The sequence below is a fragment of the Cydia splendana genome, chromosome 2, assembly GCF_910591565.1.
Source record: "Cydia splendana chromosome 2, ilCydSple1.2, whole genome shotgun sequence".
Lineage (NCBI taxonomy): Eukaryota > Metazoa > Arthropoda > Insecta > Lepidoptera > Tortricidae > Cydia > Cydia splendana.
This window is the reverse complement of record NC_085961.1, coordinates 27,772,099-27,882,470: the sequence shown is the minus strand read 5'-3', so window position 1 is coordinate 27,882,470 and position 110,372 is coordinate 27,772,099. Positions and strand designations below refer to the sequence as shown.

General features: G+C 36.1%; 2 protein-coding genes and 1 long non-coding RNA gene across 4 annotated transcripts; all 3 read right to left on the bottom strand.

Annotated features, from left to right (window-relative positions):
• Positions 1-54,111: 54,111 nt before the first annotated feature.
• On the bottom strand, positions 54,112-60,534 carry LOC134806068 (uncharacterized). Of its 2 annotated transcripts, XM_063779328.1 has the most exons (7): positions 60,517-60,534; positions 59,978-60,196; positions 58,198-58,590; positions 57,252-57,346; positions 55,832-56,009; positions 54,768-54,947; positions 54,112-54,328 (listed from the first exon to the last, which is right to left on the bottom strand). In XM_063779328.1, the coding sequence occupies exons 2-7, from the start codon at positions 60,042-60,044 to the stop codon at positions 54,126-54,128; spliced, it is 1,116 nt and encodes a 371-aa protein (XP_063635398.1). In that variant the 5' UTR covers positions 60,045-60,196; positions 60,517-60,534; the 3' UTR covers positions 54,112-54,125. The 2 variants fall into 2 exon arrangements, with proteins under 2 accessions (XP_063635398.1, XP_063635399.1); XM_063779329.1 differs by lacking the exon at positions 60,517-60,534 and having other exon boundaries at positions 60,065-60,510.
• Positions 60,535-81,547: 21,013 nt separating this feature from the next.
• LOC134806053 (uncharacterized) lies at positions 81,548-86,742 on the bottom strand. Its single transcript, XR_010146459.1, has 2 exons — positions 86,147-86,742; positions 81,548-84,855 (listed from the first exon to the last, which is right to left on the bottom strand). It is a non-coding gene; the product is annotated as an uncharacterized LOC134806053 (long non-coding RNA).
• Positions 86,743-105,859: 19,117 nt separating this feature from the next.
• LOC134799835 (uncharacterized) lies at positions 105,860-107,732 on the bottom strand. Its single transcript, XM_063772237.1, has 2 exons — positions 107,365-107,732; positions 105,860-107,102 (listed from the first exon to the last, which is right to left on the bottom strand). The coding sequence occupies exons 1-2, from the start codon at positions 107,609-107,611 to the stop codon at positions 106,843-106,845; spliced, it is 507 nt and encodes a 168-aa protein (XP_063628307.1). The 5' UTR covers positions 107,612-107,732; the 3' UTR covers positions 105,860-106,842.
• Positions 107,733-110,372: the final 2,640 nt, after the last annotated feature.

The window sequence follows — 110,372 nt, the reverse complement described above, 5'->3', positions numbered from 1 at the left end:
CAAGTCTTTCGTTATGGTCAGCAAATATGACGAAATTTTGAAAGTTGTTAATGAACACAATCACACCCCGATCAAGTATGTGAAGACGTCTACGGGACACTACATCAAAATAGGCTACTAAATTTTATCTAAAATTAATTTTATTCAAACACAAATAATAAATAACATAATAATTAAGGTTTTGTGCTATTTTTTTGTACATATTGAACATTAAAAAAAACTATTCCATTGTTATGGTTTGTTTCCGTTGAATCCACTATTTAAAATTTCAAAACTTTTGGATTAATGTTGAACTGCCGTGGGACTTAGTTTAGTCAATTATTTTAACTCTTTTTGCAGATACAAAGACTGTCTACAACTTTAAATTAAGTTTTAGGCTCCATTAAAAATTTGGTTACTAGTTTTACAAATGCTGAATCGGAATCGATTGAATTTTACTAATAGCTTTATGGTACACCATGCTTAGGGCGAGGTAGGTGTTGTGATTTCGTAAGCACTCTTCCGAAGGTAAATTGTTTAGGCTAGGTTAGCCAGCTTGGTTTTTGGAAAGGCCATCTTGAAGAAACCAAACAAAGATTCTTACAAACTTGTCTTTTTTCAGCAACGTACATAACTTCAACACGAGGAAATAGGCTTCTCTGCATCGGAGAGTATACCTACTCTATAAGTAGGCCTGTGAGCAGCGGATATCGATACAAATGCACAAATACCAACAGCAGGAAATGCACCGCATTTGCTTATGTGAGCTGTGACGACATAATTTTAAAGCAAGGCAACGAGCATAACCATCCGCCTAACACATATTGCAAGACAACCTCGGGATTATATTCTAGAGTGTAGTAAATAGTCATGTTAGTTTTATTACAAAATATTTAACAGGGTCAAAGTTAAAGTTCACTGGTTTGGTATCACTCCATCCACTCTAGGTTTGATCAGAACGTAAATATAAAAACTAGAGCAATATTCCACGATGATAAGGCACGACATCGCTTCGTGCGCTTTTAACGTGAGGATGCCTTCATTGCTCTTGCTACCCACAACGACTATGACTATACAAAGTGGATTTTACACATTAAAGAGCCCTAACGTGGATGAGTTATTACATGAACATATCAATCAACTACCTACTTAAATGATGTAGGTACGCTAGAATACAGTAAAGAGGAAATTTTAATGGTCAGACATGATGGTTAGTGAACGATAAGTGGAACCTGTGTTATCAAAAATGTATCCGATTGTGAATATATTGTCATAGTACTTTGTGACTGTGTTTTTTTCAGTAGATAAACACACAACACACACAACAGTTTATTAAAAGTAATTTGAAAGAGAAAGAAGCCCGAAGCGCCAGTCGCGATGAGGTTTCAGAGATAGTAATTCCAGTTTAAAATAAATCTTAAAATTGAATATTCACTAAGCGAGTGATGTTCTTTCAGTTCAATTTGTCAGATCAGCCAAGGGCAAGGGCGCAGTCATAGCAATATGCAACAACTATCTGTTCAGCCGGAATTCGAAGATCGGCAAAGGAGGGACCAGATTCGCTTGCTCGAAACTGGCGAAGAATTGTAAAGCGCATCTACATTTATCGAGCGAGTATAAATTAATACACGCTAACCAGGAGCATAACCACCCACCTCCAAAGTTTTTGATTAATCATGATGGATATTTGATACACATATAGTTTGGGACAACGTCCCGGGAACGTGGCGAGGCCCTTAAAGAAGGACGACTTAATAAAAATCGCAGGAAATCTCTGAATAAGCACAGTGCACGGCCGGATACTGTTATATGGGGACTTTATCCAGTGATGGACGCCCGCGCTATCTTCTCAGATTGAACAATATATAAATAAATATTTTCTATAACTTCTAGACTAAGTAGTTCTCTGATGATACATTCAGATATTGTAGATGTTATTCAGTATAGTTAAATTAACATTTTATCTTTATTCAAAGTAAACTGTAGAAAAATCCTATTACGGTTACATTGAATGTAATATTCCGCTGTAGTATTTAATTTATATAATAAAAATTAAATGTTTTTATTCGTTTTTGCTAATTAAACAACTAGTCATCTTGATAAGTATGCCTGCCTCGATATTGATAACCACTTATATGTAACTCTCGTTCTATCCCACTGTATGACCAAAGGTACAGATGTAGTTTTCCATCGTATTTTCTCAGAAACGTTCGTATTTGTCATGCTACTTCAGTCAACCTCGGTACTTCTTCCGTGAAAATAGATTGAAATAATTATGCACTCCATCTGTAGTAGTAATTATCACGAAACAAATTTTATTTTTATTTTAATAATACCTGCTGCTCAGGACAAGAAGAAATGTACCATAAGTACGCGCACAAAGAGTCGAGACTGTGTTGCCCGCCGTGCGAGTCACGTGCTAACGCGTCATCGTAAGAATGCGCTAGGGTTGTAGGCATCTACCTATGATGATTATTGTAATAAAACGAATGTTGCGGATCAACCATATTTTTTATTAGTCAATCAAATATGTTTTAGTTTTATATAATGATTTATATTTTTTTCCCTTCTCGGAATTCTCTGTTATTAAATTTTATAGTTGTAAATATCCTAAATTGCGTAAATAATTTTAATAAATACTCAGGAGCAAAGCAACGGAAAATCAACGGTTTTTAAAGTTGTAATACGGTGCTACCAGGCCGATTAATTATTGCGTCGTCAAAATTATTTAAAAATACTTTTTCTAACCCTTCAATATAATTCTTAAACGTTTCAGGTGGGACCTTTAGCCCGCCATAAAAAGATGAATCTTTATTATAGGCTTTTTCCTTTGTTTTTTGACTTTTACACCCATTTACTGCACAATAATTACGTGGTTTCGGCATTTCGAAGCGTAAGCGCGGGAAACGTGCGGTGCGAGCGTTCAGGCGGGCGTTCGGCGGCCCTCTGTCGGTTGTATCGTCGACGATACGCCGAGCGGTAGGCATATAGCGCGTGGCCTTGAGCGTGTGACGGAGGCCTGGTGAAGGTGAGATATGGCGTAGTAACATTTTTCGACACACGAATTAGTGAGCTTGTCAAACTTGTATCCCTCTTTATTTTGTTCCATCGAGAAACGGTTATCATTAAATAATCATTTCTGTTTAACATTTTCATGATAAATATCGATTATTATTTCATAAAATGTTCAGTTTAATACTTCTTCATTAGGCCGTGGCAGGATACGCGGAAGGAGATACAGAACCATGGGCATACGAGCAAGATGGACCCAAGAGGAAATGCAACTCGCCATGGCAGCCGTGAAGAGTGGGGAGATGAGAGTGTACACAGCATCACAGCATTTCAACATCCCCAGGCGGACTCTGGATTACTATCTGAAGAATAAAAGGGAACAGAAATCGAAGCTAGGCCGGAAACCTTCGATATCAATCAGTGAGATGACTGACTCGAGCAGCACGCAAGAATCGGGAGATGTATAATAGAGCCTTTTTAATAGTTGAAATTAAGACGGCTGCAGTTTTAAAAGCTCTTTGGCTTGTGTGCTGACGTTTAAATGGAATATTGTAAGTTTAATGAAGAGATTAAGAGACACCAGGTTAAACTAATACGGAAATTGGTATAATATCTTTATGCAATGATCTATGCGATCTCCTTTTATAGTTCAAAGTTATTTTTTGTATGTTTTGGCATAATAACTTTCGTAATATCTACTTTATACTTCTAGCCTTCTTGCAAGTATACAATGTAGCTAATAAACATGCTTAAGTTTGATGTTTTACAAGTGTTTGATTTACTACTTTTCTAATTTGTTAGGTATATTTTATAACCCTCAGAAGACTCTTAATTTAATATGCGTCTCTATGTGGGATCAAAATCATCAAATCCATATGACGTCAAAAGAATTATTCAAATGGAGTACCTATTGTACCTACTTAAACAGTACACATTCACATACATTTAGTTAAGCCCACAATGACATGAAAGATATAAGAAGTCTAAGAATATGACGAAGAATCATTATAATGCAATGAATCGTACCTATACAGATTTTATCTGCATTACTTGGAAAAAGATTAAGGACTTCGGAAGATCTGTTTTATACTTCTGTATTATTTTAAATTCACTTAAGTTATTTGGTAAAATCACAAGTAAATTCAGTACAGGTCGCAGTTTGGCATTCATTGTAATTTCTGCATTTTAGTTTCAACAATACGACTGGTATCCGGCAAGCAGCTAACCATGGTGGACGGGTACACGTTTCACAGAAACGGAGCCAAGAGAACCGGGGGCATCAGGTGGTTCTGCTCCCACAGGTCTAAGGGTTGCCCGGTGTACATCGTGCTGAACGAGAGCGGTGTGGAAATGGAACTGGTCAGGTTTTTGGGGGAACACAACCATGAACCACCGAATTATGTGAGGGCTGGGCCGTATTATGTCAAAGTTTGACAGTAAGAGTTTATATTTTATTAGTTGTAACCACGTGGTCTCAGTGAGAATAGTGTAGTTTTTGGATCGGGGATTGAGGTATTGAATCCTATATTGTATACAAGTAATCGAGAAGGCACTGAGACGATTTTACGTAGCACACGGCATAATGCTTTTGCATATGACGCTAATGGGACCTTTGTTTTTGTAAAATAATATACCAAGTATAAAAATGAAATGAATAAATAATATATTTATCTGTTAAAATAACTCGTTATTATTCTATATACATTTTTATCGATTTTGGGAGAGTATCATGGAAGAAATAGCTAGCTGTTATATACTTGGTAGCTGCAATTTGCTCGGCTTTTGTATTGGAAACTCTTTCAATGACCAAAATCTAAACAAACCTTTCTTTCAGATTTCCAGTTCATAAAACTCGTCAACGGTAAGCAGTTGCTCATAGTAAACGGCTTTACATACCACAAGATATCCAGAGAGATGTACTCGGGAGGCTTTAGATGGCGCTGTTCCACTACGCAGAGTAAGCACGGGAGGTGTAATGCTTTCGTGGTGCTGACTTGTGACGCGAAGACCTTGTTGAGGATTAGTGGACATCAGCATTGTCATGATCCCCCTGTCCTGAAGAAAACTAGTCAGGGTACTTACGTTAGAGTTTGAGTGTAATGTAAATACTATCGGTTAAGTTAGCGGTGTAGACGAAGATCGAACTGAGGGAAAGCTGAAGCGTTTGCTCGGATCTTATATTAACCACAGAAATTATATGGACCATTGCATAAGGAAACACTACGTATGTTACAGATTAAGGGAGGGTTCTAACACTAAGAATACAATACAAAATGTTGTTTCAATTAAATTCAAAACTGTCGATGCTGCATAATGTACGATAGTTTTAAGAAATCAGTCACTAGTTAATATTTCGTAAGTTGCCAATAATTACGGGTTAGTCCCATATGAAGGTAACAAATAATATATAATTTTACATTCCTTATACAAACGTCTTGATCTCGATTAGCAATAAGTCTGCTTGTATACAAGCTATAAAATGAATTTTATAAAATGTCAATGTAAGTAATTTTCTTTTATACGTTTCATTATACATTTCGTCATTTTTGGCAATATATTTATCAGATGATCACGATTTTTTTTATTAATTAAGCATTAAAATCCTATTTAAATTTCGAGACTGTTTTGAGTCTGATGCTATTTGATGCCTTATTTTACCTTCTATTCTGAATACGGCATTCATTCGATGCGTTTATCATATTTTCATGGGGTTGAAATAAGACTGACTGAGACTGGTGTTGAAGAAGATGAATATATTAGGGGGCAAAATAAGAACGGCGAAAAGCTGCAGTTCTCCGCGACCGAATAGGTACTTCTTCGGCGCGGGCGAGAGCCGTGGCAGGAGATGTAAGAAACTACCCTGGTTTTTGGCATTGTTGTCAAATGATAGGTTGTACAGAAAACTCATTACGTCATTAGCTAAATGCTCGTCCATGTTCGCCCGTGTTCCGTCACCACAGAAACCAATATCTACGTATTCCGTCACGGCTATTCCTGATTTCCTTATCCCTGTTTTATATGATGATTTGAATTATTCATTTCAGCAGCCGAATTGATCACACTAGTAAACGGCAAGCAACTCTTCATGTTCCACGGCTACACCTACCACAAAGTCTCCAGTGGTTACGGCGGCGGGTTCCGCTGGCGGTGCTCCTCCAGACTGAATAGGAACTCTAATGTAAGATGTAATGCGTTCGTGGTTCTCAGCTGCGATTCGAGCCAAGTATTGAGGATATCTGGCCAACATTGCCATACTGCTCCGAAGTATAAGATTACATCTTTGGGAACTTACATTAAAGTTGGGAAGCCGGAACTGTATTTTTAGCTTGAATTTTTGACAACTAGAAAGTGGTCTATTAAAGATTATTGAAGATACAATTACCGAATGTATTTTTTTTTTACTCTTTTGCCTGGATAATAAAATTTATTCGAGTAATTGATCGAGTGTTTTTTTTTTTCGTCGTGCTCTATTGTATAATGCCGTAGACTATTAGAATATTATACAATTCACGTATGGTTATTTTTCAAACTAGTGCCTGATTAAAAACTACCACAAATAATTATACTAAAATAAGGAACGGAAGAGGGTATCGCAGGCGATGCTCATCCCGCTAACCTAGGCAGGGGTCGGCAAACTTTTGAGAAGAAGAACCAATTGCAGTAGAAGTCACCAGTTTAAGGAAGCTTAAAGAGCCACAAGTTTAGTTTTCAGTGGTGTAAGAACTCTCAACCGGGTTAATTTTACGGGTAACGTAAAGACTCGCATTAGCGAGTGCTTCCGGTACTGGTTTTCTGTACAAATACAGTACTGGAACCGGGAATTCCCGGTTCTCGCCACACAGACTCAGTACCGGGAGCATTCCCTAACTCGCATGCGGTTTGCCGACCCCTGCGCTAGAGTAACAACTCCCGATGTGACACCTTCGGAGTCCTCATCAGTGATGCGAGCAAGGTGTTGAGGACACAGGGCCAAAAAATCTATTGAGGCATTTGCCTAGTATTCAGGTTGCTAATGATGATGATGGTGATTTCAGGAACCGGATTGATTACACTCGTGAACGGCAAGCAACTGTTCATGTTCAACGGCTACACCTACCACAGACTCTCCGGTACTTACAGCGGTGGGTTTCGTTGGCGGTGCTCGTCCAAGCAGAATTTGGTCTCCGGGTGTAAAGCGTTTGTTGTTCTCAGTAACGATGCGACCCAACTATTGAGGATTTGTGGACAGCATTTTCATTCTCCTCCGAAGTATACAATTACGCCAGAAGGCTTTTACGTTAAAATTACGAAGCCGGAAATATTTTATTCACCTCAGCAGCTCGCACAAAGTTACTTTGCTACTTAAAAACAGTGAGCAAAATCGCATTCATCTCACTGAGTGAGACAAAATGCCATTCAAGTGACCTTTACGTTCAAATGTCATTTCAACATGCGGGGCCTAATAAAAGTTCGAAATAGGTACTTGGATTCTATTCTCTCTGTCCCTTTCACGTCGTTAGCAATAGAACGAGACAAAAAAAAGTTCAAACGACAGTACATATTTATACCGTATATAAAAGACCCCCAAAAAAACCTCAAAACGCATCGTTCCCAAACACGTACGAGTATGAATACTTAGTAATTAAATAATGAAATTAAATTTTAAAACTTGATAATAACAATTTTTACGTATTTTATTGTACAATTAAAATTATAAACTTTAAAAAATACACAGCAGATTATCACGCAAAATAAGGAATTCTACTTACTTTTAACAATTGACAAATAGTACCTAGTATCCGCAATTCGGACCGTATCTCACAAGAATATATTATTACAAAAAAAAATGTCGATTGAAGTGTCAATTGATGTTCGTTAATTCTATATTATTTAACTGAAATTTATTTCGTTTTGTTTTTGTGTTTGATCGCGGTAATTAAACTTAATCGTTAGAGTATCTTAAGAAAACATGAGTGAATAAGTGATGAAGAAGGATTACAATTTTCATGTTGTTTAATTATTATATGTTCTCACTGCTGAGGTGAAAAGTTGTGTGTAATACACGAGATCAAAGTTATTTACATCTCATGCGCGTTTAAGTCCCTTACTAAGCTCATGATTCTAAATTAGATTCACGAGCCTAGCGAGCATATTATAGAATCTTTCGCTTGTATGGCACTCAAAATTAGCACTCGAAGAAATATCAAACTCTGCTCTCTTGTTGTACAAGTAACTATTAGCGTAGCTGGAGGTGTTTTAGCGTGTGAGATTCGGCAACTGGAATGTGTTCTATAAGTAGAAAATATACAGTTACCAAATGGTTTACTTTTCAAACTTGTGCCTTATTATTATTCATAATATTAATTTTATTAAATTAATACGAGTAATTGTTGTATGCAGTAGTACTGTCCAAAAGTTACACTTAGCATGAAGTAGGTACGATATATAGGCATTTGTGTTAACTTGTAAACCGAAGCTTTTATTGGAAAATTACTTTGCGAAGTCGATGTCTTATACTGAAGATTGAGAGTTATAATTACACATCGATTCGATCCCAAATTTGTGTCTGAATAATAAAATGTAGGATTTTAGCAAACAATAATTAATTTAGTATTATTGTTTCTTTGCGAAAAAGTCGATCAGTATATCGTGTTCATAATACTTTCAGTGTCTTTATTATAGATCAAATAAAATTTGTAATTAGGTATGTATAGGTAGAGCTTTATTTATTCGCTTTGCAATAGATAGTCAAATTGTCAATGAACTGAAATGCATGTAGAACAATTACACATGACCAAGAGCATTAGATGAATAAACAAGGTAGTTTTACACTATGGAGCACATTTTTTTACATATCCCCCAATATAACTCCATTGTACACCCAACACCCAACCTAACACCTAATTGGGGATAGGACGTAGGTATACAGGCAGCCGCTGTCTGATGCGAGTTATTTATTCCAGCATCCGAATTGATCACGCTTGAAAGCGGCAATAGGCTACACCTACCATAAAACACATGCCTACAGCGGAAAGTTTCGTTAGGATTGCTCGTCGAGACAGAATATAGTTAAACTAATATAATAATGTTTTTGTCGTCCTCAACAGCGACGCAAGCCAATCATTTATTTAACATTTACACTAATTATTTTTTTCAGACTTTAGATTCATAACCCTCCAAAGCGGCACGCAGCTACTCCAGCTTAACGGCTACACGTTCCACAAGGCTAACACGGTGATGTACGCGGGCGGTTACCGCTGGTTCTGCTCGTCTCGCAGGAGCAAGCGGTTCCAATGCAAGGCGTTCGCGGTGGTCACGTGCGACGGCGGCGCGGTCATGAGGGCCCCGATGTTCCATTGCCATGAGCCGCCTTTGTTAAGGCTCACGCCTGAAGGACGGTATATTAAAGTTTAGTGTCCACTGCTTGTTAAAGAAGAGCAAGCGGGATAAATACAAGGCGTTCGCGGTCATGAGGGCTGCGGAGCTCCATTGTCATGAGCTGCCCTTATATAGGAGCACGCCCATACGCATATTAAAATCAAAAGATTGCTCCCGCTCGAACCTATGGCCGCCGCGGGGCGATGTTGTGGCCAGGCCGTCAAAGTTTAAATAAAATCCCTAAGATAACTACCTAGTATTTTAGTCAAGTTTGTCATATTCGTAATTAGGATTGTTTGTTATGATTGGGTCAAGGAATAAATGATTGTCGTACAAAATGCATTTACTTACATAAAAAAACTTTTAGACTTTTATGTTTTTCATTTCTTACATTACATTTAAAAATCCAAATAACATCCTGAAAACAAGACGATCACACATTATTTTTTCTATTGTACAGGTCTTCCTTTTGAAAGTTTTATGACGGTACACAGTAGTAATGCAACAAATGTAGACGAATCTGAAAATGACACTGATGAAAGTCAATTCACTAAATCAGATAAATCACGTAGAAGGAAGAAAACGAAGGTAAGAAAAGAAAAATTAATAGAAACTCGAAGACATGAATTTATGGTTAAACCTGGATGCAATCCTCTAACATGTAAGAAAAAATGCACTAGTCATTTCACGGATGCTATGCGAAACGATATTAACAATACATACTGGAATCTAGGTTTCAGTCAAAGAAGAGAATTTATGAAAAAGTTATGCATTCATACGGATCCTAAAAACGCAACAAAAAGAAAAGTGACTTTCAAATACTATTTCGAAAATACAGATTTAACGCTCACCCCCGTTTGTAAAGAATTCTTCCTAACAACATTAGGTTTCCATAAATTTAATGACACACCACTTTATAGAAATGTATATGCAGAAGATATTCATGACAGAAGAGGAAAGTACAAGAGAAAAGAGGAACATAAAATTCGAATAGACAAATCTGTTTTCGAAGATCATATTACAAGCTTTAGTCCTACTATTTCTAATTCACCAGACTGTCCAGAAAATCAGTTATGCCTACCAAAAAACATTACCATAAAGGCTATGCACGCTGACTTTTTGGAGAAACATCCTAACTTAAGAGTATCGTATCATTGTTATAGAAAGAAAGTGAGAGCTATGAACATCTCTTTCATTGACTAGGATCATGGTCTAATAAAACATGGTCTTCTATTCCCAGAGTGACACAGGCCTACGTCACAATAACATGGCCGCTATATATAGCGCTATCGCATATTATCATATAGCGCTGTCGCATGATGACGTAGGCTTGTGTCAGTTAGGTGACCTAGAAAAGACGGGAATAGAGTACCAGGCGGAGTATATTATTATACCATGACTAGGCGTTTTATTAGATTTAGCTAGTAATTCGTATCAAATTATTTTTTGTATTGTGTTGTTAAATGAGCAACCTGAGGTTGTGTTACTCGAAATTATCTTCTTTATTTAAAAATAAGCATTTAAATAGTGTATAGTGCCTAAATAGTGTTAAGTTTTGATTTCATAATTTTATGTATATTAGTCTAAAATATTCATATAAAAAAGTCTAATTCTAAACGTCACGCGACAGGAGTGATAATACTATAGTAAAGAAGTTTATAAATTTTAATTCAAAGTTTTTATTTTATTAAAAATATTAATTTAAACTGTTGTTTTATTTATTTTTGCCTAGGGGAGTGCCCTCATGTGCCAGGGAGGACTCCCTGGTACATGATAGTTACATTACGTAGGTACCATTCTCGTGTATTTAACTCTTCAATATTTTTGAATACCAGTGACATTTAAAATAATTTTATGAGTTTATTGTAATACTATAATTAAGGCTTTCGGGACATTGTAACCAGGGAAAAATTGCCGTAGCAATGGATTACTTAACTTTCTTGAAAATTAACTTATTTTGAGATTTAACTGATACATGAACACAAAATACGTTTAAATAATTTTCGTTTTACAGATGATGAAGAGCCAAAATTCATAAAACTCTCCAATGGCAAAAGGCTGCTCATGTACAACGGTTACACGTTCCATAAGATCAACGACAAGAACTTCCGCACCGGCGCCCGCTGGCGGTGCTCGAGCAAGAAAAAGGGCTGCAACTCCTTCGTATTGGTCAGCTTTGATGACTCCGTCATTCTCAAGATCAGCCCGTACCACAACCACGAGAGGCCTAATTACTCTATGATTTCCAACGGCGTGTATGTCAGATGCTGACGTTAGGTTAGATTTTTTTTAAAGACTGTCTGTTACAATACTCGTATAGTTTTAATTTAGATTAGATTAGATCAACAATGCCAATTGGTGTCTATGTTTGGAGCAAGAGCTTGTTATCTAATAAGTAAAATGTTAACTTGACCACTTATATGGTCAAACTGTATAGGTAATAAATAGGTAACTATCATTCAATGATGTGACTTAGAACCTAGAATTTTTCCGAAGTAAAATGTATATTTTGTATGATAACGAACAATTGCGTCCATATTTATAATATTAGTAGATAGTTGACATGGGCCAGACCCGGATAATTACCTGCTATTTTAAGATTAATGCAGTAACAAAATATGTACTTATAGAGTTTTACTAAAGGGGCCCACAAATTACAAGTTCGCCGGACGATATCCGCCTGTCAGTTAAACGCAAACGATGACAGTTCCGAACAACTGACAGACTGATATCGTCCGGTGAACTGGTAATCTGTGGGCCCCTTAAATGATGGAGTGATCTACCGCATGATTTTCTAGAACAAAGAAGAATCTCTGTTTTGCATATTACGTTCTATGTCACAGTATAAATAAGTTCAATTTAAGTGCTCAATTTATTTTATTTATACGTATTATTAATAACATCACCTTAATTTGTTTTTAAAATATGGTTATTGGTTAAGCAATTTTTTTTCTTGAATAAAATGTACTATGATGTCCATCAAATTTAATTGTTATCTTTATTTTTCATGTTACATTTTTCTACCTCTCGCTAGTCAACATATGATGTGCTATTCTGTTAGATTTATTGATTACCGTGTGTAACCAGAACGAAGAATTGTCCACTTTAATGATTTATTCGAGTCAATTTAGTTTTGACATTACCAGCCGAAATTCGACATATCATTTCAAGGCTATTGATATGGCTGACCATATTATAAAGTTATTAAAGTATCGATTAATTGAGAAGAAAATTACCTATAAAGTGCTCTGTGGCTATGCGCAAGGCACCTATACCGTATCAGATACGGGTACGAGCAGAACTGGTCGTATCACCAAATATTCACAAGTAATCGTGTAAAGTGGAACTTAGGTACTTCCATAATCTATACTCGTACAGTTCATTTTCTTTTTTATGTATACGTACAGGCTGCATACGTAAATTTTCGTAAAACGTAACAAAATCTCGTCGTAAGATACTATTGGCCGCTGAGAAGACCGACTAAAAAAGGAGATAACAGACTAAGCAACTTCTTATTTCCAGCCCAAATGATCACGATGATCAACGGAAAAGAGTGCCTTTATTATGAAGGTTACACGTTCTTCTACCGATATCGGACCAAGAATGGGCACAAGTGGGTCTGCACCAACTTTCCAAGATGCAAAGCCTTCGTTTACGTAGATGGAAACATGAAACTTATAGTTCTAGAGGGCAAACTCAACCATAACCACGAGATGAAAACTTTCCATAGATGTCCGGACGGTAGATATTTGAAAATGAATGAATGAAAATGAAAATAATTTATTTGAAACGACACACAATCTTAAAATTAACAGATGTTAAACATGTCACATACTTTTGTAATTTGTTGTCCCAAAGAGGATACCATTCAGCAACAGGAGCACATAGTGCAACGACGCTGATTTTCAATTGACCCTTAAACTTAAAACCTTAACCTTAATAAAATATTTGAAGTAAAAGTTGTCTAGTAAATTTACTACAATTTGTCACAAAATTCAGAGCCATAACCAGATTACCTTACCTAATGCTGATCTACGTAGTCATACGAATCATAATATGTACAATATGCGATAATACACAGAGGATAAGATTATTGGTCTTACTGCAGAATTTGATATTTTTGAATATTCTAGAAAATGTTCATTATTTTTTGAATTGGAATATAATATTGTTAGTAAATATCTGAAGAATTTTATATTTCTAAATAAAGTAGCTAATAATACGGACATTGGTTATTTTAATTATCCTTAATACAGGCATTAATTTTTTATAAAATAAATGCGATGATAATAAATTTATAATCATTGCAAAAGTTAGTTAAAATGCAAACAAACCCTGGTTTGTTAACCTGGTTTGTAAACATGCATCCTGATGCATGTTTATTAATGATATTTAATCAAAACAGATTATTACAGCTCAAATGATTACGATGATCAGCGGCAAACAGTCCCTCGTGTACCAAGGATACACTTTCTTTTTCCGTTACAAGAAGAAGAATGGCGAAAAGTGGGTGTGCACCTACTTCCCGAAGTGCAAGGCGTCCGTTTGCGTGGACGAGAACCTTCTAGTCCTCGAGAGCAATGAAAATCACATGCACGAGAAGAAGCCCTTACATCGATGTGCGGATGGGAGATATTTAAAGTAGTTTTCTTTGTAAATATAGTGCCTGTATAGTTATTCAATTATGAAGGCATTAGAACTGTCGTTAAGTCGAAAGATGTAGTATTCTGTACAAAAGGATGTGTAATAAATCGAACACTTATAGGATTTTGAGAATACTTACGAAATTGTTTTCGAAAATCCTAACCAATTCCAATCGTAAGTTGATAAAAAATAATCTCAAAATGACAACATGATTATTCGTTTCTAGTGACATTGATAACAATGGTGAATGGCAAGAACCTACTTCTCCTCGACGGGTATACTTACTACAAGAGGTACACTAGGAAACTCTTCGACAAGTGGTGCTGTACAACTTTCCCGACATGCAAAAGCTACTTGAGCGTCGACAAAGATTTTAACTTAAACGAGAATGACATGAATCTCGAACATAATCATAATAGGAAGAAGTTTGTTCAGCTTAATACTGGGAGATATATGCGTGTGTGATTTATACCTTTATTTCAAGAATTAGGTAATTAACCAATAAACATTATTTACTAACAAGAACTCAAATTCTTTTAACCAGATACGTAAACAATAGGATTACTGTTACTCTACTACTGCTGACATAAAATATCCAACTAACACTCGTGGAACGTTATATTTCAGCACACACTATCACTCTGGCGAATGGCAAAACCCATATCTTCCACCAGAACTATACCTTCTTCAAGCACTATCCAAAGAAGAACAACGTTACTCGATGGACCTGCACTGCTTGGCCTAAATGCAAATCGTATCTTCTTGTTACACCAAATTTTGAAATAATCAAAACTGAGCTATCACATAATCACCCAATGAAAAGACTGGTGGATAATGAAATTGGTTATGTAAAGTGGTAATACTCTTCTTCTTCTTCTGCCATGCCTTATCCCTTTATTTGGGGTCGGCCCTCCTCGTTTTACGGCGCCAAGACAGTCGGTCTTGGGTTGTCTGCTTGTCCAGTTGAGCTCGTTCTATATCGTTAGCAACGGTTGTCCACCACGTGGCGGGCGGTCGCCCTCTACCTCTCTTTTTATCCGGGCTAGCCAGGGCCTTCTTTACAGCGTTGTTTTCGTCCCGTCGCATTACATGACCGTACCATCGCATACGACTTTCCACCATCTTATCCACTATGGGAGCAACTTTAAAAGAACCTCGGATATATTCATTCCGCACTCTGTCAAATCTTGTTACTCCGGCTGCCCACCTTAGCATTCTCATTTCAGTCGTGTGCATCTTTTGTTCATGTTGCTTTTTGACGGCCCAGCACTCGCTACCATACATCATGTCTGGTCTTACTGCCGTTTTGTAGAATTTGCCCTTCAGCCGGATCGGCATTTTGGCATCACACAACACACCTGTAAGGGTTCTCCATTTTAGCCAGGCTGCATTTGTTCTATGGGTAGCGTCCGCATCGATGTTGGCATCAGAGCTTAGCATCGATCCCAGATACTTAAATTGATGTACTTTCGGTAATGGCTGTCCGTCAATTAAAATGGCTATATCAGATGATGGTCCATCTTGGAATTTGCAATGCAGGTACTCTGTTTTGTTTCTACTAATGCGGAGGCCATTATTCTCTAGCGCTTGTTGTAATGTAAAGTGGTAATACAATTAGGATTAAAGATTTTTGTGGGAAAAAGGTTGTTTCAAATTACGTTCCTAGTGAATAGTGAGTCAATGACTTAGTGAGTAAATATTCAAATACTGGTGGATAATGATAGTTATGTTGAATAATAATAAAATTAGAATTAAATAATTATTTGGAAATGTTTCTAGTCGTGAGTGAGCCACATAGTTGTTCTTCTCCTTATTTTAATTGTTCACATTGTCTATTATTCACAAGTATTTATTTATTATGTATTCTGTTGGACTTCCGAACTTTCTCTGATCGATGATTTGATAAGAACAGATTTTGAAGTTTAGGAGTCTTTGGACTTTATTAATAAACCAAATTCATCGTTATATCGTATCATAGTATCGTTCATTTTTATTTTAATATCCGTAGGCGAGATTATTACCACAAAGAATGGAAAGCAGCACCTGTACCTCGACGGCTACACTTTCTTCAAGCACTACAGCTCGCGCTTCACCTGTCGCTGGTCATGCACCTCCTACTCCAAATGCAAGGCCTATGTCCTCGTTACCAACGACATGGTCATTGTCAAACGTGCTAACGAGCATAATCATGAACGTGTTAAGTTTTATAAGACCGCTGAAGGGAAGTATTATAAGCTTTAAATAGTTTTCTGTTTGGAAATCCATGTTTTGATCTATCTCTGATGTATGTGATTTAGATTGTGACAATTGTTACAAGAGGTACCTCAATTTTTTTAAGGGAGTGTAATATTTTGGTTCTACTTAAGAACCCTGTTGGAACGAATGTCTTAATTCCGATTGTGTCCGGTTGCTAACAAGAGGTAAAATATAAAAAGAAAACTCGCGATCCGTTACATTATTTATATTTTTTAAGTGTATGGTTTTGTATATGTATTTTAAATTCTTAAGTTTTACTTTTCTTATGTCAGATTAAACATAGTAACAAAGCGTACTTATTGTTTTATTTGTACTTACAATTGTAAATTGAGGCTTCCTTGTAATCAAACTGTCATCCCACGTATTTCCAATTGAGTATGGTATTACTTCCGGATTTAAAATGTGATGTACCCCTGTTAGCCCCAGTACCAGAAATTGAGCTTACAAATGGTTAGAAACAGCTAATATTCGCAAACTACACGTTTTACATGGCCAAATTATCCAAGTACGGTAACGGTGCACGTACAGTTCTCAGTGCCGCACTTTTCTCAAGACTGATGATGAGCACCACTTTTTAGGGTTCCGTAGCCAAATGGCAAAAAATGGAACCCTTATGGATTCGTCATGTCTGTCTGTCTGTCTGTCCGTATGTCACAGCCACTTTTTTCCGAAACTATAAGAACTATACTGTTGAAACTTGGTAAGTAGATGTATTCTGTGAACCGCATTAAGATTTTCATACAAAAATAGAAAAAAAACAATACATTTTGGGGGTTCTCCATACTTAGAACTGACTCTAAAATTTTTTTCCATCAAACCCATACGTGTGGGGTATCTATGGATAGGTCTTCAAAAATGATATTGAGGTTTCTAATATCATTTTTTTCTAAACTAAAAAGTTTGCGCGAGAGACACTTCCAAAGTGGTAAAATGTGTCTTCCCCCCCCCCCCCCCCCCTGTAACTTCTAAAATAAGAGAATTATAAAACTAAAAAAAATATATGAATGTACATTCAAACTTCCACCGAAACTTGGTTTGAACGAGATCTAGTAAGTAGTTTTTTTTTAATACGTCATAAATCGTAAACCGCAATTCTATTATGTTACTTGCTGCTACGGAACCCTTCATGGGCGAGTCCGACTCGCACTTGGCCGCTTTTGGAAATATGCGGTAACCATATATCCACTCACCCCCAAAACATTGGATAACTAGTTATGGACAATACGTTAAAATAAAAGGTAAATATATGGTAAATATATTAGTGTAGGAAGAAAACTTCATCGAGATTTTATTTCTTACTTCCTTATTATGAAGTTGTTTCTTTGATACACTTTATTTTTAGTCAGTGATATTATGTACCGTGCACCGTCCGTAGTAGAAGAAGTATATACAACTTATGTCACCATACACTTAAATAGGTGCTAAAGTTCTCGACTTTTGTGAAATTTTGCATATTTTTTACAATAAAGCTGGCTGTGAATAAATAAATAAATTATCGTCCATAAAAATATTTTTTTTTACCTGACGAGACTTTTACAGATCTCTCAACCACAACATTCCGTCATTTCTAAGCAAATCTATTCTTTGCCTAGAAATATAGAATGTTTCTTTTACGCTTTTGTTTGAATATGATCTAGTTAATAGTCGACTAACTGTCGTCTAAAACTTTCAAACATTTGTCGTCATTACAGAACAACTAAAAGAAATAACGCTTATTAGCGGAAGAAAGCAGCTTTTGTACAAAGACTACACATTTTACTTCGCCACAACACAAAAACATGGTAAACGCTGGCGCTGCACTAGTACCGGTTGTTCTGCTGCCATTAAGACTTCCCATGATAACGAATTATTGAAGGTAATAGGAGTTCACAGTCACCCACCTATGCAGTTCTACGTAACCCAAACCGGACAATATGTGAAAGTGAATGGCAAACCGAACAGACCAGAGTCCGGTAGATTTACAAGACTAACCAAAGATGATAATATGTCGCGTGAAAAGCCGTAGTGTGGTGATTTTATGGTGACCTGCGGGCTCAGCACGGTTCCATTTTTATCGACTATCACTATGCGCGTCCCTTTCGCACTTACATACTTGTTAGAACGTGACAGGCATGGTGACAAGGGATAAAAACGCGACCGTGCTAAGGGGCTGTCCATAAATTACGTCATCGATTTTTGACGATTCTCGACCCCCCCCCCCCCCCCCCCCCCTAACATCATCCAAAAATCATGCTTCAAATGACCCCGTTTCCTCCTACTTCATGCTACCATCATCCGATGTTCAGACCCCCCCCCCCTAATTTGAAATGACGTAATTTATGAATAGCCCCTAAGCCGCCTGGTATAATATACATTTTTCTTGTAAATAAATTCAAAGTTTGTGGAATGCATCGTACACATTGCAATACCTATACACAAGAGTAAACAAGAAACGATTTGAGTTTTGTTCTTCTTTTTAACCCATTGCAGTTTTAACCCTTCTAGTAGTTCCAACCCGATTGTCCTTTCTTGCTTTATGTTTCCCCTTCACCAACTTCATTTGTTATAGAGACCGTAATGGAATTGAATCTGGTTAACGGTGCGAAATACCTTCTACACAACGGCTTCACGTTCACGTACGAATGTAAACTTCGGAAGAAGCAGCGCTGGAGGTGTAGCAAAACTTCCTTTTGCAAAGCTTTTATTGAGGTCTGTGAACGGAAACTAGTGAGAGTCGAAGGCCAACATTATCATGAAAGAGCTCGACTTTTTAGGACGCGTGATAATAAATATTTGAAGGTTTGAGTACGAGGAACTCGAGCACGGTATGAAACTAAGTGAAACGGTGTGGAGTTATCAATATAAATACACAATGGATAGTCATTTTAAGAATGTTGTAAAAAAACAATATCAGATCATGTAATACTTAGAAGATTCCTTTTATTGACCAAATTAAAAAGTTGATTTTTATATTGTGACTTTTGTTAAACGGTCTCGTGCTTTAAACAGAGTAGTGATTTAAAGTTTTTACAATGTTTTTTTTTATTAGTCTTTACTTTAAATCCCTTGTTCTAGAAACGGTACGGGAACTTTTTATGACAAATGGAAAGAAGTACTTAATTTACAACGAGCACACATACACATTTCATTTTGTGTATAAACGCCAAGATGCTCAGTATTGGCGCTGCACCAATACTTCTGCCTGCAAGGCTTATATCACGGTTACTAGCCAAAATTTGTTGTTGAGAGCAGTCGGAAACCACACCCATCCACCTAAAAAATACATTAAAACACAACAAGGATATATGAGAGTACATTAATTAATAAAGCTGTCGCAAAAAGATAGAAATGGTCAAACATAATGTACTAGAAAGGCGTACAATAACCGCGCGGCAAGATGGATGATAGTTGACAAAGAGGACTTAACCTTAGACGCTGGTCCTGCCAAAGAGCTACAGATGCTGATATCATGCTTCATCAAGCTGAAGATCTCAACAAATGGAAAAAGCTTATAGCAACGCATCTGTCGAAGCCACGATCCTCAGAGAATCCCAAGAATTTTTAACGAACCTTAGCAGTGAGGAATCGAGTTAAAGAGGAGGAGGGCAAATACTTCATACGTTAATCGTAACGAGAGTTTTAAAGATATGCAAGATTTTAGAATTATAAATTACTCTAGTCGATATTGCACTCTAGTTGCATGCGGGTTTATTTTTTTTTAACATATTACTATTACTTTATAAATTGTATAGTTAATGCTCTTTGTTAAGTGTAAGTATATCTAGCATAATAATCTTATTGTCAAACTTACTTTGCACTCCAGGGACCCATGATACAGGCTCAGCCTAGTTTGGGTTCCGCCAGACATTTCTTTTATGTAAAAACTGTACTGTTTAACAATAAAAAATATTTTGATTTTGATTTTTTTGATTTTGATTTGCATGTGCACATATTGCCAAATATTTATTTTGAAGATAATAAAACGTGGATACTAAATAAAAACAAAAGCTTTCGATTAGCCTCTGTCTTGTGTGTAACATCTTTTTCAACAGGAAACTAGCTGTTACTTGACATCTATCTTTGGGCTACCTTTCTTACCATTTTACTTTGCTTGTAGAGCTTCAAGAAATTACACTTATAAACGGAAAAAAGCGATTATTATATGACGGATACTTGTACGCATACCATTTAAAATATGCAAGAAATGAATTCCGCCGTTGGCGTTGCCACAAAACGAATATGTGCACGGCATATATTATCGTCACTGAAAATGGGGAACCGGTAAAGCAAAGTGGCAAGCACAAGCACGATAGAAGGATTTATAGATGCACGCCGGAAGGCAGATATTTTGCTGTGAAATCAATGTGAAATATGAGTGTAGTGAGATTAGTTTAAAGATCTGAAGAAGAAAAGTCAGGAAGAAGATAGGTATTAAACATAAAAAAGAATCTCGGACGTTTTGTATTGTGTCGCATCACAGAAAAACAATTTCTGAATAAAGAAGGAATAACTAAGAAATTAAATCATTGTTCTTAAGAGCCGAATTTGTTAATCGGTAGGTGCTTTAAATGTTTGGTGAACTTTAACTAGGTGAGTTGTAGCTTGCTTGATAACTATAATAATGTTATACGTTTTAATTGGTACGTAATATGTACTGGTATAATATACGTGAGTAATACAACATTGTCTAATTTTTATTATTATAAGTAAATTACTTTTTATTTTTGTGGCAGTTCCAAGTCTGTAATACAATATTAAAAGTAATCAATCATCAATTTCAATATTTCCAGGAACTGATAAAGTACAAGAAATAACCACAGAAAAGGGCAAGAAACTATACATGTACAAGGGTTACACGTACAGCTACCACTTCAAACGCCCGGGCGGCGCCAGACTCCGCTGCACGTCCAACTGCAAGGCGTACATCACCGTAGATACCGATGGGAAGATAATAGTAGCAGCTGGGGAACATAAACACGCTACCCCGGGTTACTATAAGACGGATGATGGGACATATATTAAAATATACACATAGAGCTTAGGCGCGGTTAATAAAAGAAGGCCAATGAATAATGCTAGAGTTATGAAGTCCTCAACGTTTTGGTCGACTTCTTGTTTGTGATTGGGATGAGGCATAGGATAATAGCAGATAGTACATTTACAAAAATATTTATATGCAATTATACGATTTAATATTAGCACTTGTTTTATATTTAATTAAGATTATTTGGACTACCTAATTAATTTTGGCGATTCTGTCTCGTAATAACCGATATATATATATAATGGTTATAATATATATATATTATTAACCCCTTATTCATAAAACTTCACGGGCCTGATTTAGTTAAATTACGTTTTATCCCTTTCTTACAAATACATAAGTCAAATTGACAGATAAAGACAAAAGATTCATAGATAATTCAGGCCAGTAACGCGTTTATGAATAACGCTATTGGTATGGTATTAAACATGTCCAACCTTTATAGCAAAAAACTATTGTAAGAATAGCTGTGAAGTATATGTAGTTATCTAAAGACATTTCAAGGTTACAGTAGTGTTTCCTTTCTTGTAGATTCAGTAATAACTGAGAAAGGAGAGAAGAAAATGAAAAGAAACTGGGACAGCAAACATTTACAAACCGCGATAACTAAGGTTCTGAGTAAAGAACTTAGTATAAGAGAAGCATCTTCACGCTACAACATCCCAAAAAGCACTCTACATGGCAGAACATTGCAATTGAAAAGCGGCAGAAAAAAACGCGAGTACGAAAAAACTTTAGTAGCCTACGTAAAAGATGTGGCCATTAGTGGGCTACCTTTTGCGAAAAAAGACTTTTTGAAGTTTGCTTTCGACTTGGCTGAAGATATGGAGATCCCACACCATTATAACAAAAAAAGCGTATCGCTGGGAAACATTTCTACTACGATTTTATGCAAAGGCATCCTGATGTGGCGGTTCTTACCGACAGCCTTTAGTAGTTATTAAACGTGTGCTGATTTTAGTTTTCAGCTGTGTTGACGAATTCGGTAATAAAGTTCCATCAAATATCAGTTCTTGTTTTACGTGAAGTACCATATTAAAAAGCCTTCAAATTAAATGGTTCATAATTGTATCATATAGAAGCAAAGTCAACAACGTCGTGTAAACAACAACTGCAGGTAAAATCTTCTGGCTTTGCTTCTACTATGATATGACTCATGTACGCGCTCAGATCATCGTAACTGACCACGGAAAATCCCTAGGGGCTAGAGGGATCTATAAGGTCTCTGAGCGGGACTTTGTAGTAACAGCCAGGGGGCTATTCATAAATTACGTCATTTCAAATTAGGGGGGGGGGTCTGGACATCGGATGACGGTAGCATGAAGTAGGAGGAAATGGGGTCATTTGATGCATGATTTTTGGATGATTATAGGGGGGGGGGGGTCCAAAATCGTCAAAACTCGATGACGTAATTTATGGACAGCCCCCAGGCACGTAATTTACTCAAAGTAAAGAGTAGAATGATTTTTTTTTTAAAGTAACCTTGAACCGTTGGCAGCTTGGTAGCCAGCCGTGTAGGGTACGGGCTTTAAACAGATATTTTGAAATTCCTAATAACCAGTTCTATCCGCACAGACTTCAAAAGCATCACAATGACCAACGGCAGGCAGCTGTACATGTATGACGGGTTCGTCTTCTGCTTCGCGAACAGCGCGAAAGAAGGTCAACGCTGGAGGTGCAACCAATGTACCCTGAAAACCTGCAGAGCCAGGATCACGGTCTCGGAGACGGGACAGTTCATCAGAGCCCACGGGTCCCATACCCATCAGAGACAGAGATATATTCAGTTAATCAATGGGTGTTATACTAAGGCATCGTGAATGTTACGAAGTTACTGTTTATTTTATTAAACATTGAAGAATTACAATAAATTGATGTTACATCAAGTAGTTTTTCGACTGTTATTTTGTCATATTCGACTAAAAAAGACATGTCATGTCTGTTTTAGTTGAATAGAAAAGGCATTTTCTTTATGATAAGGCCAAATGAAGCTCTCTGTACATTCCTTTGAAGCAGATATTTTATTGTTCCTATCCGGACGATAGGAACTTTACCTACTGTCTGATTGTACTCGGCTTATAGTTTGAAAATAGGTCACTTTTTTGCTACACTTGTACTAGCCCTATATATTACTGCAATGCTATGTATTTATTTAATTTTCAGTAACCTTCGCCCAATCTCAAAGAGGGGGCCGCCTCCTCATATTCAAGGGTTACTCGTATAGCCTACAGAAGTTCAACAACAACATCGGCCAATGGCGATGCACCATGGTCCAGCCCGGCACGGCCAAGAGGTGTACTGCCAAGCTGTTCACAGGAGAGGCCTTCCAAGTACTTGACGATTGCGGTGACCACTGCCACAGGAAACCACAGTTTGTGAAGCGGAACAACGTTTTTGTGAGAGTGTATTGATGCGCCAAAGGTTTTTGATATGTGATGCATGAACATGCATGTCGATGTTTTTTTTTGTATTCCATTAAGATGATATTTCTCTAGTGACGGCTATTAGCCTGAGGGTGATTATTATGCAATTAATAGTGGCACACAGTCCGCACTTCATCAGGCTCAGAACAGAGCAGCCTGGAGACTTCTTATAGATAGCGCTACTTATGGTGGTCACGACCCTCAGCTGTGAGGATAACGACGAAGAAGAAGAAGATTATTATGTCAGCGCTATATTGACTTTGAGACCATTGCTTGGCACTTTGCTCAGAGTAGTATACTTGCTTGCAAAGTTATTCTATACAATGTTCATTAGGATATCTATTGTCACGGTACAAATGAAAAGTATGTACTCCTTTTTCCCTTTTATTTTGACACATCCGCTTTATTTGTTTTTGTCGGAAATAAATGTTTTCTTCTTTTTTGTATCCGTCCTTTTTTACCTATCTTCTTTCTTACCTTTTTTCCAAGAATTTTTCGGCCAGGTTAATACTCAAAATAAAGTAGGTATAATGTATTTGAATTATCCAATCCAAATCTTCAGTCAACAATTTTATATTTATAATATTTGAATTTTCGCGTTTTGAACACATATTAACTCACATTTATAGAAACATCGAACCATTGTGTCGATTTGTCGAAACGTCTGTAAATAAAGGTAATAAAATAAATTCGCGATAGGTCTATAAATGTGGGTTAATAATTTAACATGTATTTTATATTTCATTCGTAATTGATTATAATATAATATTACGTTCCGTTTCGTGGTTAAAATGTCACTTGCAACAATATGCCACATAATTGTTAACTTGATATTTAAAAATTATCGATAGGTAGGTACTACACTGGTAGATACCTACTCCCATGTTTTGATATATTATAGACTGAATTTGTAAGTATTTCCTATTGTTATTTTACTAATTGAAATTTATAAAATAAGAACCTTACCGTTGAATCAAAGTTAGTTCATACACGTATTAATATATTATCGTTGTTAAATTTACGTTTTTTTACGCTAAAGCCCATGTTTATATTCCATTATTAGTTAATTTAATAGAGTAAAAAATTAATAGCACAAAGTGTTGTGCCTTATCATGTGATCGGACTAGAATGCTTATACAAGCGTTCGTTATATATGTAGTTATTGCCTGTTATGAATACTTAATATTTTATTATACGTTTACTACATAAAATAAATATTATTAATCAAAATTTAAAATTAACTTTTTGCGTTTCTATTCACCTCTCTCCGAACTGTATAAAGCTAAACTGAACTAATAGTTAAACTGAATAACTTTCGCGACAACGGTGTTTCATGTTCTTTTCATAATAACGATATCTACATCTACACAACTAGCATTACTCCTAAATGTTTCTATTAAATTCCATAATTTGACAGGCGAATTCCTCTGGACCAAAAGGGGCGGCAAGCATCCCCTCCTCCTCTTCTCCGGGTATACCTACAGCTACCAAAAGGAGAACGCCCTGGGCCGGATTTCTTGGTACTGTTCCAGGAGGCTGAAGGGCTGCAGAGCGTCGGCAGTTAGCTACGGAACCCGCGTGTTCGCCTACAAGCCTCATGATCATCCACCGCCGAAGATTAGTATGGGGTCCACGGAGACCCAGCAGGAATCTGATCCTCATATATTAGCTGTTTACACAAAATCTGAGGCTAAACATTGAAATCATGTCTTCTTTCATGCTATTCATCGTTGGACAGTAGATTGATAACTGTTAGAATACTAGGCAATATTTATTATAATATTATTTGAATAGCGCTAGAAAATTATGCAGATTCCATGGTCCTAAAAAAATGAGACCAGGGCTAAAAAAATATATTTGGTAAGTAGATTCTAATTCTTTCCCAAATGTTCAATTTCCTCACGATCCCCTTAGAACAATGTGGTAGTTAGAAAACGAGGATAATTTATTTAAATATGTAGACATATGTTACTAGACAAATGAAATTGTAAGCAATATTATATGTAGCTATTGAATATTACAAAGCTTTTAATATTATATTAAATTCTTGCAAATAACAAATATTAGTGTGGAGTAACTGAATCATGTTTTACATGTTATGCGTTTGATAACTGATATACTTTTAGTTATTTCTACTTATGTGCAATACTTATTTTTTAGTGTACTATTTACGTATTTATTTTATGTTAATTTTCCTACAGGACATTATAAAATTACATGTATGAATCATGTAACATAAGACTTTAAAATAAAAACACATGAAAAGTGTTTTTGATTAATAACAACAGAGATTAATAAATACAAAACAGTAAAATATCAACTTGAAGAAATTACATAAGCCATGACAATTTGTATCTTTTAAAATAATAGGTAGTAGGTTTATTTTTTTAATGAAATTTAGGTCATAGTAATTTAACGTTAGCTTTGTAACTTTCCAAGTTTCATTCTATATCGTTAAATTAATTGACAAACCTACCTCTAGGGTTCTTAATATCCACACTGTGTTAGTGTGAGTAGTTCCTATAAGATAAGCATTTATTTTATGAATAGTTCCTAGTTCATTTTACGTATTTTATCCTACGACAATATTTGTACGATGCCTACATTGCCTATTATATTATTAAGGAAAAATATTAAATTATATCGAAATATTCATATTTCTAAATAATTTTACTGAGTTATAATAGCAAAATATAATTTTACCACGATTACGACTATTTAAATTCGTTAGTATTCGAGTGATATAATCCACATTAATATTTCAGCGACACTAGTTCCTTCTGGCAAAGGCAAATACCCGCTGCTAATGTACAAGTATCATACATTCACGTACAAAGTTTTGTCCAAAAGCGGTGTCCTGTGGCATTGCTCCCGCCGAACGACCACCGGTTGTAAAGCCTTCATACGATCCTTGCCTGACCGGCTCGATGTTATACAACAGGTGAATGATAAGCATTGCCACCATCCCAAGGCAAAAATAGTCACTAATGAGTAAAACCGACGATGCTACGTGTTTTGGAGCAGACCCTTGACTTACAACATGTAATATTTCATATTGATTGAACTGAACTAGTAATTTCTCCATAAATAAAATTATTAATCGAACTCGAAGTTTAAGTAATGGCATAGCCTGTAATTTTAATATATTTAGTTTGATTGAAATCTTGTTTTTTTTACACCGCGAACTTTATATTTGATATTTGCAGCATACCCACTGACTCATTTTCACTGATCTTCAAAAAACAATTTTAAATTCCAAAGTGGCTATGGCTATGAAGCTAACAAATTTGGTTGTTTTAGCCGTGCTCCTGCCTTCTGGCAAAGGCAAGCATCCTCTATTGCTGTACAAATGCCACACTTACACATACAAGGTCGTCTCCAGTACGGGTATCCTCTGGCACTGCTCTCGAAGGACCAGGACTGGATGTAAGGCCTTCATCAAGACGTTGCCGAATCAGATGGACGTGATACTAGCCGTCTATGATCAGCATTGTCATCAGCCTAAACTGGGCTCAAATTAACCATTGAAGAGACAACGATACTGATGTTAACCTCCTAAGGCCCATCATTCAAAAAAGGCAGTTGAATTTGAAATCAATAGTGTAAGAATATGGGTGAATTTATTTCGTTTTGAAATCAACGAAGAAATGCAACTGTTCAATTGAGGTAATTTATTACTACGGGTAGGATCGTGGGCCTTATGAGGATAACATTTCAGTCACCGTATTTATAATTAGAGGTAACGAGGTATTCTTCTAAGTCACTAAAGTTAGGTTAAAAAATTAAACCAAAGTATTGCGTCTAAGGTCGAGACTCAATATTGCCCCAATATTAAACCAAAGTATTGCGTCTAAGGTCGAGACTCAATATTGCCCCAATATTAAACCAAAGTATTGCGTTAACGTCGAGACTCAATATTACCCCAATATTAAAGAACAGAATGACATATCACCATTGATGAAAAAACATTTTATTGTACAGAAATGTTAATTTCACCAAATCACCATTAATAAATCTTGAAGTAACATATTTTTTCCATTATTATTTTTTTCTTTACATGAAATATCCATTTAATGTTTTGATCATGGATGGATAGCTGTCGATTTCAATGAGCCATTCCCCATCATGCCTTAAAAGCATTTTGAGACGATTATTAACACATATCTTTCTTTTTCCCCTGATCTTGATATTAAAAATTAACAATCCATTACAGAAATTAAATACCTTCCAACTGGGAAGAAGTACCCGGTGATGGTGATCCAGAAGCATGTGTACAAACGAGTGAAGCAGAACAGCTCCGGCAGGGTGTTCTGGAGATGCGTCCTGGTCCACCGGACGGGATGCAAGGCCTACTGCCTCGTCGACGACCACGAGATCGACATGGGCAACGATCACAACCATGCGCCACCAAAAAGCAGAACCAAGACTGGCCGATGGCAAATACCAAATATTAATGTGAAAAAATATTAATAAGAATAAAATGTTTTATTTTAACATTTGTCTCCATTTTTATCATATCCTATTTTCTATCAACCGATATTATACCAATAGCCACGTCAAGTAAAAAAACTATAGCGTTATTCATAAACGTCTGTCAACAAGCCATTGATGATTGTTTGTCCCTATTTGTTATTTTAATATTTGTGTTTGTTAGAAAGGGACAAATTATAACCAAGGTTTGCTAAGTTTTATGAATATTAAGGTTATTGTTTTTCATTTTTTTCATCCTCATTGCACGTTCTATTACGCATGCTAATACTTCATCAGCTTAAGCAGATTCATTAGACAACCTACAATTTACACCGGTTAAACATTTAACGAATACCTATTTATTTCATTGTTCCAGGTGTTACTCTTATCCCGTTTGGCAGAAAATATCCACTGCTCATGTACAAAGGGCATACATACAAGAGATTTTCTAAATTCATGTCTGGAAAGGTCCTATGGCGATGTTCCGGCATCCTTAGAGGATGCAAAGCTAACATTATCAGCAAAAACGAAAATCCTTCGGAAGGATTAGAGGCTTGCAAAGGACAACATAATCATGAGAGGCCACAGTACCATCAAACAGTGGATGGAACTTGGATCAAGGGTCACTTTCACAAAAACGCCAGAAATTCGCACGCTGCACAGTTTTTTTATAAGTACGTAAATCATAGAGTTTAACAAAATGTAATACAAAATGCAGATTTACTTATTTCGTTAATCAATATATACATTAGTATATTCTTAAATATTTACGCAGGTACAATGACCTGCAAAAGTGCATACCCACTTTATAACTGAATTCCATTAATAAAGTGGGTATGCACTCTACATTGCGCCGATTCTATAAAATTTCCTTTTGATATGATTTTCTTGAAAAGTTTTTCTTGTATAATTGATCTCATTTGTCTTTATGTACTTATACTACTTAGGAATCTTAGGATACATTTTTTTAAATATCATTTTTGTTTTCACTAAGCTTTCAAACGTATGTAGAAAGACAATGTGATGTAACTACATATAATAGGGATCGGTTAATGACTAAGTAATGTGTTATTCATACCGTACATACAGTATTACTGGAACGTATATGTAGGTGTAGATTAGGTACACCCAGCTGCAAAATTGCATGGACACGTTATGTATAAATCCATAAAGTGTCTATGCAATTTGCAGCTCGCTGTACATATACGTATTTAGATTTAAAAATAGTCTCCAGTGTGACATATATTTTATATAGATTGTGTATGTGTTGTAGTGTGTTTTCATACCTTAAAGAAACCTGTGTGAGTAGTAAAATATATGAATTGTATAATTCATTTCTTATTTTTCATACTTTAGTTCGTCATCCTCCTTCAACTCCAACGGCTTCTATGGTACGCTGGTAAACAAAAAAAAGTCAAACAGAGATATTTTTATACATTTTAGTACAAGTTCTATATACATCTAATGCCAAACACATAGACATTGGGAAAATAAATACTACAATCAGAAGTAAACTATATCGGTCCGCTAAAGTAAAAATTGACATAACTTATAGCTTTTATACTACATTACTCGTATAATATAGACAATCGTGACGTGTGTTGTGTTACGTGTGAAATATTTCTCATCATCAATTAAAACATTACTTATAATTATATCAGAATTGTATTAAATACAACCTAAGTTACAACTTACCATTCCAGTGTTTTACAAGACATCGGCTAGAGGCAAACGTCAGCTGGTGGTGAATGGCTTCGCCTTCATCTGCCGGACGTACTGCGTCAACCACATCAAGAAGATATGGAAGTGCGCCTCCCACTCGGACTGCACCGCCAAAGTCCACACTATCCAAGACCAAATCGTCAGTCTGAACAACGCTCACAATCATCAAGCGCATACTCTGGATACGTTTTTCTAGTCTATATACTTTTATATTTGTAAAATAAAGTGTCAATCAATTTATTTTTCCAAGAATTTGTATTATTTGAAGGGTGATTTTTATTATTCATTCAGTTATTCTGCAGTTAAAGCCTTTGGGCAAATTAAAAATATAAAAATTGTAACGTATGTATTACAGAAAGCAAACACATTTGAAAAGGATTATAATTTTAACATAATTTGCTTTTTGAATAATTTTCAGACTTCTTCTACACTGTGTCGCAACGCGGGAAAAGGATACTAAATCTCGGAAAATATCGATATCACGAAAAGGCTCTAATGAAACCTGGCAAATTCAGGTGGTTCTGTGCTAAATACTACGACAGCAATATACGATGCAGAGCTGCTCTAATAACTTACAAGGATAGGATCGTTAAACACCAGGTCAAAGAACATACTCATGATTAACCTTACCTATTGTGACATACAGAAAAATACATATTTCGGTTATTGAATATATTTTTTATGAGGTTAAATGGTGTTTTTTATCTTGTAGCAACATCAATGATAGGTATATTGTTTTTTTTTTATTCATGATAATGCCAAAAGGCTTTAATTTAAGGAAACTGACGCAAGTATATTTTACAGGTAAACGAGCTTTCTTTACTCAATCCCGACGAGGCGGTGTAATTCTTCATATAGGACAATACACATTTAACAAGAGTTACTACACGTCAGCAAATTTCGAGAGTTCGAAAACATCATGGATCTGCACTAGCTACTACGGCCGGGATAAGTGCAAAGTCAGAGTGAAAACTCATGGAGCTCACGTCATCTCTATAAAAGGACAACATAGTCATTAATAAATTTTGCTTAAGCAATTATCTTGGCTAGTTTTATTTTCCTATGTATCATTATAAACACCAGTTCTACTTTCAGTGTTCCAAGTTCAGTTATATGAAATCACAGAAGAGTTTTTACTTTCTTTTCGTCGTCTAAAATTTAAATTGAATTGTGCTAACAGGGCAGATCATAACAACACATCGAGGAACCGAACTCCTGATGGTGAGAGGCCACAGTTTCCACAAAGAGTATGTTCGCGGTGACAGGAGTTTGTGGCGCTGCTCCAAACGCATGCGCCACAGGTGCAAGTGCACTGTCAGCATAGTTGCGGGAAGTGTCATCATTAAGAACGAACATAATCATGATTGATATAGGTGTGATTTTACTGTGATTAAATATATTGGCTCAGGAGCAAACCAAGTTTTAACAATTTATTTTTTATCTTTACAGTTAACATTATTATATATGTTGAAATATGATTATATGCGTTTCTATTACAGGTATATTTAATGTAACAAGCATAGACATTTTAAGTAATAGTTGTATTAGTAGTAGAACAAAGTAATTTATGAGCATTGATTTTGTTGACAGAGAAATGGTTATGAATATTTTATAGCCATTTCCCTATCACTACAGATAGCCATATTTTCTCTGTCACTGTACTGATGAATTAATTTATTATTACAGGAGATGCTGGATTAAATTTGATAATAAGTGATATTACCTCTGGTGTCACACAGGACAATTCTGATGATGATGTGATTGAAGTAGTAAGAGATGAAGCCCCCATTGAAATATTATCAGATGGAGAAGAATATGAATTAATTAAAAAGAAGCATAACGAACAATTTTCGGTAACAGAAAATTTCCAATTTTCATCGCTTGTTATTAATGAAACAAAAGAGGACTCCTTCCTCGAAAAAATGGACACAAGTGAACCGGTCGATCCTTTGAAAAGTTTTGAGGAGAGCGACATTTTGAATCAAAATCCTGTTGAGCCTGCAGCTCCAATGATTCATGCTGTTACAGTACCTGTAATAGCACATTCCTCCTCCGTCGACATTCCAAAAACACCCACAAAATCAGATATTGAAAATAATGTCGCAAAAATAAGCATTACTGATAAAACAGAACTAAATCAAAATGACAAAACAATAAAGGATGATTCATCAAAACCAGATAAAGTTGATAAGGTGGAATTCCCTAAACCAGACGAAAACAAAGTACAAACACCTCTTTCAGACGAACCTCAAAACGTACCCAATGATCAAGTGCCTAATAAAACTACTACAAACAAAGTTGGCTAAATGTTACTATTAAAATATATTCAATTCTACTTTATGAACACATTGTATTAAAATATTAAATAATCGATTTTTGTAAGCTTTGAAATAACAATTAATATTAACATTTAAATGTGCTAGAAGTTATGCGTACCTATTTTAGTTTATTTGTGTGTATTTAGTCTCATTAAAGAAATTAATAAATCATACATAAAGCGTTTTAATGTGTCATTCAATATTTTGAAATTATTTCTTACTATTAACCGGTTTATAACTAGATTATTATCATTTTGTTCTCAGGAGGGTGTCAATTTTACGACGATTTCTTTTTGACAAGAAGTAAACGTGGAGCTATAGTATTGTGCTACGAGAGATTCAAGTTCCGCCAGGACTATTGTCACGGTAAAAGAGTTTCGTGGAGATGTGTAAAAAGACACAAGGGCTGTAAGGTCTCAGCAGTCACCGACGGAGAGGTGCTGCTCAAGGTAACAGGCAAACATAATCACAAAGAAGAAAATGATCTGCTGCAATAATGTTTGAAGCCAATAAGCTTAATATATTGAACGATTTGTGAATATAATTGAGTGTCTATCTTTCCAAACGTGTAAATATACGTTAATCATAAAACTTCATGTTCATGTAAATACGCACTTCTACTTGTACAAGATCCGTTATTATTAATCTTATAAAGATATATTTTTATTATATTCCATTAAAGTTATGTTATACATATCCGGCCAGCATTTTTATTGTGCTTACAGTATTAATAAAAATTAACAAATTATTCTGTAGGTACTACGTCTCATTACGCGTAGATTCTATATCTGTATCTTTAGGCACTTAAATAAAAGTAAACAAATAATTTGTAAATTTTTAGCTAGTTATAACATTTATTGATTAACCAACCTAATACAAAATCACCTGGATCTATCACTAAACGACCTGACTTAAGCCTCCATTATTTGATAATGTAATGTTTTAATCTAATCTCAACTGGCGTAAGAAACCATTTGAGGGTAGATTTTGTTTACTCTTTTTTAAATACCTAAAAATACAGACTGTAAGTTTAATGAAAGTTAGTCATAACATGTGTCACCAACTCACCAGGCTTTTGAGTGAACAACTATTACGTAGGTAGATACAAAATTTATTACAGATGTTAACCTACAGCTCTTTCAGGTCTCAGGCTGGTCGCCTTTGTAGAGCAGAACGGGAGAAGAGTCCTTATGATCGGCAATAATCGTTTTATGCGACACTACGTCAGCCGGCAGGGCCGCACGCGGTGGCGCTGCTGCAAGTCCTTCAACAAGTGCAGGGCCATCGCCATCACTCACGGCAACCAGATCATTAAGCTCAACGACTTCCATAATCACTGATTTTTATTTTCATATTTACTCTTTTATATACTGCGTATATACCTTCTTAAGTGGGTAAATCAACTTTTTCTTGTTATTTTCTCCTGGATCACTCTTTAAAACATGTTTGTATACCATTGACATTGTATAATTTTTCTGATAGCTATATACTGTTCCCGTAATGGATTACCCACTGACCACGTAAGTAGAACATTCCTTCTAACAAATTTTGTTTCCTTGTCTTTTCAACGTACGAGTAACATTGTGATAGCGACCGCACCTGGGTTACTGTCAATTTCCTAGTTAAATTGCGCTGTTGACATTCCTGCATTACAGTTTACTTTAATGCCAACTTCATTCTAAGGGGACAGAATAACAACACGAAATAGGTAGTTGATCCACTCAGATAATGCGCACTTTACCCTAACCGGCACGGGAGTAGCAAGTAGAATTTAAATTGTGCGCTACAATTTTTTTAGGTCAAATTTATTCAAAGTGAAAATAAAAATCCAATGCGCACAATTTTAGGTATAACGAGCAGGACTTAACGAGGTTTGTGATCGATGCTGACGCATATTTTTAAGATAAATTGTATTCATTATAACTTTTGATTTATGAAGCGATTGCAAGCTACATTTAGTTTTTTATACCTGCTCACTCTTCTCGGTACATAACCCAAATCATCCTCAGCAATGTAACAAAATAAATATTGAGTTGGCGCCTTTGATATTGCCGAATTCTTCTTCGACTTTTATGTCTTTGTCCTCCCATGTGTACATTACTTCCATTTCAATAAATAGCTTAGTAGTAAGTCAAATATAATATTATAATGTGACATATTATACAATCCAGTTGTTTATGGTTGCAGTTTGTAATAGTCAGGTCTGATCGTGCGCTTGACTTTTGTATATAATCTAAAATCTTCTATAATAGAGTCGATTGTGATGCAATGTTTTTACTTGATTTTGAATAAGTATAGCAACAAACTAAGTCCTTTTGTATGATGTTTATTTTTACCAACGGTTGTGTTTGTAAAGCCTATATTTTATAGGATTTTCATTCATTTTATACCTTTTATAATTTGTTTCCATTTTAACTTATTTAAAATAATTAAGTAGGTTTGTAAGTTAAAGAGTCATTTAAAGTCAGTGATATACATAATTTTTGAAGAAATTGAATGTATTAAGAAGAGTTTACCTTCTATTTCGATAGTTTGTTTTGCTTGAAATGACCTCATATAGTATAGATATATTATAAATAAACAATCATGTCTGTATATTTACGACTATCTGTAAATAACCCAATGAGATGCAACTCTGTACGTAACACTATACGTAAATTCCATATTTAGTCACAAAATGTGATGTAATAGTTTCAGTGATAATTGAATGATGTATCATTCAAGCTTTATTACCATATATTTGAGTAACGCCCTTATCATAGCCATAAAATTGCCATTTAGCAGAAGCGCATTAAATATCCGTTTTTTTTTATTTAGTCTTAAAATCATTAGTTTAAATAGAGTTCATATCAATCACAACAAGGATTTACTAGTGTCGCTACCACCAGTTTGGCATTGACATAAACGCTATCGAGAACGGAAATGACTTTCTATGCATCTCGCTCGTACTTGCATATTAGTGCGAGAGCGGGATGTATAGAAAGAAAATTACGTAGACGTTAACGTATATTATGTCAGTGACTCATGGTACGGGTTTAGATACTTACTTAAAAAAATTGTCATGAGCAGGTATGGTGACTGCTACTTAATATAAATTGACTGCGAATCTGTGAATATTATTAGACATTCCGCGCCAGCTCTTTGTATCTGCCTATACAACCATCGTTATCCTATCTTCAACCATCATTATACTCTACCGTCCCGTGGTCCTGATACTAGTATTTACTATCTTATCTCAAATGAAATTGAAATCGTTATGAAATGGAACAGAGTTGCTTTTGTGTTGTTACAAAATTTGAAACAAAACGAATTCAATTTTATTTTTTCATACCATTGATTCAAATTTGACTGTCAATTCTTCTTTTATTTTATATTCTCAGTTCTTTCAGTCCTTCCATTGGCAACAGCTGATATACACCGTGTTTTTTTTTGATTTCCGTTAATTTCAAGGGTGCATTCCTGAGCTTAAATCAAGTAATTTTCTCAAAGACTCACAAAGAATGTTCTAATTAAGTCCATTTCGGAGATAATCCATAATTTATTTTTTCCTATAAGGCCTCTACAAGCGTGTACACTTGCCTTAGGGCCGGCTTACATATTGATTAGTGTTTAGAATGAGTTCATACATTTGCTACTAAACTTAAGTACCCTACAATCTCGGTCGATTGATGTACGAAATGACATTGATATGTCACAGATTTCAATTGTTTGGTTGAGTTAAATGTAATGCCCGTGTTACAACAACGCTATATGCTTCATTTAATTACTTTTTAAACAAAAAAAAAACAAAAAAGAAAACAAAAAAAAATTTTTTTTTTGAAAATTAACTATGCCATTTAGTTCTTATAAACGTACTTACTTAACTATACCCCGAAGTTAACGGAAATCAATAAAAACACGGTGTATATAAGTATGTTTCAATAATATGTAAGACAAAATAAATGTAGTTATGTGTTGTAGAGTTAAGAAATAGACATTTGAAATTACTTAAAAGACTTTTATTTAATATTCACCATGTATCTATTATAAATTGATAATGTAACCTAATCTTCAATATTTTTATAACAGACGATGTTGTATTAATTGTGTAACATATACAATACAGAAATTTTAATCTGAATACACATGCCAATGACGAATATAAAGTCCACAGACATGTACCGAATACATTTGCAAAGCCTTAAAAAACTCTAAATAATTCAAATAGATCCTAAGTACGCTTTGATGAAGCAACTATAACGAAGGTAATGGCCGGCCAGATGATGGTGCCGGAGTTTCCGCGTAATCTTTCATATTATTTTACCTATTATGACTAGGTGTAATAATTTATATAAACAAACGAAACCTCTCAGATTGCGTTGGGGATTAAAAATAATACTTATTTAACTTAGAAAATAAGTAAGTAGTTAAACTAAATGAAGATACGCACTGGGCGCTGAATCAAAAATACTGTATGAATTATTTAGAATCATATACTACGAGTAAAAGAGCTAAGGCGACAAGAAAACAATATAAAATGCATAATGAATGATTATCAACATCAAGAGTATCAAGATAATGATATAAAAGGGAAAGTTGAAGCAGAGTGGAGGGTTAAGAAGTTACACCATTACAAGTAGAGGAAAAATTGAACATTGTGTCTATTGCTCTATCTGTTAAATGATTAGACATGAAAAATTGTGATCATAAAACCATAACAGTCTTTATTTAGAACGGCCTCTCTAATGTTACCAAGAACTGTTGTTTTATTAACGTATTTTCTTAAAATTGGAAAATGGGTCACTTCTCCCGACAGTCTAATTGTAATTCTCCCAAACTTCTCCTAACAACACAAGGATACAAATCACTCATTATAATTATGATAGTCGTCGAAACATTTCCCGACGCAAAGTCCAGGTGACTTGGGACATTTAGCGCAACATGTAGACACAAAAACGATTTTCTTTTGTTTGTAACACACGACGCATCTTTTACGCGTGGAGTAGTTCCTTTTGTCCCGTGGTAACTTCTGAAGAGTATGTACGGCATTGGCGGGAGATATATGCACTTCTATTACAGTCTCCTTTTTATCTGTGAACAAGGACATTTGTTAAAATATAATAGGTATAGTACATGTAATATAAACAAAAAATTATAAACTAAAATTAAAAACTACATAAAGCTACAACTAACTACAACATAAATTAAAATTATAAATAAGAAACTGGCTCCAGCTCTGTGCCTATGGGCAGGGTGCGAAGAAGGCTGGCGGCATTGCCGCGCTGGACGGCAATACCAATGCGTTGCGCGATGTAGGAGTCAGCCCTCTTGTCACCAGTCGCCTCCACGAGGCGCTTCGCCAGCTCTGAGAATATGCCGTGCGCAACAGGTCAGGACATTTGTGATTATAACTTTGTAAAAGTGGTATTTGTAATACTAGAACTAGATAGTTAAAAGTTAATCACCATTTAAAAGACGTATGTTGTAATCGTTTTTTAATACGCAATTTTGTCTATGACTATTTTTTGTTTAATATTTATAATTGCATCGATAGCATTATTTCGACCAAATTGTGCAATTTGCACAACACAGGTTTCCTGACTAATTTTTCTTAAAATACAGGCAATACAGCTACTCAAAACCAATTTCTATTTATTTTGATTAGCTGCATTTATATTTCGATATGGGGCTCAAATAAAATCAGACTCCGGAAACATCCCGAGAGTTACTTAAGAAGCTTTTCTTGAGAAATAAAAAGATAAATTAGTGTGACCCTGCATCCACAAAAGGCCCAAGATTCCTAACATTATACTTATGAAAGTCTTCGAAACATTTTCCTAAGCATAGTCCGGGGGTCCTCGGGCATTTTGCGCAACATGTAGTAACATAAACTGATTTCTTCTTTTTGTAACAGACAGTGCATCTTTTTCTCTTAGTTCTATTTTCGCCACGTGGTAATTTATAAGGCGAATGTATGGAGTTGAGAGTGGCTTTTTGGCTTTCTTGTTGCCAAAAGTTGCAATCTGTGAACAAGAATCCACATTAATTCCGTATTTATACTCTGACAAGCCAACTTTGTTAGTAGAAAAAGACACGAAATTCAAATGTTTTTAATGGTGACGAGTTCTACTTTTAGGTACTTGAGCAGTGATTTTTACCATATCGCTTAAATTTATAAATTTGTATAATCGCTTGCAGACGTAACCGAAACACTTAAATGATTTCGCACTGCAAGTGTTATTTTAAACGTCAAACTTCTATGAAATATGACGTCATTTACACCATCTGGGCTATCAGAATCGCTAGCAACTTAGCTTGTTCTGACTCTATATTAGTGGGTCCTGTATAAAAATGAGCAAAAACTATTTTATTTTGAATTTTCGTACTTTCATATTTATTAATTTTGCAAGGAAACAAAAACGTGATTTCGCCGTGTCTCTAACGCCGAAAGAAATAAAATGTGAAGCGCAGCACCTGCCATTACTTATGGAGAAGCAGAAACGCTGCAGGGCACCCGATTGCAAGAAGAAAACTACATTCATGTGCATTGTGTGTAAGCTGCCACTTTGCGTAGTAAGAGACCGAAATTGTTTCCTCCAGTTTCATGAACCGCTATGACTAATGTTTGGGATTACTATTACTACCTCGTTTGTTTTTCTCTTTGTTAAATTTCTCTTTAAATATTTTATATAAATAAATAATATCACGCGTTTGACAATGATTTAAACTTGCGTTTTAATTTAATAAATCCCTTAACAAGACCGAAGTTACGTACACGAAAGTGACTAGTATTTAGGAAATATTGCCAATAATGGTTCGTAGAAGTCTGCATGGGCTAACTAGGTTTCCGTACCGTAACCAACCTCAAACATGACATCGTAACATTGATCTTTTAATGCCGGTTTGCTTGAATAGTATTAACGTTATTTAATTATTTCAGAAAACAAATCAAAAAGAAAGAAAATTTTTCGCGACTACACCGAGGAAGCTTTGAATAATGCCCTTTACGATGTCACCGTGAGAAAAAGAAACATTCATTCAGCAGCCAAAGTTCATGGCGTACCCCGAGCCACTATTTACAGTAGACTCAAAGGGAATCACTTCGGGAAGATGAGAATGGGACCAGATACATTATTAGGAGAAGATGGAGAAGAGCGCCTAAAAACTTGGGTTTTAGATAACATTCAATATGGTCCTATCAAGAGAAAGGACATTTTTAATGCCGCTCAACAAATTGTAGATGAGATGGGAACAAACAATTTCAAAAATGGAAGACCTAGTGTTAAATGGTATAGGGGGTTTTTAAGACGACACCCAAATATACATGAAATTGTGAAGAGAAGTAAGCAAGAGCCGAATGATAATGATAATGATAATGATGAAACTTTAAATGTTTATGACTTCCTAAGTATTAAGTAAAACTGCCCGAAAATGTTGATGGATACAGCAAAGTTGGATTGGAATAGACTATGTACATAAGTCTATATTGTTAATAATATGTACCTACTTGTTCCATAGGTTGTTCCATAAATTAAAAAGATAAGTCTTGAATACACTATAATATAGTAATTGTAATTTATTGTGTAATAGATTTAAGCTATGTAGCTACAGCACATTAATAACTTATATAACAAGCAAGCAACACAAGTTACTTCGTTCTTCTTTCTTTAGGCGCACTTGTAATATGTATAATGAATCGCTTAATGATATAGACATTTTTTTTTCATAGTTTGTCCGTTTTCAAGAACAAAGTTCGGCATATTTTGTTTTCTAGTAATTGGAAAATTGTTTCCAGTAATGTTTTGCATTGTTTTCTTACTTTATTTGCGTGTAGTATGCACAACTATACCTACGGGTAATTTATAATTAAGTAACCTACTTTTCATTGTAATAGTCAACTTAGTAACGTATGAAACTTTAGGCCTATTTTTAGTCATTTTTGTTAGACTTATTTGTAAAAGGCTGTTTGTTTTCTAAATAAATAAAAAAAAATAACACAGTATGCAAGTATACAAGTACAACACAGTTCTAAACCCATTAGTGTACGTACCTGTCATACCAGATGTATCTTTAAATATTGTAAAAAAAAAAAAAGAACTAAGAAAGTTAAAATTTATGCGTATTAACATTAACATAATGCCTATTAACTCACATTTATAGACGGGTCTAACGCGAAAATTCAATTACCTTTATTTACCGACGTTTCGACACAGGTTTCACTACTAATAGACTACTACTAGACTACTACTACTACTAGACTAAGTTTAAATATTATAACGTAATGCCATTAAGCTAGTGAATATTCATAGATTATGTTCTCTGTGACCAGCTTTGTTAATTAATAAACACGATGAAAAACTTAATAAGATTTTGCTATTATATCTTTAATTTTTTTTACGCCGACAGTGACATCCATCTGTAGCTAAATTACTCGTAAAACACATCATTATCATCATATTTAATAAATAATTAAATATTATAAGACATTAAAAAAAATTGACTAAGTCCCATAGTAAGCTCAATAAGGCTTGTGTTAGGATACTAAGACAACAATATATAGGTATGTATAATATATAAGTATTTATCAGTTTTTAAATACATAGAAAACACCCATGACAATGACACAGGAACAAATATCCGTGCTCATCACGCGAATAAATGCCCTTACCGGGATTTGAACCGGGATCATCGGCTTCATAGGCACTAGGCCAGACAGGTCGTCAAACGTTATGTTAATATAACAGAGGATGCGCAGCATAACAGCAAAAATAAATGTGAAGGAAAAAAAACTGTTATCACATTATTGATTTTATAAAATGTGCTCTAAGAGACTTTAGGATCTCTAGAATACCTGTGGGCGCAGCATGGTTCCATTTTTATCGCTTGTCGCTATGCCCGTCACTTTTGCACTTACATACTTGTTAGAACGTGACAGGCATGGTGACAATCGATAAAAATGCGACCGTGCTACCGCCGCCGGAGTAAGGGTTAGCTAAGTTATGCCAGGCGTGGCTCACTCCGCGATTTTGTCGCTTTGCTACAGGTAGCTAAAAGAACATCCGTTCCGCCCCAATTTTGGGGAAAGCCATAAGCCGCGCGTGGCGCTGTCGCCACCTAGCGGCCATATCTGTGCTGATCGTAACAGAAGTTTGTGTGTGCTTAGATTAAACAAATCAACTACTGCTGTATTAGCGTTGGTAGTAGTCTATAAAAAACCAGACAAGTGCAAGTCGGACTCGCCCACCGACGATTCCGTACTTTTTAGTATTTGTTGTTACAGCGGCAACAGAAATACATCATCTGTGAAAATTTCAACTGTCTAGCAATCACGGTTCATGAGATACAGCCGGACAGTGGAGCCGTAGTAATAGGGTCCCGTTTGTACGGGTACGGAACCCTAAAAAGGTTGTGGCGAAAATACGAGCAAAAATAATTAATTAGTCTCCTATCAAACTTATTTTGTAAGCGTTACTTCATTTCAGAAAACGCTTCTAAAATACAGAAGAATAGTAAACGTCGTCGAAAAACTAAAACTGCGTACACTGCTGAGGCTTTAAAATGTGCTCTTGGCGATATCAGACGAGGTAAAAGTTTTAGACAAACATCCAGAACTTACGGAATACCCGTAAGCACAATCCATCAGCGTCTAAAACTGAATCGCTGTGATAAGATGAAAAAGGGACCGACTCCCGTGTTAGGTGCAGACGGAGAACTTTGTTTAAGGGATTGGATTATTAACCAAAGTGAGAACGGACTTGTAAAGAGAAGGGATATTGTGGATACCGCACTTCAAATTATAGTAGATCTTGGTAAGAGAAATACTTTTAAAAATGGCCGGCCTGGACAAAAATGGTACGATCGCTTTTTAATACGACACCCTGATTTAAGAATGTTAGTGAAAGGATAGAGAAATAGAAGTCGGATGATAAAGTCTGTATTAATTGCTCAGGGAGTATGAAAATCACGCCAAATTCGACGACAAATGTAATTTTTTGTTCATCATGTTTTGTTTCGTAATGAAAATAAACGTCTCGACCCAAATATACTTTTTTTTATTAAGCATATTTATTCTACTGGCCACATTTTTGGTGTGATCACCAAATCACACCAAAAAAATGGAATTATCACAAGTGCATGGTTGTGGGGGCTTATAGACGCGATACTCATCAAGAAAAACTCATAAAGTGCTTCTATGTAGTTTACCTAACCAGTTTTCTATCTAAAGCTGGTCAAGCAGATCTTGTCAGTAGAAAAAGGCGGCAAATTTGAAAAATGTAGGCGCGAAGGGATATCGTCCCATAGAAAATTTGAATTTCGCGCCATTTTTTACTGAAAAGATTTGCTTGACCAGCTTTATATTATTATAGCGTCTTTTCCAGGCAATGTCTAAAGTTATCCTAATGCACCTGGCTATCAAAACTCCCTGCAATTGGCTGTTGCTACATTAGTTAACAAAAAACATTTCTTCCAGTTGAATTCTTGGAAGGCGACGTGTATCCCAAGTTGATATATAAAGGTCACCAATTCAGGCCCCACAACGCGTACCGTCGCAACAGACTTCAGCTATGGTACTGTCGCTTCAGGAAGGGCCACAAATGCAAGGCTTTAGTGAAGACCTTTGATGGTGCGGTTGTAGAACCGTACGGAGAGATGGAGCACACTCATCCATTAAATCCTTACCCCCTTATTCATAAACGATCTACAAGCCTCAATTAGCTAATAATCGTTTGTCTTTATCTGTCATTTTGACTTATGTATTTGTAAGAAAGGGAAAAAACATAATTTAACTAAATCAGGACGGTAAAGTTTTATGAATAAGGGGGTTAGAGATTAGAGTGCCACTGAGTGACAGCGAACAACGTGGTGTCCAGTGTTCTTAGTGCACGCTGCTCAAATCACTTGGACGCTCGACGCTCCGTTGCACGCCCCGCCGCCGCCGCCGCCGCCGAACGCTTGCCACTGATGTACACTTGCCCAAGGGCCACGGAACGTTCACGTAGCATACACGCTTAAAGCGTGTTTCTGTATCTGTATCTTGGACTGTTTCCATCGTTTCGGTCTATGTATAAGAATTTAAAAACTAAAACATCAAGTATAACTACATACATCAAGTATTATATAATATTATATAATATAATTATTTATTTATGTATGTATATATAAGTATGTATATGTATTTTTATTTTGTTTATTATTATTTGCATGGTAATTTGTCTGTTTTCGATGTATTTAGTGATAGGTTTCTTTCATTGCATTTGCAACACACTGACATATGTAAATTTATTAATTTCCGCTACCCAAAGGTTGTCTGGAAGAGATCGCTTTTTAGCGATAAGACCGCCTGTTGTTTACCTCTGCTTGTATTTCTGTTTTCTTTTATTGAGGTGTGCAATAAAGAGTATTTGTATTGTATTGTATTGTACAGCAGAGTCAATAATCTCTTTTTAATCCGGATCCTTGGGATTATAAAAAATCGCCACCCAACGCTGCGTCTTGCCTGTAACCAGCAAAATGCGATTTTGCTCACTGTTTTTAAGTAACAAAGTATCCTTGTTCGAGCTGCTGAGGTGAAAAATGTATGAATAATTTGCAATGAATATTGTCCTCATTGTACTCATTTTTGTATTATTTACAAGGCCTTCTTTTAACACTTATATGGTAGGACCATTTTACCTAGTGCAGGAATTGTAATAGTTTGTTCACTAATGCAAACAACGTGATCTCACATTTTTGTTTCCTACTCTAAATTCTAGCTAACATGCCAAAGTTTAATGTGAACTGTTAACAATAAATTTAATTTCATCTGTAAATTAACTGTTTACTGTGTAAAATAAAGCCCTGTAGGTACTTAAACTTGCCAATGTGACCGCGTTTTCGTCAATCGAGCTGACTAATCCTTTTTTCCAGTTCAACTCATACAAACCAACGGAACCCATCCCACACTGATATACCAAGGGTTCTGCTTCACGCCGCACAACGCCGGCCGAGGGAATCGGGTGCAACTCTGGTACTGCCGATATAGGCGGAGATTTAACTGCAGAGCGGTGGTCAAGACGGTAGGTGATATTGTAGTGGCTGCTGAGGACGCGAAACATTCGCATTTGTACCCGTAAAGGCCCGGATCACGCTGATCTACGAATGTATGACCGATCTTGTTGATTTAGGCTACCTTTGCACTGGGGCGGAGATTAGAGACGTCTGGGGATCAACCAATAGCATTGGTTGTAATCCAGCGGAGCGGTAAAGACAACCAATGCCGTTGGCCAACCTATGAGAGATCATCTCCTCAGTGGAAAATCTTAGCTCTGTCCAAATGACTCGTTCACGTGTGCTTTTGCGTTTAGCTACGTGCCCGCTAAGAGTTTGTGGGGCCATCGCGAATCGCGAACAGGAGTCGAAGATTATCTTAATGTAAATATGTATAAATAAATAAAGAAAGTACTTTATTTAACTGTTTATTTTAATTTTTACCCGATATGACAGGTTGTGAAATGTGTTTTTGCATTTTTGTATGTACGAGTATATTTGTGTCTGGTCCACCGTAGTGTCGAAACTACTGAAGGTTCCGTCACACAGGCGCGTTTTGCGGGCGGCGCGTGAGCGGGGCGCGCCGCTTTTACATATAAAACGCTCACGCCCCGCCCGGAAAACGCGCCTGTGTGACGGAACTTTAAACATTCGTATGGCTATGTTATGCCCACTAGTTACCAGCAAGTTGTTCCCAGTAGATGCCACTGAATTTGTTGTCTTACCTGTTCCTCAGTTGTTACCACCAAAATAAATTTGATGTTCAAAACAGGTGAGAAAAAAATGTTACCACCGTTAACTTTGTGTTAACTAGTGGGAATAACTCGTATGAATTAACTAAGTACATTTTTCAACTGATTTCCATAATACTTACCTACCTATGTATCGTTTGTCAAAATGTATTTATTCGAAGGAAAACCGCGGAAGGGTAATAAGTACTTACCTAACAAATAAGTGACCAGTAGCCTTACCGCGATTGCCTTAGCACTGACATATTCGCTAGCGTGTGCGTAACTTACCTTCTATGCATCTCGCTCGTATTCGCATATCAGTGTCACCGGTCACAGTGAAACTGGTAGTAGCCGTACAAATTTTGTTAATGGAAACTGCACTATAAAAGTAAGTTACTTTATTCAATATTACTATCAAAACTTAATTAAGTAATACAAACATGTTAAACAATCGCACTGACTAAAAATAATCAGGTTATCATGGTACAAACATGTCTTGACTAAACTATTTTTTATCAAACAGATACGTCTGCAAGCGAAATAAGAATTTAGTACTTAAAGGAATGTGTTGACATGACGTTCAGTTATATATAACAAAAATATATCGTTTATAATCAAATACATATTAATTTATTTTTGTATTACCAAGATAAAGGCAAAATCCACAACGTAGGCTTCGTCAAAATATGCATTATGTACTTGCACAGTACCTCCAAAATACACATCCACAAACAGGTTTCGTCAATTGCCTATCTAGTACATAGGTATTAGGTACTTAAAAACAAATACAAAATTATCCTCACTCTGATAAAAATGTTCATAATGATACTTCCTCAATCCACATTTTATCACGTCAATGGGTGCAATGTTAGCTTAGGCTTGGCTCTAAGATATTTTTAAATATTTCGTTTTTTTTTTATTCAAAATGTTTATGAACCAACAAAGACTTGACGACATTGGGTTTTCCGGAGGTGTTGGTGGTGATGAGGCTCGCTCTGCAGCCGAACTGCTGTCTCTTGCTGCAGGTCCACCTGATCCTGTCCCCGTAGACCATCTGTTTGAGGAACTTGTGCTCTCCGACATCGACTGCTACCTGGCCACGTCGGGAGAAGCCGAAGCGGGCTGGAGACCAGAAAGATAAAAGACAGTTTTACAAACAGAAAAGGCCAAAGATTTATGTTGAACTATTAGAAAAACAATAATTGTATAATTATTTATTAAATAAGAACTGAATAGTAAATGTTCGCAAGAAATAAAAGGCTTTTTTATTTTATTTATTTATTTACCGACAGTACTTAGCAGAATATCTCGAAAATTGCAGAACATTTATGGCCACTGAAGTGCCGTCGATAAATTTCTGAAACTTCTCATATTTTTGTTTGGAGTTCAAAATGTATCTATTCCAAAATGAAAGTTTCCTTAATTTAATACGAAATTTTCCTGAAATTTCCGAGAACTTTTCCAACATTCGTATAGTAAAAATTATAAAAATCTTTAAAAAGCAATGTCTTATTTTATTTAACAATTTGAATATTTAAAAAGGCACATCATAGCTTTAGTGATTCAACTACTAACATGAAATATCACAAAATATTAATATTTATTTACATATAAAGTGTGTGCGTTATTTTATTGATTGTTTTTTTATAATTCGATATATATATTTTCAGACACGTATATTTGCATAAATCTAAACATTCTAAACCAATTTCATACAATTATGTCTGGATATTCGTACCTCTTTGTACACTAAAAAGTACCTACGTGCGTGTATTTCACTTATTCCTAAGGCACTAGAAATCTCTTAAGGCCACTCAGTAATTCTTATTTTAATACACTAAAACTAACAAATAAAATGAAGGAATGGCTTAAAAATATTAAAGTACCGTGTCCTGGTGCCTGCTATTATTTGCATTTATAAAATGTGCATTATAAGTAAATTGACAAGCGAGATCGAAACCTATTTGAGTCGACAAAACTTTGGAATAAAATTAGACCTTACTATTTCGGACCACCAAGCCTCACAAGCCCGTGTGTCTCGTACCTACATAGTTGTGCAAGCCAGATGCGCTGTATAACATATGAATAACACATTTAAAACTTCAAATACCGCAATTTTTCCGTAATGGAAGCTTAGCAGCCAAACTAGACTTCCTGTTCCTGTATCATTTATATTATGATTGAAAACCCTAACTCATGCAGCATGGTTATGGTCCAAGAAAGACCTGACGATATCAGGCACACCGGAGCAGTTCTCCGTAGTCAAGTTAGCTTTGCAGCCAAACTGGATTCTCTTACAGCACGTCCATCTGATCTTGTTCCTGTAGCACTCGTGCTTGATGAACTTGTGGCGCCCTACGTGGACGACCACGTGGCCACGATTGGAGAACCCGAAACGGACTGGAAGAGAAGATTTATAGTTAATGGCGATGTTAAATAGTAATTCAGAATTAGATTATCAGCACAAATGAATTCTTGGCCGTACTGATTTTCTTTACGTGTGCAGATCAAATTTCCTCCCTTAAAGTTTATAATACTTTCACGATTGTTACCTACATGTTTCCTCTATGAGTTTACAGTTTAAGAAATAAACAAGGGTCTAGGATTGACTTCAAAGGTTTCGTCACATTGCATGCGGGCTCCTGGCTTCCTGGCGAGTCACGCATGCATCTGATGTACGGGTAGCCTTAATGCATAAACGCAATGGTGGATGGCGTTGTCATTGATTGATCAATTAACTCCATTCCCGAACATCTTTGTAAAGGCAAAGGTTTGTATAATTATGGTACTTTAAGTTTCTAAGTGTGCGCTTTAAATGTTAGATAATTATAAGAGTCCTGATTCTTGGTTCGTTCAATAACTACTTGCTCTCGGATCAACGAACGACCCAAGAATTGGATCATACAGATAGATAATTTGCCTCGATTATTTTTCTAGCTCAACAATACTGACACTTCCCTTTTTTCAGTGGGCCTCATCGGCACCGGCATCGACTGCTTCGCGTCCTACTGCCTCAGCAAGCAGGGCAAGATGGGCATCAACGTCGGCGGCTACAGGTTCCGGTTCAACGGCTGCGCGAGGAACGGCAAGATCCGCTGGAGGTGCTCCCGGGGCCCGTGGTGCAAGGCGGCGCTACATACTTACAGGGGCAGGATAGTTTATATACAGAGCAAGCATAATTGTGGACCGAAGCCGCCTGCTGCTGCGACTTAAATCTATAAGGCCATATTCAGCTGACAGTCCTTCAGGTGCAGTTACTCAGAACCCAGCGGTCGGCAACAGACGGCCCGCGAGCGTCCCTGGCTATTTTGTATGTAATATTGACAAACGACATAAATATAATATATTAACAAAGTGCGGCCCGCGTCAACTTCGTTAACTACTATGTGGCCCTTGGCTGCTAAAAGGTTGCCGACCGCTGCAGTCTAACCTAGCGTAACACGCGCAGGCCATCAGGATAAGGACAAGGTCTTAAAGTCAGTTCAGGTGATTTCTTCACTCGTTGCAGTATTTGTTGAATATCGCGCTGCATCTCTTCTGTATTATGAGACCGCTAAACGGTGTACAATTGGATTACAATTTTGGAGCCAAAAGAATGAATTGCCAGCCTAAACGAAAATATTAACGCAATTGTTTTACAAATGCTGCCAAGTGCAAAGTGATAATTACGTCTACAGTCACAAAAAAGTACCTACCTAACCGCTCTCTATCATCTTTGATCTAAAACTCTTAAGTCATATCTGCTAGATACAGATATGCATTGTGCAATGAAACGAGTGAAGTAGTTTAGTAGTTTGAGTGTAGGTGGAGCTTTTTGTTATTATTGTTTAATGACTGCTAAATGCCTTGACAAAACATTATGCGGTGTAAATTGAAAGCAGCATTCAACTCGAAGAATTTTCAGAATATTATCAATTAACAAAAATCTTATATAAATAAACGTATCAAATATTTATTAACTACATTGTTTACGTCCGATAAAATTATTATTGTAGTTTACTATTTTGACTTCTGTACTTTTTTCCTCTACTTTTTATAATGTATGTCAGAAAAGGGTAGAAAACAGTACAAATATGAAAAACGCCGTGCCAAAATACTTTGCCTGTGAAATCAATGGAATTTAATGTTAGTTTAGAAATGTATATGTATAGTACCTACTGCCAAAAAGACAAAAAAATATTTATAAAAATTGTAAATATATGTATATCATATTAATTACCTAAGCTCAAAGTATATAAACAGCAGGATGATTGCTATATGAAGCAGTATTCAGTCTTTACAATTTGTTATGGTTTTGTAATTGCTATGTTATTGTTACGACCTTAATATACGTAGTGGTTTGGAACGTGTCAATAAGCGTTAGCAAGGGTTATTCTCACTAGTTACCACCAAGTTGTTACCACAGTGGTAACAAGTGAGAATTTTAGAGAACCAACTCGGTTGGGTTACCACTACATAAGTATTCGATTTTTGCCATATAGAAATGTAAAATCTGAATAATGCTCATAATAGAGAAGTTTTACAGTATCAGAATAGGAGTCGAAAAGGTCACGAAAAAGAGTAGCCCGTCCTAAAACCAAGTCTTAATTATACCAATTTAGTATTTATTCCTTAAGCAATAAATGGATGTTCTCAACAATAATTAGACTTACTTAATATAAAATGTTGTGTACCTCATAGGTATAGTGTATCAATTGGATGTGAAAATAAAAATATATCATATCTACATAAGATATATATTGGTGTTGTATCAGCTTACTTGATTATAACCCCCCTGTTTAAGTATTTATTTTTTTAAATTTAGGCCAACTCACGTACTTACGTGGATATACTTATATCCACTACCAATTACCATGTTCTTAAAATGTTTTGTGTATTTGTTAAACATGTACCTACTTATTGTATGTTTTTATTATTTTTTGTTAAAATTATATTAAAAGAATATTCAACTTTATTAGGATCAAATACAGGGTGTTACTTATAAGCAATTGTATTATCAAAGGTATTATTATTTATAATATCGCTTACGAATTGCCAAACTAAATTCTTGCTATGAATGTTAATATCAGACAGATTTAAAGTTATTATGAAATGGTAAAACAAGCTAAAGCAATTAGCAATGAGTTATTTCCACCTGTTACCACCAAGATGTTGCCACGGGTAACAGCTGGGATTATTTTTCACCTGTTAAATACCAATGGGAACTACGGAGAAAAAAAATGCCCAGTGGGTCCCACGTGGTATCTACTGAGAGTAAAAATACTGGGACCTTTTTTCAAGTGTGGCCCAAGATGGCAATCGTAAATCGTTAAACGAATAGAAAAATGTATGACTGACATGAGGATGACAGATCTTACGAAAAGTCACGTGACTATTTCCATACAGTATTTAAGTTTCGATTGACGTTTTCTATCAACGATTATCGTCTTGGCCCAGGTGAAAAAATAAATCCAACCAACCATATGTAGTGGTAACCGCTGGGAATAGCCCAATTGTTCGATATCTGTGTTAAATACATTAAGATATTTTTATAAAAAATATAGTAACATCTACCTCTCAAAAATATGAACATGTATATTATGTATGGTTGTGTAACTAGTATTAAAATTAGGAATAGTGATGTTGAACGCATGTTATAGTGATATTTGCCGAATACTAATGTAGAAAACTTTCAATGTGTGACTTGATGTTTCTATAAAATAAACCTAACTAGTCATAAATGTTTTGTGTAGTTTTGATTGATATCCCTTTTATCAAATTTGTGAAAAAAAGACAATGTAGGTGTTAACGCAAAATGGTCCTACCTTGTCCAATAATTGTCTTTTCTGATACTCATCATCAATCATCATCATTGGCCACAGCATCTTTGCACATGATATTTGCAGCGACTAGAGGTATTTTGAGGAGGTAGTCTACAGCCTACCATCAGTAGCCGATCGGCATTTCGGGTGTCTTTTCTTATAGTACCTATACCTCTTCTAATTCCAACATTTATAATTATGTAGATATTGTACATATGGAATTGGTAATGTTTTAGAAATACTCTTTTTATACGCCAATTTTTATTCGATCAGTTTAGATTTTACACCATAATCTTACTAAACATAAATGAGATGGACAAGTTTAATTCGACTTACCTAAATAAAACAAGAGTATTAGAAAACTTTAATTGCAATTTATGGAAGGACTACGCTACGAGCTACTTTTTCATTCGGTACTATATCAGGGACAGCCATTAATGTCCAGGGTGTCTGCCTAACTGCCTAAACTGCCCAACACCAGAATTGGGTCGGACTGTCATTTCAGTACAAAACTAGAACGATTGGGGAGTAGATAGGCTTTGCTATAGGTACTTTAGTATCTAGGAAATATAAAAACAGAGTTTAAAGCAAGGCTCGGAACCGGTTTTTTTTTCCATACAAAAATACCGGTATTATTACGTTCTTTTTCGTTCTTTGGTATATTATTTCATTTTGAATGGGACAATCTAATAATACGAAGTTGTTACCTAAATACATGATTCAGTCCTACGTAAAGAGCATTAAATAATTAAAAATATTGGGCTATTTTGGGATTACAAAACCGGTTCGAGCCCTGGTTTAAAGTCCTGTCACGTTAAATTAGTACCCAAGCCTTTTCTTAACGCGTCTGCAAGTATCGACAGAAACCTGCCTGTCAATCATGTCACCCCACAGCCTAGCCAGTTTCCTAAGTGAAGCCTGTGGATTCTGCTCAATTATCGTTTTAAGCATTATGTTATCTGCTGCGGTTGTTATTCGAGAACGTCCCGTTTTCTTCAAAACCGTTATTTGTCCCGTTTTCTTGTAATGTTGGATGATACTCTGTACGGTTGATCTTGCGAGATGAAGGTCTTGTGATATCTTGTATGAAGATTTTCCTTTATTACTGCTCAATATTATTTGTGCCCGCGTTGCATCCGGTACCTGTCTGCCCCGGCCTATGTAAAACAAGGAAATTTAAACAATTACAAAATTAGGATACTTCGTCTTTTATGTAGGAGTTTTTTTTTATTGACATGCGCTTGATCCACCAAAAGTTTAGGTGTGATAAAAATAAAGGAATATCTTACTCCTAAAGATGTGATGAAAAATCTTGTATGAATTTTTGGTGATTCATTAATTGAGGAGTGTCTTTTCGAAAGGGCTTATTTTTGAATGGTTTTCATAGAAAAATGAGCCCTTTTGAAAAGACACTCCTTAATTATGAAATGACGTAAATCCGGTCTAAGATATTCATCATTATAGTAGATAGCTCAGCGTTTATATTAGTATCACAGTTCATACTTACACTCTAAGGAAAGAGATACTACTACACTAATATAAAGGCAAATAAGTAACAAACTGAATTACCTAGTATTAATTATGTAATTAATTGTATTACATAACAAATATTGTAAGAATATGATATTATATAATATTTGTTTTGTAATACAATAAAGAATACTTACTATCTCATCAGTATAATTTACCAACGACTGTTGATGTATTACCAATATTACCATTCCCTTTCCATACTGGCAAAAGTGCAGTCACGATGTAAGTTCATCTAAGCCTGTATTTATAAAAAATAAACATAAAATACCTTGTTATAATAACTTATTGGTGAAAGGCATAATTTAACAACAATAGTCAAGCAATAGTTTTATTAATATTCTGTAAAATATACAACTTATACAGATAAAAGAAAGTTCACCTTTAACCCTATATATTACTAAAATCTTATATCGTACAAACAAAATTAGCCTACTGAATTATACTAGGTATTATTTAAAAGTGTTTTAAGTTATAAATATAAATACTTCGCTGGCCCAATATTACAGGGCCGGCATTATTATGTTACATTTTCAAGATAGCTGAAATTCGACTTAATGTTACTATGACAATGTTCAAATTTCAGTTCGATAAAAGTGAAACATAGAACCCTGTAATATTGGGCCAGCGACTTGCTAAGAATATAACTAAAAACTCGCTACCGTTCTGTAGTAAATAAATATTATTAATTTTAACTAAAAAAATATTAACGTTTTGTAATTTACAGTAAAGACAAATGCAGCCTATGGTACAGTCACCTGCAATAGTATGTTACTCTTCGAAGGCCGCAAAAATATGTGACACACTCTTATGGCTCTACAAATAAGATCGTGTCAGATATTTTTGCGGCCTTTGTTGTGTAACATATTATTGCAGGTGACTGTACCGTTTTCATTTTGCAGAATGCACTCCAAAACCGACGTTAAGTTTAAAGTTCTGCTAACTTTACAGATCAAAGTTACTTACCTACGTGTGCATACCTATTACATTGAATTCATCAGTTAAGTTTGCAATAGAAAGTATTTTTCAATGCATACCATTAGAAATGAAATTATTTATTTTCCTACAAATGATTAACATTTTAAAACCATTGAAAATTAAACCCTTGGACGCTGTCATTAGAGGTCAGTATAGCTCAGTGTCCCATCGACGTTTTAGATCATCTGGTCTCAAGAGATCAATTCAAGTAAATACATCTTAACTTCTACCTAGACGAAGTTCGAACACAGGCTTTAATATAGGTATCCAAAATCATATTTGCCGTCAAGGCGTCCAGTTTACAAAATCAACATTACGCCACTCCTAATAGAGTTAAATATCAATGTGGCTGAGTGACACAATCCACACTAGTAATAATTTGGTCGCCATACACTACTCCATGGTCTGCCTTCAAATGCTTGAGAATGCAGAGGACAGACTCGTCAATGAATTTAATTGGTAATATTACATATTTGGAAACTTAAACTATAACCCAATATAAATCGTGTTCGCTAAAGCGCCTAGTCGGCTTGCGTCTAGTTTCGTATGAAATCAAACCGTACGTAACTGCAAATAAAGTCCACAATCAACGCGGCTGTGTCGCAAAAGAATCTAAAATCATAATTGCCGTCAAGGCGTCCATTACGTTACAAAAGCAACCTTACGTCAGTTCTATTAGAGTCCACAATGAATGTGGCTCAGTGTCATAAACACCCTTGTCAATGTTGGCGTATTTTACGTTTGCAAACAAAATTGAACTTTAACCCCATACAAATAGAATTTTAATTCATGTTTTCACTAAAGCTTATAGACGGCTCGCGTCTAGATTTTTCACATTAAATCAAACCTTATGTAACTGCAAATAAAGTCCACAATCAATGTGGCTCGGTATCACAATCCACACTAGTGATAATCTGGTCGCCAGACACCACACCATGGTCCGCCTTCAAATGCTTGAGAATGCAGTGGACAGACTTGTCGATGTTGGCGTATTTGGTGCATTTGAACTGACAGATCTTGCAGGAGTAGAACTCGTCTTCGTCGCTTTCAAACACTTTCCACACCCAGCTGTTTTCGTCTGTGGAAATCATCATCATCAGGCCTTGTGCATTTTTACAGATGATTTAAGAAAAAAATAGAGTTCAGGATACAAGGTAAGAGATTTAAAGAAGGTATGTTGATAATGGCCATGGGCATGTTATCTTCACGACAAGATTTGTCAGACTAATATTATATGTAGGAAAATAAATCTGTCTGTTACTTCTTCATGCTTAAACCGCTGAACCAATTTAAATGAAATTTAGTTTGGAGATAATTTTAGGGCAGAGGAAAGAAATATTATAGATTTTATCAATCATCATCATCACCATCATCCTACGCAGATGAAGATCCTACCATACTAAATCAGTACGGGAACGCTTATGTGTGGTGACCTCAATTGCCTTATCTGCTTCGTCTAGTAGTTGAGGTGGTCTGTGACTTGACCTGACAGTAACAGTAATACACAGCTAACTCACCTGCAACCTTGGTGTACACCTCCTTGTGTATCATCTTGATGTGTCTGTTCATGTTGCCGGTGGCGTTGCCGCCGTGGGAGATGTTCCGGTTGCACAGCTTGCACTGGGCCTGGGTCCCGCTCAGCTTCTTGAAGTAGGACCATACCCAGCTTCGGTGGGCCTTCTTGTCGGGGCTCTCTACTGTGAGAAAAGGGTAAGTTAGAAACTAGAAGAAGCGCCTGGGGATTATTCCCACTCCAGTTACCACCAATTTGTTACCTTACCAGTGGTAACTACTGGGATTTTTTCGCCCCTTTTACCACTGGTCCAACCGACCAATCCGAGTTGGTGGTAAGTTGGTAACTACTGGGAATTTTTTTCCCAGTAGGTACCAGTGGTAAAAGACGGGAAAAAAAATGCCAGTAGTTGCCACTGGTAACAACTTGGTGGTAACTAGTGGGAATAACCCGCGCCTGGCGTCCGTTGGGTCGTTGGGTGGACGACATCCGGAAAATTGCGGGTCACGTCTGGATGAAATTAGCTCAGGACCGGAACATGTGGCGTACTAGAAGAGAGGCCTATGCTCAGCAGTGGGCGATAAATGGCTGACAAGTTGATGATGAAGTTAGAAACTACCTGACAATATACATCAGTGGCTCTGTGAGCTGTAGACGCCGAATCTATATGGCCCTGCAATATTAAAAAGCCGGCCAAGTGCGAGTCGGACTCGCGCACGAAGGGTTCCGTACCATTACGCAAATAACAGCAAAAAAAAATTACGTTTGTTGTATGGGAGCCCCACTTAAATATTTATTATATTCTCTGTTTTTAGTATTTGTTGTAGCGGCAACAGAAATACATCATCTGTGAAAATTTCAACTGTCTAGGTTCATGAGATACAGCCTGGTGACAGACAGACAGACGGACAGACAGACAGTGGAGTCTTAGTAATAGGGTCCCGTTTTTACCCTTTGGGTACGGTACGGTTCATCATCATACGGTTACGGTTACGGTGGATTACTCATTTATATATAATACGACCATGATATCCGTACAGTAGAGAGTAAGTAGGCTGACCAACTCACCAACGCTCTGATCATCATAGTCCTTGTCCGTGATTTCCTCTGTTTTCACAGCGTAGGGTGTCTCCACTTCCTGAAGGTCCAGGATAGGGTCCGTCTCCCCCTTGCCCCCCACTTCGACTTGGTAGACGTTCGGGTGGCGAGTGCGGACGTGCCGGTTCATGTTGTTGGTGTTACAGCCCTGTCAGGTAATAGTTTGTTAGTGTTTCATAGCAAGAATTGCACATCTTATGAAGCCTTTGTGTTAACTTTCTTTATGACATAGGAGGCAAACGAGCAGATAAATAGCCTGATAGTAAGCAATTACCGTCACCTATTGACCCCGCAACACCAGAAAGGTTGTAAGTGCGTAAGATGGGAGTACACTTTTTTTAAGGTAAGGTAAGGTAAGGTAGGATTTAGAAATAGGCAAAAATGAACGGTGAGAGAACGAGCAGAATTTGTACATACGAAACTTCTAGAGTTAGACCAAAATAACTGTTCAGCGATTTTGATGGCACAGTGTGTACAAGTGTTATTTTAGTATACGCATTAATTTCATAGATGTTTGACGTTTAAAATAACACTTGCATAGTCCAGACTATGATAGCCCAGGCTATCAAAATCGCTGCAGAGTTATCTTGGCCCAACTCTACTAGCTCTATTTCCTTTGTATAACAATTTTTAGCGACATAAACTAATACCAGACACAGATATCGCTATGTGCGAATTCGGTGGTGGGGGAAATACAAGCGACGCTAACGCACGAGGTGGTGAAAATATGCACTTTCATGGGACCAACTGCCAAATAAGCTATATGTCCCACTCCCACGCCCACTAGGGCGGCGCCACAGCCATGGACGGAGCGAATATGTTAGGTAATTTAACCTTTTGACAGCCACAGACGGACGGACGGGAAGGAATATGCCGTGCCCCGGGCCACAGGGCCCGGGGCACGGCATATTCCTTCCCGTCTGTCGTTCAAAAGGTTAAGCATGTTGTTTTAAAACAAGAGCTTAATTGTATTATTAGTTTAAGCTTTCTTTCTGTATGTTATATTTCTTAAACCTACAACTTGTTGCTAGGAGGAGCGGGGCTTCCTGATACAGGTATAATATACTTAATAGGAAGTCCCAACCTGTTACCTTATTATGTAACATTTATTAATGTAAATAAATATTTTCATTTCATTTTCAAGAGCGTCTTCGATTGTGTATGGGAGCGGCTTTTAGTCGGCGGGGTCCTGTAACTCATAAATACCGCCTATTCCACCTATCCCTACCGCGATCCATTTGGCATCAATTAGTAGGGATAGATGGAAAAGGATCCCTACTAGTAGAAATAGATGGAAAAATATTCCACGTATCCCCACTGGGGGGGATATCGCGGTAGGGATAGGTGGAATAGGCGATAAATACTACCAAAGTAAAAATACAAAGCTAACCTTGATAGACAGCACGACGTTGCATATGTTGCACCGGAAGATGATGGTGCTCAGTTTGTCGAAGTATTTCCACACCCAGCTGCGTTTCCGAGTCTCTGGAACACGGAACATTCATTCATTAATTTTTGGTACAACCTTTTATCGCTGACTGTACTTTTCTTTCCACAGGCAACTAATACTCATCGAGACAATTCTAAAAACCCCAAACACAATTAGGTTGCCTCGTTTTATCACAGAGTTCCTATGGCCACCTCCTGTCTCCATCAGATCAGATCGATGTTACCATAATATTGAAGTGTCAACCGACTTACATATGTAATTATGTATGCAAATTTTCAGCTTCATCGAAACCGGGAAGCGGGTCAACGATTTGACCCGTACAAACATACATAGGTACCTACATACATTGCAACTTAAATAAAAGCTTGTAATATAATATTCATTATTGGTCGGTACTGTCGGTAGTGACCCTGCCTACGAAGGAGGTCCCGGGTTCAAATCCTGTTAAGTGCATTCATTTGTCTGTTCACCACAAATATGTTTCCGAGTTATTAACATCAAACAAACATCAAACATCAACATTTATTCAGCAAATAGGCCACAAGGGCTTTTTTTTATGTATTTAAGTATTCATCTATATTCTATTTATTATGTATAACATTGTCTATTAGCACAACACAAGCCTTATTGAGCTTACTGTATTATTTTGGTTACAAATCTTATATGTGTTATAAACGTGAAAGCAACTCTGTGTCTGTCTGTCTATCGGTTTCCTGTTCATGCTTAAACCACTGAACCAATGTAAATAAAATTTGGTGTGGTGTGGAGATAGTTTTAGGCCCAGGGAGGCACAAGGGATAGTTTTCATCAATCATCATCATTCCACTCAAACAAAGTCGCGGGCAGAAGCTAGTAATTTAATACAATTATAAGTTATAACACTTACCATGGTCCCGTTTGTATTTCCTTTTCCTCGGAATCAGAACATACTGAACATTAGAAAGGTCACAGTCCGTCTGGGCGATGGTCTTTTCGCTGACAACCTCCTCTGTAGGCCCTTCACACATCTCACCCAGGATCACTGGCTGTGTCTTCTCTGCACCATCTTCATTGAGAACATTCAACTGAAGGAACTCTATGCGAAACCCCACTGTTGAATCCGGGTTCTTATGTAAATCTATGACTTCGGCATGACTTGTTTTTAAATGCTCTAAGAGATCTAAGGACTTCTCCGAAGCTGGGACCACTTTCTCGCATATGTTGCATCGTTGGGCATTGTCATCCTTCTTCAGAAAATATATTGACACCCATTCTGGCAGTTCGTCTGGGTTCTGCATTGCTGGAATCATTATTATATATTTATTTTCGTGTCAGAGTACTATATACCTGATAATTGTACAACATTATAATAATTAAATAAAAGGATGAATAAATAAAAGGCATTTTCATTTATAAACTTCTTTTAATATATAATGTCAAATAAGTTACATTTTCACAGAGAAATAATTACTTTCAGATCAAAGAAAGACTTGAAATGAATAAAGAGCTATGTATAAAAACCATAACATAAAATACTCATTTTAAAATGCAGTTTGGGACATGATTTTTACTATTCTGGATGGGCTAAAAATATTTCCAATTATTTTAAAGCCTAACTTGTCTCATTTGGATCAGGCAAGGCAACTATTTTAGAGTCAACCACCTTTTGTGGAAACCTAGGAATACCTAAATTTAGTTTAAATCATGTAACCTCCTAAGGCCCAAGGTCCTACCTAAAGTACTTATTAAGTTCAATGAAATTTAAATCATATTCAATTGGAACAGAGTCGCATTTGTTTTGTTTCGTTCAATTTTCAATCAAAACTGAAATCAACTCTATCCCCTGCACTAAAGGTTCAAATTTCTGTGGTAAATTATGGGTTTTACATTCGTATGGCCTGGGCCTTAGGAGGTTATTTCTACTGCAACTTATAGCTGCCATCATATATTTCGATCTAACACTGTTCCAATTACTTTAGTTATAATTTTTTAAACTAACAAGATGAAGTGCCTATTACATGCACACGGTCGCCGGGCACGTTTTGTAGGAAGGCAGTCAGCCTCCCTACAAAAAGTGTTCAATGACCATGTACATGTAAGAAGCACTTTAGTTTAAAAGTGTCTATGTACTGGCATGAATGGGCAATAGATAATACTCGAGAAAACACATATAAAACTTAGCTTGTGGCTTCAATAAAATCTCTTTCGAGTCTGCGGAAAGAGAAGAGTCATGAAATGTATCGGATCCAATATATTCTACAACTCTTCTCTTTCCGCACAGACTCCACTGCTTCTGATTTAAGCAACAATGTAAATAAAATTGATCTACTAGGGCTGTGCTATGGAGGGTCACAACTGCCATAATTATGTAATTAACAAATCATATTTGTGGAACTACTATCACAGAAAATCAATATTTGATGTATACTAACATGTAAGGTATTTCATATTAATTCAAATAATAGTGTGTACAAATATGTATGCAAGTTTAAGAACTGCATGAAATGCAATATATCATGTTCTATTCACTTTGTACATTAGGTCGCAAAAGTACAGCAGTTGAGAGGCCCAAGCCTATAACAATAATGCACACATATCAAGCATTGAACTTGTAATCTAGCCTCTCTAAAGTATGATAACATAACATCAAATGATTCCACTATCCATTTTAAATGTATTCTACATACCATCGGAGAACATAGGCTTCTTATGGTTGTGGAAATCTCTGACAACTTCAACACCGCACACTTGCATGTTTATCACGGATATACAACCTGTTTTCTGCCGGTACGAGCAGCACCACTGCTCTGCACCGCACTGCAGCCTACTCTTGAACACGTACGTGTAACCTTTGTAGAGAATCTGGTGGCCTTTCCTTGTTGGGACGCATTGCACTAAATCTTCACCTGGAACGTTCAAACAGTTATTCGAATGAAATTCGCAGAAAGGACAACTAAACTGAGTGGAAACTAGCACTGGTTTATTTGAAATCAAGGCAGAAACTAGGAAATATGTAATGTTTTCGAATGTTCGAATTGTAAACAGTTGATTTGAGTTAACACAATAGCCTCAAGGTTAGATATATTTTTTGTTATTTTACACGCGGAGCAGTATTGCATTATAATTCACCGACGTTACGTTTTAGGAATAAATTGTCATGATAATAAACAAAATAGGAGGGAAAAAAGAAAACATTAAAATAAATGCGTATGTGACGCAACAGAACCTGTCAGGTTGACGTTAGGAGGTTAGCAAATGCATTGCGTTCCGTTTCACAGGTTTGACGAGTTCGAGATGTGATAGCGTCTCATGTTGCACTCAATCGCCCATAGATGGCGTTATAAGGCAAATTATGAATTGTATAGGATACGGTTTTCAACTAAAGTATAGAATTACTTAATAATATAATAATAAAACACATTGTTTTTATTCACGTTTTAATACTAAAAATACCTTACCGTCTACAGCCTACTACTATACTATAAGTGCAGTCTCGCTATGCCTATAGCCGAAAGAGGTCGAATAATGACCAGCATATGCTATGATTACGAGATCCTATTTAGAATGATAAAAGGAGAAAATGCTTAATTATTGTCCTCATAGTAACAAGTAACAACAACGAAGGCATTAATTATCATAGTCATAGCTCTACAAAAAATGTGCTTGCACATAAACACATAAAAATTATAATGAATACCTATTTTTGGTCGTTTTAACGTTAGCTACATGATTATGGACTCCAACGCGTCTCACTATAGTATTATCTATGGTGTACATAGCCGCCTTGCATCCATACATGGCCTTCTGACACCACCATCCGACCTTGCCCCCTTGAGCACGCTGCCTGTAAAATATGTAGTCGCCCATTTTGATAAGCTGATTTCCTTTTCGAGAAATCCCGAATTCTGGTTCTGAAAGTAATTATTTTATACAATGCAAGTTGAGTACCTACACTGATTTTCATTAATTATTAGCGTGTATTACTCAGAATCACGGTCGCTTTGTTTAAAACTACATTTCCCAGTTACGAGCTTCTCGACATAAAACAAAAAAAAACTAGTTTAATTGACTACTAATACATGTGTATTTTCCTATTAATTCGTGTGTGAAACTGAAGCCACAGTCCACAGCAACGGTAGATTTATGTACCGGTCGTATGGCGCCTGCAATACGGCCACATCTCAAAAGAATAGTATTTTTTTTTGAGATTAGACCTTAATTAAAATAAATCAATAAAGAAAAGTATACTTTTGAGCCTTTTGTGTTCATGTCATTGTGGCTGAAATGAAGGCAGGCACCAATACGACTCTTGATATTGCAATTGTTTGCATAGCTCAACAGATGGCGCTAGTGGTTGCAAAATTTATCAAAATGTTGATTTAAGATCGTTGAAAAAATGAGAGATTTAATAAAATGACGAGTAAAAATAAAACAAAAGAAAAATATAATATTTGTAGTATCAGTTTAATGTTCAATATAAGTATAAACTTGCATTTTGATTTATTTCACTCTTCTTATTGTTCTATTCATTATTTTGCATAGGTACCGTACCTACCCAGCTACTACTGAGATCCAAAATGCCAGCACCACCCCATATTGTTATGGTCAATTATTACAAAATCATAAGTCAACTTAGGTTAGTAACTGATTACTTTCCTATTCCATTCATCCCAAAACAGCCAGGTACTGATGCAAGGTATAGATGCTGCTCTCAACGTCTAGTGAAACTATTTTTTTTTTACTATCTTCTCATTTCGCACTTTATAATACCTCCCACAACTATCCCACTACATCTTCGGCAAAGCATGGTTGCGCGTTCGTTTAAGTAGTTGGTCTTATAGAGCAACTCGTTAACAGTTACATCGTGCCCGGTTGCGTTGGTTCACGTTATTCCATAGACCTATATAATAGGGACAAGACATATTGTTCTATACGTACAATTGCTTATAGAAATAGCACCCATTTTGACGGCACACACATAAATATATATCTATCTCGTTTTTACTCAGCACTGTAACCCATAGCAAAAAAAGGTGACAGTATTTCAGTACGGACATAAAGTGTTCCATGAAAATACGTAAATACCTAATGCGGCCGAAAATCCGCCATGTTTAGTCACGCAAATGTCATTGTCTGTCAGTTCAGCAGGTACTTGTCCTGTCAAAAAGTCGTGGTGAAAATTAAAATTATTAATTATCTTTCAATATTTTGCTTGTGATTGAAAATAATTGAAGCCAAATGTGAATAATTACGTCGCGAATATGCCAGTGTGTAGTGTATTAGGGTGCGGCATAAGAAAACCACCAAATCAGCCATCTTTAACCATACACAGGTACGCTATAATTTACATGAAAAATATTGGTTATTGTTAATGTTCCTGGGAAATTTAAGGATGTTTCACATTATAAATAGCAAGGTTCTTCTGTGCAGTTATAGATCATGAAGTGATTGGATTTATTTAACTATATTTTTACGCTTAAATAATGTAAACATTTCAGCTAGGGTTGTACTTTATTTATCGACTTTGATATCGATATATTATGATTGCCTATTTATATTTTCTTATTTTATCATGCTACCCCGCTTCAAACCAACTAAATTATCTTAATTTAATAATTAAATCATTTTTATAGCTTACCAAGAAATGAAAATAAAAAGAAAGAGCTGGAGATGGAGACCCTGACCGACTCTCGGGAGCACTCGGGTCCGTGGGGTCGTTACTCCAGAAGCTGCCCTGCGGGCTTTTTTATATCATTATTATAGTTTTTTTTATATAATTCGACATTAAGAGACCATATACATATAGTTGTAATTTATAAAATGGTTAATGTATTGTTATTATTTTGACGTATAAAAATGTCCTCGTGGCCTATTTGCTGAATAAATGTTGAAGAAGTTGAAGAGCGGAAGTCATTCCTTATTTTTGTAATAAAAAAATGTTCTGAAGGTGTTTTGTTTTTTTTCACCCGTCGCTTAATAAGCTTGAATTTTGTATCGCTCTCACTTATAGATACGGCGCACCAAGGTCGAGGTGCAGTGCGGTAGTGTGTTACAGATTTCAGGGTTAGCAACACAACAAAATTGATTGTAATAGAGAGGTAAAGTCCAAGAAAAACACGTACACTTATTCTGACATCCAAAACAGATGGCGCTGTACTGCGCCATGTGTTTTGCGGTCACTAAGTTGTCAAACGTCAACTTTTGAAAATCAGTGTTACCGCAAAAATCGCAATATGTATTGAGTAGTACAGCGTCATCTCGTTTACCTGTCAAATTTGAAGCACGAAATTGTCCTAGACTCCACACATCTTACTAAATCAAAGTATCTTTTCACATAACAATATACTAATAAAGAATTTTTATTTATTTACTTACTTCCTATTAAAACATAAACTCCACAAATAATACATACTTAGTATTTTAAATAAAATGAGCCGAGAACGTTAAAAAGGTATCGATGTATCGATAAAACCTAGTAACAGTAAAAATCTTCTGGGCAGCACTAAAACCGCCATGTTTAGTTCTAAGATGACGTCACAGTGGCACGCATTATTCGTTGACTTTTCACTTCCATAGGTTTCATATTTCAGTGCGTTATTCACGTAGTTGGTCTTATCAAAGAGTTACTGATTACCATAGAGAGGTAAAGTATAAAAAGGAACGTGCTATACAGAGCAAGGCGGTTTTTCAAAAATCATTCACACATAGTCCTGTCTATGTGAATGTGGATTTTCTCTTAATTTCATGTCATGTATCTACACAGCTGTCCTCACTTTATAATACCTCCCACAGCTATCGACCTGCATCGTCGGCACACCATGATTGTGCGATCCGTTCTTGCCGACGATCCGAGTATGACAGCAGGTTAGTACGGCGGGGCATCCGTACCGCTTCCGTGACGAGCAGTACCACCGTACCCGGTTCCGTTGGTTAATGTAGTTGGTCTTCCAGTATGTGTAGCCGTTGTGCTGGAATAGGGTTGTGCCGAGGCTGGTCATTATAAATGTCCCTGGAAAAATGTTAGAATGACACAAAGTTAGGTACGGGAAAATTACGGAATTTTAAGATGTCATAGACATAGGAATTAGGTTGTCAAGCCAGATACCTCAGTAGAAGATGTAAATTATAGTTACTACTTAAGCAGAATGAAACATGTTCCTAATTATAATGGAAAAGTACGTACAATACAAGTATTTTAATACATGATTCGCTGTTTATTCGACATGAATGTAAGCACAGTCTATGACACACGTCACATGTCACAGATGTCGGTTGAAAAAAGCGACCCCGTTTTCGGGTCGCCCACAGCACAGACGAGAGGATATGGAAAAGTGATATGAGAGAGACACAAAGCGTTTCGTTATAGAAGCGCAAACGATTGTCACCTTGACTAGGCACCCTGATATTACGCTTCACAATTAGCATAATGAATCGTGAATTTTGCACGACTTTGGCCGTATAGGCACTATAATAATAACTATAATAGTCACTTTTATCAACCATTAGTAATACTAGACTGGTCTGGTATGGAAAAAACCGTCCAAATCCCGTATTGTTTAAGAAGTATGAAGGTAAAGTCAGTCAGTTGCTGTTCTAGTGAAATCACAAATCACAATTAAGAGTCACATGAACCATGAAATTAGAGCGAGTAGAAGTTTTACATACAAAACTTCTACTAACATTAAAACTCGTTCGTTTTTAGATTGTATGGGAGCGGTTTTTAGCGGCGGGTTAGTGACTCGTGAGACTCTTAATAACGTTTAACTCAGTTAACAGGAACTTTAATGTTTATGTTTAATAATATTTTCTATGGATATGTTAACATGTAAACTGGCTTTACGAATAAAATGATTGTGATTATGAAAATCCGTAGACACTTGAGCAATATTATTAAGTAAGTACTCGTAAAGTGTATTGCTTCCACGTGTCGGTGCAAATCAATGAGCTCATTCTTTCGATAAAACTTACGTAGACAATAAATCACCGTTATCTGCCCGTTATCTTAAAATGTCGATATAAATATGGTAAGGCAATTTGCAGAATACAGTGTAGGCAATAAATATCTACATTTTTATTCCATTGAACCCAAAACAGATTTTTGATAGACGCTTTTATACAGTTTGCACAATTTAGTATGGAAGCGACATGGCTTTTTTCAGTTGCGTTCACGTTTACCGACCTAAACATTACATGTAGCTACATAAATTCTAAATATTTGCAGAAAAAATACCGAAGTCGTTGAAAGCATTAGGAAAAAGAGTTTTCTAGCAAGTCTGGTATACTAGACTTATTTATAGGCACATATGCCGTCTTATAAAGAGACTAAGAAAAAATATTCTCATTGTTTTCCCCGGAAATGTTCATTTGTGTAATAAGTACATAATTACATTAGCCGTTATCCGTAATTAGTAAGGCGACCTTTAGACCACAATGCCGTTTTTTGAACGTTATCATATCAACAACCTATGTCAAGATATTTCCGCTTCTTCTGTCGTTACCTACTCGTGAAATGCGTGTGGACAACACCGCCAAATAAATAAATAATAAATAGGTAGAGTTAGACCAAGAAAAGTCAATTGCAAATGCAAAAATGTAAGTGTTATTTATATGTCATAATTTCGTAGAAGTTTGACGTTTAAAATAACACTTGCACTGCGTGGGCTATCAAAATCGCTGCAGACTTTTCTTGGTCTAACTCTAACTTTGTTCTCTAACTTATATGTTATTTTAGTACAAAATCAGACAGATTGGATAGTAGATTGAGCAATCGAATTAGCGCTAACTAGCGACCCGCCCCGGCTTCGCACGGATTAACAAATTATACACCTAAACCTTCCTCTATAATTACTCTATTGATAGGTAAAAACCGCATGAAAATCCGTTCAGTAGTTTTTGAGTTTATCGCGAACAAACGTACAAACAGACAGACGCGGCGGGGGACTTTGTTTTGTTTTATAAGGTGCAGTGATTTGTATTTACTTAACATAATACAAATCAGCTTAATTCAGCCAATCCTTCAGACAGCCCATAGATGACCATAATAACTACTTAACAACCGCCTCAGTTAAACGGTAGACCTATAGGTCGGTAGATACTGAGACTGGCTAGTCAGCATTCTATATTGATATTTATGCCTTTTAATAGGTACCTAATTGACGAGAAGGCCCAAAAGGTCACTTAATTACTATACCTACACGGTGGCTAACAAATAACTGCATTCCCGTTGAGGTTTTGAGATTATACTGAGCAACTTTTACTACGGGATCAACCCCTAAAATCGCGAAAAAAAATTTACCCTCCCATAGAAAATGGACCAGCCAAAATGTATGAAACAACCAATTATTTTTTCGCGATTTCGGGTTTGGTCCTATAGTAAAAGTTGCTCAGTATAATCCGAAAACCTCCCTGGCAACGGGAATGCTGTTATTTTTTAGCCACCCTGTATATGTAATTACACCATACTCATGGAGGGTGAGTGCTATAGTTATTGGCCCCTCCACAGTAATTGGCCACTCCATACAAGGCAGAAAGAAACAAGGCAATAGAACTCATATTGTTAAGAGTGGCCAATTACCATGAAGGAACCAATAATTATAGCAGTCACCCTAGTAAAGTCATTTTAGTTACATGTAGAGTTATTAAAAGTTTTAAATAATGAATGAAGTAGGACACGAACGGACTTTAATCATGACAAAGTAAATTACTGTGTGGTTAAGGAATTAGTGGAGACATTATGGTAATAGCTCTTTATTGATTTTTAAATACGCCTGGCCAAGAGTTAAATAGAAGTGTTAATTAGGACTGGACTTAGATAATGGGTTTTAGTATTAGACTCCGAACCTCACCGCAAACACAAAATTAGAGTATTTTAACGGGAGCGAAACTTTAAAGCGCATGACGCCATTATATGAACAGTCAGCATGTGGCGGATCAGACGACGCGTCAAAAGTATCTTCTCTAAGGGCCACTCTACAGTAGCGTCTCCCGAGCGTAGGCGTCTAGCCAACTCCAGTTGCTGGCCGACGCAAGGGTGGCGCAGCTGGACGGCGAAGCCATTTTCCATAATTTCACTAAATCAGGCCCGTAAAATTATTGAATAAGGGAGTTACAAGATAAATTATGTGATACAATGGCTCTCGCAGAAACACCTGAGGCAGTACCCTTTATAGCATCCTATACAGTAAGATTTGACTTTTAAATGTAGAACGAAGCCTTTTGTAGCATACCACGCGCAAGGTCTACGTTTTTCACCTTTCTTTTCGAACGTGTGATACTTTTTTGAGTCGTCTGTAAATTAATAAGTTAAGTACATAATTATACAGTTTTGGTTTTGGAACACATTCAAGGCCATTGCACACCGGCTATGTGTGCGTCGAGCCGTAGGCGTGGAAGTGCGCGTAGAGTCATAAGAACCTACGTGGATATTGATCAGACAATTTCGTAAATATTCGTTAAACTTTATTTTATTGACAATTCCATTGAAATTTTCTTGATGCGAACAATTACCCCACATGCGAACTTTTACCCAATAGCTTATGGAATTTCCCCCCAATACACCACAGTCCCCAAACCCAATCGGGCTAGCGTGGGGACTATAGCCCAAGCCTTCTCGCGCATGAGAGGAGGCCTGTGCCCAGCAGTGGGACATATATAGGCTGAATTATTATTATTATGGAATTTACCCGCAGGGAGGGTGAGCGCCAACCCTTGCATTTCATTAAAATTTCACCATTGATAACGGAGTCTGGTCATAAAACTATGCATTTGTTTGCTACAGAACAGACTGATCATTAATCTTGATACGTCTACTCACGAAGTCAAAGGTCACAAGTTCGATCCCGGCCGTGGCCAATATTTTCAATTAAGCATTTGTTCGGTCTGGCCGTCCGTCTGTGTCATCAATAAAACCCTGTCATAATAAGGTATCTTATCGTTATGGAACGATATTTGTGACTCTCCACGGGAAAAGGTACCTTATGGCGCCTGGCGGTTACATCGCATACCACCGCAATAGTATTGGTGCGGCGTTAATAATAGCGTAAGCGCCAACCGCCATAAGTTACCTTTACCCGTGGGACGTCACATTTATGTTCCATCTGAACGTATTTATTGTGACAAGTACATGGGTAATAATAACTTTGGGTTTCCCGATGGTTATTTGACTCATTTAGGTGAATAAAAAAAGAAACCGGCAAGTGCGACTCGGAGTCGCCCACCGAGGGTTCCGTACTTTTTAGTATTTGTTGTTGTAGCGGCAACAGAAATTATACATCATCTATGAAAATTTCAACTGTCTAGCTATCACGATTCATGAGATACAGCCTGGTGACAAGACGGACAGTGGAGTTTTAGTAAGAACGTCCTGTTTTTACCCTTTGGGTACGGAACCCTAAAAATTAGCACCATCATTGCAGCAGCTGGTTTATTGGTATGACAATTTGCATGTCGCGCCTACCTAGTAGTTAGGTACTTGTACCTATTGCTAATGGCTTTAAGCCGAAATCGGACATAAATTCATCATCAACTATCTATGTCATGGTTTGTGACTCACAAGCATAACTATTGTTTTATTTAATTTACAAGTACCTAATATACATTTTTATACCGCTATGAGTAATTGAGTAACCTCACTTCTGCTTATATCAATGAATATGAATATAACTCAAATAGATAGATAGATAGATAGATAAAATCTTTATTCAACCACAACTTACATGCTTTGTGACACAATAAATAATAACAAGAGACAAAAGGAAAGTTAACAAGAGACAAAAAAAATTAAAAGGCAACATACACTTTTACACTAATAGCAATAATAGCAATTTACATATTTGACATATTTTACATAAGTAGAGGGTCATGTGTTGTGGTAAAGAAATAGGCGCTGACTCAGCATAAAATACTGCGGAGACCGCAGCGCTGATCTTCTGTCAGAACCTTAAATAAACCTACAGTTATGAACGACCAGTGCAGCGCTAGTCGATGTATGTATGAAATATGTATATATATATGTATTTATATGTATTTGTATATTTGTAATTGTGGATAATATAAATATTTGTTAAAAATAGAATATACATAAATAGTATGTGTCGAGTAACGGTGTGTGTATGTGTGTGTGTACAAAGTATGACGTATAGTTAAATACCAGTAATTTAGTATTATATATAAGATTAATATGATGTGAACGCAAGTGGACAGGCAGCGATAGGTAACGATAGGTAACGGCAGGTAAATGGTGTGAGAAATAAGTTCTTAGAAATTCATTGGTACAAACAGAAGTCAGGTTAACCCTTTACCGCATAGATTTTTTATTCTCTACTAATTAAATACTTAATATGTAATAAAATATTATAAATGTAATATAAAAAGAAATTATAAAAATCTAAATTCGACCCAATTCAAAATATTGACTTGTTCCAAATTTGGAACAGTATGTACTTATACCTATTATTACTAGCCACTAATACATACTGTTCGCAACCGCGCGGAACCCGGTTTATTTACCTGATCTAATTTGGTACAGTATGCAATCCTCCTAAGACCCAAGCCAATTATTGCGCTTTTGAATTTGGAACTTTCTTTTGTTTCTATAAGAGTTCATAACTCGAATTTAATTTGTACTTGTACAAGTACGCGGGGACTTATGTATGTATGGAAATGTAGATAACAAAAAAACCATTTGCCATTTAAAAAAAATATTTTTAATATACTTATTGATAAATTTTTAGGTTATATATGGAGACACCTGTCACCATAACCATCGAGTTTGAAAAATACTATTAATACCTACAAAAATACTTTTATAATTAGACGAACAACATCATCATAAATAAATCATTTTACATGAAAAGCCTGGAAACAGTTGCGGTCTTTGTTTAGGCAAAAATAACAAACGCATTTGCGGCAATATATATACGACTTCAGGCTACAATGTTTGCACCTTTGCCTATCGTTTCCCCAAACTGGCCAATGGCCTATGCCATCTTCTGCCACCTCTCTTGGAGGTATGTCTAGTTGCCGTCTTCTAGGTTTTCTTACATTTTCGATTGGCACATCAGAAACAGTTGCCCTCTTACGAGTTGATGGTGTAAACATTTGGGACGATTCTTGCATTAGCACATCAGCGATGTACAATTTAAAATCTAGCAATGGCATGTATGTCTGATCATTTTTCTGTTTCATCATTCGACGCCATAATATCCAGCTGTTTACACACGTCAAATCAATCAGATGAAAGAAAATGTGACCTGATGTTTTTACTTTGGTAGGTATCGTCTGTTCGTCGACTGCCAAATACTCTTCTTTAGGCACTTTTCGTAGACGGTCTTTTAATATTTCTATTAGAGGTCTTATTTTTTGGAGTTTATCGTAATTTGTGTCTCCAGCTTTGAGTTTAGTTTTATCAAAAAACCGCAAAAATCTTTTTATTTCCTCAAATTTGTTACATGTTAAAGATGATGCCACTTTTTCGATATATGTCCCTTTCTTCCAGTAAAGCCTCGTTGACGGAAGTTGCACTACAGACATATAAATAATGATTCCTAAAAATTTGCGGATATCGTCACTAGAAATCGTATTTGCCTTCTCAGGCTGGATTTGTTCTGCATATAAGTTGCTTTCTTCTTCCATTAGGTTCAATGCTGCTGTTGGAAAAAGATGTTTGAAAAAATCCATTGGTGTTTCTAGTAACATAATTTCCTCTGGCACATCTTCACAGCGCAAAAACGCAACCTTTTGGCTATCACAATCAATCGACTTTTCAGCCCAAATCAATTTAGTCTTCTTCTGCGTCTTTTTTTTTACTGCGCCTTTAGGTTCTCTTTCTTTTGAGTTTCCTTCATTGCTGCTAGTTTCCGTTTCTTCTTCCAAATATATTCCTTCAAAAGCATTGTCATCTTCATCAGTAAATTCATACTCGGGGTCTTCAACTTCGATTTCAGTTTTAGAAGGTAATTTATATTTATCATCATCATCGGACAGCTGCTCATCTTCACTTTCATCAGGAATCGAAGTAAAAGTTCGCCTACGCGTTTTCATGTGACCTGCAAATGAAACAAGTATATTTATTTTTAAAGAGCTATAGACTATTTGTAGGTGTCTCAGGGGTTCGTGAGTACGACGCTCTCTTGTCACACTACACGATTGCAGGTTCGAAAAAGCAAAGACTGCATATAAGGATAGTTTAAAAGATAGATAATGGCACCAATACTTTTCTCCAAAAAGTATAAAAATATTAAAAAGGTAAGTTAAGAGAGAGTAAATAAAACTATTGTTTTGAGCTCAATGAATATTCTCTATAATTTATTTTAAGACAGTAGCCTACAACATTTCTTATACTACTTATATAGTTTACAGTGTTTAAACTAGGTTTATACACAAGGAGGCTGCTCCAACAGCTTAACTACGTCGTTACAGGAAAACATTACTCATTCTACTCGTATCTAGAACTATGGTGACATTCGGATGACAACTGCAGCTGCATTACTGTTGCGACATTACTCTGCGGCGTTAATAACATCGCTGTATGTGTCAATTTTCTTGATAAAATGAGTGACGGATTTAACGTTGCAATTGCGCCAGAAATGCGGTGGCGAACGTCACTCATGTTATGGTAGTTAACTAAATAGAATGTTATCTTTCAGGTCCAAAGTCCATTTGTATTTATACCTAACTGGTTTTCCTGTTTAGCGACCTTTTGTAGGTAACGTAATTATATTTTTAGCGACTGTAGATATAAACACAACGGCGTAGGTGTCTGTACTGTAGATTGTAAGTCCAGGTTAGCCCAAAAATACGTTTTCCCAAACCCAACCAAAATTTGGTTAGTTTAACGTATTTCTGGGCCAACCTGTAGATAATACATGTAGATCTACGAAAAGGGACCTTATTGTCGATGGCGCTTACGCCACACAGCGTCGCGCGGCATTGTATTTATATCGGAACATCGTTAATAATGGCGTAAGCGCCATCGACAATAAGGTCCCTTTTCGTAGATAACGTCACATATAGTCATTGAAGGTAAATCGTTTTGAACCGAAATAGATGTCCTATAATAGAGTTCCACAATTACAAAAAAGTCACAAATCTCACGGTGTCCTTCCATATAGTAAGAATTTTATATATCTTCTATTTACCGGGGTTTTAATTAGTCTTATCTGAAGATTAACGATTGATAATGAATCTACGTAGTTAGGTCCAAAGTGCAGTGATAGATTAATGGATGATACGGTATTAATACTTACTTATCTCTCGTCTAAATAAAGACTGGCGTTATTCATAAACGTCTGCCATCTCTAACAAGCCGTTGATAACCGTTTGTCTCTAAGAGTCTTCCGCGAAATATGAACATCGAAATTTCGTTGTATGCAGTGATCACTGGTTGTATGCCTCTCTATAACTCTTGCATACTTGAGCGACAGCATAAATACATATAACGAAATTGAATTTCGTGTTTCGCGGTAGGCCTTCATACATTTTGAAATTACAGTTTCTTAGAAAGAGACAACATTAGACAAAGGTTTTCTAAGTTTTATGAAGAAGCCGTTGCTTTTTAGAGTAAAAAGTAGACATCAAGAGAAAACATTTATTTATATTCACACAAACACCAAGTTTCGATATTTACGTTCACGACAAATCAAACTAGGTACAGTAGGAGCCAGTGAAATTAACCATTAACTTTCATCTTCTTTCTTTACTCTCCTCCCCCCTCTTTTACATTTAATAAGTTCTAAGCAAAGACTTAACCTGTCTCTATGTCGCTGGAAAAAGCTTTCCAACCATGAGTTACTGGGTGCTTTTCCTCCAAAAGCCTTTTCACAGGCATGGCGATTTAGATATTCTTGTACTATGTGATGTACGTCTAGTTTTGAGTGAATTTCGCCGTCGTCCCAAGCCGCGATGATGGCGTCAACAATCCTATCTTCTACGCCAGCGGGAATTTTGGTCAGACGCCCAGGCGAATTAGTGTGCTTTTGCCATAATTTGTTTGATAAAGTTCTTCGTGGTATCTTAAATAGCTTCTCGGCTTCCCTTTGCGTCATCTCATTGCTTCTTATTGCTGCTAGAGCTCTAGATAATGTTTCAGAAGAATATGCTTTGTAATTTCTAGCTGGACGTCCCTTGCGACACCGTCTTATTTTACGGCCTGAAAATATATTACCTGTTTAAATTAAAAACCAGATACCTATAATGAAAGACCGGATATATTAACATATATAGGTACTGCCAGTGCGAGCTACGCGCTACGAGCGTAGGTTTGTAGCGAAAAGCGCTAACCCAACTAGCAGATCGCTGGCAGTGAATGTGTTGAAAGTCACTTTCCCTGCCAGGTAAATGTAAATGATCTAGAAAAAAACAATCAATATTTTTTTCTTCTTTATTCTGAAAGGACATTTTAGCCGCTTAATTTTTCTTTTTTAACTTTCCTACCTTCTAAACACACAGTTAACTTATCCCTATGGCGATGTAAAAAGCCTTCCAACCAATCTTTTCCGGGAGGTTTTCCTCCAAATGAGTTTTCAAAGGGATTAAGGTTTAAATATTCTAAAGCATTGCGATGTACATCTGTCTTAGAACGTATTCCTCCGGAAGCCCAAGCCACGTTGATGAAGTTAACAATTTTGTCTTCTACGCTAGACGAGAGTATGGTCTGACGTCCTACTGGTTTAGTGTGTTTTTGCAATAATTTGTTTGACAAAGTTCTTCTTGGGATCTTAAATAGTGTCGCAGCATCTCTTTGGGTCATCTCATTGTTTCTTATTGCTGCTAAAGCTCTAGACAGTGTTTCAGAAGAATAGGCTTTATAAGTTTTAACTTGCCGGCGCCTGCGATTCCTTCTTATTGTAACGTCTGAAATAAATTTCCCATTAAATGTACTACAAACCCATAACTACTTACTACAACATTATTTATTTGTTAGCATTACACAAATACAGAAAAAATAGATACCTTAGGCACTCCGTTAATATGTAGGTTGATTCATATAGGACTACCCATTTAAAAGCTTCTGTTTAAATAATAATACCTACTAATTTCACGAATCAGCTTCGAATTTATTGAAAGGATAATACTATTCTAAACTGTAAGTCACACGATATATTTTATTTATAAATGCTTTTAGGGATGAAGACGAACATTTTATTTGACGTCATTTTTTTATATTAATTCCAAGCACCGATTTAACTTATTATCTCTATGGCGATATACATATAAAGTCGTCCAGCCAAACAGTTCCGAATCCCATTCCCAAGCAGCGTTGATGTAATTAACAATTCTGTTTTCTACATCAGCGGAGACTTTCATAGGTCTGTATGAATTCTAACCTCAATTTGACTTGTCTTTATGGCGATGTAAAAAGTCATAAATCCAGCTCCAGCCTCTTCCAGGAGGTTTGCCTCCAAAGGAGCTGAGTAATTTCCTAAATATTTCTCTTTCGAGATTATTTCGTCGGGATCCCAGACAGCGTTGATGGATTTAACAATTCTGTTTTTTACGTCAAGAAATCAATAAGCATCCGATTTGTTTTATTTTTTAACAGCCTACGTTTATAAAAAAAATCTACTAGTCTTGGTTTTAAGGCAATTACTCGTTCGTATATTTTAGCCGTCGTCTCTTTCTTTTCGTATTTTTTTTATATTTTATGACTTCCAAGCACAAACTTAACTTGTCTCTATGGCGATGTAAAAAGCCATCCAGCCAGTCTTTTCCGGGAGATTTTTCTCCAAAGCCATTTTCGTCAACATGAAGGTTTAAATACTCCAGAACATTGCGGTATATTTCTGCTTTCGAGCGTATTCTACCAGAATCCCACGCCATGTTGATGGAGTCGACAATTCTGTTTTCTACGACAGCAGACAGTGTGGTGGGTCGTCCTGGGGGATTCTGCAGCTTTTGCGATAGTTTGTTTTTTAACGTACTTCTCGGAATCTTAAACCGTTTTTCGGCGTCTCTTTGGGTCATCTTTTTATTTCTTATTGCTGCTAAAGCTCTTGCTAATGTTTCAGAAGAATAGGCCCTGTAATTTCTAAGTGGGCAATGCTTGCTTATTCTATTTGTACCGGCTGAAAATAAAGCACCTACTTGATTTAAAAGTTTTATTTTAATTAATTATGAAAACTACAGCTATGGGGTTTCTTTTCTAGAAATAATTTTGCCTACTTCTACTTACCGAATGCTAGATTAAATAAAAACATTCTCACTTTGATAGGAATTTATTAATGTTAGTATTTTTTGACAGCTAAGGTCAATTTGATTATTTTACTAACTAGTCTAACTACATACACACACAAACACAATATATATTCAGAGTGTCTCTAAATCTAGGATAGTTCAGGATGATGATAAGTATAATCTGACCAGGAACGGATCCATAAAGTTATCTAAATTAATTTCATGTCAGCAGTTTTTTCTTCCTTCACTTTCCTGCCTCTATTAATTTTTAAGGTTTCCAAGCGCATCTTTAACTTGTCTTCATGGCGGGTCAAGAAATGTGTGAACCATTTTTTCCCCGGCGGTTTACCGCCGAAAAATCTTTCACAATTAAACATGCATATAGTAACAGCACCAGTCATGGGACATTTAAGAGGAAATTTGGAGTATTTATGATATTTCCCTTGTACATGTAAATGGTCTTCCGCTTAGCGTGTTAAAAGATGAAAGTCCTATCCGCCTTTCATGTTTTAGGCGTGTTGTATCAAAGATACTGCAATGAGTTTCCACATAATTAACAAATTAAAACTATGCTTTTTTTCTCCAGTCATGGACACCAAAGCTCCAGTAATGGGCCCCCGGTAATGGACGTGGATCCAGTAATGGGCCCCCTATAATGGACATTGCTCTATCAGTATAAAATATTGAAATGGGGAATAAGTTATGGCAAAAAAATCAATTTTTGGTATAAGCTTTTATAGCTGAATGTATTTTTCTTTCCACAGCCAATTATTATTGTATTAGATTCATCGAGACAATTCTAATATACCGTAACACAATTAGTTAGGGTTTATTGCGATAAAGTTCCCATGGCCACCTCCTGTCTCCATCATCAGATCAAGTCCATGTTATCATAATATTGCATTATCATCCGATTTGCATACTTAATTACGTACTTACACAAAATTTCAACTGAATCGGAAATCGAAAAGTGGGTCAAATTCAGCTACCAAGATTTGACCCACACTAACTAACAAGGCAAGTTAAATAAAAGTTTGGAAAAACGATATTAATTTATCCTAAGTCCGAGAATACCTCCTGATTGACATATTTCGTAACTACATTTTACTTCTGTATTGTTTAAAACATCATCATCATCATGGCATGGCAAGCATCATTATGTCAATTGTCCCATCATAGGAGGTATGCAGTTTTACAGCTCCTATAATGGGATTGGGCCAAATACCACTATTTTTTTACATCTGTGGAGTCAGAACATAGTGTGTTGTATACCTTGTCTCATGGTAAATGCAATTAACAAAACACATTCTAGTTTTCATCAAGTATTCATTAATTAAAATTTAATAAATTAACTCACCTCTCTTAGCGAAGTTGTTAAGAATTTTTGTGATATTTTTTTTCAGTGGCACGACAACTTTTGGGTTGACGCACATTTCTTAAAAAATTACCGAATTTAATAAAAATTCAAACATAATCAGCTCTAGGACTCTTATTTATGATAAAAATATATCCAGTGTTTATTAACTACTTTTATATATTTATTTTAGAGGAATTGTGTTTTTTTGTCCCATTACTGGTTCCGTGTCCATTATAGGGTATACTACTATATATACTCGACAACTTTTTGACGTAAGTCTGATGTAGATGTTATTTCTCCACAGTCTTGCGCCATGATCATGTATTTCACTATTTTGGTTTCATCGTTAGGGGATAGTTTCGGTTGTCGTCCAGGCATGTTAGTGTGTTTTTGAGCCAATTTGTCAAGTAACGTTCTTCTTGGAATCTTATAAAGGGCAACCGCTTCGGACACTGTTAGCTCCTTGTTTCTCAGAGCCTTTAAAGCTAGAGCTAGAGTTTCTGGGGAATATGCTCTATACGTTCCGGACTGCCTGCGAGGTTGTAATGTACTGTCTGAAAACACATGAAAATCACTTACGGAATGCTAAATGCAAGCGTGATGGGCACCTTTGCGTCGGAACCGATGCGGGGCTGTTCGAATTGTTTTAATAGGCTAGTTTAGGTTTAGTCTTATTTATAGTTACGTTTAATGCTAAATCTTAATTCTTAGTTCTTAGGTACCTATTTATGAATGATGTATATTGTAGATTGTAAGATTTGTATTATATTGTATTGTAAACTCTGACACTTAAGACTTATATTTTAAATAAATTTATGAAAAATTGTATTTTGTTGGCATTTGTATTTCTGTATTTACGACTAAATAAAAAAAGTAGTGCTAAATTAAATAAAAATATTTTCAAGTTGATAGGAATTTATTTATTTACGATAGTATTTATTAACAGCTGTGGCATAATTTGTTTATTTTACGCACTACAACAATATATTCAAAGGTTCGCTAAATCTATAACTTAACCAGGATCCTTTTCAGGAATCAGAGATCCCTAACAACATAAAATTATCTACTTAAGTTAATTTCATCTGTCGTCATTTTTTTCTTCCTTCACTTTCCTGCCTCTATTACTTTTTAGAGTTTCCAAGCACAGCTTTAACCTGTCCCTATGGCGATATATAAAATGTTTCAACCATGCTTCTCCTGGCGGTTTACCGCCGAAAAAACTTTCACAGTTAAACACGCTTATGTATTCGAGAACTTTTCGACGTAAGTCTGATTTAGATGTTATTTCTCCACAGTCTCGCGCAATGATGATAAAGTTCGTTATTTTGTTCTCGACGTCAGCAGGCATTTTCGGTTTTCGTCCAGGCATGCTAGTGTGTTTTTGAGCTAATTTATTAAGTAAAGTTTTTCTTGGGATGTTATAGAGGGCTGCCGCGGCGGACACTGTTAGCTCCTTGCTCCTCAGAGCTTTTAAAGCTAGAGCTAGAGATTCTGGAGAATAGGCTCTGTACGGCCTAGTTCCGGGCCGCCTGCGATTCCCGCGTGGTAATGTACCGTCTGAAAATAAATATTTTTTCAGCTCATGAAGAACTACATATAAATGTCTACAGACTAATACGATATAAATAAATAAAAAACAACTAAACAAAACTGAAGCCACTTACGCATCTGGTCTTTAATTTTGTAATTTAAATCAAATTAAGGTTATGAAACATGAAACTTAACTATAATATAAAATATAACCTAACCTAGTAAATGTAATCTTATATGAAAAATAATGTCACGCTTCTTTAATATCTTATCAAGAATTCGCCTAACAAGAGAATAATTTACTTATGTATATTGAGACGTAAGTCTAAAAACATTTTAACAGGCATTTTTTTCACGTTTTACTCTTTCGAAGAAATCTAACTTATCGTTATGGCGTCGCAGAAAGTTTTGCAACCACCGATGACCCGGAAGCTTTCCACTAAACATATGTTTGCCGTTATTCAGATCATACTCAGCAACTCTGCGTCTAATGTCCGCTTTAGAAGATATTTTGCTGTCTCTGGTCATAATGTAGTTCACGATTTTGGTTTCCATGTCAGCAGATATTTTCGTCGGCCCTCCAACTGGTCTTGGGTGTTTTTGATGCAGTTTGTCTACTATAGTTCGCCGGGGAACTTTATATTTTTTCTCAGCTTGATATGGGCTCAGTTCCTTGGCTTTTACTGCTAGTACGGCTTTTGCTAGAGTTTCAGAAGAATAAGGTTTATATTTATAGGTCCTTGGTGTAGCTCCTTTGCGACATTGACGTTGCTTTCTTGAGCGACCTTAAAAAATGTTACGATTTGAGTTAAACAAGCTAATAAAACCGTTTAATGAAACGCACACGGCCAACATATCTTGTTATTTAGATAGTAGACATATAAGACATCATTTATTGGTAATAAGGTATTACAGGTCACAATTTCTAATTTTTTAGTAAGTAGCTATAGTCTGGGACAGGACTTTGACTTCTGTAACACAGGTCACCGTGGTGCCCCCTTCACCCTCACATCTTGGAACCTAAACGGTCTCGCATTGTACGGTTTAAGAAGAATTTCCTCCCGTGCAACCTCCGACTGTGAAATGAGCTCCCTGCTGAGGTTTTCTCGAGGGACTAGGTACCTACAGTATTCTTGAAACAACTTTCTAGCTATCTGGGAGCAAACACTCGGACGGACAGACAGACAAACGGATATGGCGAAACTATAAGGGTTCCTAGTTGACTACGGAACCCCAAACAACCAGTCAAATGCGAGTCGGACTCGCGCACGAAGGGTTCCGTACCATTTACCATTACGCAAAAAATCACATTTGTTGTATGGGAGCCCCACTTAAATATTTATTTTATTTTGTTTTTAGTATTTGTTGTTATAGCGGTAACAGAAATACACCATCTGTGAAAATTTCAACTGTCGAGATATAACGGTTCATGAGGTACAGCCTGGTGACAGACAGCGGAGTCTTAGTAATAGGGTCCCGTTTTTACCCTTTGGGTACAGAATCCTAAAAAGGACTGTAGGTACTTACAGGTTTGAGTTGCAGACGTCCATATGCGGTGGTCACTTACCATCAGGCGAAACTATATAGTAGTATACTTATTAACTCACATTTATAGACGGGTCTAACGCGAATTTTATTCAATTACCTTGATTTACCGACGTTTCGTATCAGTCAGCCGCGACCACGACCAGTGAAACCTGTGTCGATGTGTTATATTATAACAATAATGAGGGTAATTACGTATCCGCCCGGATAGTTTCAAAGGTCGGTTGGTCCCGGCCCCAATGTGAACTCCAAAATGCCAGAATTTAGAGTCCAGGTAATTTTGTGAAAAACCGTAAAACCACCCAACTATGGTCCAATACAACTCAATGTTCGTTTCTGTTATGTTTGAGTTACTTCTTCCGTTTGTGAAACTATTTTGCCTTAGAATTGCGGTTTCCAAATAACAATTAAATATAAATAAATATTATAGGGACATTCTTACACAAATTGACTAAGTCCCACGGTAAGCTCAAGAAGGCTTGTGTTGTGGGTACTCAGACAACGATATATATAATATACAAATACTTAAATACATAGAAAACATCCATGACTGAGTGCTCATCACACAAATAAATGCCCTTACCGGGATTCGAACCCAGGACCATCGGCTTCACAGGCAGGGTCACCTGGTTGCATCAGGAACCCAGCAACCGCTTTGGTAATCAAATTTCAAGCATAGCACAAGAACTAAAACGACTGCCATGTCCGGTCTCTCAGGGTGTGTTTCTGTACCGAAATATGAATGAAATGACAGCTTATTTAACTAATAGTTAGGCAAAGTGGTTGCCATATAACTAAAAATAGCTTGTGACTATATTTCTTCCATTCCATAGTAAATTTAAATAATTTTCCAGTTTTCCAGACACATCACAACTGCCTTTGTCTTGGTAGATTTTGTCATGTCGTGGGCGGCTTAGGCATAAAATTTTGTAGGTAGTATTTGCTATATACAGTATATAGGTATATGGAGTACCAAGAAAACTCTGCAGTGGTTTCGATAGCTAAGACTGTGCAAGTGTTCTTTTAAACGTCAAACTTCTATGAAATTATGACGTATGTAATACTGGCAGTCTATGCTATCAAAGTCGCTGCAGAGAGTGCAGAGTTATCTTGGTCTAACTCTACCTATGTATACCTCTCTTTTAAGTATTGTTCTTAAGTCAATCAAGAGTAGGTTAGGTAATAAACTTTCACCAGTTGCTTTTCCATTATATATTTATATGAGTCCTTATAGTGTCCCACTGCTGGGCAAAGGCCTCCTTTTTCTTCAACGTATCGCAATCCCCTTAGCTAGAGGGATAGTTATTTTTGTTGATAAAAAACGTAACTAACTAACCCTAATAAGTCTATATATACTCTGGCAAGCCAACTTAATCAGTAGAAAAAGGCGCGAAAATCAAATAAATAAATAAAATTTGTTTGAAAGGTCCATTTATTCCTACATTTTTCAGTTATGCTGCCTTTTTCTACTGAGAAAACCGGCTTGACTTGACAGTCTAGTTTCCACTATCTATGGGGTGGAAGGTCAAACTGCAGTGTAATAATTTTCGTAAAAACCATTGAATACGCCAATTTTTGGGATAAGGTGCCACTGCCCAGCGGTCCTATGGTTCTTTTATATATTAGGTAAAATTAAAAAAAAAAACAAATATGATCACAGTTTAGTTTTATATTTGGTAAACATACATATAAACAATTTAGAAAGGCACGATATAATTTTTTATTTTCCTAAATTCTACCTACTAGAGGCACGTTATAAATTTGTTAACTATCTACGCAAGATTTTGGATTATTTAAAAAATAAACTATTAAGTAACAAGTTGTAAACTGAATGTACCCAGTGTACATAATAATGCTTTTCTCGTTATACAGATTGATTTCCGTGACGATTGCATTTCGAACCTTAAGGTGCTTAGCCAACATGTCAATCGTTTACGCTCCGTAGTGTAGCGATCTCTCTTTATCACTCTACCATATTGGTGCGATGGAGACATTGGGGTTTCGTTCGCTACGGAGCGAATACGATTGGCATGTTGGCTAGGCGCCCTGGCTGCCTGAGGCGGAGAGACGTGCGGGTATTAACCAATAGCATTGCACACATCAGTTGCGTAGCGTGAACTATCTAGCCGTGGGCGAAGTCGCATCTACGAGGCCCTTTTCTTTTAATGTGCCCGAAGGGGCCTCGCGCGAGGCCCCCCTTGGGGCGCGAGGCCGTAGGCGACGGCCCACGCCTAGCTACGCCACTGGCACACATCTCCGCTCTGCTGGATTACAACCAATTGGATAATTCCCGCAGGTCTCTCATCTCTGCCTCAGTGGAAAGGCAGTCTTAGAGCGGTTTCGCACTACGTCCGATCCGAACCCGTGAAAATATCGCACCGCACACGTTGAATGACGGAAAGAAATCGAATAACGGAGATCGGATCTAGTGCGTAACTTACCATAGAAATAGTTCTACGGCTGCTACGGACCATGTTTTCACGGGTTCGGATCGGATTCGGATCGGACGTAGTGCGAAACCGCTCTTAGCTCTGTTCGAACTAAACCTATAAGCAACTTTGCAGGATATATACAGTATTGCATGTAATTGACTAAAACTTAAATTAGTATTCATTTGCTCTTAATATAATATGTATAATGCATGTTTGAGGAACTCGAGTCTTAACAAATGCTGTCATGACTTTTAACATCACTTTATATCTGTTAAATAATGCATCTTACGAAAATGCGCAGAAAACGACAGACATTTTCATTTGTCGCATGGTTCTTTGAAAAGTACCTACATATTTATGTATACCTATTTGATTTTCTACCTTAGCAGAATTATCATAATGCGGGTTGTACACAATCTGTCACGCTTGTATTTCTGTATTTTATCAAATACTTAAATAACAAAGGACGATTGCTATTGCATGTCTTTAGACTGGTACATACATAGAAAATCTGTATTTTTGCATTTCCAATTTGTTTAGGTAGGAGAAAATTTGATTTTTCTTGATACAAAGGCACTCCTTTGGTTATAAACGTGTTTTATAAAGTAAAAAACTACGAGTTTTATGACAATAATGACTTATATAAACAATACTGCTTCATTACTAATGTAGCATCTATATGAGACCTCGTGGGACTATATATGGAATTGTTATATTTTAGTCTAATAGGTACCATAAAAACATGTCGTTTTAAAATGAGAGCTTTACTTCGATTGTATGGGGCTTTTTGGTAGCGGGCTCGTGTGACTCTAAACTTATTTCCCATATTTCAAATTTCAGCAATAACTAGTTGCTCACCTTGTATCGTGCGAGGTTTACTGGACTAGTTATAAAGAACCGACACCATTGTTGCCGTGAACTAATTAACACCAGCCTTCATGACCTAGGCTTACTAGAGTGACTTGCATTTGTTCTCTTTCGTTCCATTTTGTAAACAAAAGAAAACTAACTCTTTTTGCTCCTGTATTACACGTTCAAATTACACTTGAAAATTTTTGATTTTTTTTCTTGTATGATCCGTGGGGTAAGGCGGTCTTCACATTAGATGTGGACCCGTACGCCGCTCCACTGTGCGAGCGGGACATCGCTTGCATAGCGCTGTCTCGCTCACACACCATAGCGGCGTGAGGGCCGCAGGCGCAGGTGATAACCGCGTAAGTTACTTGTTTGAATCATTTTGTAAGCTAAATTGTATATGGAAGAAACAGGCAATATTTTTATAATAAAAAAATATTTGTTACACTGAGGAGCAATGAATTATGCAATATAAACGTAAGTGACCCCTTATTATTGCTCTTGAGCGTAGGTATTTTTATGCTGAATCAAAGTCATAATTTTCATAAAATAATATACCTATGCTTGTCATGAAGATAATTTTAACATCATTTTCTAAGCCAAAAGGTACCACAATATCAGTTTACCTACAGTTAAAAATCGTTATTAATAGCAGCAGCCTTTTGTTTGTTTAAAAACGCCACAAACCTTGCCCAGTTAACCAATTACTTAAAAAAAATTACATTTGTGAGAGATATTAGTCTCACTGGGCATTAAAAACCAGACATTTTTATATTTTTTATGGCAAATAAAATAAAACATGTACATATAAAACATCAATTTAGATAATCTGTATGTATAAATAACAAATATCTCATTCTTTGAATAATTTGTGGACATGACATGCTTAAACCCTAATTAATCTAAAAGTGTTAAACAATTCATAATAACAATAAAAATATAAAGGCAAATAGAATCTCAACATAATTATACTTACTTAATATAAACTTTGTTCTCATATTTACAGGGCAGTGAAACAAATAAAACAATGTTTTCATCACATGATATTAGGTTTTAGGCCTCTCCAAACGTCACCGATAATCGCATGCGATTTGAAATACATTGCTGCATCGTTGCTCTTACCACAGAATAAAGAATAGTACTAGGTACAGAAGGTTTACTCTCTAACAAAACGTGTCTATTACGACAGCTATGACCGCTAGGTGGCGCAAGTGCGAGCAGGCGTCCGTTCCCTAGCGGTGCGCGGCAACTACTATGGCTAGACACCAAAACTGGTGTTAGCCGCATGTACTTGTAGCGACGCGACGAAATCGCCGAGTGAGCCACGCCTGCTGCTTGCAACTTAAACAGCAATTATTTAAAATCGCATGCCTTTTGTTGCAACGTCTGTAGCCTTATGGTGTTCTTCGGTCGTTGTTCTTGCAGGGCAGCGGTGGCAAGTTGTATGACTTGCCATCAGGAGTCATCCAGCAGGTCGGAGGGTCATGGTTATGCCGGCCTATGCTCTCCGTCACCTTCCCCGCATCATTTATCCGGAGCTTCGCCGGACAACATCTGCTGAAGAAGTACCAGCAATACCACAGCTGGCTCCCGTATGCTTTCTTATACATAAACCTGAATGTGTGGTTTTGGTATATGAATAGTTTTGAATTGCCTCTCGTATTTATGAATATACCTGGAACAAATTGGGATTTATTAAGAACCTTGTGCAATAAATGACTAATTTCGCATATTATTCATCTAATAGGGAAGGAAGGAAAATAATTCAAAATAATGTTTTGTAGAATTTAATTTTATATTAGTCTGCGGATGACTTCAGGGATGATTTCTGTAAAACAAGCAAAGGTCAAAGTACAGACATGATATGAGGGTCAACCAAACTAAAGTCAATTATATTGAATATAGACCCCAAACTTTATTTTTTAAATTAAAAGTAAACATTAAAATTTCTGCCTAACACAATGTACTGATATCACAATTCAGTTACAGAATGAGATAAAACATGCAAACTATTTTCCAAATTCTTACACAAAAAACTTAATTTTAAAATATGTTTGAAACCAATATGTATGGACAAGTTCACAAATGTTTTTGAATTTGACTGCAGTCGGAAATTAAATTCTTTGACTGTACAATTGACTGTCCATGTCAAGTATTATTAACAGGAGGCAAAATAAATACACAATGCCATAACCTCTTGTCTTTGTATGATAAGGATCCAGACCAAAAACTTTAGCCATTTTTTTTCAAGAACATTTTTTCTGCTCTATCCAGATTCATACAAAAAATCATGCATTCATGGGTGCAGTAACAGTCAGAATTCGAATTCTATACATATGTGAATAGATTTAGCAGCAGATACAGTAAATAATAAAAATTAAGACCTTAATCACACACTGTACTCATGAACAAAAGCTGAATATTTTTGGTTGATGTTTTACTAAATTACCATTATAATAAATGTAACTTGTTGTAGTTAGACTTTGTTTCCACTGGTTTTACAAAGCCAGGTTTTATTTTGATACTGAACTTCCATACAAAGGTAGCATACTGGAAGTATGTGGTAAGGTAATTGTAGTTTATGTGCTACATGCTATAAGTTATCTCTTTTTATGAGTTCAGTCTAATATTACTCAAGAACTTTAAATTACGCATTCGTTTCATTATAAGTGGTTAAATAACAACAAATTACTTTCATGAGCTTAGCAATAAATCCGATATAAACTAAAAAGCCACAAATCAGTGGTATATGTATCAGATTATTGTTTGTAATGATAGCAGATAAGAAAAGTAAGGTTATGTGGTACACAGCTGTAAATTATATTGATAATGCTTCAATTGCCAAACAATATCCGTGATTTTAACGATAACAGACATTTCGAAACGGAGTAAAAATTAATAAAATGATTGCAAGTTGCAAAACCATGCAACACAACATTTACATGTACACTTTAAACTTTACATACATTTGTTTACCTACAAACTATCGTGAAATCGTGCATTGCACTTAATACACTTGATCGACACATAAATCGGGTGTCGTTACATACCAGTCACACAATTCTCAGTATTTAATGTTCTTAATATCACCTCCATAAAGCACTGTAATCCCTTTTGGACACCACCACATTATTAGAAATTGTATAATAGCAAAAAAAGTCCTCATAAACACGTGACATTATAATAAATATTAACGATCTCAGTTATAAAAAATATGCAACCAAATTATTATCTCTCGAATTGAATTCTTTCTTTCTTACAAAACACAAGTCAACAAGAACACTGCTTTTGCTTTGACGTTTGACAATTGAGACTGACAGCTCCGTACTGATTGACGGAACACAAGAACGCAACTCGACTAGTTTCAAATGAAAATTCGATTTTGAAACTCGATTATGGTACGGACTTTGTTCCAACATTTTTATCTGTCGTTATCATTATTCATTAGCGTAATATGGTATTAACATCGTAGATTGTAATGTTATCTCTGTGAAACGTAATAATCGGGATTCCGTAGAAGCAACACTACACATATTATATTATGATGATACATTGTTTATTATAGTTTATCTAATTCTGCTATGTATTTCCGTTTTACGCGACGACATACATTTTAATATCAATAGTTGTGGTTAAAAATCACTACAATAATATTAAATTCTATGGTTATCTATCCCAATTTCCTATAGGATTTAATTGGCAAATTGAAGTACCTAATAAAGGCTGGCCAAGGACACGAAATCGTCTTAATCGTGCCCTTCCATGGGTCATTTTATAAAATGCCTGTAGCCTCAGTTTACGTTTTTTTCTAACGACCAACCAGATTTATTAGAAAGAGACACAGACAGCGATTACAGGTTACAATCTTTCTACAAAACGCGACCCTGCAGCATTTCCTATTCAAATCCCGACTGATGATGATGACTGATGAGCCTATCATCGCGATACGTGTGGTTTTATACGTGTCTCAAATATACTTTTTTTTTGTAATTCCTTTTGACGCGTCTTGCGCGTCGTCCTGTCATCGATGTTGCGTCAATCGTTTTGTTTTAGATTCATTGAAGTATTTAATTTTATTCGTTTTTATTACGACAACTAAATGAATACAAGAATGTAGTAACGTCAATGTAGTGTTTTGTTTATAGAGTGATTTGTGGTGTTTAAAAGTTTGTTTTAATATATCCCCAATCAAGGTTAAATAGGGCCATTTAGAAGTTCAGGCAAAGTTTGAGTTAAACTTAAACTTGCTTTTAATAGTACAGAAGTTCGAAAGAAGTGTAAAAGAAAACTTAGTGTCTATCTGTGTTGTAAAGAATAACGGAGAGGTGTTTGGATTTGATTTAAAAATAAACCTGTGAAGAAGAATGTTTGTTTTCTGTTAATCCCCAATGTTGCGTCAGGAAATTGAACAAGTCTAAAATGTACATCATCTTTTATGACAGAAAATAGATTAGGAAAATTCGTTAATTATTTAAACATCCCCTTAAAGTAGGTATTAAAATTATAGTGTTAGCCTTTTTTCATGTACAATTTTTACTGTCATTCAATGAGAATCACTGAATTTTTTCAAGTTATTTTGGTGTTTCAATATAGTTACAAACCGACCCCAAAATGAATGTGACACAAACAACTATTTATTTTCATAATTAGGTACATGTAATTCACATTTTTTGACACATTTACTAATATACAACTCTCATTTCAGTGGCCAACTTTGTGCCAACAAGAAAAGGAAGCTTACTTTTAGTCCACCAAGGATATGCATTCAGACTGAAGAATAAACTGGCATATGGAAAGAAGCAGTGGTACTGCATATCTCGCACAAAGACCGGCTGCCACGTTGATGTTACTACAATTGTTCACGGAAACGGTAATGCCATCCAGCGGGTCCGTAACAGTCATAACCACCCCGCGCCTGGATTTTATAGACGGAATGATGGATCATTCAAAATTGTTTGACTATTTGTAACAAAAAGACTGATGTAAGACTTCTCTTATTATACTTGATTTTAATTAGTATTATTTTTATATTCTAGAAGCTCGTGTAAATAAATAAAATGACTGATTTTGAAAATTATTACCTCATGTTTTTCTGTTAATTTTAGAATGAATAAAGAGAATATATTTTATATGCACATTAATAAAATGCTTTAAAATACTTATTGTTTTTATGACATCTTAATAGAGAAGAAGTAAATTAACTTATGAATTAAAATAATAAGGCTGATTTTAAGATTTAATACCTCATATTTTTACTACCTCTAAAGTAGCAATGTTTAGTAAAACACTCACTATTATAATATTTAAACCTTTCGCATTTTGAACACATATTAACTCACATTTATTTTATTGAGTTTTTCAATTGTAACATAGTGACTTTTATAATTACACACCCGTCATGTTTTTGAATAAATAAGTAGATACTTATTTAATACCTTATAACTTTAATAATGTTTTATAAACACTGCTTATTTTTAGTTTTAATGTAAATTTAGTTACAATAGGTAATTACATATTTTTACTATTGTATTTACAACAATTTTATGTCATAAGTATGGACCTGTGTACTTTAAGTTCATGCTCAAAAATCTTGTTAAGATGTATTCGGGTTTCGGGTGATACCGAAAAGTTCAGAATGTCAGATGAATCCAAAAATAGACTAATTTGATGGAATTAGTGGACATTTTGAAGTACCTAGACAGAATTACTCATTTTTTAAACACTGTGTCCCACTGCTGGGCAATTAAAGGAGCCATCTCCCTTTCCAATCCTCAAATAATAAAAGATAATGTATTAGAATTATATTACTCCTACTGTGTAAAGATAAGCGCCCAGTTCATCCAGTTTATATGTTATCATTAGGTTGTTATAATAGATCTGCATTATATTTTTTTAAGTATTAGGCTGCCTTCCCTCTGAGGCGGAGATGAGAGGAAGCTAATCTAGTGGAGTAGTGATAAGATGTGGATTAACCCATTCAGGGCCAGCGACTCAGCGTATGGGCCATGCTCAAACAGTTCCGCAGGGCCAGTGACTCACATGTGAGTCTTGAATAAATTCTGATTTAAACTTAAATGAAACGTAATTTGATGTAATAACGTAAGTATCATATAAGCTAACAACCATTTCTATAAGGTATATTAGGTTAAAAAATTATAAGCACGTATTTTTTAATGAAAACAGGGTCTAGAATATTCAAGTTTGGTTTACTATCAGTGCAATATAGTAAATATACTGAAATTCTAGATACATATGCGATGCAAGCAAACAGAAAAATCCATATTTAAAAAATATATATATTTCAGAAGTTATTGACATGGCTCAAGGTGTGGGTCACCGTGGCCTGGCGCTACTTGTAAAAACTACTAATGTTTCCGTAGCAGGCTAAAATAAACTTTATTGGCTGGTTTTAAAGCTTATTTCATGTTGAAGCTGTTTGATATTATACCATTTTACAACCGATTACTGTTTGGATGATGGTAAGCCACATTTTGTAGGAACCAAACCGTAGTATAATAATATTGTGTTTTGTATGAGGGGTAAGGCAACTAGGATTTTCTCCCACTGTACTTTTATGTCATAATATTTGGTGATCATTGTATTGTATCTTAGGCAATTACCTACTAACAGTCTAACAATGATGTTAAGGTTCATTTTTTTTCGTTTCAATATAAAACAAGGCGGTTGAAACAGTCATCACTAACTAATATGTATTGTATTACAAATAGTTTGTGACAAATATTTACAAGTTCTTTAAAACATCGTGGTTTCTACGGCAGATTAGAAAGTAAGTACATACTATAATACATTTTAAGTTCTCTATTGTTACTAATATAATGGCGTTTACCAAAACAAAGATAAATGACCGACCAGGTGTAAGCTTATCGGACACACTTGGACAATAAACAAGGAATGCATCCGAGACGGCGGCGGTATTATCTTTCATGTGGTATTTGTCACAAGAGTTCAAGAAGTGATTCATCCCATCCCCCCTATTAGAGATGTATTTTGGAGTAACATGGGAAATATTATTTAGTCACGATTTATTCGTGGGCGACTTTATACTCCTGTGCTGTTTAGTGATTTCGTATTTTGTGACCATGGCTATGGATTACCGGAATTTGAACCTGCCTAACCAAACTGCAATAATTAGTTTTTTTATAGGCACAGAAAAACGGTGGTTAGTATAAATGTTGCATAATGCTGTTCATCCGGCCGGCTTCATAAGCGGCGATTTATTTACCGTGCGCGCCAGGCTCGAGACCCATAAGCTGAGTCATACGTTTTAGCTAAAAACGGTTTGTATGGTGGCCCGGCATATTGTGTACGCTCAGCGGTTCGTGGCCATGAATGGGTTAATGCTGTTGGTTGATTTTTTTCATCTCTGCTCATTTCTGCCTCAGTGGAATGGCAGCCGTAAGTAGGTGTATCTATTGACGCTCAATAGCAATAAAATTATTTTATACCTATTATGGAAATTTAGGATAATGACAAAATGTCGTATAAAATCTCGGCAGTAAGGCCTACCGCAAACTACTTCGCTCGTTCGTCTGTTTGCCGTATCGCTCGAATATGCAAGAGCGATAGAGAGGCAAATAACGAAGTTTTGATGTTCGCGGTAGGCCTCTGCCTGTCTATTCTTGCCAACGTATAGTAGATCTAAATTAATTTTGACTGATATTGTTATCTGTACTTATTGTGGGTATTGCTCTTGATTTGAATAAACTTATTATACTTACTTGGGTTATTTATTTAAAGTCTTGCCTATTAAAAAAAATAACTTTACAATTTAACGTAGTATAGGAAATATAATGCCTCGGGAAATAAATATAATGGGGTTGGCCAGCATAGATTTTATCTAACTTCCTTTAATTTAACTTCAGGCCAAAAAAAATAATTCAACTCGCTCGCAAATTGCCAGTGTGGCCGCGCCCTAACGGTTTAAGTCAAAACAGCTAGAGCAGCTCTTACATGTGAGCAGCTGTTACAGTTCTGTATTGTTTACAAAAACTCGTTAAATAAATCGTCATAGCTACGTAACAAAATGTAAATAAATTACAAGTGGACAGGATTAATCAAACATACAGTCGACTCTCGTTAATTCAAACCCGCGATAATTCGAACCTCTCTATAATTCGAAGTTATCACGAGTTCCCTAGAAAATCTCTTTGTATTTCGAAATAATTCAATACATTATTAAGCACTTGGTAATTCGAACAAAAAAATCATAGCTACGTAACAAAACGACGCGTTAATTCGAACTCATAGGCGTCAAACACTCGACAATTCAAAGTTATGAGATTTCCGAGGTAAGTGTAAGTACCCTACAGTTTGAGACAAGTTCAAGTTCATCGTTGCACTAGCATTTGTTATTGTAAAATCATTTCCGGCGCTAAGTATTTCTGTTAAAAAAAAAGTTATTGATCAGTCTCAGCAATGTGCTTTGAAGCAAACTAATATTACAGATTTCTTCCCAAAGTCTAATAATTAATTTACATTATGTATGTGCATGTAAATTAGCAGTTAATAAATCATAATTAATTATTACTCAATAATTCGAACTTTCATATTTTTTCTCTCAAAAATTTCGAACTATTTGATATTTCAAACTCTCGATAATTCGTAATATTTTAAAAGTCCCTTGAGTTTCGAATTAACGAGAGTCGACTGTAGCAATATAGGTACTTAAATAGTGAGTCTGCAAACCTTACGTCACATAAGTTACAATATGTGGAAGGATCAATGTAGCCAATGACTCTTACCATATCAGCGTTTCCCGGATGCATTCGGACTATTCGGGAGCCCAGGTTCCTAAGCTACCAATGGGTGGATTACAACTCGCGAAGCTCCGGCTATGGAATGAACACTAAAAAAGGCATGTAAGTACAATTGGTAACGCGCATGTGACACTCCTATACTTGCAAGCGTCTATAAACTTACCATCAGGCGACCTAAAAGTTTGTTCACAAGCGTATTTCAAGGTTTACAAGTTTACCGACCAAAATAGGTTTTTATTGTGACAACAGTTGAAAGCTCAGATAAGTTTTATAGTAAGTATTTATTTCACTAAAAGGTTCAAAATTGATAGACCTTTTTTCTAGCTGATTGTTTAATCCGCCTGTCAGAAGACAAACATTCAGAAAAGATACAAAGTCTCTGGTAATAATACAATCATACAAATCACAATCTAATGTACTGCCCGCTGGAACTGACGTAGAAAGCGGGCGGTGGATGGTTGTGGTCTTCCGCCACCTTCAAAATATGTACAGTTTCCCCTGTCTGACTGGTGGTCGCCGTGGCCTTGCAGTTTTTAGATCGGTTTGAAGAGCAGACCCATCGTCTGGTGGTCCCCGAACCGCTGCCGCTCATCGTGTAGGTGAACTCTCGTAACATTAACAGAGGTTTTCCTCGCTTTGATTGGATGATTTTAACTGGAGAAAAAGAAATATTTTAAAGTTTTATAAACGACTAAGAATAAGCACTTAGTGGCCACTGGATTCAATAGCCACGTATATTCGTGCCGTACTTATGCCAAAGTGGCTTATACTCGTAATGTGTTGCAATAACACACTTACTTACCTATAATTTTACCATATATAGTAACAGCACCAGTCATGGGACATTTAAGAGGAAATTTGGAGTATTTATGATATTTCCCTTGTACATGTAAACTCTCTCCGCTTAGCGTGTTAAAAGATGAAAGTCCTATCCGCCTTTCATGTTTTAGGCGTGTTGTATCAAAGATACTGCAATGAGTTTCCACATAATTAACAAATTAAAACTATGCTTTTTTTCTCCAGTCATGGACACCAAAGCTCCAGTAATGGGCCCCCGGTAATGGACGTGGATCCAGTAATGGGCCCCCTATAATGGACATTGCTCTATCAGTATAAAATATAGATATGGGGAATAAGTTAAGGCAAAAAAATCACGTTTTGGTATAAGCTTTTATCGCTGAATGTATTTTTCTTTCCACAGCCAATTATTATTGTATTAGATTCATCGAGACAATTCTAATATACCCAAACACAATTAGTTAGGGTTTATTGCGATAAAGTTTCCATAGCCACCTCCTGTCTCCATCATCAGATCAAGTCCATGTTATCATAATATTGCATTATCATCCGATTTGCATACTTAATTACGTACTTACACTACTTACACAAAATTTCAACTGAATCGAAAATCGAAAAGTGGGTCAAATTCAGCTACCAAGATTTGACCCACACTAACTAACAAGGCAAGTTAAATAAAAGTTTGGAAAAACGATATTAATTTATCCTAAGTCCGAGAATACCTCCTGGTTCACATATTTCGTAACTACATTTTACTTCTGTATTGTTTAAAACATGAAATTATGGCATGGCAAGCATCATTATGTCAATTGTCCCATCATAGGAGGTATGCAGTTTTACAGCTCCTATAATGGGATTGGGCCAAATAACACTATTTTTTTACATCTGTGGAGTCACAACATAGTGTGTTGTATACCTTATCTCATGGTAAATGCAATTAACAAAACACATTCTAGTTTTCATCAAGTATTAATTAATTAAAATTTAATAAATTAACTCACCTCTCTTAGCGAAGTTGTTAAGAATTTTTAGTGATATTTTTTTTCAGTGGCACGACAACTTTTGGGTTGACGCACATTTCTTAAAAAATAACCGAATTTAATAAAAATTCAATCATAATCAGCTCTAGGACTCTTATTTATGATAAAAATATATCCAGTGTTTATAAACTACTTTTATATACTTATTTTAGAGGAATTGTGTTTTTTTGTCCCATTACTGGTTCCGTGTCCATTATAGGGTATACTACTATACATTGATATATTTGGTCACTTCGTCTGTAGCTATCTAGTACTTATAATATATAATAGTATGAAATCTTGCTGACCAAATATATTGGTACGGTCACGGTCCGTGATAGTTAAGTAATTTAGGGTCCTAGCTAAATTGGTTGTTCAATACTTACATGGTCCAACAATCACGGAGCGTGACTGTACCTCCCTATGAACGCATTGGGGTATAATTATGTAGATATAAGTAAAAGCGTTCGAGTAACATTGAGTACTTATATTCCAATTTTATTTGAAATAATAAATTATTTTGCGAATCGTAAACTCGAAGCTCAAGAATTCGCGTCGTCAAACCGAACTGCGTCCGCATTTATAACAAATACAGAATTGTCAAAGCAATTACGATCAGCAAGGGCAATTGCGACTATAAAAGAAAAATCAACTACTCTAAAAATACAACAAGTGAGTCTAGACCTAGAGCCACTTACACCGTGGGTGAAGTCTCTTTTATGACTGGCGAAAGTCGTGAATACAAGAGAGTTAGCTCTAGACATTCTTGAATTTTCAGAGTAGTTGCATATGCCCCATGATTGCAATTGGGATGGCTACCCTTACAGGCCTTACACCATTTCATCGATTATTCCCTTTTATTCCAATGAAGGCGTAATTAGAGTAACAGAGAAAGATCCCGCATTTTGCAAACTTCGATTTTCACGGTAATAGAAAGACCAGATTGTCTCCTTATTCCAATTTCACCAGGGGCTCAGAGTTGCTGAAACGCGCATAGCTTTAACGCGGCCAGTTTAGCTCTTCGTCTATTCTCTTTTTCTCGAATCGAACGTTTTCTGAGATATTCCTGGTACTTCTCGGGATCAGCTCTTCTAGCTTCTCTATATTTTCGCACCTTTTCTGTGTTTCGTTGTCTTTGCATTAATAATCTCTGGTTAAACTCCATACTCGTTGGTGCAACGAAGATGTAGCCTAGAATGGAACATTTATTATCATTTTTCTAGTTAGATACATTTTTCGAAATAATAATTAATTTCATACAGCTGTTTTGTTTAATGGAACATAATTTTGTTTAAATACAATCATAGCTTTTTATTCGTCGAGTGTGACCTATTGAAATAATCGTATCACATATGAAATAAGTACCAACCTAAATAGGTAGGACCTACATACTTACAGCTTACAATACCTACTTTATAATACGTTGATTTTCTCTAAGATTATTTTTTATTTTTATATGTAGGTACATATATAAAAATGAACCTTCATAACCAACGAAATCGCCAAACCACTATCCATATGTTTCTCGACAGATGACCTAACAAATCTCTCTCCTATGGGCAGAGTGTTTAGAAACATGATTTTACAAACGGATATCATTTCAAATCCTAAGACTAAAGTGTACAAGTATACTTTCTCAGTGAAGTCCTGTCTACTATACATCTTCGGTTCCCCACTCACGTCACTCTATTTACGATGTACCTACTACTTTCTTCTCTCAGACCATTTAGTGATCTTTCCAAAAATGTTGGAAAATAGCGTAACATTTCGCTGTACAACTACAAGCTGATCTCATTTGTCGTTCTGCTATTTCTTTATTAGAACTTTTCGAAATGTAAGAATATCCTAGTAATCTTTTTTCGTTTCTAGGTAACTCCAATTAATCTTAAGTGTTTTTGTCATTGATGATTTGGGAGGTGCTTCAAGGAATAACTTGAAAGCATCTGCAAAAAAATTCGTAACTGCAACTACATGTTTCAACAACTTCCTGATAATTCAAAGGGATATCTAGTCAATACAATACAACTCGAAAACTACTATAAGGACGAGCAATAATAATAAGTAGAAAAATACATTTATTTAACGTCACATCATAGTAAGCAAATAAAGAAAAAGAAGATATGCAGACATAAAAAACATAAGACGCTAAATGGGATCCCCACTCAGCAGTAGTGGCGTTGGTTTTCAGCATGAACCTGCCTGAAAAGTATGAGTTAAAGGCGACACGTAGGTACCACAGACATGCCTTCGCGTCTCAATATCTAGCCCAAGTGTGAAACATCTCAAAGCAAGGTTCCACACACAAAGCAACGTTGCATTGGTCACACCAGTATCTAGTTTCCCTTCTCGTCTTATTGAACTTCTTAGTAGTACTACAGACATGGCATCTTCTGCAAGGCATGCGTTTCTGCCCTGTAGCTGGAATCCTTGAAGGGAAATGTCTGTCTGTGAGACGAGCTGGCAACACTTTAGTAGCACGTTGTTTGGGCTTCTTGGTTTTTGTTTCGACAGACTCAACAATAGGAGGTATACTCGTACTTTCCTGGTGGAATGGAATCACTGGAATTACAATTTCATTGATCGATGTTTCTGAAAATTGAAAATGTAATATTACGGCATTCAATTTGTAATAAGTCTATTATTGATTAGATTAATCAAAATAGTTAGCAAGAGTAAAGGTTCCGTCACACAGGCGCGTTTGCGGGCGGCGCGTGAGCGGGGCGTGCCACTTTTCCATATAAAACGCTCACGCCGCGCTCACGCCCTGCCCGGAAAACGCGCCTGTGTGACGGAACCTTAATAGTTCGCCCGGAAGACGCAGCGTAGGAAAGCTGCTAATAAAAGTGTAGAGGTCAAAATTGCAGACAGTCGTTTAAGTAATAGAATACACTGCGAGTCAATTCAATATCTAATTAAATTCAGATTTATGAAATTAGAATGCCGTTTCGTAAGTGGTTGGTTTTGGATTGAAGTGCAGAATAAATAATATATTACAGACATGAAAAAGTAATTTTAATCTAGTTTAGATATATGAACGTACGTTCTAGCAATTGCATGTGTATTTTAAAGTTAAGTGCAAATTGTCACATTTAAATTCATGTCAATTCAGTTAGTAGGTATTTTAATGATTTCTTCTTCCTTCATATACACATAAGACAACTTCCTTATAATTCAAACGGATACTTAGTCAATACAATACAACTCGAAAACTAAAACAATAATAAGAAGAAGGAAATACATTTATTTAACCCCACATCATAGAAATAAAGAAAAAGAAGATATACAGACATAAAAAAACATAAGACGCTAAATAGGATCCCCACTCGGCAGCAGTGGCGCTGGTTTTCAGCAGGATCATGACTTAAAAGTATGAGTTAAAGGCGACACGTAGGTACCTAAAACATACTTTCACATCTCAATATGTAGCCCAAGTGTGAAACATCTCAAAGCAAGGTTCCACACACAAAGCAACGTTGCACTGGTCACACCAGTATCTAGTTTGTCTTCTCGTCTTATTGAACTTCTTAGTATTACTGCAGACATGGCATCTTCTGCAAGGCAAGCGTTTCTGCCCCGTAGTAGCTGGAATCTTTGAAGGGAAATGTCTGTCTGTGAGACGAGCTGGCAACACTGTAGAAGCACTTTGTTTGGACTTCTTGGTTTTTGGTTCGACAGACTCAACAATAGGAGGTATACTCGTACTTTCATGGTGGAATGGAGTCACTGGAATTACAATTTCATTGATCGTTGTTTCTGAAAATTGAAAATGTAATATTACGGCACGGCATTCAGTTTGTAATAAGAAGACTATTATTGGTTAGATTACCTAATCAAAATAGTTAGCAAGAGTAGTTCGCCCGGAATATTGCACACAGTTGTTGAACGAAAAGAATACACTGCGAGTCAAATCAATATCTAATTAAACTCAGATTTATGAAATTAGAAATTTGAATTGACTCGCAGTATTAGAATGCCGCTTCGTAAGGGGTTGGTTTTGGATTGAAATGCAGAATAAATAATACATTACATGAAAAAGTTATTTTAATCTCGTTTAGATATATGAACGTATATGTTCTAGCAATTGTACCTATGTGTATTTTAAAGTTAAGTGCAAAATTTCCGCGTTTAAATTCATGTCAATTCAGTTAGTATCTTAATGATTTCATCTTTATTATCGTTGTCGTCACTGTTAGACGTGTTATCAATTAGAATCTGCTGAATTTCTTCCTTTTTTTGCATTTTCAGTCTTTCTCTGTGTCGTCTGCAGCTCTCCCTCCATTTTTTCCTTTGGATTCTTTTTTCCCATGGAGTCATATCCGCTACACTTTTGAGTTTCTTTTCTCCTTTTCGTCTTAAATACCTTAATCTTTCCTTCTCCTTTTCTATAGCATATTTATGAGGATCATTTTTGATTTCTTCATATTTTTGTCTTCTTCTTAGTCTTGCTATAGCCCGCTTATCTGCAGGAGTTTTTCTGGTTTTTCTTCTGGCCATGTTTACATCTGAAAATAACGAGAAAGCAAGGCTTGATGCGTTCCAGGAAATGGGATATCACGATGAGTTTGTTTTTATATGTTTTAAATTTGAACCTGTGGTCCCTATAGAAAACAATACCTAAATAATTTAATAACTAAATCATGTAAATGACAATATTTGTAAACGCATGAAAGAAGAATTATATACGAACTTAAGAAAATAAAACACAATCGTTATCAATATAAATGTAATAAAAATAGAATGAATTCATATTTATAATTATCTAAATCTACGATATTGCTAAAACCGTTGACTTATATATAATATTGATAAATGTCATATACGAAAGCCTTGGGCAATGTCGGATAATTCCAAAAATAGACTCTAATTTGATAGAATTAGTGGACATTTTGAAGTAGGAATTACTTACTTACCCATTTTTTAAGCTCAGTGTGTGTCCCACTACAGGGCAATTAAAGGGGCCCTCTCCCTTTCCAATTCTCAAATAATAAAAGATTATCCATTAGAATGATATTACTCCCACTGTGTAAAGATAAGCGCCCAGTTCATCCAGTTTATATGTTATCATTAGGTTGTTAATAATAGATCTGCATTATATTTTTTTAAGTATTAAGCTGCCTTTCCTCTGAGGCCGAGATGAACGGAATCTACCAATAGCATTGGTTATAATTGCAGAGCATAGAATAGATATGGATTAAAACCAATGCTGTTGGTAGATTCTTCTCATCAGTGGAATGGCAGCCGTAAGTTGTATTGTTGTTTAAAATCTCGGCAGTAAGGGCTACCCCAAACTACTTCGTTCGTTCGTCTATTTGCCTTACTATCGCTCGAATATGCAAGAGCGTTAGAGAGGCAAATAACGACATTTCGATGTTCGCGGTAGGCCCTCGGCCTGTCTGTCTATTCTTGCCAACGTATAGTAAACCTAAATTGACTGATATTGTTATCTGTACCTACTTATTTTGGGTAAGTATGCTATTGATTTGAATAAACCATGAATCTAGTATTAAAACTGGATCTGGCATGAGGGTGGGGATAACTGACAGAACAGGATAGTCTTATGTATCTTTCAGTAGGAGTAGCAGCGAAAGCGCTATTATTGTTTGTCCTTGTCACAGTCTCACATATTTTTTGTTCCCAACCTTTTTTTAGTATGGATAATGGTGGGCAACAAATGAATTCGACCAATCACAGTGTCGCATTTGCGTATGTTTTGTCCCTTACGGAGGCACGCGTACACCACTTCTATACGATCCTACCTTCTATGGAATAAAATTACGAGGGGCGTTCAATATATAATGAGAATGAGATGCAAACTTTTTAAATATTAGGAAAGCAAATACTGGCCAGTAAAGCTAATCTACCTAGCTGATTGCCATGAAAAAAAACGAACTGTTTTTTGTTTAAAAAAAATACGGCGATTTCTTTGCGATGCTATTGAGTACGTTAGCGAAAATGGAGAAAATTGAACTGCGCGCCGTTATCAAATACTTGTGTTTGAAAAATTTTTCTACGGACCAAGTCAATTTAGATTTACGGGACACTTTAAGGTCTAATGCTCCTCCGTATTCGACAGTCGCACGTTGGTGCGCCGAATTTAGACGTGGAAGAACATCGACCATGGATGACCCCCGCTCCGGACGCCCTACTACAGCAGTAACTGAGGAAATTGTGAAAAAAGTCGAAAACTTAGTTTTGGCGGATCGTCGTGTCACGGTACATTGCTGAAAATGTAAAGATTTCAACGGGGATCGTGCATAATATTTTACATGAACGCTTGGGTATGAAAAAGGTATCAGCGCGTTGGGTACCCAGAATGCTTACTGACACGCAAAAACAAACTAGAATCGAGATTTGTCAAGAAGCTTTGGACCTGATACAGCAAGACCGGGAACTTTTTTTGGCGCGATTTATAACAATGGACGAAACATGGCTACATCATTACGACCCTGAAACAAAACTGCAGTCTATGACATGGAAAAGGCAATCATCTCCAACTTCGGCACACAAGTCCGCCGTTTCAATGGCTGCAATACGTGATGCTGGGTTCGATATCCTTAAGCATCCTCCGTATTCACCAGACCTCGCCCAAACGCAACCTGCAAACCTTACGTCACATAAATGACAATAAAATATGGAAGGAGGCTTTCAGCGCTGCGCTGTAGCAAGCATGGCCCTTCCTATATAAGCGTTTCCCGGGTGCATTCGGACTATTCGGGAACCCAGGGTCCTAAGCTACCAATGGGTGGATTACAACTCGCGAAGCTCCGGCTATGGAATGAACACTAAAAAAGGCATGTACACAACCAGCGTCGTATAGGAGGTAGAGTCCAAAGATTTCAAAGTATTCAAATAGTTCAGTACACCATATAATTTGTGTGGCGTACCGAACTATTTGGATGCTACCTACTATACGACGCTGACTGTACGTACAGTTGGTAACGCGCATGTGACACTCCTATACTTGCAAGCGTCTATAAACTTACCATCAGGCGACCTAAAACTTTGTTCACAAACTTACTTCCAAGTTCACCAACCAAAACAGGTTTTTTTTTTTAATTGTGACACAACAGTTGAAAGCTCAGAATAAGTTTTATAGCAGGTTCTTCATTTAATTCGCTAAAAGTGATAGACCATTTTTCTAGCTGATAGCTGATTTATAGCTGATGATTGAATCCGCCTGTCAGAAGACAAACATTCAGAAAAGATACAAAGTCTCTGGTAATAATACAATCTTACAAATCACAATCTAATGTACTGCCCGCTGGAACTGACGTAGAAAGCGGGCGGTAGGTGGTTGTGATCCCCCGCCACCTTAAAAATAAGTACAGTTTCCTCTATCTGACTGCTGGTCGCCGTGGCCTTGCAGTTTTTAGATCGGTTTGAAGAGCAGACCCATCTCTGGCGGTCCCCGAACCGCTGCCGCTCATCGTGTAGGTGAACTTTCGGAACATTAACAGAGGTTTTCCTCGCTTTGAATGGATGATTTTCACTGGAGAAAAATAAATATTTTAAAGTTTTATATACGACTAAGTATAAGCACTTAGTGGCTACTGGATTTAATGGCCACGTATATTCGTGCCTTACTTATGTCGGCTGTACAACTCGCCTCGAGACCACGAGCACAGATTATATAATAGTTCTTACGAACAGATACTTATCTCTCAAAGAAAACGCAAATACCTACCGTTTTGATACCTACACAAAAATACAATGGAGTGACCTTCAGCGCGGCGCTCTCCGCACCGCACGCACCGGCACAACGCTAGGGTTGCTGACGCTTATTAGAAATGATACATTAATACCTACTTAACCGGTGGAGCGAAATAAAAGGAAAGCTAAATCTTAAATTATACTTAATATTCCACTTACGCATTAGTGTTTGCGAAATACTCATTTCAAAAGGTCATATGTGCTTAAAGTAACCGCAGTGTTTACGCCGTCTCATAAACCGCGCAATGATCCCAGCAAGAAATAGTTTTAAAACTTCGTGTAATTTAAAACCAGATAGAGATTAATGTTACACAAAAAAGAAAAATAATAGAGAACCCATGAATACAGGTAATTAATTATAACAATGAAATTATATCGCGGTAGACCCGTTTGTGTAATTAAATATGTAATTAATTATAAGTTAACCAGAGCATAAATGAGTAGGTACTTTCCGGTGTAAATTTAACTTACATCCGTTAAAATAAACATTCACCAAAAAAAAATTGCTACTTACTTATTTCAAATAGATAGATATCTAAATAAATATACATTTGTCGTAATAAACATTACATGTTTAATTAAGGAAATTAAATAGTATCTACGTAGCTTGTAACTATCGTAAAAATTAACACTGCGGCGCGCGGTGACGAGGGTGCGTGAGCGCGTGTGGCAACCAACTGGCTTAGCGATGTTACGATTCGACTTCACAAATCGGTTCAAACCGATTTAGGTCTGAAGTCGACTAAATCGACGTGAGTGTTCCGTAAATCGACTTAAGATACGTTCACCCGCTCTAAACGCACCCTTTCCGATTTATTGCTGCGTCACTTTCGTTTGACATATTGAGGAATAAAATGTACGCGAATCGACTTCAAACCAGGAAGAAAAATGGAGCCATGCACATTGCCGCCATTATTGAGTTGAGTCAAGTCGAAACTTGGTATCTACAGGTAAAGTAAAATGTAACTTATTGTTTAAGTTGTAAGGTTCAATTTCACATGGGCTTAAAGAGATCGATTTAGCGGTATACTTGGATCGGTTTGGCAGTTTTGCGCCGCGTCGATTTGCTAACTGAACGAATTCGCGGCAATGACTCACGGAATCGCACGAGACCGCACGCTCTTTCCTGCTTGCTCGTATAGTGCTTTCCCGTTTTAGCTTTAGTGAAAAGCTGAAATTGTGATCTACCGTGCAACGGAAAGTAAAAAAATACTACAATAGTTTTAAGTCAAAGTTTTTGCTGTCGTGTTAGTCTAAGGATTCTAAAGGGTCGAACAAACCGTAAAATTGACAATTCGATTACGGAGCGGTTTGAGCTACTAACTGATACTGAACTAGAAATTAAATCGACTTGGCCAGATCGGTTTGCAAACCGATTTGGGTTTAAATCGGAGTCGACTTATTCGGTTTGAAATTTTTTCGATTTGACCCATCACTAAACTGGCTTGCTTTTCTACCGTGAACGGTAACAGATTCGTAGGTATAAATCCGAGCTCGCGCGGAGAGTTCCATAGGCCTGTCGCTGGCTCGTGCGCGGCAACATTAAAGCAACGATAACGTTTTTGATGGTTTTTTGTGTTACGAATCACATTTCAAGGCGATTTTTACAGTATTCGACGAAAGAGAACTCATAATGAAAATCCCATATGATATTGATCTATTACCATTTTTAACCAGGCAATTAATGCACAACCCCATAAAACTCACCATACGGTATTATTTAGTGTAGGATTAAATTGCAACGCTTGTACTTATTATAATTTGGAAATAATGAGAGAAAAAATAGCCTATTACCATGTTTGCGGACGGAAATATACTGAATTCAATATAAACCTTACGTTACTTACTTTAAATGTAGGATACATAATTATTTTTTGTGTGATTCATGCTTAATGTTATAAAGCAAATATTTCTCTATGAGTATAAATTTAAAAAAAGTGATTAATATTTTTTACAAATTTTCTGTAAATTTTTACATTTTTTTTAAATACCTAAATGTAATATATTTATTTGGATTATGTGTCGACGTAATCACTAGATTTATTATCTGTCCCTTACACCGAATAGTTCAGCTATTACTAATTATTTCCATTCCGCTATACTAGCCGACCGTATCTTTCTTGGGCTAGTCTGAAAATAACGAGAAAGCAAGGCTTGATGCGTTCGAGGAAATGGGATATCATGATGCATTTGTTTTTATATGTTTTAAACTTGACCACAGTCCTTATAGAAAAAAAGATTTAAAAATGTATTAATCAACTGACAACATTTGTAAGCGCATGGAAAAATAATCATATTATGCTTACGAACATGAAAAAATAAAACACATAATCGTTATCAATATAAATGTAATAAAAATAGAATGAATTCATATTTATAATTATCTAAATCTACGATATTGCTAAAACCGTGAACTTATATATAATATTAATAAATGTCATATAGGTACGAAAGATTTGGGCACTGGAGGCGCTGGTCACTTTTTCTTTAGTACTTATATGACATTTATTTCAGTGTATATATAAAGTTTCTACTTAAAATAACACAAACTGAAATATTTTCATTAAAAAATAGATTATTTCTTCATACCTACCTATAAGTATTTTTAATGTTACCTGTATGGCGAAGTATTAGGAACGAAAGTTAATTTTTAGTTGTTTTCTTATGTTTGCTGGTAGAATTGACTTTTAAATGATGATTTTGGATGATAAATATTTAATAACATTCATTTGGATTTGATTTGGTTTGATTTTGTCTGATATTTTACATTTAATATTTGCTTCGGGTTGGTGTGGTGAAAAATTTTGTGTTTCACTCGGGGGCAAATTTTGTTTAAACCTCGTGATTTGAAACCCTCGCAACGCTCAAGATTCCTCTTTTAGAACCACTCGCTACGCTCGTAGTTCAATTTTTGAATCTTTCGTTTGCTCGAGTATCAATATTAGCACGAGCGGTTAAACAACAACTTTGCCCCCTTGTAAAACAAATAACTAATATTACCAAAAAAAGATTTTCCAACGATAACGATGGTCGTATTTTGACTTATAGGAAACATGTCATAGTACATACTTAACCTTACTATAATTATATAACCCCACTCGACGGAATTGAAACAATTTTAAAGAACTTAATTAATCATAGCCAAGAATTATTTATAAATGCAAGAATAATACCTACCTACGTAACAAGCAACTAATTCTAAAAACAATGGGTTCAAAAATATGAAACAAATTATAAAAGTAAAGCTAAAACTAAAAAAATCGTAAGTAAAACTAAGGAAGAAGGACATTCATAAATAATTTTTTGAACATGATTTGTTGAGGCGTTTTAGAATGTTTGTAAAAAAAGTCACCCTCCTTAATAAGCATGTGGACGTAAGTGTCACAAAAATTGCTTGGTTTGTCCATATAATATTTCATACAACACCCCATTGAAGTACATTTACTGATACGGATGGGAATTAACGGAACACCACATTGAACATAGCTCGATATGCTATTTGCCGGTTTTTATGTTCATTGTGCTACTCTCTGTCTTGGCAATGAATACCGGAATTCCCGAATCCCGAAACACCGGTGAATCAGACCGATTTATACGATATTTCAATACCGGAATTGAACAAGATCAATATCGAAATATCAGTGTTGGATTTCCTTCGTTTCGTTTTATAAAACACGATGAAATAGAAGATAGCTTTTGATTCATAAAATGTAACAATTACGTCAATAAATTGTATAAATATGTTTTTAAAACGTACCATTTTCATTAGACAATTTGACTAAGGCTTTATCGGATTTCAATCCCGGTATTGAGATTGTTCCGATTTTGGATGCCATTCTTTCTTTAATCCTTGTGCTGGCATTGGCATTGGCCACGACGGGTGGTGAGGAAACGGTTCATGCTGATGGACTCCTTTCTCAGCCATCAAGTTATTGTCCTTATCCGTGAAGATGTAGGCCCTGCAGGCTTTGACCTTGGAGCAGTACCATCGCCAACCATTCCTCATTGGGGAGGGATGCTTCGAATATGTGTAGTCTTTGTAGATCAGCAGCGGACGTCCTCGTTTTGACAATACTTGAGTTAGCCCTGAAAAAAGGATGTCAGTTAATACCTAAGTTTAAATGTCAAACCCAACCTGTCAAATAATTACGATTATCGAAGTTAACCCGTACATACTTTAGTTGCATTGTAGTCGGAGTTCAGTTCAAATCAGAATTTAGTTTGTTTATTGCCTGGATAAGTCATAAACCTGACATTTACGTACAGTCGGCAAAGCTACTGCTTGTCTGCCCTGCAACCACATTTGTATGCAGGGTTGCTAAGCTAATAGTTTTGCTGTCTGTTAAAATACCTTAAAGGCAAAGAAAAGAAGAAGTTTTTGGCTGTTGTAAATTATATTAAGATATTTAAGACAATTATGAATTATTTGGTAAACATATTTTGCATTTTATTAAAAAAGAAAAGACACAAATTACTTAATTTTGCATTAGTAAAAAACTACACGAAAGAGACATTCATTTAGTAGGTCCATTCTTTGATTTTAACTTTCGATGACATTTCCAAAATAAATCCTCATACCTACTTATGCCCCCTTAATTTAAACCAAACACCATACATTGTATAATATTACACCTCGGGTAACAAGATTATACAGTTTAAAATATCTTACATACGAAAATTCATAAAATTAATAACTGCATTTCAAGCACGGCTTACAACTAGAAAATAAAATTAAGTATTTTTTTCAATTGTCAAATAATCCAGGCTCCATAGAACTTTGACAATGACGCTTGTAACCAAATCGTAAGGAGTCTTAGCTACAAGCTAAAACCTCAATGTCAATTTGACGTGATTCTATGGGGCCCTAGGGTTCAATTATATTTTGTCGAGTAACCTACACTCGACAAAATGTTAACTATGTGGCGCAAATTATACATAAATATTAATTAGAGGGCGCGGCGCAGGCATGATACCGCTTTAAAACGTTTACATACAAAATGTAGGAAGCCTGCGCCGCGCCTTCATCTTACGCCGTCTCTGTATAATTCGCGCGTTAGGAATATGTTGAGAATTAAATACAACAGTTATTTTAGTCGGTAAATAACCAGATTTTTCTTAGTACTTTGAACGCCCTACGTCATCTAATTACAAAACCGCTGCTCACACCTCACACGCTCACAGTACAGGAGGAAGCGAGTCAACATTAATTTTACTTAAATGTATAAAGGTTACAATAACAGCGTACGCCATAACGCTTATCGAATTTCTGTGCGTAGCCAAGACTACTCACGATGACTTCAGGCGTCCAAAGAATAAACATTTAATAAAATTAACCTATCTAATACTACTACTACTAATCTAACTATCAACAAGGGGCTCCCTAATAGCTCCTAGAACATGATCCGGTTTAAGGTAATATTTAGGGGGATTATGGCAGTGCTCTTCAAAAGCTGAAGTGATGAAGTTATCGTCATCTGTGAAGACACAAGCCCTGCAGTTCTTGAGCGTGGAGCACACCCATCGTGTCCTGTTGGGTTTGGTGTATTGCCGACGGTAGGTGTATTGGCGGAAGAGAAGCATCTCCTTGCCTTTACGAGATGTGATGACGACTGCAGTATCTGTGAATAAAATATTCGAAATTATCTTTTCATCTTTAGCTCTTATTCAATTATATTTTCATCTTCGCCGTTAACATTCTCAACATTGCCTAGGTACCATTCATTCATTAGTGACTAGAAATTACAGAACTATATGAACAACTGTGTTCTAAAATTTTAAAGTCCGACAATGTTCAGCATGGTAGACAAGACAATGTGCAAGTTTACTCTACAGTTGTACATAGGTAAATGAGATGCTATTCAATATTGAGATAATACGTACCAGTTTGATCCGTGTCAATATTCTCATTGAACGGTAGGCTGTGCCGGTGAATCTTATTGGACATGATGATTTCATCATTGTCATTCAGATAAAGGAACGCCGGGCATCCTTTGTCTGTGGAACAGTTCCATCTAATGCCATGTTTAGACCTGTACGCCTTTCTGTATCTATGGCCGCCATATTGAAGTATCGTGTGTCCTTTGCGAGATTGCACGAATAGAGCGACATCTTCGCCTTCTTCATCCATTTCTACTATTTCTTCCGGTTCCACTTCTTCTAGTTGTTCCACTAAATGTTCCTCATATTGGGCAAGTACTTCTAGTTCTAAATTGGAGTCCAATTCAACTGTCAACAAATAAAATATTGTTAGTTTTTCAAGTAATTATAGGACTCATTCTACAAAGTATACTTATTATATTTACAATGTGGGATTCTAGATACAAATAAAACTAAATAACATCATGCATTTATTTAATAAATCGTAAGAGTAATTTCGAATTGTAATTAAGATTACTTGAGATCACATTTTTAAATGATGACTAAATTGTAACAAACATAATTAACTTTTTACTTTATAATTCTTCAACGAACAAAACCAGTAAAATAAATGAAACGCTAAAACAAAATAACAACTTCCCCTACCCTGATCAAGATCCAGTCATACATTTAAATTATAACATGAGATTTTTACATAATTCGGTCTTGAAACACATTACAGAGTACAGGATCATGATTATGCTTTTGATTATGTAATATAAGTTCAAACTTGTCGTTGATATGAACATAGGCATCACAATTACGTTGGTTAGGTTCGTTACACCACCACCTCGATCCACCAGTGAAGTTCACCCCTTTCTTAAAAGTGTACCCGTTAACGATAAGTAGGGTGTTACCAGTAGACAATGTAACTACTGTAACTAAAGAAAAAAACACGTTGCACGCAACAGAAAAAAAAGAACTGAAATCTACGAAGCGCTTCGTTAAACTGACTACTGAACTACTTTCTACAACTACCTCTACTTCTATATTTCTACTGATTTGCTATACTACTTATGTACAATCGAATCCATAAATATTTATAATTATATTTCTTCACCTTAATATATTGCAATAAAGTGAAAGAATGTATATTTACATACTTTCGTAAATAGAGTTTTATACAGTGGAGTTCATATTAGATTGTATGAAATAAGCGTTTGCGTTAAAAACAAAAAAAAAAAACAAGGAAAGAAACTTAAGAAATACATGACACGAAGATTTGAATTAAACATATTTGATGGTTAGTAATCTAGACAGTATTTATACAATGACTCTACCAACAGGAGATACAAAAAAATCAAACTATTTTCGAGCAGACATCCTAGTATAGACTCCTGTCTTATGTCTAACATATTGAGGGGGTGTATGAGTATGTTTATTAACAAATTTCCAGAGTCGCAGATTCTTGTCGACGTGAATGTAGACCTTGCAAGAGTAGGCGGTTCGGCCGGAGCATCTCCATTTTGTCCCCTGAGCGACTGCTGTAGGGTTACTGAACGTGTAATCTTGGAAAAGAAGCGCACTCCTGCCGTTGCCGAATGTAATTATTTGAGCTGAAATGAGGTTGGTATTTTTTTTTGCATCACAATTCATAATATTCCCCATTGCAAAGGCAAATCCCATTATTCCCACCCGAACGGTCAAATTTGAAATTTATTAACATTATCCATGTAGTGTATATTAATTTAGAACCGAATATTTAATTGCAGTTTCAACACAAGTGACTAAATTAAAAAATAAAAGAGGTAAGACACTCGTTATCATTGACTTTGTGCTTAATATATTATTTACAGTTAATAAAATGATAAGTTTTTACTTGGACAGTAACACACCAAAAGTACAGTGTAGTCATATAAAAGAATGTTACTGAATAATTTATCTAAGTCTTCCAATGGACATAATTAATCAATAGATTTAAGCATAAATATATGTAAATGTAATTAATGCATGAGATCTACTTGGACTCAACTCAATTAAAATCTAAATAATAATAGATTAAGAGTTTTGTTTGTAAGCTTGATTATTAATGAGTGGAATAAACAGTTTTTTTTTTACATATTATACAAGATCCTTTATTAGTCTTATATTTATGACTAACCTACTTCTTATGATATGCGAAGAAACAATTATTGGCCCTTGAAAGGCATATGTAGACATTGCACTTCGAGCAAATAATCTTTGTTCTAGAATTGCATTGTTCAAGACGACAGGTACGAGGCGATTGTATGGAATCGTCAAAAATCGGCAGATGGTCATATCCATCGTACCGCTTCCCTACTGACGGCGGAGCCGTGTGCTTGTATTTGCCAAGAGTTAATAATGCATTGTCATCTGTATCGGAGGCATCTTCTCGCCTTTCTCTTTCAGGGCAGTTCGTCAGACAGTCGGCCACGTCTAGTCGAAACCAAAGTAAGTCTTTATCTTTTCTCGACGACTGGCCTAGTCCCTGACGGTCAAGTCTATACTGTCGCCAAGCATTTGCTACGGCCAAATCCAAAAGATGATTCAAAACCTTTAGTGTCCATTTCTTAGACCTTTGAAGTGTTTTGTTATATTCAAAGGCCTGGTGGAGACTATCAACTCCACCCATATTCTTATTATAATTCATAACGACTTGAGGGATTTTCACTGGAATGCATTCTTTACCTTTCTTGTTAAATTTCTGTACAGCTTTAACTTGATCACCTCCTGTGCAGTTCGACGCTATCAAAACAGCTTTATTACGAATATCGACCCATTTAACTAGCGCGACTTCTCCAGAAACATACTGTTGAATATCACCACTCTTCATATCTTCTTTCTCGGAGAGGTTCAATTCCTTGCCGTTCGGTACTCTATTTGCACCTATGGTACCAGTACCGTGTAGACCCATCTCGCTTAACCTATCCAACAGTGGAATTGTATTGAAGTATTTGTTGAAATATATACAGCTTCCACGCGGAATGTCTTGAGCTAAGCAAAGAATTACT

Bases quoted from the DNA above. Each gene is read 5' to 3' on its own strand.
- LOC134799835 (XM_063772237.1), bottom strand. From the start codon at position 107,611: ATGGATGAAGAAGGCGAAGATGTCGCTCTATTCGTGCAATCTCGCAAA. The intron at 107,103-107,364 runs GTACGTATTATC...TTTTATTCACAG, and splicing joins TATTGACACGGATCAAACTG to ATACTGCAGTCGTCATCACA.
- LOC134806068 (XM_063779328.1), bottom strand. From the start codon at position 60,044: ATGCAAGTGTGCGGTGTTGAAGTTGTCAGAGATTTCCACAACCATAAG. The intron at 58,591-59,977 runs GTATGTAGAATA...TAATGATTCCAG, and splicing joins GAAGCCTATGTTCTCCGATG to CAATGCAGAACCCAGACGAA. The intron at 57,347-58,197 runs GTAAGTGTTATA...TCCGTGTTCCAG, and splicing joins GAAATACAAACGGGACCATG to AGACTCGGAAACGCAGCTGG.